This window comes from Pungitius pungitius, chromosome 6, assembly GCF_949316345.1.
Source record: "Pungitius pungitius chromosome 6, fPunPun2.1, whole genome shotgun sequence".
Lineage (NCBI taxonomy): Eukaryota > Metazoa > Chordata > Actinopteri > Perciformes > Gasterosteidae > Pungitius > Pungitius pungitius.
The window spans coordinates 19,059,244-19,201,221 of NC_084905.1; the positions used below are offsets into that span (position 1 = coordinate 19,059,244).

The window sequence follows — 141,978 nt, forward strand, 5'->3', positions numbered from 1 at the left end:
CTGTTAGGTATTTCAGAAGAGATTAAAGAAACCACACAAGTCTACAAACTGGTTGCCATTATGTTTTTAAGACAATAAACTTTTATTTATGTTCTATTCATAATTCTTGCATGGGTCTCCATGCAAACAGACGGTGACACCTTTTCGTATGAGAATCGCTGAGAATGTCGGTTTGTGAATATTCACTCGACATCGTGCTAAAAACAAACAAAAACAGCGCTGTTCTTTAGTAAATACAGTTTAGACCAAGTTATTCCAGTGCGTATGTTAAGTAAAAATGTTGGATTGAATCTTCAAACAAATGGGATCAGGCTTTTGTTGCCTGTTGCATAACTGTCTCCATCTAAAAGCACCTTTCAGTGCGCACTAAAACCCTCCTCAGTCTTCTGAAGAAACGCTCTGATTTACTGGTTCGTTGTGAGTACTACCAGGGAATGCATCCCAAAATGAAAGTCATCAAGCAACCCATCATTTTTATTGACCTCGACATTGGAATAAAATCAACTGGAGTCTGGCACAACCTGTTTTTGTTAGAAATACTCAACTCACATTTTCCTGATAGGGATGAGTGGAGGAGCCCGTCAGACTCTGCAAAGGCCCCGTATTTCACAACAGAAAATTGTTTCTGACAAAAAAAAAATGTTTTCTTCTCTTTATTTTTTATTTTTTTTTGCCTGGAGAACACGATTGTGCTTCTTCCAACCAGAGAACACGAGGTGCAAAGAGTCCAGTCGCACACACACACACACATCTCAGCACCAAGTAAAACCATCAATGGCCACTGTATTCTGTATTCAGCTCTCCTGAGGAAAAGATAAGTCATCGCAGCTTTCAACTTTCCCGAACCGAAACACTAGAAAGGAGTTCATGTAGGGCCCATGTTGAATCTCTCCATATTTCTGGCATATGTATCTGTTTGGCAGATATTATCATGGAACATTCAACAGGCACAGCTACACGACCAAAGTGCTGATGGATTTCTTCAAAACTGGATTTATCATCTTGTTTTGCCATTAATCTTCACTATTGGTCACTCATCCAGAACAGAATGACTTAATGCAGTTGTATTACTTTGAAATGTTTATTTAGAGAGGGTTTCTCGATACGATTCGATACCGAATTATGACCACGACCACTTAGCAGCGCATTAGGTGGCGATAACCTGTTCCTGTTATTTTACCCTCAAGTGAAAGGCGAGCACAACATGACACCTACGCGGCACGCCATTCTCTTCAGAAACATTCCCCCCTCAAGCCCCGCCCCCCTCGGGCGAAGCATCGCTTCAGTCGAGCTGTCAGGGCGAACACAGAAAGCAGCTTGCCTTTCGAGGTCTTCCCATCAGGAGGATTTCGTGACCTCCCGGTGCCCAGCACAGCGGTGTCGATTCGTCTCCGTTTATGTGACACGATGTTCCACGTGTGGAAAAGAGACGTTTAATGTGGTCACAGAGGGATTCGAACCAGGCTGTGGTGAGGCTTTTTTCTCCCCACTTCCCCCTTGACGGTTTGGGCCTGTTGCTCATTTAAGCTATTTGTTGAGTTTGTTGAGTGGATCCGGATCCCTTTCTCCGTATTGATCTGCTTCAGTTTGTGACCAAGGAGGCACGCATAGGGGGTTGGCGTTCACCGTGACTCACGCAAGGTATGACACGTGTGGATTTAAAGGTTTATTTCCTTTTTTTTTTTACCTCTCTGTGTGAGTAAGATACCAGAATAGGGGAGGCTTTTGACAGCTGCCATAAAAAAATCATATATGCCAAGATCCTGGTATCATTATTTGATCTACAATGTTTTACAAGGAGTAGTATTTTTGTGTGCCTGCCACTAAGTAATACATGCATATTATATTTACATAGTAATATAATAATAATACATTATGTTTACTTTATATATACATCTTGTGTAATTCTGAAGCAAACTGTTTTAGGTCCACAGTGTCATGTGAGTGTTTAGTGTAAATTTATCGCATAAATTGGTTTACATAACATGTTGGGAAATTTGATTTCACCAGCTGTCAAAGCAGCTGAGAGGAATATCAATGTGGGGAAATAGCCTCCGTGGGGTCTAAAAGCCTTAACCATCAACATCCTGCTATGTGAAGGGGTGAAATGATTAATGACTTTTTATAATGTTTTCGTTTATTTGTTTGTACTTGGAAAAACTGGGTAAATCAATACCATTCGTCTTAGATATCTGCCGGGCTTCTTTTTGACGCCAATAGTGGATGATTGCATTGATGACATCATCGTGGTTGTTTGGGTTAATAGTTTCAAGCGTTGGCTCTTTAAACGTGAGCATTACTCACTTGTTTTGTTCTTCTTCTCCCGCTCAATGCACCAACTGCACAGCTCCAGCCGAATAAGGCCTCAAGTCTCAAATCCACGTGTCAAAATGACTTTTTTTTGTTTGAACAGAGAATATATAAACTCAAGAGCACCATCAAACTTGACTGAAGTCAACAAGCATAAAAATACTGAACTTATAGTATCTTTATAGTTACATCGTGAATGGACATGCTAAATTAGGCCTTCACCATACGACCGAACGCGTCTTCTGTTCCACACACCGTCACTTCAGATCTTCATTGACACGAACCACATCTCCCGCTTCCATCTGCCAGTCCGGGTCTTTTTTTCCGAGCCGCCGCGTATGCAGAATGACAAATTTGTTCATTTTTCCAACAGGCTCCATAATCCTGAGATTAAACTGTGGTCTTTTTGCAGATTAAACACTTGATGGAAATCACCAAAAAAAAAAAACGCTCCACAGCTGTTCACAACAGTTAGTGTGACGTCGTCTTACTTTCTGTACATTAGTTTTATAAATGCATATCAACGGTCTGAGTATCCACGGCTTTCTCCATGTTTCACCTGACCTGAATAGTAAGAGCGTTCATGTGCAGAGAGGAGAGATCGGCCACGTTGCCTCTGTCCTGCTTGTTGATTTGTTAGGATGAGTCACTTTCCACACAGGCTGAGCTGTGACATTCTCCCCTTTAAGAAAAAAAAAAAAAAAGAAAAAGAAGAAAAAGAAGACAAAAGGGGAAAATGATGTTTTCCAAGTTTGCCGACGTGATATTAAAATCTGATGATTTATTCCTGGCACTGCGTTGACCACAAAATCAGCCCTCTGCGCGCGGTGGAACTAGATGGAACTGGTATAAAGTAGGTGAAGCTGACCACAGGTAATCACACATGTGCCTCAGACTTTCCTAATTGCACAGCAATTTCTTCGTGTCAAAATAACAGGTTTTTGTTTTTTTTCAAAAGAGACTTATACTGTGTAATGAATTCCTGCTAAAAGGCCTGATCTGATATTACGCAAAGAAACGCACGTACATTTTTTTTCCGTCCCTGTCTCCCGGGCGGGGGGGGGGGGGGGGGGGGGGTTCAGCGGTTAATTTGCAGATAAAGATTTATTTTCACTGGAAACCCTTTTCGTTTTCACAGCAGGACTCAAAGTGACACTCACGCAGCAAAAGTGGAAGAGAGGTGCTCGGCTCCGATTGGGGGGCCCCCCGGGTCTTTGGATCCCGCTGCGGCGCGTGTGACTTGCTCACAGTTCAGTATTTCCCACACATTCACAATCAAGAAAAAAAAAAAAACGTCTCCGTTCCCAAGGCCCCGGCGCTGGAGTCGGTAAACTGTTACGTTTGCGAAGGGGCGTCCCGGGACTTTTGTTAATGAGCCCGCTCCGTCATTGCAGTAATGCACAACCAAGAGCATTGGACGGTGCACATGCTCGGTCCAGCTGCGCTCCGTCCTTGCGCTCGTTGCGTGACTCGGGGTGACAGCAGCAATCGCTGTGTCTGTTTGTTTTTACTTGGTTCGCGAGAGAAAGAGAGAGAGAGAGAGAGAGAGAGAGAGAGACGGCCCCGAGAGGCTCTGCTATTAAGCAAGGCAACATTCTTCAACCAGGCTATTTGGTCATAATGAATGTGTAGCGTTTCCCCCCCCCCCTGGTGTTTATCTTTCAAATTGAACTCTGACCCCTAGAGCGCGCTAGCCGTGCTATTTTCACTTAGCTCCGCCCCCCCGAGTGCACCATTAAATGTCCGTGTGAATTTCGTTTGGTTCGGCGCACAGAGCCTTTGTCTTCGTCCATTCGTTCTCATTTTGGGCCTCTAATGGCCACACGAACCAGGGAGAGAGGTGAACAGCTCCGTCACTGAACTGCACGGAGGATTCCCCGAACACTCCACCCGACAGGTGGAAACAGTTGGACTCCATCAAATGTGTTTGTGCTATGTGGATACTGAGTGTGTTTCTGTTGCCAAGTATTAGTAGGGGGGAAGGGGGGGGGGGGGCGTCGTTTCTATGAAGCAGTCAGCATGTTGCGCGAGCGTTTGTTTGGACCAACAAAACTAAATTGCAATGTCGTGCATCTGTTTACATTTTTCTCTCTTTTTCTTGGAAAAGATGTGGCTTTTAGCACTAAAAAGAAAACGGAAAAAACAACAACAACAACAACTTGTGTTTCTTATATTCACTCAACGTTATATATTAGAAACACTTCTCGGAATGATTGGCTCAGAATACCAGCTTCGAAACGGAGGATGCATAAAAGGATGCAACCGACGGTTTGAACTACAAACGGTTGGTTGCATCCTTGATGGATTTGAAGTGTTTATTGCGGTGCATCAAAGTTTCATCCATGACGTCCGGCCAAGTTGTAAGAACCACCGTATGCTGCAACATCACGCGTCATCTCGACCGACTGTAACCAGTGGGAGACCCGGCCGCTCGGTTGTTGTTGACTCATTAACCATTAATGTTGTGTTGGGTAATTGCCCCCCCCCCCCCCACACACACACACACACACACACCTCCTCAGCTGGTGGGACCTGGGCTATGGCTGTTCTTTCCTGACCTCAAGCCGAGCAGATGATGACAAAACCAAATCCTTTCCAGATGTTTCTACCAAAGACTCTCAACTTATCCACTGAGTAGTCGCAATAAACAGCTGCACCACTTGTGTCCCCCGATTGGGGGTGAGAACACTTCTGTGTGAGCTCGTTTTATTGTATTTCCTGCCTTCTTCTAACCTCTGATGCTGGCCACCGGGCCTCTTGTCAGGAAAGCGTGCAAACTGTTCTCATCTAATGGAAAGAAATCCTCGCTTTTATTATGGTTAGAAGTTAATTCCGCTTGATCAAAGAAAGAAGAATAAATAGTTTTCCATACGAGAGATGACTTGTTCCCCAAAACACAGTCTGTTGTTGTGAAATACTTTCTGGCAAGGAGGACTTGAGAGAGCTGTGTCTCAAGAGCTTGTTTAAAAAAAGACTTCAAACCACTACGTGCGCCGAGTAGCTGTTTTGGATCCGTATCTGTAGCATTCTGCAAATCTAAATAAGTCATAAAGCACAATGCTAAAATAACAGCACATATTTCCCAAAAGGCACATGTCTCTCTGTCCCTGCTTTGGACGCATAGTCAATGTCCCGGGGTTGAATTGCCAGTGTCCACGTGACTCAAATATCACATTTTCTCATCACGGTTGCACAAAATGGGGATGAATCGCGTGTGCAACAAAAAAAAATCCCGGTGGGATCGAGATGTTCCCGAGAGGGATCGTGCGGAAGAGGCCCTCTCCTTATTCTCTGCAGGGCCCCCGTCAGCAGCACCGACGGCTGCTTTCCATCCTTTCCACTCTTTTGGACGGACTCAAAAAGAAGCCCGATGAGCAGCACGTGCTGTTGCACCATCAGTCCTCGCTGCACGACACCGCTTCAGCTCTGCCGGCGCGACCTCCCCCCCCCCCCCCCCCCCCCCCCTCACCCGTCAGTGCGTCGGCATGTCTCGGCCTTGCTGTCATCGGCGGGGCTGCATTCGCTAGTTGGCTAACTACAGGGTTTCATCTAATTGAAAGGTATCCCCACCCCCTTTGACGCCATGTGTATCGCACTTCTTATGCCAGCTGTTGGACAGAAACAAACAAGCTTCTGGGAATCTGATACTAATTTGAATACTACCATGACTAATGGAAACGGTTTGTGTCATAATTGGCCAGTGTGTCTGCAGAACAAACAGTGTGTCATCCCCTTTACACTGATTATGAAAGACAGAGTATTTTTTTGATGACATGTCAAGGAGCGAGACATGGCGAAGATTTTCTATCAAACAAAATACAGAATAACACATTTGATGGCTTTAGCCTCGGTCTTCGTGCTGTTGAAGCAGATTTGAATCAAAGGTTTTGTATTCAAGCAACAGCGATTTTACATTAAATGTTTTCCTGGGCGATTCAACAGGATTTGTATTCATTTTTGCCATGAAAAACAACAAGACTCCTCGTGGGCTTTGAAATCTCACACATCGTTTCGGTCTGATAGGCTTCCAAACCATTAAACAGTTTCGCATCTCCAAACGTGACACATACAAGTTAAATATTTTCGCTCTGGAACATAGCTGTCCAGATATTTAATTAAATGTTCTTAGAGAAATGTTTTTACATGCTAATAACATCAGTCAGGCCGTGGAGATGATTGATTTGTGCAGAACATGTACTCAGCGTCTCTTAAATGACCAACTATGGGGGCGTGGGGGGAGGATATTCCACTATGATGAGGGCGAGTGGCCAGTACACAAGCATTAGGTGTCAATTATTAGCCAGAACTTTGGAAGATAAATGAATACATTTTGGTTCCTGAGTGAACATAAGAGCGTCGGAAGGAATTAAAGTCGAAAGTGAGGTTAAAGCACTCAATAAGTTGGTTTAAGTGGCTGAAGTGTTTTTAGCACTTGGTCTTCAAAAATCCCTGAAATGAAGCGAAGAGACAACGGCACAGCTGTTGGAGTGTAAAAACTAAAAATGGGTGACATAGTCTTGATAAATGTTTATCACACATTTGGTTAACCCATGCTGAGATAGTCGTTCATAGAAGGGTATTATCAAATAATAATAACAATATCAACACTGAAAATAGAGACTTTAAAATTTCCCTCGACAACTATTGATGAAGCTTTTATGTTTTGGCCCTGCACTATTATTTCCCCAGGTGTTGTATACATGAGTATTCATAGTATATCCTACCGTACATTCTTAGGTTCAGAGTAGAGCAATAAGGGACAATTATAGGAAGGGGAAATTTCTACATGTACTTCCTCCAAACGTGCTCCATCCTGAGCTAAAAACGGAGCGGCCTTCACTCCGAAGCCCCTTGAGGTGTTTCAATTAACCGCATCACAAGATGCCTTTTTCACATGAATGACTATTGAATGGAATGGCTGTTTATGTTCCCAAGCGTGCACATAGAGATAAGAAACAGAATTGATTGAAATATAATTGTGATTGCCCGGACTTTTTCCTCCAAGAGCCAACACAAACGGTGACAGTTCTCCTCATAACCTCAGTGATTGTGATCCTCCTTACGTTTAGTCTACGGTGCCAATAGTGAGACATCTCGCAAAACATGCACACACAGTGACGGTTGAGAGGATCCTTCATCCATCCATCATCCTTTCACAATTCCCTTTGGTCCAAAACTTCAGCTTAGCTAGTTTTTGGGGTATGCTAATTATCACATTTTAGCACGTTTCATTTTCGGTTGTGTAAAAAGTAAACATACCTGCTGACATAAGGATGCATTGAGCCAAATGGAACCCGAAAAGAGAAGCAAGTTGTAGACTCACGAGTCCCTTTGCACTGTCTGCGGCAGATCAAATACCCCTAGAAGGGTACGACCGACGGAGATCAAAGTTAGCAGGATGGAGGAGGAGATCAGTGTGTTACAGTCAAGCTATATGATGATAACGATGGATTTAAGATGACCACATTAAACACACTACAGATAAGCTGGAACCATGGTAATGCCACAGCACATGAATTACGTTGAAGAACCAAATTTGACTGCCCTAATTAAGGCGTGTTATGTACAGTGTGTCACGTACACGATGGGAATGTTGATTAAAGTAAAGCACCGGGAGGAGGAGGAGGAGGAGACACGCAAGGCATGAGGACAAGACATTCCTCAGGCTTATGGAGGATGGGAAACATATCTTCTGACTCATCCTGTGGTGAGACACAGCGAACCCTCATCCCCTTTGTACCTCAGGGTATTACAAGGTATTTCAATAAGGATGTAAGGATGGCGTGACAATTTCCTTTGTGTGTTTCTTGTGTGATACTTTTAAAAGTGGGTCATGGTGGCGTTACCATAGTTTTCTCATTTGTAAAGTTGAATTGAATCAGCCCTTAAACTTGAAGCAAATCTTTGAGGATTAGACGGCTTGGATTTTAGATTTGTACCTTCATATCGCATGTTGACCCGTCACAAAGGGACATCTGAAGATGATGGCTCGCCAAATAGCTTTGAAACGAGTCACCTTTCCATTCGAGATCACAGTGGGGGGGGGAGGGGGGGGGATCATCATGTTGGGGTCAAACTCGGATAATTGCTCCTCATCGATGATCCGCAAAAGGCAACAAAGGCATGAACCCAAGTGTCAGTTCGTGGTAATCAAATACAAACAGCAGTGACAAATATTAGAGTAAGGTTTTTTCCATAAATACTTTCCTGTACTTTCCAAAAGCATTTCTGGGGATTTACAATCCATCTTGTTGACGTCACAAAACAAATGTCATGACATTTGAATTCAAGAGACTTCAATGAATTCCAGTAACACCGGGTTCCATAAACTAAAAGGATAATGACCGTCTGTGCCATCCCATCTGTTCAATATACCGTAAGTGCAGAAAATCTATATGTCTCATTTGAAGAAGGGAAGGGGTGTATTGTTCACTCTGCTACAGTTGTACCCTTGGATGAAATTATCAACCTGACCATGTACAGGAGCCTCATCTCGCTGTGTATTCATCATGTCAGGGCTGTAGTTGTGTTTAATGATTCACAACTTTAATATGTTCAGTGGCACAATTCTCATTTAATGTGGTGTCCAATGTGCTCAAATCAGATATATTTCCCCGCACAATACAAATGTTGTCACAGCAAATGTGATTTTTGGCGAGACAGCAGCCCATAAACAGGTGGTATTAATAATTGAGAAAACATCTCAAATTACAGGTTATAAAGCAGGGCATTCATTGACAGAGACATGGGAATGTGGATCCCTATCCCAGATCTTAAATAAGAACACCATACACAGATGTTGAAGCTTGAAGTTGTTTAATGGAATTTACCTGGATTAAATGAACCTGCTGTTGCATAACACAGAAGTAAACATTTTGTATCACGTAAACTAAATGTGTTCCTGCAAACCTTTAGCTTTTTATATTATATAAACACAATTTTTTCAATTTTTTGGTTTTTGATTTTTTGATGAGTTGATTCTAAATCACCCTTTTGGAGAATGTATGATTGAATTATTGTATGATGAACTGGGCTATTTTTCTTGCATAAACATTTCAATTTCAAGACAAATGTCACCATCAAGTGGTAAACTTTGGACATTACTCAATAAGCCTTCTTCGCTTCACCATCTGTGACTGGTAAACCAACCTCCTACAAGCGCAGCCGCCTATTGGTCAGTTACACCGCCCGTAATCTCGAGCTAAATTCTGATTGGATACCTGAAACCCAACAGCCAGCAAGTTTTTCATTAGCTAGCTTTAGCCATCTTTAGCTTTACCTCTGTGATAAAGTCGGACAATCAACAGGTTAGTGTTTAAGTTAATACACTACAAGTTAATTTGCATGCATTATACATATGCTTCCCTTAATTATTAAAACCCAACATACTTCCATAGAATCTGTCTTAAAGTTACAGTTCCAAACACTCGGTTTTGAACCGTAGAGCTCGCTAATTAGCATCGAGTTAGCAGGGTAACGTTTGTCCTGCAAGCTTGTTGGAAGAACAGCACAAGTGTCTAAGGGCACCGAGTCTGGCAAATAAACTGCAATTTAGATTTCGATCAAGTAGCGAGTGGCCCGGTGTGCTGGTCTCTGCTACCAATCCCGTTTAAATGTGGCGGTTGGCTTCATTTGTAAAGTGACGACGTGGGAGGTGCAGCTCGGAGCCAACTCAGGCCAGGTTGCTAGGCAACACATAATCCAGATATTAAACGTAATTAGTTATCAAACTGACTGTAAATTAAAAAAAAAATCTTTATTTACGATAGAAATGACGCGCTAATCGAACTAGTAACCGAGTTTACAGAATTGTCAACAGTAACGGATTAACGTTAGATAACCAGTAACATTACATTACGTTAGCATACCATTTATGCACTCAGTTACCATGGTAACAAGCCACAAGATAAAACGCCAGCTGACGTTCATGTAAACAACGTTAGCTTATCTGCACATATTCGGCTCGGGGCATCGTTATCTCATCAAAACCGTGCTAAGGAAACGCTGTAAATGCTTTGATGCTAATTAACGCGGACGTCGTCCTGGCTTGAGGTTTTCTCCAACGACTGAGGGTACACGTAACTGTTAGCTTACCTCTAGTTAACGTTAGCCTTGTTAAGTTGCTGAATCGCGCTCGTTAGCCTGTTTTTTTTTTACTTCCGTTAAAGTAATTAGATACTCAGCGTTTTGTGACACGCGGAAGATCTCTACGCGATTAAACGAGGTAATGTCGCGAAATACTTCAGTGCGAGGAGCAGTGTTTTTGGTGACATCAACGCTATGTCTTATATGAAGAAGGTTTTTATAGGCTTCTAATCCGCTTTGGACGTCTTAATTCCAGGGATGGGAGAGACGCCTGTGGTGATCATCCAGCACCTGACCAGTGGCAGGTGGTGACGGTGCGAAAGTGATGTTCTGTCCGCTACAATGAAGAAGATACTCAACTTCGCCAAGAAAAAGAAACACCCGCCCAGTTCTCCTGACAATAGGAGTGGGCTTTCTGTTGGCTATGAACTTAAGGAAAAGGACCTCGGGAAGGTTCACAAGGCTGCTCTCGTGGGTGATTTGTCAAAGTTGAAGCAGCTCGCTAAAAAGAATGATGTCAACCAACTTGACAAGGAGAATCGGTAAGTGGGTTTAAAGCACTTGTTGTCACATCCTTGACAGTGTATGATCCAATCTGTCTATATCTCCTTTAACACATTATTTTGGAGCGTTTTCCCAGTTTCAGGGTATATCATTTATTGTAGTATAGTATTATTTTTGTTAAGTTGGGTTGTGGTAAAACGATATCCAGTATTTTTACTTTTGAGCTTAAAAACCTCCCAGCTGTTTAAAGCACCAAGTAAAATCTACTTGACACCCCATTGTTTCTTTTCTACTTATGTTTCAAGGTAGGATCTAATTACCGTTTGCATTTAGTGTGTGTGTCAGAAGTAGCTGAGCAGCGTACCTAAAGAGGCAATTTACCGAATGGAAACAATAAGTTGATTACATTCAATACAGACAGTAAGACCAAGGATGGAAAAAAACCCTCTAAAAACAAGGGTCAATTGAAGAATAATAATCCTTGCTCATGAAAAACTCTCCTCTACTGTTACAGAACTGCACTCCACATTGCCTGCGCCAGTGGACACGCCGAGGTGGTGCAGTTCCTTGTCGAGAGCAAAGCTAAGCTTAACCTATGCGACAATCAAAATAGATCTGCCTTAATGAAGGTAATCCTTTGATGATGAGACTCCACCACAGAGGGATTCATTTTGTTTTGTGATGATCATGCCTTTTTTGCTTTCCCTATTGTGTTATTTCAAACCTCATTCAAGCGTCTGCAATCATGTCATTGTCCTCTATATCAGGCAGTGCAGGGCCAACATGAGCGCTGCGTGACCATTCTGCTTGAGAATCGTGCCGATCCCAACCTCGTGGACATCAATGGCAATACAGCCCTGCATTTGGCAGCAAACATACCATCCATTTCCACTACTGTCCTCCTGCTGGAGCACGAAGCAGACATCAATGCACAAAATAAGGTGATTCTTGTCTACCTCAGTACATTTACCCAGCTCAGGCAAAAAATCTGACCTGACTTTAGTCTATACAGGCTTTATTGCTCATGCAAAATATGGCCAATAGGGGACGACGTCTCAGTGTGTGACGGTTTTAATGTTTGCTGTGAGAGAAATGTATTGTGCTTAGGAATTTTCTAAATACATCTCATGCGTTAAAGGACGCGTGTCTGTTGGCTTTAGTAACTTGTGAATGAAGACGGACATTAAATCTGAAATGTTTCCGTAACTATGCTATTAGATCATCGGCTTACGGTAGGGTATCGCTGTTCTGATGACACCAGTCCAATGAATGAGGTTGTTGACTGTGATTTAATTTTCAGGAGGGATTCACACCCTTGACTGTGTCGGTGCGTGAGGACCATTTTGAGATGGCTGAGTTCCTCCTCAAAGAGGGTGCTGATGTGAATGTTATGGACCAAGCCCAAAGGTCAGTACGAAAGCCTAGTTTATGCTTCTGCGTTTTCAGAGAAACGCAAGGACACGCAGACGCAAGAGCCCCTTGCGCCCCTTTGCGTGCCTTTTCACCCTCTCTTGCGTGCTTGCGTGTGTCGACCCATTTTTTGCGTCAAAAGCTTCGCGAGCTCACATCCTTTTCAGAGTCTCACATTTCCCATTTCATAGCAAAAGTCCATATCTGCAATATATCATTTGAATGTTGCTTAATTTATTGATTTTACCTGCAGGTCCCCATTAATGCATGCTGCTGGTAATGGCCATAGTGGCATGTTGCAGCTGCTCTTGCGGTTTGATGCGGATATCACACTAAAGGATACCAAAGGATGGTCAGCTGATGACTACGCAGTGATGAATGGGCATCATCCGTAAGCTCTGCATCTTTTCCTTGTACACGTGTTCATTCTGCTGTATGCCTTCTAAAATTTGTACATCTGTGGTGCTTTTTAAAAAATTATTCTTGTTTTACTTTTTAAGGTTTATGACCACTCGTATGTAACTTTCTTGACTCTCATGTAGTTGTTCCCTGCTGATCATTGAGCACGGCACCCAAAGGAATGATGGGCCTTCACTCTCCAATCAAGGTCCGGGCAAAAAGAAGAAAAAAACAATGTTGGGAAGTCCTTCCCACGACGTTGAAGCACGCTTCTCTTTGGGAGGACCGGCCTCTGACAAGGATGGTAGGGAGATCAGTTGTCATCACATAAAAGTAGATGAAAGTGTTGGGAGGATATTATCATGACTTTTTGTTATTGACTGTATTTTATTTATTCCTCATGCATTACCTCTTGACTGGATCTAGAGCATGGAACAAATGATGCAGGGGGAGGTATTACTTTGATAAGATGTTAGCAAAATCAGTCTTTGTGCCAGTGAAAATCATGAATGTTTACAAAAAAATGGATACTTAACCTACTCCTCTCTTCAGGAAATGCACTTATTTATGCTGCTTAGATCGTAGCGCTTTGTGCATTGTACGTTTTCTGCAAAACATCAATTTATCAACAGTTTAATATTGAACGATGACTTGTACTTTTAAAAAATTGATTCAACTGAGGCTGAAAATAAACTTTGCCGCTTTGTTTCAGATTTTGAAGACAATTCTCAGTCGGAGTCACTAAGTCGGTAAGCATAGTTTTATTGTGATGTGTAATTCACAACTTCAGTACGACACCCGGCTCAAAGGGTTGTTCCTTCCATCTCAGGGTTTCAAAAAATGCTGCAGATGATTGGCCTTCATCAGAAGATGATGGATCGATTTTAATCGAAAAGGTTGGTGATATTTTTTTTTTTTTTTGCAGCTTTCTTTTCCCAAAATGTAGCTTTTTGCCTTTATCTCATATGCTGTCTTTCAGAATCCACAGAAGGTAAACCTAAGGAAAATGATTGCATCCAAAAGGGGAAAAGGTACTGAGACATTTTTTGACCTTACTCACTTGTTATTGTCCCTCCATAGTTTGTGTTCTTTAGAAGTGATCTTTAACCCCTGCCTGCCCTGTAGCTTCCGCACTCCCTGACAGATCCTTGAGCGGTACCGAAACTGAGCCAGAGAGTGAGAGTAGAGTCCAGAAAGTACCATCCCTCCCGAAGGCTGTACCATCCAGCAAAGCTGTGCAGCCCCCAGTAGATCCCTCTCCCATTTACTTCCTTTCCAAAGCACCCCAGATGACCTCTACCCCTCTTCCCAGCCACAGAAAGGTAAAATACTTGTGTTGACGTTTTGCATTTCTATGACACCTGTCTCTGGTTCTACTCCTCCCCCAAATGCCTGCAACACACAGACGCTCAAGAGAAAGACGCAAACACGGGGCAGCCTTCAAGTAGTAAAACAAGGTCAGACTCTCAAGAGGGAAGCCCAGAAGCTGAGGACTCCGAGGAGGAAATTGGAGAAGAAGAAGAAGATGATGATGATGATGATGAGGAGGAGGAGGAGGAAGATGATGAAGAAGAAGAAGAGGAGGATGAAGATGACGATGAAGACGACGACGAGGAGGAGGGTGAAGATGAGGAGGAGGAAAGTGAAGAGGAGGATGGGGAAGAGAATACCAAAGAAAACGAATGTGACGAGGAAGACAATGACGAATGCGTTGCCTCTGTCGACGCCGTCGCCAATCAATTCAAAGAGGCCCAAAAAACGTCTGCACCCGCTGCCCTTGAGACTGTTGAGAGTGATGCTGATGCTCAAAACCCACCTGGAAGGGACCTCCCTCGCAGCCACGACACTAGTCCTGATGCTGTGGGTGAGGATGACCCGGATGCCCAAACAGAAGCTAAAGAAAGTTGCCCAGCTGGAACAGCGAGTTATGCGATGGCAGCAACGATAGATGTAGACGAGGATTGTGTCGTGTCGGCCATTAGGGTAGAATCCAAATTCTCCGACGAAGATGATAGCCACGGGAAGGAATGCCCGTGGCCATCAGACCGTGTTTCAGCAGGAGGCCGCTCATTATCCAAACAGCACCTGCAGACTTGTCCCCCTCCTGCAGTTGAGGAGGAAGAGTTTGAAAAAGAGTTGGGAATTGATGCAGACGACTCCTGGAGCAGTGAGCAAAGCAGCGCCGATGAAGAGGAGACTCAAACTGGGGCACTCGGTCGCAACACCGTGCTAGCAAATCTGAGAAACGTTGGTCCTGAGGATGGAGTTGAAAATACAGCAGGCTCTTCTGATGCTGGATCAAACCAAGAAGCTTTCAAAGGGGACATACGCAGGTCCTCGTGGGGCTCCTCATTAGAGGACAGTGACACAGATCTACCCAAAGAAGAAGTGGAAAACATGGAGACGCTTCATCAGAAACACAATGCTGGATCGTCACATTTAAATCCAGAAGCAGCAACAATGCATTCGAAAAGCTCAACACCTGAACCAAACAAAGACCACCTGGATACCTCGTGGGATTCTTCATCCCCAGTGGTACCATCTCCAAAATGCGTCTCACCTCAGACTGTGAAAGGTGAACCTTTTCCCTCTTTGGAATTATGTTCGACAAGCAATCCTCTGTCCAAAAACAGGCCAGCAAAAGCAACAGCAGATAGATCAGAGTGGGATTCTTCTTCTGAAGATAATGACCAGAACAATGGCTCCTTTACTAAAAGTAATTTGCTGTCACCGCTTTCTGAAACAAATATCACAACTGCCAAGCAGACTGCGGAGCTGCAATGTGGCACTCGGGAACAAGCAGAGTTAAATGGCCGCTCCCACGCGGTGTCACCAGGAGCCGAGGATGAAAAGACAACCAGAGGCCAAACACAAGAGGACGGTGACGCGGGTTCGAACGGACGGCCATCACAAACGGACGGAAAACTCTTCTCAGAGAAGGAGGAGGGCCACGATGATAGTTGGGACGAGAAAGATGACAGTGATGAGCCAGGGCAGTCGAGGCCGAGGAGCGCCATGGACGCTAAATCGGAGGAAGAAGAAGAAGAAGACAGCGAAAAGGGTCCCCCATCTGTGGAGGATGGAGACGATGAGCATCCAGAGGGTGACGCGCTGGAAGAGGAAATGCTGGCGGGCGTCGAGAAAGACGATGAGACAAGCGAGGACTCCGACAGCCTGGACCAGAAGCTGCAGTACGACTTTGCCAGCGCCACGGTCAAGGTGCCCAACGGCCACGGAGACGACGAGGCCAGACTGACGGCTTATGTTCTTCTCGAAAACGAGTGTGCCGTCGATCCCCAGCCGAGGCTCTCGCCAGATGACATCGAAGAAGAAGCAGCGAGGGGAAACGCTCCGTCGAGCCCCGCCCCCAAAGACGGTTTCACTGCCCGCCAGCTCCACGCTTCGGACGGGAGCGCCTGCTCCGACGAAGCGTTGCCGCAGACCGACATTGACGATGTTGACTTGGACTCGCCCGATGAGGCAGAGAGCATAGGCACGAGAAGTCAGGAGCTCAGAAACAGCGAAGAGCCTGTCAGTCAGGTAAAACAGGGGGTGGTGTAGCAGTGAAATGTAAGTTTGTGTTTTCCCCCTGTTGGCTTCACTAGAGAGGCCTCTTTTGTCCGTATACACTGGTAGAGGCAGGTTTTAAAGTACATGCTTGTGACTACATGGCTCTTCTTCTTATTTTTTTACACAGAAATATTCCAGTGAAGATGAGGAGGAGGGTGATGGTGACCTGGGGGAAGAATACATCTCAGATGAAATAGATGAACCTGGAGAGAGTGGAGATTTCCTTCCCACCACTGCACCTGTTCCGGAGGAAGAAACCTCCACAGATAAGAAACGAGGTCAGGAGCAAATCATTTAAGATAGCTGTTTTGAACATGTACTCGTATACAAAGGAAGAAATGAGATAGATGTCATCAAATTAAATCAAATTGTTTAGAAAAATCTAAATTTGTAGTGTTTAATTTGCATTCATTTACACTGTCATTTTAATGTATAACATATCTATCGATATCATTGAAAAGGCTGATTCATTGATTTAAGATTTTGTTTGTTTAGGGATTATTTCAGTCCCGCTTAAAACGTTGACAATTATAAACTTATAACATTAAAAAATAGGATGTTTTCCCCATGTGTTAAGATCTATCACTATTACTTTCAGTAATTACGTTTTTCCTGACACATTTCCATTGGTCAAGCATTGGGGATGCATCGAGAATTGTTTTGATTTAAATTGTAGCGACACAAATTTAAACCGTTTTTCAGTAGAATCATTGCAGTAAATCTACACTTGTTGAAATAGATTTCCTGTCTGAGCTGGGTCTGGAGAAGGAAGAGGAGGAGCAGGACTCTTGGGACTCTGAGGTACAATAAAGACATATTTCGGATCATCAGATGTTTAGCATACAGATTCTCACTGGGCGATTTTTCTCTTTCAGTCTCACTCTGAAAACCCTGATATGCCACGTGCACAGAAACAAAGCATGGACACTCGGGATCAAGAACAGATGGCCACTGGCAACGCAAAGAGCAAAGAAAGTAGGTTGATTTCATTTACCTTTTTTGGCTTTCAAAGCACTTAAACCATTCTAGCTACCATTTCATGCTGCAGAAACAGTGCAGCCTTATATTTGATTGTAGTCATCGAAAAAACACGCTTTTGTATGCATGAATTCTATTTGTCTGCAGGTAAGGGTTCACGTTTTCTTCTTTTCAGTTGAAGTACGGTAAAGAATGTGCAATGCAATCTAACTCCCATCAATCAAAAATATCCTTTCCAACAATATGTTAATTTCTCTTGTAGACTTGTTTTATATTCCCTCTTTTTTAAGAGGGGAAAGAGGCAATGGGATGGCGGTTCTAGAACCTCGGAGGAGTGTAGGCAGGCCAAGAGGCAGCCAGTGTGAGGGTACGAATACCTGAGGAGGAGCATGCTAACCATACCAGAAGCCTGACCATCACCCCATGATACCTATTAGAGAATGCATGCAGAATACACTACTCCACCCTGCTTGACCCCCTTTTTTTACCCAACCCCCACCCCCCCCAAAAAAAACCTCTTGAGTTGCTTGGTCTCAGCAGGTTTTGCTCTTTTTATATGAGCCATCATGTTTCACAATGCTGAATTTTTGTCCAGCAAGCGAGGAATTACCAATGCTCGTCTCACGCCTTCACAAATATCATATCTTCACGCTATTTAACCATGAGCTCATTTGCATGGGAATGCTTTCCACAATGTTCGATCAAACCCACCCGGCTTCATTGGAATGTTTTTTTTTTCTCACAAAAGTACATTCTGTGTCTAACATGACGGACTCGTCTTGTCTCTTGCAGTTGAGATCAGTAATGGTGGTAATAAAGCTCAACGTGTTGAGGAAGATGTTACCACCCAGAAAGAGGTAGGTTCAACAACGAAATGCCGCACAAAGTCACATAAACTGTGACCTGTGGGACTCAAATAGCAACGTCCTTGCTGTCTCACCAGACCGAGAAGACTAAATGGGAAACCCTCCGTGTTCTGAACAAACTTGAAGGGGATGGAGAACGAAAGACGGGTACGTGGCACCACGTGGAGCGTTGTGTTTCCTGGCGATCGGAAATGTGAGAGCTGTTTGTGTTGAACTGGTGCTTTGTGTCACTTTGACAGACTTAATGGAAGAGCTGGGTCTCGGTAATGTTGATGATCTTGAAGGTAAGACGAACTGACAATCACCTTTTTTCAAAAGGGATATTGTTATATTTGATCATCTAATCCCACTGCGCCACGTTATGAACACTTCACTCTCAAATATTTTTTTTTAAATGATTTTGTTAAATAACGTCTATCTGAATGCAACACTGGCGTAACTACCCTTTGTGTTTTTCTGTCATTGATCTTTTGGAAGTTAAAAAAGCAGGTGAGTAAACATGAACTAGCAGATTAGATCTTCTGGTAGCTGTAGTTCCAAGTCTGAGGACTCAGTTTGATGGAGTGTGATAGCGTTTTCCAATGTTGGGTGTTAACAGACCTCCTACCCTCAGCAACATCGACATCAGTTTTTTTTTTCCATCGAGCCTCAACTTCTTGTGTCAATGGCACAGATGCATCAGACTGGGACTCTGCCAGCACGGCCAGTAGGAGAACCCTGCCGAGGAGCAGAGAGGAGTTCCCAGAATGCATCTATCCGTCTGTCAAAGAGCAGGATGAGGACACTGCTCCGGCAGCACCCTTGACCCCGCAGAGGAGCATCTACTCCAACAAAGCGATGCCCAGCACGCCCCAGCAGCCCGGCCCCCAGCCCCAGCCTCGAGCAAGGAAGATGGGCCTTCAGAAAGCAGAAAGTGAAGGAGGTAAGGCACATTGGCACAAAATCGCTTTAAACACATTTCCCCCAAGTTATTTACAGATGGCCCATTTTTAAAAGCGTTTATAAAGGAATATTTCTGTCTCAGGCCTTCACGTTTTTTTTTCCTCTCCTTCTTTTTATTCTCTCTCTCATTCAGAATCCGATTGGGAGCAAGACAATGTCGTGTCTTCTTGCAACTCAGACAAAATTGACAATCAATTGCGAAATCTAGCTGAGTTTCAGACAGTGGTCCCACCAGGTGAGTCTCACCTTGAGTAGGCCGGCAGATGTTTGTGTGCACATGCAATGCGCTGTAGATAAAGACCGATCTGTCTCCTCAGGTTCCCCTCAGCGATCACCGATGGCCAAAGACAGTAAAAGAGTAGAGTTGCAAAAGGTGAGAAATACTCACCTTTCTTACCACGATCCTTATTTTAAACATGTACCATTCATTCTTTCATGATAAAGTCACATCTAATGGTAAATATGTGCCTATTTAAAAGTATGGTTGTATTAAAAAGAACCGACCCACATTGCTTTTCAAGGCTTTAAGGGTCCTCAAAGCCTGCGTTTCCCCTTCCCACTTCTCGATAAGATGTTTTTTAGTTATTGGTAATTGTGAGTAACTAACTTGATCATCCCAAATATTGCCAGGGGAAATGGTAAAACATTTAAATATTTGCCATTGTTGGACGAAGCTTTATATTCTTAACGCATGACAACCACATCTGTTGTTTATGGTCTTTGACAATTTATTCAGATAAAAAAAAAAGAATTCTTTAATGTGACAAAATCAAATGTTCTGTTTGACAAGTTGTTACATTTCCCAAAAAACATTCTTGTGAATGTCGTCTTTTTCTATAATTAGAATGTAGTTTTGTAACCTCAAAAGAAGGATCTGAGACTGTGATGTTTGAATTAATTCCTATTTATTTTAATATTGTCTTACTTTATGTCAGTAAGTCATATATGTATTTTAGTATTGAGTCCAAACTTTTTTTTTTTTTTTTTTTGCATTTTTGTCTTCTCTGTTTTGTCTTTTTTTCCTTGTCCACCCACGCCATCCCAGGAGATAGATGATGCAATAGATACTCGTGAGTTAGATCTGAATGATGCATGTCGAAGCGGTAGGGAAAGGGATGCGCACTTTAGAGCTCAACGCAGCCCCGAAGAAAGAAACAAAGAGGGGGATATCGTCCCATGGGAGAATCGTTACGAGAAGCTCTGGGTAGAGGTGGAGAAAAGAGAGGTCAAGTCCACCTTCAAGCACGTTGCCGGGGAACTGAAAGAGAAGTTCGGGGAACTGCTTAAATCCAGAAGCTCTGCTGGTGACGTCGATGATGAAGAAGAAGAAGAAGAACGGGCCCAATCCACCTCTGCGGAAGAAGAGTCGAGCGGCGATGAGGGCGACGGGGAGGTCATCGTGCGCCCCTTGGCCAGAGCCAGGAGCACCGTCCTGCTCCCCATCCCTGAGCAGAGGGAGTCTGGACCGGAAGACCCCGCGGCCGAGTCCCCCGACGGCTCCGCGTGCGAGGACGAGACGCCGCCCGCCGAGCCCCCGTCCACCGAGGGCGACGTGTGTCGAGAGCCAGATCTCCTCGCTGATGATGATGATGCTGCTGCTGCACAGGAGGGCAGGTCTCCTGCACCACTACTCCACGCGGCACGGGGAGGCCGCCCCAACGATGGCGCTCACGTGGCTTCCACTCACGGCCGCTGCGCGCCCCTGACGGATATTGACCTCGGGCCGTTCCAGGAGCCACATCTGGATCCGATCTCGAGGGACGTCGCCGTTGAACGAGATGAGGCGGAAGTTGCCAAGTCTGGCCCCCCCTCACTGGGCAGGCGTTCTGATGAAGGGCTGGAGGCAAACGTGGAAAGACGTAAACGTGAGGTAGGGATCCTGAAGAATGTCTTCCTGGATCTGGAGAAAGGAAAGGCCCAAGCGGGGAAAGAGGTAGAGGACGGCCGCCCCCCCCCCCCCCCCCCCCCCCATTGTCCCTTCTTGATCGCCTCACTTTCTCTACATCTGCGTCTGTGTTTTAGTTTTCATTTCTTTTCATCTGTTGTTTTAAGAGCTTGAACCAGCCATACCTCATGACGTCATCTTATTTCTTTCCGTTAATGTTGTTCAGTTTTCTTGTCTTTATTTTTTTTTATTTTCTTTGGGTTCATTTTTGCATGTTGTCGTTGCATTTTTTTTGTAGTAGAAGTGCCGTTTGTTGAAGGTCATTTCCGCTGCGTCGCAGTAACTTTTGGTACTGAGTGAATTCCAAAACGTTCTCTTGTGTGTGCTTTAGTGGTGACTTGTCCTCCATCATGCATGGTCCTCGCATGTGCCTTAAGTTCTGTTGTGTGAAATCACTCTTTTGGTTACGTGGTGTAAAGATTGTGCAAATAAACGCCTTCTTTTCCCATAAAAGAAGTGCTCTTGTGATAAATGGTGATTTGACATAGTAACAGCAAGTATTTCTCAAATGAGTCTTTATACACCAAGAGGATTCATCTTTTTTGGGCCAGCCTTTTGTTGAGTGTTTTGTGGTTTTTGCGTGGAAAGAAACCATTAAAGGAAATGTCATTTTTGTGCTTTGTTTGGCATTTTCATTCACAGAGAAAACAAACAACTAATCTATGCAATTAACAATGAGGTGTTGATGCCAAAAGGCAAACATAATTAAAGACTGGAGGAAGTACGTAAAGACAAAAGGCAAACGGTATTTGTGCTCATTTTGGATTAGCAAAGAACTGTTGTTGGATGTTTACCACTCATATCAGTAAAGATGAGATTCTTTCTCAGTTGATGTTTTCCATTGTGCATTCTTGTAATTATCCGAAATGACCAAGTCACAGTGTGACCACACTCAGGTGTTATGTCTCCGATGGGAGGGGTAACACTAAATGATGTATGACAAGAGTACAAGTCCTCTGCTCCAAAACGCATCTTCAAAGGCTGGCCACGACCGAGTTCGTTGATGAAGGATTTCTCAGGTCCAGTTATGAAATATTTACCCTTGTCATTTCAGGCTGCCAAGGAGAAGAGAGAGACCGCATCGGAGCTCAACAAATCCACAACCTCCTGTGACACTGGTGGAATGGCGTTGGAAGCAGCCGACCCCGAGAAACCCGAGAGCAGGTCGGGATCTCTGTCGAGTCGAGCTGGAGCGACTCACCAGGAGCAGCAGGGCGCCAAGAGGTGGGCTTTGTTTTCACGTTGTGCGTCTTTAGGCCCCGTCGGTTAACATTACAGATCTGAAATGTTGCCCTTACAATGTCCGAACAACACATCCGCGCTCCTAAATTACAGGAAAAGACTTTCCATCTTCCTTTTGGTGTGTGTGTGTGTCTAAGTCTCTAAATACATTGTTATGAGCCACTTTTTAGATTTTCCTACACTTTTTTTGTAACATATGCAACAAATGGAGCTGACTAAACTTTGTCTGTTTAATTCAACTTAAAGACTCTCTTCAGGCCCCAAAGCGTATATATATATATATATGTCCCAACGTATTGACCATGGGGTTTATTGCTCTCCATAGCACCAACGGGGCACCGGTGCTAATGCACCTCCCACCACAGCAGACCTACAATAGCAGCAGGCAGGAGGGACGAGCTGTAGAGGAGACCTTACAGCCACAGCTGGTCAGAGGCGCCCAGCGCAGCAGAGCCCCTCTGACCAGCGCTCATGTCAATGGAGATCCCCTGTCGGTGTTTGATGATAGCACTTTGAGTGAATTGTCGGACGATGAAGGAAGGTACATATGCAGTATGCTTTCCCCCCCCCCCCCTCTGTCACTAACACGTACACAGTGTGTTCAGACTGAGCGCAAAGCTAATTAGACTGGACAAAGGGTTAGAGGTGAACAGTCCCAGGAGGCATCATTTGTTTCACTTAATGAACACACAAAAGAAAAGAGAAAGGAAAGAGACTACTGGAGTCGTTGGTAAGTTAAGATGGTGTTTGTGTATTTGGGAAATAAACAGATGAATAATGGAATTTGCTTTGCATTCAGTCCAAACAAACTGTTACAATACTGGTGGTGGGTGATCAGTCAGATGCATTTATTCAAAGTTGCATGACTAACCTCTGATTTTTAAAAACAATCTCTAGTATACTGCATTATACCATTACACTTCTAACAATAAAGCGCTCACATCTTGACAACATGCACAGTTTCCCAACTAACACCTTTATTTCTTCTTTGCTTTTTTAAAAATCAGGGTTCCAACCGGCAGAAAATCGAAAATTGAGGTGAAGCACAATATCTGCCTGTTACTTAGAGTACAGAATAAGACACAGCATAATAAATATTATAACTCCCCGCCCACACTGTGGTCCCATATATTCAGGACCCGGAGGAGGTCGGGATGGCTGAAGACTTTGATGAACTCACTCAGTCATCCGACACAGCTACAGATGACGTGGACTCTCCCACTTCAGGCTATCGCCACGCATCCGTCCTCATTCAGACGCTGGACTCGGCCACTTTGGGTACTGATTCAGCCAATACAAATTCTAATTTATGTAATAATGAGTCATTGTTACTTTTGTAACCTGCTCAGTTCTTATTTGCAAAATACCAGTAAACGTGCAGATGATTCACCTTTTCAAAGGAAGATGATCTATGCTCTTTAAGTGGTAAGATTTGCCATTGTTATTCCTCACAGACTCCAGAAGCATGGTGAAGCTGCAGAACATTTTCCACGAATATGAGCGCTGCATCCAAAAGGCGAGGAGTCGCCACGGGTACCTGTCGGACAAGGTGAGCCAGCTGGAGATGGAGAGGGCTGAGTTGAAGAGATCCCTGGAGGAACTTAAAGATTTGAAATCTGCCTTGGAGCGCAACCAGCTGGAGCTGCAGACGGAAGTCACAAACCTCAAGTGAGAACCACTTCCTCTCCAGCCGGCTTCTTCGCGGGGGGGTCCTGCGCTCTCCTCGCATGTTCATGCCCATCTTGCTGCATCTTATGGGATTCCTCTGTGCAAAACTTGGTATAGATTCCAGCTGAAACAGGAGGTGGAAAACCGGCGAAACGCCACCATGATGTACAACACAACCAGAGATAAGCTGAGGAGGATGGAGGAGCAGCAGCAGTTGGAGGTGCAGGAGAGGCAGAAGGTGGAGCTCTCCCTCAGGAATCTGCAGCTGGAGATGAGAACTCTGGTGAACAACATGAAACAGGTAAACGCACTCAGTCATCAGTTTATACAACTTTAAACCTTGTAATTGTCATTATTTTTCTTGTATGGTGTTGAGATGCCGTAGAAGATCTGCATCAGTCTGTAGCTCGTCCAGTTGTGGTTTGTTGTTGGTGACACTCGTGGTTTAAATCCCCCCCCCCTCCCCCCCCAGCTCGAAGAGGACCACAGCGAGACCCAGCGACTGCTGGCTCACGAGCGCAGTGCTCGCACGCTGCAGGAGAATCTGCTCAGCAGCCATCTTCGAAAGCAGCAGGAGATAGAGGAGGACAACAAGAGGAACATAAGCAAAAGCAATGAGGTAATCACCTGGCGGCATGGCTCCATTTAGTTACGTTTATTGTTTATCCCTTCAATGTTAGGTTATAAGCGGCTGTAACTTTAACACATTTTGTGCCTGTTTGGTTTTGAAAATGTTAAGGAACAGTATTATAGTTTGGGGCTGCTGATTTATAACATTTTGGGAATATATTGTTTATTTATTATGATTTACTGTTGTTGTTCACAGGCCTTGTCCCAGCTCACTGAAGCCAGCGACAGGGAGCGAGAGCTGATGCAGCAGAGTGTTAACTTGCAGGACCAGCTGACCATCCTGAGAAGTGACCACGAGCGTCTCCGTGCCAACAGCGGCCTCAAAGAGAGCCACCTTTCCGACGAGAACGAGGCCCTCCGGGAGCAGCTGGAGGATGCTCGGCGAGATCTCAAACTCAACAGTGAAGCCCTGACCCAAACGGTCTTCAACTGCAACAACCAGGTGACCGCCCTGAAGTCGGAGTTAGCCGTGGCAACATCCCGTCTGGAAAGTGAGCGGCAGACCCGCGAAACCCTGGATTCTGAGGCGGAGTCCGCTCGAATCCGCCTGGCCGGAGCCGTGAAGCAGGCGGAGCTCTCCATGGCCGCTCACACGGACCTGGAGAGGGCTCTGCTCCGGGAGAGGGAGGAACACCAGCGCTTTAAAGACAGAATCACAGGTCGGTAGTGGCAGGAATGGATGGACATCCCCAAGCTGAATTGTAAAATGTCCTGCAATCTTTTTTTTTTGGCTTATCCGGGACCCCGCCCTTTTTTTGTCGGACAGGTGAAGCAGCCAGTCAACGCGAGGCGATCGCCAGCTTGTCCCAGAAGCTGGCCACGGCGGAGTCTGGCGCCAACAGCATGGAGAACGAGGTTCATCGGGCCACCCTGCAGCTGACGGAGAAAAGCCTCCTGCTGGAGGTCGTGCAGCGGGAGAAGGACCAGGCGGCCGCGCGCGTCAAGGAGCTGGAGTCGGCCCTCCAGGCCGAGAGGGAGCAGATCGGCCGCGTCGGAGCGCGCCAGGAGGCCGCGCAGGAGCGCCTGGCCCAGACCCAGAGCGAGGGCATGCTGCTGCGCCAGCAGCTGGAGGAGGCCCAGAACAAAGGCGCCGCAAAAGAGCGCGCCGTGGCGGACGCCCAGGAGCGCTTCAGCGACATCCTGTCCCAGCTGCGCTCGGACAGCGAAGAGCGAGTACAACTAGTGGAGGAGAGGAGCAAGGAGCTCGCCGGCAAGGCCGCCGATCTCCGAGATCAAATCTACAAATTGGAGCAGGAGAAGAACGAAAGGGAGGTGAGAGGAGGACTCTGGTGTAAGAGGGGTTACCTGACGTCTTCTCCCAGACCCAGTTTTAGCCCACATGCCAGTTAGGGATCTCCCTTTTCTTAAAATCTAATCAATGATTTCTTTGCAATGTGTCTGAGCGCAGACTAGTCAGAGGCAGCTGCAGCAGGAGCTGGCTGACTCACTCAAGAAGCTGTCAATGAGTGAGGCTTCCCTGGAGGTCAACACGCGCTACCGCAACGACCTGGAGGAGGAGAAGGCCCGTCTCTTTAAAGACTTGGACAGGGTCAAAGGAAAGGTAAGAGGAGGGAGCTGCTGACACTATTGGTCAGCGCATTCTCACCGCCCCAGTGACGCCAGCTGTGTTAAGGATACAAACAATTAGGATGGTCCCTTATTTCTGAAGGTAAATCCTCTGTAAGCGATGCTGATGAGGTGGATGCTTTGTCTCTATCATGTAGCTAGAGGAAAGCGAAGACCAGTATGTGCAAGCCGAGAAACGTATCAACTGTCTGAAGAACGTTCTGGATGAGAAAGAGAAGGAACTCGCCAGTGCTGCTCAGAGACACCAGGCGGCGCTGTCTGCCTCGGCAGCTTCCGAGATCACCATCCGACAGCTGGAGGAGGCCATGCAACAGTATGAAACAACACATTATGTGCACCATGCACTTTGGATTACAGTTGGATCACCTTATATATTCCCTGCAATGTGTTGTGGTGCATGAGTGTAGCATTGTTCAGGGTGTGAGTATCTTTGATGTGAAATCAGGCTGGAGATAGAGAACGCCAGGCTGGAAGCTGCTGCCAAGCAACAGTCCAACAAAATTGAGACGCTTCAGAAAGGGGCTCAGGAGTTTGCAATGGTGAGTGTTGTCAACTTAATCCAATTAGGTTCTCTGTGGCGACAATATCTGCTTATTACAAATACCATGTAAAAGGATTGTGATGCGCGGAGAAATCTGTTGTGACATGAAATCGCTGACTTTACGTGGTAAAGTCATTTTAAGGCATTCGATCTTTTTCCAGCTGTCTGACTGTGCACCTGGAGGAGGGGTTGGTATTGTAGACGTAGGCTTAGTTTCTCTGTGTGGGTACCTCTGTTTCACCATATAAATCACCCGAAATTAAGAGGAAATGCACTTGGGCCTTGCGGGCTTTTTGCACAAGCTGCTAGACCACAAATTAAATGTCAATCTTTGTCCTGGTCTTGGTATGTGGGACCTTTCACTCCTTTTCGTCTCAAGCTGCATGATACATGTTACTTCCTTTAGTGTCTTCTCAGCTTTCCAAAATGATGACAAACAAAAAAACTAATTGTGTTAAGCGATGTTTAAATACTTGTCTTATTGCTGTAGGTCAGAGGTCATTTGGAAGACTTGGTTTCAAACCTCCAAAGCAGTAAGATGAATTTGGAGGACCAACTCACTCGTGAGGTCGGTGGCATATTTTGTTTCCTCACTAAAAGTCTTCAGCCTCGATTTTGATGTTTTACTTTCATCTGGTTTTCTAGTCTATAATTCACCTGTAACCCGCCTTTATATTTGAGTAGCGCGCCAAATGACGGATGTTTGGACGCTGATAAAATGAACAGTCACACATTTTTACCTACTCATTATCACAACTAGTTAATGATCTACCCTTTTTACAGGGTGCTGTTTCAAATGAAATCAAATAGTAGACCTAAGCAAAAAACTGTTTTGATTGCGACTATAATAATAAGTGAAAACTATTGAAAGTAAAAGTCAATCAATCTGGATAAATATCATGAATGCCCAGTGAAAAATTCATATTCATATCATCTTTATGATAAGCCCTTATTTTGACATTCCCATTGAAAGTCTGCCCATTTCTGTCCAGGCTCACCTCCTTCCCACACGGCCCTGAACAAAGGGCTCAAATCGAATTGTAGTTGATTTTGGTTGTTGATATAGATGTCGATGTTTGTATCATGTGGGCATATGATCAAAACCCCCTGAAGAGAATCTACTAACAATCGTATCATACTGACATTTTCTATATCAGCAAACAATGTATCGTTGTCCAAAGATTTGCACCCCGAACCCTTTCAGGGAAGTAAGAACCAAGTGAACGTTTTTTTATTTTTTATTAATATGCATATGTGGGATACCTCAGTTTCTCACCCGGGTCTTCCTCGTTCTCAGGTGCAGAAGCGAGGCACGCTGTCTCACACGGCCCAGGACTCTCAGGCCCTGTGGGAGGAGGAGCTGAAGAGCCGCTCTAAGCTAGGGCTGCGCCTGGCGGAACTTGAAAAGGAAAAGGGAGACCTCAGCACCCAGGTGATCACAGCGAGGCTCGTGTTTTACACGATGGATTCATTAGGCATCCCTCCTGATAAGACACGGCCCTGGTTTGGGTGTCAAGACGTGTTGGCTTGTCGCCTGTGTTCCAGATGGAAATAGAAAAGAAGAAAGCCAAGAAAATAGCGGAGCAGAAGAAGGCCGTGGACATCCGGCTGGATCAGGAGATGAATAGAAACGCAGACCTTCAAAAAGAAATGTACAGGTGACTCCTAGCCTCCTCCTCCTCCTCCTCCTCCTCCTCCTCCTCCACGCTGCCTCCTCACCCACGGCAGCAGCACCCTCCTCCTCTCGTCCTACTATGAGATCCAGTAGGGGGCAAACTCCCCCCCCGGCTTCTGTGGTGACCCCATGTGTGCGTCTGTTGTTGTGTCTGACTCCACTCATCCTTGTTTGTCTGGTGTTTTTGTGTGCTAACAAGTTTGCTACAGTGTTGTGTGTTTCATTCTCTGATGTTCCTGATTGTCAGTTTTTCACCGTTTGTATATGGTAGTATAATATCAGTAGGCGAATCATGAACCAGTTTGTAATAGTGGTTAAACTTTGCACATCATTAGTTAAGCCTACATTCAGTCTCGGTCAACGCTTCATTTTTTGGTTGCAAAGATAAGTTTGCAATAGTTACTAGTTTTTCCAAATTTAACTCTAGCGTTTGTGAATGTGTCGTAGGTTTCGTACTTTATTGAAGACTGCGAAGAAGAAGTTGCGGGATCAGGAACCAGGCGGCGCTGAGTACGTCTCTCCCACCGGCGCCCTACGGACGGACCAAGGCCGGCAGGGCCAGGCCGAGGGGGCCTTCGGACTAATGAAAGAAAAGGTCCGTTTGTGTGGTAAACCACAGCGATTTGGGTATGGATAACCCAAAGAACATCCTGCTGCTAGCTGTTGATCTTTTCCTCCCGCTACCAGGTGGACGATCTGCAGGTGCGGCTGAAGAAGGAGGGCTCCCGCCGCAGCCAGCTGGAGAAGGCCAACGGCGACCTCACGGACCAGCTGGCCTCCCTGAAGAGCTTGAGCTGCAGCAACGAGCGACTGGAGAGGAGCAGGAGGCAGCTGGAGGAGGAGGTCCTGGACCTGAGACGCCGCATGGAGGCCTCTCAGATGGAGCAGAGCCAGGTGGAGCGCGTGCGCCAGGACGCAGAGGAGCGGGCCCGCCAGGAGTTAAAACAGAAACTGGAGCAGGTCAACGTTTTCCTGCAGGTATTTTATGGACTAATGTGAAGGGCAAATATATCCCTCGGACCCATTACACAACATAAATATAAAAGAACCCTCAATAAATGATGAGTTAAACGATTAACAGGCTAGAATCAGAATAATAAATCATTTGCTAAATAAATGATGTGAAGGGTTTTAAACCTGATGGCACATGTTTGTCTCTCAGTCCCAGGCAGCGTCCCAAGAAGCACTGGATCAGATCAAAGCGACCAACGAGGCCAACCTGCGCCTCCAGCTGGAGCACAAGATCCGCGAGCTGGAGGGGGAGCTGGGCCGGGCCCGCACCACCCACCACGACAGCCTCAGCCAGAGGGACTCCACCCGCGCAGAGGTCGAGCGCTTCCGCCACCTCTACGCCGAGGAGCTGCGCCTCCGCAAGTCCCTGGTGGCCAAGCTAGAGAGGTGAGCCGGGGTCGTTCCTCACACGCCGTCGCCGCGTTTCTCTCTCTCTCTCGTTCTCCCTGTAACGGACCGACGACACCCCCCCCCCCTCTGCAGGGCCAACAGTCGGCTCGCAGAAGCCAATTCCAAGCTGCTGAACGAGTGCGGCAGGTCTCTGATCACCGGCAGCATCGCAAACGGGAGCCTGGGAGGGGCCTCGCTGGACTTGGGCTCTCTGGGTTCACCGGCGCACTACGGGGCCACACTGGGGCCCCTCAACAGGAGCCTCGGCCTGGGACTCTCCCTCCTCAGCCCTGTGACCGACGGGCAGAGCAGCCGCGTGGATTACCTAGCCAAGGTCGGTACCGGCATGGACGGACATCGTCGTGGTGATTGCGGGTGGGAAATTCTTCCTCGGGGGGGGGGCGTTTTTTTTTTTTTTTTTTGTAACCGAGGCCCTTTTGTTCGGACTAAGGTTAGTGGCAGAAACATGCTGATTGTCAGTTTTACGTAGTCACGCGTCAGATAATCCCGAGCGATAGAAGTCGTTCAAAGAAAGTTTGCTGAAGACTTCTACGAGAAGCCCGTCTGAAGTCATTTCTTCCCCCGCTTGTTTTCTTCGTCCTGCATAATGTTTCGTCCTCTCTCTACCTCTCATGGCGGTGGGGCTTCCCTTCTAACCTGTCTTCTATTCTCACTCTTATAGCTGCTAGCTCAAAAGTCTGTCTCTCATCTCTCTCCTCTTCAGCCAGACCCTTAACCAGGTTTGTAGATGTGTTTAGCCCAGTGTCTGATTGGCTGCTGTTCTCTTCACATCTTTAGCTCTGTTTCTATGCCAACCATGATGTTCCAGGTCTTGCACGTTGAAAACGTACGTGCGGTTTATTTAAACAGTCGGAATAATTGCAGAGACTGTTCCTGCTTCCTGTTTCAGGAGGATTAGCTGCTGAACGCCCCCCCCCCCCACAGCTGGTAGTGAAATGACAACAGATGTGAGCCGCATAGCAAACGGGACGACTTTAAGGCTTCATTGCAAAAGAGTTGGATAGAATTGCAGCTGCGACATGTGCAGGGAGCCCGGTTAGTTGCGTGAGTGACTACACGGGATGAAATGTCAAACCCGCTTTGACTCGACTTCCTAGATGCTCTGAAGCCGACTGGTGGACGATGGAGATGATGTGGGCAAGAATTATTAGTACTTGGATCATTTGACTAATCTAAAGCAGGGTTGAGTACGCCTCAAATAGACAGTTGAGGCAAATTAAACCCGTACCACATGCTTTATGGTTTTAAAATTCTTTGGTTCCACGTGGGATTCATTCACCGAGGACCTTTTGATCATTTCTCAAAACGCATCTTGGTCAAACTTTTTGCATCATTTTGGGTCATTGGTTGACTATATTGACCCAGGTTTCTCAGATAGCAGATAGATGTGAAGGCAACATCTCTCCACTGAAGCACAGCTTGCATGTTTGGCATGTCATAAATTCTCCGGAATTCCTTGCCGTGTCTTTTTTTCTCCACCATCCATTCACCATGTTACTGCTTTTGGTGATGAACTATCCCTGTTTCTTTTTTAGATATTTATATATATATATATATATATACATAATGTCTTTTCAGTTAATATCGGCTGCTATTTTCCACCAAAACATCTGTTCCTTTTATCCAGCTGCAGAGTGAGTTGGACAGAAACATTTCAAAAGAACTGAACAGCGGTGAGTCAACGAGATCTTTTGAAACGTCTCGACACCTTCAGCGTGAATGAGACTCTCAGCCGCAGCTCGGCGTCGGTAACTTTCGCTCCTCTCTGGTCGCCAGGCGCAGCGGAGCTGGACCTGAGTTCGGCCCGTCTGTCCCCCGTGGGCTCGTCCTCCAGGGGGGAGCTGGACCCCGCCAGCAGGGCCACGCAGCAGTACTTGGAGGTACTAAAGAAGAACCGTATGATCTGAAGACGGCTCCCCGGGCGGCTCGTCGGCGACGGTTATGTTTCTGCAACTAAAAGGTGCAACTATTGGCCAGTGAAATGACACGGAGCGTCAGGCGTGTTTACTCTCCCTTCTTTTATCTTTTATAATGCACACTGCACTTAACCACTCAGGAGCAAAGGGCGCGAGTCACTCATATGTATACCTACATTATGTATACATCTATATGTATTTTTATATATATAGGTTGACATGTACAATTAGCAAAGACCTCCAAAAGTATTTCTTCTATCTGGCTAATTCCATTAAATCTGTAAGTTTTGTTTTTATTTGGACAACGTATTGGTTTGAATTTTTATTTGTGGATGTTGCTGTAGCTGAATTTGAATTTTTAAGTATTTGATGTATAGATCATTAATCACTTTGCCAAGATATTACATCTGGTACGTGCCATCAAATGGTGCAATAGACTCAGTGGAGTGTTGTGTTTGTTATTTTATTTATTCGTTATTTTTGTTTTTTATGAACATGAAATACTTGAATAAGACGAGCTGGAATACTCTCTGGCTATTGAAACAGGGTGACGACATCTATACAACTGTCATTTCAACTCTTGGTTTGCTTGCTTTTTAGGGCCACCAAAAGTGAAACACGCTTCTCTTTATATAAATACTGTAATAGATTACATAGAGGAAAACATTTACGACACCTGTACATTACAGAAGACTCTAAAATGGCAAATAAAGATGAAAAAACCTGTTTTTGCGTGAGCTATTGATGTCTGGAGTGATTTGAGTCGGCTCTCCGTGAATCCATAATTTAGTGTGAGGTAGGGTTTTAAAATGTCAAAAATATGGGTGAAACAAAACAAAAGTGAATCAAAAGGAAAAATGTCCAGTGTGGGAAAAAAAAAAAACTTTTAATATTGACATTGGATAGAAATGTACATTTATATACAACATTTGTGTTATGTTACCAGAAATGTACTCTTTCAGATGCTACTTCTACATAATAGTACATGAACTAAACCATGAAGTACGTTCCACGTGGTCTCCCCGTTTTAAGCCGGCCGCTTGCACCTGTTCAGCCTTCTGATAGATTTGAAGGATGTGACTGAATGGTTATGAAAGGACGAACGGCAGGTGCAGGAGAGAAGAGACCTCTGTGGGGCTCGACTCTTCGTCCTGCAGCCTCTGTGCGCACGACTCATACTGCAGGCGTCTTAAATTCAAGATAAAACGCAGCTTTTCATGCACAGCCATTTTCAGCCCTCATTAGTCATGTTTTGATGTTCTTCACTTTAATGCCCCCCCCCCCACCCCCCAAACACATGAATCTTGATGGTGTGCGCTGGTTTGGAAACCATTCCCCTCACTTATTAAAAATGAGACAATGTGTTTGTGATTGCCCCCCCCCCGGTGTGTCTCTCTTCCCTTTGATCCGTCCTCTCCGCGTCAGCCTCAAATCTTACATATTCAAATCTGGTTACATTTATTTTTGTTTCTTTTACAGCAGATGGGCACATCTGACAGACTGACTATTAGGTGTTATTATTTCGCCCCCCCCCCCCTCAACAGACGCCACTTCATAAACTACACGAAAAGCCGCTTTTTGATTGAGGAGGTTACAACCGCTGTCGTGGAGCTTTGGAGGCGTGCGAGGATTCTAATAGACAGACTCTGAATAAAAGAAAGCGTTGAAAGGGTTGTTTGTGGAAAGCAGCTCCGCTTTAAAAAAAAAAAAAAAACGCTCCTCTCCGGGTCCCTGCCAGTCCCAACCGTTGTTGACGGAGAACACGGCGGCACTCGGGTTTTCAACCTCCGGCCCGGGGCGCCTCGACCGAACGGGCCGCCTTACTTCCACGCGTTTTAGTGCCACGGTGCAGGTGTGCAAAATGCATCTCTTGGACCGAGACGTGAGCACGTCGCGAAAGTCTGATGTCAACAAGAGTTCTGCTCCTAGAGAGCACCGTGCAGGTTTCTTCATCCTCGTGGTCATTTACACCCAGCATGATGGCCTTCATCGGGTATCAATTTCGAGCCTCACGACTCACTGAAAGTGACGGATGTAGTGAGTGTAGAGACCCTTTTTGCCTGTCAAAGTCAAGGCCCCCCTCGGTTGGTGTTTCGAGTTTGTTTTGACGCGTGAAATAATCCTTGAGCGTCTCCAACAGTCTTTGATTGTCCTTTATTTTGTTCTCCAAACATACACCTCAATTTCGTGAACCTTTCCAACACCAAATGAACTTAATACAACACTAGTGACACCATCGAGGGATCTAAACATACTCCTCCAGGCCTCGCTCGTCTTTAGCTCCCCACAAACACCAACACCTGGTGCCAGGTAATCCACCGGATCACATTGACCTCGCGGCACTAATTGAAACGCGACCTTCCCGCCCCCCCTCCCCTAAGGGGGCGGAGCTAACAGTCGAACAACAACAACAAAATGGCACAAACGAAAAAAACTCTCGCCTGCTATTACACCATTAATGAAGCTTTTTGATTTCAAATCAATGCCCCACAACAACAACAAAAAACACACCCATGTGTTATTTATCTCTGAATTCACTTTGACAACGTCGGCTGTTTATCGCGGCTGTGGGTAAAAAGGTGTAACAAATCGAGGGGGACAAGTGGAACAAACCACAGTGTTTATTTGTTGGCGTGCGCTCGCCACGCTCTAAATTGGACGTCACTGCTGTTTCTTGTCACCGGCGGAATGGAAATGGCGCGTCGGTGCAAAAGAGATGCTTAAATTTGATTTACTCGCCTCTTGGCTCGCCCCGGACAGATTGACAGCCGCTGTCTTTATCGCCGCTTTGTTTTATTTTTGGGCTGTTTACTCTGCCTGTCTGCTGTCATCTCGCACGACGACTTCGGGAAAAAAAGGAGCCGGCTTCGATCTTCCCGAGATCTGGAGGAAATAAGCCTCCTTTCATGTTTTCCAAGTGCTTTTTTTTTTTTTTTTAATGCCACATATGAAAAGGGACTCATGAGAGGGCTGACACGTTTTTTTTTAGTCGCCCTGTTCCTCGGCTGCAAAGGAGCTGTGCGGGAAGAAGTCAAACCTTGCGATCTGATCACATCAGAAACCCGTACAGAACTGAGCACAAAGAGGCGGGCCCCCTCTCCTTCAGGGTCTCGCCGGGTCAAAGTCGTTAAATCAAACCTGATGTACAAACAAAAGGCTGCGTTTCTTCAGTGAAAAAAGCCTGAATCTCGAGTGCGTTGCAGTTCACGCGCCGCGGTGCAGCGACGTTCTGTTCCGTGTTAATGAGGCCCACTCGGGCTTCCACTTTTATTTATCGCTTTCGTCAAATGAAGCTTAACAAGCAGAACAAGTGACCTTGACACATTCCTTTTAATATTTCAAAATGGTCCTTGAGTGTAATTACCACTAAATCAACCCGGAGATAAATAATGCGTCCTTTCCCCCCCCCCCCCCCCCCCCCTCCTGGCGGCCTGGCTGCTGTTGCAACCATATGAGAATGTTCAAGATGTTTAAGGATTAGGGAATAAACTCAGTTAGATTAATGCATTTACGCCACTCATGGCTGTAGTACAACGGGAGCCAAAAGGCATTTAGCTTAGCTTAGTTTAGCATGAAGACAGATAGACTGTCTAAATTGGTCCCATCAAATAACCAAGCGACACTGGTCCAGAATTTCTTGCGGTTTCATGCTTAGCTAAACTAAAGCTTTATCTCCATAGCTTGATATTTAACAGAACGACACGAGAGTGGCGTTAACGCGCTCATCCAACTCGCCAAAGATCCAACATGCGTACCTCAAACAGCGCAAGTTTGACACCTGCCTTTCTTTATGCTAAGCTTAGCTTAGCATAAAGACTGGGACAGTGTTTTGTTAACTCTGTACACAATGCACAATGTTTGTGCTTTAGCGTAGATCAACAAGCCACACTGCCGATGGTGGTGGTGGTGGGGGGGGGGGGGGGGGGCACGACAGCTCACGACCGAGTCAAACAAAAAGTGTTAAGTTTAGTTTAGTTTTATTTAAAAGCGCTTCAGGTCAGGTGACGTCCCCTCACTAGAATCGTCGAGCTCAGCAGTCCACGGCTTTCAGAATGAGATGCTCGGCACGAAAGAAACGCCCCTCGCCGTTTACCCATGGCACTCCGCGTGGGGCCATTGGGGCGTCGCACAGCCTCCTAGCCGCGATGGCAGATCCCGCAGCACTCCAGGCAGAACTCCAGGCACTCCGCCGCCTCGCAGCAGCGGCACTCCAGCAGCAGCGAGTGGCAGTCGGCGCGGCAGCAGCCGGGCTCCTCGGCGGGCGCCGGGAGGCAGCAGCAGAAGAGGGCCTCGAGGCCGGAGGAGCAGGCCTCCGTCAGGCCCAGGAGCGGCGAGGAGCACCGGCACGAGAGGCACGCCAGCACCAGGTGTGAGCAAGAGTCTGCCCCGAAGCCAGACAAGAACACAGGGGGGGGGGGTTAGGAACATCGTAGCCGAGGTCACGGGACGCGTCTAAAAGAGACCCGTCGAACACCTGACGTCACAAACCGGGAGGAGGGGGGGGATCAACGACTCTATTAACCCCCAAATTAATCCCTCGCGTGTTTTATCCGGGAAGTTAAAAGAGAAACTTCAGCGATCAAGTGTGATTGTGTTTACTTAATCACAGAGCTGCGTTCAGTCCTCAGGGGGAAGAAAAAACAAAGGCCAGCGAGGCTTCCGGCAACGAACAACAACAACTGAAGGGAAGGAGCTGTCACGCTGTAATTGCTCTCCCACCCAAATTAGGTTTCAGATGAAAGTTGCATGCATTAACCCCACAGGCGCGTCTCCCGCCACTCCTCGCCGCTTGTGTTGTTACGTTTCATCCTCGCAAGCGGGCACAAAAGTGAGCGAGCTCATGCAAATTGGGCTGTTTTATCCTGTTTACTCAAGGAAGTGAATGAAAAGCAGGTGGCAGAATCCCCCCCCCCCCCCCCCCCCCCGGGGAGTCGGGTTCAGCGTTTTCCATCGAATGATGCACCCCTGCACCAAACAAATGCTAATATCTATACGCTGTGTACATGAAATAGGAGAATTATGTGTGGCTGCCGTATTGATTTAACAATGCACCGCTTCGTAGAGTTACAACACCAACACGGGGATAAACAAGCACTGGGCCTCTGCGCGCTTTGATGAGTCTTCAAGGGAAACTTTTCGGCGCTCCGTTGGCGTAAAGAGTGACATCAAAAAAACACTTCGCTCTTACTTATTTTGCCCGTGCAGGTGAACGGAAACGGCACAGGTTTAGAATACGTACCGTCATCCTGTCATAAATGCACTTTATTACACAATTGTTAAAGTGTGTAATAAAGTGCGGAAGTGAGGCTCCTTATTCCCTTGTTCCTACCGGCTGGTGTGGCAGCAGCTAGATGTGAGCAAGATATGCTGCCCCTGCTCCTGCTGCTCCTCCTCCTGCTTCTCCTCCTGCTGCTCCTCCTGCTGCCGGGCACCGACCAGCTGGAGGCCTGCAGGCGGCTCGGGCCCCGCGTCACGGGGTCGGGTCTGTGGTGGTCCGGGGCCGCGAGGCCACATCGGAGGCAGGCGGGCCCCCTCTGTAGGTCCCACCGAGGCTGCTCCATCTCTCCATCTGAGGCCTCCGCCGGGGGACCTGCAGGGGGCGGAGGCCGGGCTGGTTGGAAAAACGAAGAAAAAAGGTGCAAATGAGACAAATAGGTGAATTTAAAGGTAAAGTGAAGGAAACGGCTCGTCAGGAGTCGCGACATTTGGCTCCGGTCGCTGTATTGTTTTTCCGCACAAATCGCCCGCTCCCTACTCACTGCCGATGAGGTCGGCGGGGTCGGCGTTTCCTCTGCTCCCAGACTCACACGCCGAGAGGATTTCCCGTGCCGATTCGAAACGCTCACTGCCTTGGGAGACACATCGAAAGGAAATAACTGTCTGCTGACAGGCTGTCAAAGAGATTTGACAGATTCCTCACTGAGCGAAAGGGTTTTCTTCCCTTTGCTTGCGTCGTTGCACAAGAACGGTGATCACAGAAATGATTTTAATACGTCTAAAAGAGCTTTTCACTTCATTCATCAAAACCATTCAGTGTCCCGTGATGTTTTTAATTGAATTCCCGCGTTATTACCTCCAAGGTTTCTTGAGCAAATGATGAAAACTCAACAAAAAAAAAGTGTGCTCCTTCTTTCTAAGCCCAATAAGAAGGGGCTTCAGCAGCAGCTCACAGCAGGTCATGGGTACTTGCCTTTAGTCTGCTTGGGGCTGCTTGGCTCCTCCGTCGTCGCGTCCCCCGCCAACATGTTTGATGCTCATGGCTGCTCGGGGACCTCCGTCCCGCCTTTTATCAGCCCTTTGACTTGTTCCTCCAATCCTGCTTCGGTCAGCGCCGAAGAGGTCAGGAAACCTCTCGGCTACGCCCCAACGCAGACTGTGGGCCGTGCTCTCAGTGTGTGTGTGTGTGTGTGTGTGTGTGTGTGTGTGTGTGTGTGTGTGTGTGTGTGTGCGTTTCTCAGTGACTTTAATGACGACGCAGGCCGCTCCGAAACATGCTGATCCCAGCAGAGCAGCTCTGCTCTGCTCCCAGTCACGTAGCACAACGGAGACACATACCCCAGGAGTGTGTCAGCTGGCCGCCGTGTGGTTTTTAAAGCTCATCTCGCTCCCTCTTTGGAAAACACCCCGTGCGAACCTCGTCATCTCGTTGTCTCTGTAATTCATGCGTTAAGAGTGTTTGTTCGGCAGTGTGTTCCTCTGATTGATTCGGGCCCATCCCTCGTGTGATGAAAAGTCACAGCTGTATTGTTGCTTATTGTTTTCTCCATTGATATTAAAGATGTGGGTTTTTTTTAAGGCCCTCCTGGCTGAGACACGGAGGCATCTCAAATATTTTACACAATAAAAGCCAAACACAAAAACAGATTGCAGAATCATAAATGATCAAAAACATTCGTCATCGTCATTCTTCAAAAGTCATCGAAACGTAAGTGTCACGGTTTGGGTCCTCTTCCTGTCTTATTTTGTAGTTTCCTTGTCTCTCGTGTCCCTGGGTGAACTTCACTTCCTGCCTTGGCTTGTGATTGCCTGATTGTTTCCACCTGTGTCCAATCACCTGCACCTCCCTTGTGTATTTAAGCCACTGTGTGCCAGTTGTCCCTCGTCGCGTCATTGTCTATGTTCCTTGTCGTTGGTGCACGGCGTCTTGATTTGGTAAAGAATAAAGAGCACTTTGTTGGAAGACCCTGCATTTGAGTCCTGCTTCAGCCTGCACCAGCACCCACCTGACAGTAAGGGACCAATCAATCAAACCAAGTTCAGCCAGATGGAGGAAACGGCATTTCTGGAACACGCTTTAGAAGAAGTCAATTGCGCACCTCAGTGCTCATATTGTTATTTATAAGGCTAAATATGAGCATCCAGAAAAAGCAAGAATTGATTCTTGAATCATAGTCCAAATTCAACTCCATTTATATCAAAAAGGTCAAACAACATGTTATTTTTAGAATATTATAAATCCTTTTTATACTTTTTAAAAAGGGTCTTCTTGACCAAACCTCATGGTCATTCTTCAGTGTTTGGAGTTTTCCAAAAGCTAAAGTCCACGGCAAACTGTGAAGGAGCCACGTTGTGCTGCCCTTTGAACTTGAACTCAGAACTTAAAATAACGGTTAGTGTCTAAATGGGGGGGCGGTCGGGAGAAAATGTCACCTCACGGGGCTGACAGCGAATCAAAGGGAGCCCCGAGAGGCAAGCGAGCCCAAAAAGCTACACTTGCTCTCAGCAGGGACAATTACTGACATTTAGTCAAAACAGGAAGCTGGGGAACCAGAGGCCTTTGTTGTGCGCCTAAAAGGCTTCACTTCGTGGCGCCCGTCAGCGGCGTGATGCCGATGTCTATCCCTTTATTTTATTATTTAAGCATTTCACATGATGTGATGAACAGGAGGATGAAGTCAATTGTTTTTTTTCAGTTATAATGTGAAACCAGTATTATCTGTATTTGCATGTTTTAAAGCATGCGTAGACTTTCATGCCTTTTTAGTCCATGCACAGCTACACAGACACATGGCTAACGATCATTAATGTTTGCATGTTGCATGTCGCATGATGGCACCAGATATCTAACCTATGGGGAAAAAGATTTCAAATGATCATGATGTCTTATTTGCTGATCAAAATGCTGTATGAGGTCAAAAAATGACAACACTTCCCATCTACGTATATTTATTCTGTTGCAATCAGACACTTTGGACAACTAATTACTGACACGTTTTTATAAATACAGATATTTGTATGTGCACAAGCATCTATTGTAAATACTCAAAACATTATAAAAGTGGAACGTGTGAGTTCTTTATTTCAGTGGAAACAATGCTGTATTCAATACATTATTTTCAGAAACGGAGATACAGGAAACGCACAAGGTGGATTTACTTCACTTCCTTCTTAAGTAACATGGCTCTCTTTGCTTTAACATGCACTCATTCATTCTCTATGTCATACTATGACTAATGTATCTCTACTTTGTCCTTTGGATTGCATCATTTTGTTCATGGTAAGAAATTCCCAATTTTCTCCAAACTCGTATTGCAGCTCTTTTTTTTTTTGTTAAAGGTGTTTACTCCCTTTTAATAACACTTGATGCTTGGCTCCCATCCGTAAAAAATATAACGTTTTTATAAAGAGGGTTCACATGAGAGCAACTGCAGGGCTTTAAATACAAATAATATGTCCTAATTACTGTAACAAATCTGAGTCCTTCTATCGCATATTTAAAATGTATTTATTTTCAAAATGAGAAAAGCAGATCATTATCAATCGATGAGCCAACGCAACGAGAGTTGAAGCCACATTGTACTTTCTTCTCTTTCAAGTTGAATTATCTTTTTTCAGACAAAATCACTTTTTCATGTGTATGAATATATGAAACATATAAACACCATTTAGATTATGTACATTTTGGTGTGTTTTCGATCCAGATAAAGATAATCACCTCCAAACGCTGCACATTGAGATGAAGTCACGATGGTCTTCATCCCTGAAGGTTCAGAGAAGGACCGTGAAGCCCGTCTCCGCTCATTCGAGGTCAAACAAGCGCCGTTTGTCCTCTTTCGCCATCACCGGTTCTTCTCCATCGAGAGTCAGCGCTTGGGCAAAAAGACACCTTCAAAAAAGGGACAAAGAAACAGAGACACTTGGATCTTTTTTTCTTTTTTTAGGGGGCAGGGTGACATTCGCTCGCTGCCGGACTTACGCCGGGGAGACGCCCGCCGCGTTGCTCTCCCGTAGTCGCCTCTCGGCGTTTCCATCGACGCGCCCTTTCTCCGGCCCTCCCGGCAGTGACGCCTCAGCCGACGCCGTCTGCAAACAAGGGAGAGAGAAGCGAAGCAAAGCAAACAGTGACTCCACCGGCTCAGGCTTCCACCGATCGCTGTAAACCCAGCTCACCTGTGAACTGCCCTTCTGAAAGGTCCCAAGGTCGAGGCTGGACGAGACGTTTTTCCTCTGCGTCGGGCTCCTGTGGGACGACCGAAGGTAAAACCGAATTCAGAATCCACGTCTGGCTCACGGCAGGCAAATCGATAGCGTGTGTATATATTAAACCAGCCACAATGTGGTAAAACAGCGATGGTTAGAGGCAAGGTCGGCTACGGTGTCAAATAATTCAGTTGTGTGAAGAACAATCGGACTGAAGCCTTGAAAGTGTCACGTTCATCATTCATTCACCGAGGCTTATTATTAACTGCTGGCTCTACAATTTGGTGCCTCTCTCTTATTGAAAAATGTACTTCCCTTAACCCGGTTCGGCCATCTTCACCACCCGGCCTGGACATGTTGTCGTAAAAGAATCATCGACATGTCACTTAGTTTACTTTAAGAAGTTTACCCTCTTAACTCTTCCCAGGAAGTTAAGACAGAAAATTACAGCTCACAAGGTTTTATTGAACCGAATTACGCAGCATTATACAAAGAACTAAGACAATGTTTCGGTATAACTGTTTGGGTCTGTTGAGATTGTTTGCCCCTACCCCGTGACCCTCTGGGACCTCCTCCTCTGGTACTCCACCTCGTCCACCGTCCACACGGCGCCTTTCACGTTCTCCACGCGCACAAAGCACTTGTGCAGGCTCAGGTTGTGACGCACGGCGTTCTGATGCAGAGAGTCGCAGCAAAAGGAGACGTTATTGACGCCTCATTCAGGTGTGACACACGCTGGATCACAGAGTCAATGGTGTGGTGTGAGGGGAGGTGGGGTTTTGGGGGGGGGTGCTGGTGTTACCTTCCAAGTGGCAGCGTTGCGTCTGAAATAAGCAAATGTTCGTGTGAACCAGTTGTATATCTCGTTGAGTGTTAGTTGCATCTCTGAGGTTTCCATTATAGCCTGCAGACGGAGAGGAAATAAAAGAACAAAAAACTTCAGCACATCAAATGAAAGCCATGACTTTTTTCACTTCTATTCCTTTGAACGCAGTCTTTTTCATTATTTAGGATGAAAAGTTGTATTTTCATTACTGTGCAATCTGCCCAATTACGATTAATCCTTCATACAATCCATTCTTTTATAGCCCAAAGGCCAAGTTGACCTGTAAATCCTGATGAACTCAAATATATGAAGATTCCTCCTATACACCAATAAATAACCATATTTCCAGCTTAATAAGCAACATTTTGAATCAACTAATTCATTTTGTGTGAATATTTTCAGCTGGTGAAAGTTGATCAATGGAACACAGGAAATGAGAGCTGTTGTTTTCCTCCTTATTCACATTTTAAGGACCATAGAATACAAAACATGAAAACTAACTGTAAAAAAAACCGTGTATATGTCTACTATGGAATTAAAATAATCCAAACCTACCCCATCTAACATTGGTTGACGTAGTTTAAGTAAAGAAAGACATCCGGGAGTTACCTGTCTTATGAGCGTCGCGTAGGTGAAAGGTGGTCTGATGTCGTCGTTCTTGTAAAGCTCGCATTCATTCTCTGAAACGAGAGAGCGACGCGGTGAGCCGACGACGCACCGACACACAAACACACAACCGAACGGGTACCGGGCTCACCTGAAGCCAGCGTGTAGACCAGAGGGTGGCGGCGGCGGCTCCGTGCGGCCACCGCGGCGCACGTCCCGTGGCCGGGGGACTCTCCTCCGCACACCGGGGACGGAGTGCCGACGGCGGCCGGGCCCCGCGGGGACACCCGGGGCGAGTCCGGTGGACTCGGCGAGGAAGGGGGTGCAGCGGGGGCGGCGACTGAGCCGAACTGAGGGCGACGCGAGAACAGGTGGAAGGAGTTAACGAGGGAGGGGATGGGGGGGGGAAGAAGACTGACAGAAGAATAAAAACAAAGAGGGAAGGTTTTCAGCTGGGTGTAACAGAGCGATTTGATTCGCCTCCTCGGAGGTGAGTCCACTAATATCGCAGGAGGATGGAAGCCAATTATTGTTAATTATAGGGTGAAATTGTTTGGTGAGTGTTTTGATTATGGTGCAATATTTGCTAGATTAACATCTGATTAACTTCCACATTATGAGAGCATGTCTGCTGTCTGAAAACAGCCATCTGGTGCCAACAGCCGGGAAGCACTCACACTGAATCAGAATGGAGATCTGAACAAAGGGAAAGTCTTTTTGAGAGTTACGATTAAAAAAAGGCCCAAAATGCTGAAAACTTTCCAGAAAAAAAAATGCATTTGTGATGTAATGTAGTTTTTCTGACCAGGCTCAAATATTTCTAGTCCAGGTGTATCCCTCATTTACTGTTGTTCACACAGCCGTCAATGCACCTGTGCCACATCTACACAGCAAAATCCTTGGAGTTAATTTTCCAGTGTTGGGCAAAAGTGTTGAAATCACACTGCAAAAAGTTGATTCAACTCTTACAGAGTCAATTGTACGAAAGAATTGGAGTCATCATCCAGTGTCACGACACAGATTCATTTGCAATACTTAATAGAGTTAACTGAACTCTTTGATAGGATTGAAATGTAACTGTACAGTGTCACACTTTTTGGAATCAGGCTTAACTCTGTGTAATATGGAGGATCAAGGATTGGTGAGGGTGCGCCAGGAGCCACAGGGTTGTTGGTTTGAACCCTGGCTCATGTCCCATGTCAAAGTGTCCCTGAGCAATACACCTAACCCTGAATTGCTCCCTGGGCTAAAATGTAAACTCCATGTGTTAAAAATGCAACATAAGTTGCTTTTGATATCAGCTAAATAACGTTGTATTCATCACTGAGCAGATTTATTTTGACACTTATTCCGAGTTAAATAAACTTCGTTGAGTGTTGATTTAACAGGGACAATATTGGGACAATATAAACACCAACTTAGAGTTAATTGAATCTCACAGAGTCAATTTAACTCACTACCCACTGGTGTTGAGAAACGCTTGAGTATTGTTAAATTTCAACTATATAAGAGTTCAAATTAACTGCATAACAGTGTTAAAATGGCAACACTTTAAAAAGTGGTACATTGACCCTGTGGAGTGTGGACCCCATGGGACACTTTAAAAGTGTTCAAATTAACTCCAATAGTGTTAATTTGAGTCTGTTCATTTTGCTGTGTACCTGAAGACTGTGCAGGTCAGCGGGCGGTTCTGACTGTGGCGGCTGTAGAGGTGCAGAGGTCGCCTGGGACTCCAGGGGGGGCAGGTGCAGGTGAGCCATCATCGCCCGCAGACGCTCCCGTTCTTTGCAGAGCTGGGAAAAGAAATCAGAAACGCTGAACAGTGTCAAACAAAGAGGGGGGGGGGGGGGGAGGAGGCAGGAGGCGGTGTTGGTACGACGATGAGTATATTTATCACCCGAGCATCTCTAGCCCCTCTCTCCTGCACTCACTCACCTGCAGCCCGAGCTGCTGGACCACCTGCATCTGGACTCTGCACTGCGCGGTGCTTCTGTCATCCAGAGCGTGCTCGCTGCTGATGTGCCTGAAACACACAGCAGGGGGGGGGACAGGGGGGGCGTTAAAGCAATACGGAAAATCTGTCTATTCAACATCAAATACTCTTAAAAAGTGTTGAGCTCTGCAGAGATAATTAACGTCAGCCGCAGTGAGAAATGTGTCAGGATCGATCAAAATATTTATGGAAACAAATGGCGCAGAAACGGAATTTCATGAGATGTAAAAGTGCGGAATGTTTGAAGCACACTTGAAATATGCAGCAGGGTGGCGTGAAGGATTCTCGAGTGGTTTGAGAGGTTTCTATTTGTTGTTATTGTCTTTTATTCATCCTTGAAATAGATTGTAATTGCAACGACTCCGAGCCGAGTGACTTTTTAGCCGCAGGTGGTGCTTGTCGTGTCTTACCCTTACTTTTAAGTGCCGGAGACAAGCATCAGTTCATCTGAAAGATACATCCAGAGCAGAGAAAAGTATCTTCCAGAATACTACTTGTCTTCTGATTCCTGCATTTCTTAATGACATTTTTGGTAGCGATAAAGAGTTATTGTCCGTTACACTAGTAATGTGGTACAAAAGGGGGAAAGGATAAATGTAATTGATTTTGAATTCCCAACGTGCCAAATTGGAGCGAAGTGAACAAAAAGTGGCTCATCTGTAACTTTGATCAACTCCCATATAGTGTTTCCCAGAGCTCCATCTCACAGAAAAGTGGACGCATAGCTCTGGTACGTGAATGTAGTGGGGAAAAAAACTGCAAAAATGCCAATTTTTCAAGCTTCAAAGTGGTTTCTCTACAACAAAAGAGTCTTCCTTTAAATCGCCAAACGGACAGGCGGAAGGAGTCAATAGGACGTTTCGGGTGAGGGATTTCAAAACCTACCGGACGAACTGGCTGAAGGTTCCACACGCAGACTCACATCCGGGCCAGTTACACACGCCGTGGGCGTAGAGCGCGCGCGTGGGGGCGCGCGCGCCTTTGACGGCGCTGGAGTGAAAAAGCATCGTCGTGATTGAAAACCACAGCAGCACAAAGCACAAAGTGAAACAAATAAGAAGAAGCGCTTTCTTTTCTTTTCACGGGTGGCAGGAAATGACAGAGAGAGGTGCAGGGGAGCAAGCGGAAAACAAATGGAGAACTCTTTACTTTTTGATTTTGGGGACGTGTATTCATGTAAACTTTTTTTTTTCTTCTTTGCTTCACCCACTTAAGGTGGAGCAGCCACGAAGCAAACAAACAAGATGAAACACAGTCGTCCCGAGGGGAATTAGTCTCTGCTGCTGCTGCGAAAAATAAATAAATAAATACATGAAAAAACAGCTGAAAAAATGACAAGCCTTTGGTGCTCGGAAAGAAGTGGCGCCGTGTCGGTTCTGACAAACGGCACCATGCAGCGGAGCGGATCGTACCCGTGAGGAGACCCGTGAGGAGACCCGTGAGGAGAAGGCGGCCGCTGGTCCCCGCTCGGCCTCCCCGGGTCGTGGCAGGAAGGCGCGGCTTTGTCTCCAGTCGTCCCCCCGGTGAGCTCTTCCCACGTCTGCTGCATCTCCGCAGGGCCGAAACCAGCTGCACGTTGTACAATGCAGGTTTTTTTTTTTTAGAAATTGTGATGAGGTCAAACTGGTATTTCAAATACATTAGAAGCAAGTCAATGCCACGTTGTTCTAGAATTAGTCTTTTTTTTTTTTTCTCCATCTGTGCTCCACAGTATCTGCTCCTTTGCACCTCAAAGCTTCGGGGGACACAGCGGTTGGAGCGTGACCTCGTGTCACCTTCTCACTGTAATCCAGGAATAATTATCACAGCTTGAAAAGATGCCGGGATCAACTTTCTACTCTCAGGTTTCACTTTCATCGTCGTCTCTTTCGAGTTCATTGCATTTGCGTGACAAAGCGTATAAAAAAGATCAACAAGAAATTCATCTTCTCGTTTTTTACGCAACCTCACCGTCAACTTCAACCTCAAATCCACAACATAAGGGGACACAAATACTTCAGTTGACACCGCCATTGCTTTTTCAGACACAGAAGGGAGGAGAATCTGGAGCTGACCTGGAGCGAGGGCCGGGGAGGGCAGCGGAGGCCTCTGCAGCCGGAGGAGCTGCTGCTGTTGCTGCTGCAGCCGCAGGAGCTGCTGGAAGACGAGCTGCTGCGCAGGGAGCTGCAGGATGGAGGGACACACGCTTTCACTCCCGAGGGCGGCAGGTTAGTTCTTTTCATGCAAAGCGCTGCTCACGCTTACTGCGTATGTCGATGCATCCTTCAACAAATTCACTTTTAATGTAAACCGTTGTTTTAAAACAACATGGCATCTCTTTCTAATGGATCCCCTTACCTTCCCGAGTTCTCATTTTCTTTGTAATTTCCGGGACAAATACTTCATTTTATCGAAATGACTCAAATGCCGTTGAAATGGTGACGTCAAATTAGTGCAAAGCCAGTGAAACAAACTGAAAGCAAATGAAAGCACTACTCACCTCTTTGGCTCTCTTGCCGCACTTTTGTTGAAGCAGCTGCAGATGAATCTGTTGCTGGTGCTTCTTGTAAAACTCTTTCAGATGTTGCTGGAAAAACAGCGATGCAGTATTTTTTTAATGTTAATAAAAATGACTATAGACATTTCCCAAATTCTCAAAACTACACTATATGTAAAAGAAATACAAATGCCGTTGCCATCAGTAAAATGTTTCTGTATCCCTAAAATCAGTCTTTTTAGAGAAGTTCAACACGTTTTTTTTTTTTTTTGTGACTGCCATCATAAAATTAGAACAAGTACAAGTGATTTTTGTTTAAAGATGAAACAGAGTTAAATTTCAAAGAATTGAATTTTTAAAAAATGCGGAAAGGAATACAAGAAAAACTTTTAGGTGTAGTTTTTTTTTAACCTAGTGCTAAGAAACTAGTGACCAGTACTGACTACCTCCCTTCATTGGAAAGGTTAACAGCTAATGCTAACCATGCTAACTGACTGATGTCAAAGTAACATAATCCAAAATAACAAACCGTATAACTCTGTTCAGAACACATATTTTTCTAGTAGTCCATTTTAGCACAATTACCTGCTGCAGGAGAAGGGCTTGTTGCTTCTGCTGGATCAGAGCCTGCAGCTGGTCGGGGGACAGCAGCTGCTGCATCTGCCGAGGAGCCATCATAGCCAGAAAAACCTTTTGGGCACAAGTGGAAGGATGAAACGATTAAGGACCAAAGTCTGCAGAGCGACGGCTTGGGGGGGACAAGTGAGCGGCACGGAAGCCAAGAGTCAAGTGTTAAACAGTAATAACCATCGAATGGGATCCTTTTTCAATCCAATTACCAAGCGGCGCTGTCAACCTTCTGTGAACACCATCATGCTTGAATTGTGTCGCTGACCGTAAATGAGAAGGGAGATGGGCTGACCAGTTAATTAGCAACACAATGACACGCTTGTTGTGACTCCTAATAGAAGTGTACGGGTATTAATGAAGGCAAACACTCCCGGAATAATAACCGACCTGCTCTGAGCGGACGTCTCCCTTTGTGTTCGACGCGGAGGACACAGCAATTGCCGTGAATGTATTTAACAAAAAAAAAAAAAAAAACAACACTCACGAATGCAACACGTTGTATTACAAACACTAACAAAAACAGGACCAGTGACGACAATTGATTGCTAGGGGGAAACCTTTTGAAATAAATAGGTTTTTTTCTCCAGATCTAGAATATCACTTGCTGTAAAAGCTGTGACGAGGTCTCATGAAGCATCTCATGAAGCCTCTCATGAAGACTCTCATGAAGACTCTCATGAAGCCTCTCATGAAGCCTCTCATGAAGCCTCTCATGAAGACTCTCATGAAGACTCTCATGAAGCCTCTCATGAAGCCTCTCATGAAGCCTCTCATGAAGACTCTCATGAAGCCTCTCATGAAGCCTCTCATGAAGCCTCTCATGAAGCCTCTCATGAAGCCTCTCATGAAGACTCTCATGAAGACTCTCATGAAGCCTCTCATGAAGCCTCTCATGAAGCCTCTCGTGAAGCCTCTCATGAAGACTCTCATGAAGCCTCTCATGAAGCCTCTCATGAAGCCTCTCGTGAAGCATCTCATGAAGCCTCTCATGAAGCCTCTCGTGAAGCATCTCATGAAGCCTCTCATGAAGCCTCCCATGAAGCCTTGCATCTCAGCGGCTTGCAGGATGTGAAGAGGACGCGTCAAGGACCTGAAGCTTGTGTCATCAGACGGAGTCACGCTTTGACACTACAGATGTAACCATCTGCATTCATTGTCGGCGTTTGTAGTCTGGTTTTTATTTTTTACAATTAGTCAACTTTTGAAAGCCTCTTGAAACGTGAGGTTTTGCAGATTTTCTTTTCAAATTAAACATGTTTTCGACTAAAGGAACCAGAGACAGTGAAAGAGAAATAATACGGGAGAATAGGGCAGAGGGAGTGGTGGTGTAATTAGCAGTAGGCTACATGTGCAAAATTTAGTCCATTTGTATCATTTAAATACACAAAGGATCTCTTAATGTGAGAGGAAAAAGGAGAAAGTAACAAAACTCATGTTTAAACACACAAAGAGGTCTTGATGTCGCGGAACAGGAGATTGTGGCTTTGCCAAAATGAGCAAAACTTGACTCACATATTTAAACTTGATTAACAAATCACTTAACTAATTAACAATGAGCCCCAACAAAATATTCTCATGGATAATATAACATCCTGACCCAAACACATACCTATTAAATTATCCCAAAACATAACAGCAGTTGGAAGAGATCGCTTTGGAAACTGAGAAATGGAGATTTTCTGAAAATATATTGATTTATAATGAAGAAAATTGCTAGTTGCTGTGTTCGTCTGACCATCATCTTTTCTTTGATTTTAAGGAGATACCTGACATTTTCACACTCTACATATAACTGGAAAAGCATTAGTGGTGTGTGGATTGGATGCTATAGTTAGAAAAGAGACGCATTACATACAGAGGCGCTTCTCTTAAATTAAAAGAGAAAGTCTTCACCGTCAAGGGTCTTCATTTGTAACATTTTGCAGAGTTGAAAAAGGTGTACAAGCCAACATCACGTCTCCAAAACTGAAATCACATGTGATATGTTCTCTGAAAATCACAAATAGCACATTTAAAGACCCTTTATGATATAAATATATATATAAATATATATCGGGTATACTTTTTAATGGGGTTACAAGTTGAGTGCGTTGTACAAGTTTAAGAAGTGAATTAAGAGAAAAGAAATAGAAATAGACAAGCATAAAATGTCGGGTCTTGTTCTTTGATCTTTCCCCTGCATCTGTTTGATAATTATTATTATAATAATGGAGTCTGGGTGTCCTGTCAGAGGACGTCCAACATAGAGCCGTTTTTCTCTTGACATCTTTTTTGCCTGGGACTGCTTTTTTTTTTTTTTTTAAAGGAGGGTGATGGGGAGGGACAAGGAGGTGGATGAAGATACCTGCTGGTGGTGAAGACACTGCCAGTTTCCTGCACTCACTCCACCGCAGGAGTCCCCATTAGCTGCTGTCGCCGCTGCAGCCGCGTCGGCGTGACTGAGCGGGCTGCTGGCCGCGGTCTGACGGGCTGTCGGCGGACCGAGAGGAGACTCTGGCATCCCAGCTCGGGGTCCTGGGAGAGAACAGTCATCCCCGAAATACACCGTGAGACTCAATCACCGCAGGCGTGAATTACACCTCATAGAGATTTAACTTACAAAAACCACAAACTAGATGAAGTTGATAAAGCATCATCAATACTTCAGTATTGTTTATTAATATTTCCAATTAACCATCAATCCATATTTTATAACACCACTAAAAAAGTGAATTCTTAAAAAAAAGTGTCCAGATTTACGCAAATATTATTTGAAATACTTAAATATGACATCATGTCCTGTTATTTTCCTCAAAACACTGCCATAGTCAGTGCATGTACTAATGTTGTGGCCCTCTGTTTAGCAGGGCACAAAGATCCAGGTTAGCTTGCATGCAGTAATTAAATCCAACTTTTTGCATTTCTCAACTTATGCAGCGCACAAAGAGGAAACTAAGAGGCAAAAAAAAAGATGCTACTTACACAACAGAGCAATAAAATACAGACTATTTCCTCCGAAAGAGTTTTCGAAAGTATCACCTCCTAAAAACATAGAAAAGTCAAGTCCCTCGCTCCTCTATTTCTGTCGGAACAGCGTGAAAGCCACCTACCGGGACGCCGACGAGTGGGATTCAGAGCAGCCAGGCAGAGTCGTGCAGTTTGAAGTGAGGACGGGAGAGATGTGATGGAGTTGTGCGTCTACCTGAGGGGGGAGGAGCCACCCAGTCGCTCTTGAGAAATCCACTGTGACAAAAAAAAAAGCTGTTGATTACAAGGATGTACGAAACCCGCCTGGGGTGTAAATCGCATCCATTGGAAGCTTCGCGTTATTAGTGATTGCTCTTTTTTTGTATTTTCCAAAAAGTCCTCTGTTTTGCACAATCAATAAATAGACCATCTAGTTTAAAAAAAGATATATTCTATTTGCAATGCACAATGAAATCTTTTTTTGTTGCTTTCTAGTCGTCAATTTTGCAGTCATTGCTTTTATTTCTTGACATTCTTAGACATAAACAACCCGATAAAATAAATAAATTCCTCCAAAACAGCATCATTTATTGTCTTTCATGACTAAAACAAATGGTTCTCTTTGAAAAAAGATAAGTATAGTTGTCTGTGACTTTATTTAGAAATGTATCAACAAGGAAAAGAGCTGCACAGCTACACAACTGTCAAACTGTTATCAAAGAGCTATTTACAGTAGTGTAGGCCTTTTTATTTCAATAGCAAACCAGTACATCTGTTAAAAATAAATAAACCGTTTTGATTATGGCTATTGATAAATAAAGTGTATCCTATTGTGTAAACGTCAACAAGAGCTGCACTGACAAACAACTGAAGTGACTCTAAACTTTGTAGAGAACAAGTCTGCTGTCATGCCTTCATGTTTTTAATCATTTCTGTTTAGTGTTTTCATTCTATTTGAATTTTTTTTTTTTTTACTATCATATCTCTCATTCCTTCCTTCTTCTTCTAAGCACACCGTGTTTTTAAACCCCTGCTGTGGCTTCTTGTAATGTCACCTCTTTATTTCCAAATATATGTGTTTCCAGATTGCGTGTGCGCGATCAATGAAGATGGCGAGGAGCTGAGGTCGAGCTGAGGTCGAGCTGCATGCAGCGTGAGGAGAGATTCAACGTTAGAGAGACGAGGGAGGCATCGAGGTAAAGAACAGATTCCTTTTATTTTATTTGTTGCACACAGCGTTCGGTGTTTCTCGTTTTCGTGCTATAAGTATGAAAAACAAAGCATCATCAATACTTAAGTATAGTTTATTAATATTTCCAATTAACAATCAAAATCAATCCAGATTTTATAACATAACTAAAAAAATCACAGTGAACTCTTAAAGAAAAGTGTCCACATTTACGCATAAGTATGAAAACATACTTATAGCATGAACCATAGAAATGAATTTAAACAACAACAATGTGTTAAATGTGCAGCTATTTGCACCATGTAGATGTGGATTAGATGTGGTGCTCTATGTTTAGACATGATGGAGGAATTAATGATTGAAATGTAGATATTGTTACCGAGGTAACTTTCTGCCATCTGCTGGATTAGTATTTATTTCCCCCTTAATTTTCTATTGGATGACAAAAGTAACGTGAATTTCTCCTGTATGGTTAAAAACAGGTAAAACCCTCCCAAAACGTTCCATGCAGTTTCCTTTATCCACTTTGAATTATGCCGCTTCAAGGCCCTTCGGGGATGAAATGATACGGTAGAGGTCTTATCGACTCAGCAGCCACAAGGGAACCTGAGCTCCTGCACTGGTGGTGTCGTAAACACGCTGACGCGCTGCCCTTCAGAGCCATGCAGCACTGGATCATTCAAGTCGGAGCGGTGCGGACCGAAGGGCCCGGGTGGGCTCCCTCATCCACCCGGAGGACTGTGCTGGAGCCGCATCCACTCTCCACGCCCGGAGAAGTCACGTGATACCTCCGCTGTCCCCGCACGGGGCCGTTGTGGCTCCACCCGACCCAAACATCTGCCGTGGCAGCACCTGCCGGGGGGAGCAGCCGCCGGCGGGCTCCCCCGCAGCCCGGACGCCTCTCTCCGCCTCCCTCCTCCGTCGCGCCGTAGACGGACGCCAGGTTGAGTTTCTTCGGACGGGGAGGACAGGGGGACTTTGGCAATCAACGCAATGTAGGAAGAGCGAGGGCTTCGAGGAGGAGGGTCCGCCCGAGGAGCCGCCTGCTTCATCTAGAGGATGCGATGGGTCGGTGAGGTGGAGAAGATGATCTCTCTGCTGCTCTCTGCTGCTCTGGATGGATTCCTGAAGAATCTGAGAGATGTTGAGCTTTTTGTCCTCTTCCTGGAATATTTGAAGTATTGGTTCCGAAATCAAGACCCACATCTCCTGGCAGTCTTCTTCTTCTTTTCTTTTGTACGTGATGCTGGTCTCTATTTCCTTCCACACAGCCTTTATATGCTTTTATACGGTTCATAATCAATTCAGGGGGGGGGGGTTGCATCGAGACACAGCACACTTACTCACTGTGAAAATATGTATGTTATTTGCTCAGAGAGATTAAGGACTAACCGCTTTGGTCATGGCTGGAGCTGGACATGGCACTCGGTCACAGCTGTGAGATAAACACAGGAAATGCTATGAATACAAGACCAATCCAGATGTGTTAACAGTAGATAAAAGAATGAGCTTCCGTGGTTGTTTCTTTCATACTGTGAGGTTTCCAAAGGCAGTGCGCGACCGGAGAGTCGGGGGGTTGGTCAGTGGAAAAAATGTCTGTTTTTAGACCTCATGTGACCCAAAAGCAACAAAACACACATAGCGGCCGTGGTAAATATCCTCCCTGTTATACAAATAGCATTACCGCTATCCAGGGAGACATTACAGTTACATAAGAACGATTTTACCCAAAACGCTGAGTTGTTTTGCTGTAAGATAATTACAGGATTAGCAACCTTAATCTTTGTTTATATCATGCAAACTCTTCTTCAATCTTCCTCAGAGAGGAGGACTGCTGTACGTAGTTAAAGTCCCCTCTGGCCTATTTATAGCGCTGGGCCTTGCAACAATGTCACCTGTAACTGGACTCCATCTGTTAAGTCACGTTGAATGTCAGTTGCCAGAAGCAGACGCACTGCGGTTCACTTCCCGCTGAGCTCTCCCAACAGAGCGTCCCATGGAGTTTGTGGGACAGCCGAGACCTTCCGGGGCCTGCAACCTCTTAGCGGTGCCAGGCCTCGGCCCCCTGGAAGCGGACGACGACGAGTGTGAGGAGGTGGTGGTCGGCATCAGGCCCAAATCCTCTCCCCTTCCCCGGAGACGGAGCTGCGACAGCGACAGCGAGGACTCGGAGCCCGGGCCGCCCCCGTCCGGCTCCAGGAGGGTGTCCTTTGCGGACGCCAGGGGCCTCAGTTTGGTGCACGTGAAGGAGTTTGACACTTGGAATGTGACCAAGGTGCCAGAATACGACTCTTCTGGGGGCAGAGGCAGCGAGGCAGAGGCATACTTCCTGTCTCCCCTCACTTTCTCCCTTCCGTTGTCTGCCGAGGAGCTGTTGGCACGAGTCCGGGAGCAGAAGATCGAACTGGAGACCATCGAGTTACTCCCGGGGACCACGGTGCTGAAGGGGGCGATCCGCGTCCTCAACGTCTCCTTCGACAAAGCCGTGTACGTCCGAACCACTTTGGACGGCTGGTCGAGCCACTTCGACCTCCTGGCAGAGTACGTGCCGGGCTCCGGTGACGGCGCCACGGACCGCTTCTCGTTCCGGCTCGCCCTCGCGCCCCCGTTCGGGGAGCAGGGAGCCAGGGTTGACTTTTGCCTGAGGTACGAAACCCCGGCGGGGACGTTCTGGGCGAACAATGATGACCGGAACTACGCGCTGTTCTGTCTCCGGAGAGAAGAGAGGAAAGAGACGCCACAGAACGAAAGGGTGAACAACAAAAGTTGTCTTAAGACTGTCTGGTGAGGACGAAAACTTTCAAGCCTACAAGGGATGATGGTCATAAACCTGTTATGTGATGCACCTTGAGGTTCAGGGGGGGGGGGGGGTGTGAGCAACCAGGACAGGAAAACAGACAAAGGTTTTTTTTTAAATCCCAACATGTCGTGGTGTGTTTTCTTCATAAAGGATTACAGGTGGAGGCCGTGTGCGGTTTTGTTGATTGGCGACGGTCAAATAAAAAAGTCTGACTGATCGCAATTTCATTGATTCGCAGTCGCAGCTTTTCCACGGGAGGAAATATTGGTGAAATGGAAGCGTCGTCAACGGGTGAATATTTATTCTGCTGACTGTGAAATTAAGAAAGTAATTGTGGAAGTTAGGAAGACGCTTTTCAAATGTCCCCTTTCTCCAGATGCGGCAGATGACGGAGCGAAAGTTGACTCTCTGAAGGCCGAGAAAACCGCTGATGGCCAGTCGGCAACTTCAGAGGAGGATCGACAGAAATTACGGGCGAGTAAAAACAAAAAAAACTAATATTTCCCCCTTTTTTTTTTACTAAAACATTTCACGATTTGTCTTTGGATTTCCTCGCACAGATATAAATATCATTGCCTAGGAAAGCGAGCTTAAAGACAACACGATATGTCCACAAGGTACAGAAGGAACAGGAAAACTTGACATGACCCTGCTGCACTTTCTGAGAGAATATCCGATGACTAAAGGACCTCGGTGACACCAGCGTGACATAACGTTCAGCTAAAGGACATACGGTGCATGCTGTTTGCCCCCCCCCCCTTATGTCACGCAGGCTATTTTAACACCGTCTGAGTCATAATTCATTTTGTATTGAATCAAAAATGCACTCATGGATGTTATTTTAATCCGTCTGAAATGTATCCTTAAAAAAAAATCAGCCCACTCCCTTTCCTTCAAACGTACTGAAACGGATCCCTGTTGTTGATTGACAGGCCGAGAACAGACAGCTCTGCAGCCAAAGGAGCGGCAGAAAGGCCGCGCGGATGGCTCGGGTGAAAGACTGCTTCTCTCTGAGAAACGCGGCGGTGGATGACACCGAAAGAGACGAGAACCGAAAGGCCGTTCGAGAGGAAACCCCGGAGCCGAAGCGCTCTGAGGGGGGCGGCGAATCAGAAGGTTCTCGTTTTGTTTCGGAATCCCCGGAAACATGCGACAAAACGTCCGTCCCGGAAGCTGAGCAGGACGGCCGCAAGCGAAGCCGCAGCGCTGCGGCTCGCCCGGCGGCTCGCCCGGCGGGCTGGATCGGAAGCCCGGACGGCCTGACCGGCGGCTTCTCGTTTGGGACCGTGGTGGCTCCGTTGTATCCCCAGGTGTTCGGCCGAGTGGGTGATCAGAGCGCACGGGGGAGCCCGGTGCGGCCCGCGCGGCACGCCGGGGGCTCGGGTCACCCTCGCCCTGAGAGAGGACAGGCCGGCTGCACCGTCGGTACAGAGGCGAAAGGTCACGAGGGCAAGATTCCGGGGCAGGTGACTCAGAGTCCGTGTTCAGACCCGGGATGTTTAGTTCCAAATTGCCCCCCGCTGGGAAAAGAAGAAATGAGTCCGAGCGCGACGGCAAACGGCATCACGGACCTCAAAGACACCCCGCGGGAGGCGCAGCGGCAGGCCGGCGGAGGCGGCGAGCTCCTGCACCAATCCGACGACGAGGATGACGCCTGCCAAACGGAGGCCTGCTCTGAGGGGGGTGAAGCATCTGAAGCTCCACGGGGTTTCAACCCCAACCACGTGCGGGGTTCGGATACGGAGGAGACGGAGATCCGCCGCGTTTCTTGTTCGGAGAAGGTGGAGGAGGTGGAGGAGGAGGAGGAGGAGGAGGAGGACGTCACAAAAGCCGAGATGTCTCTTGGAACTAACTGGGCTGAGAGGGAGATGATTGGTGGGACTGAGGCGACGGTAAACAATCACACGATTGTTTGTGAGGACGCACAAAACATAGGGCATCATGAAATGGACTCGAAACGGGAGGAACTCCTGGCTGCGGTGAACTGGGAGACAATGGTTGAAGAAGAGGAGAAAAACCTATTGACAGATGAAGAGGAAAGTTTGAAAGCAGCGGGGAACGACCGAGGACAGCCAGAGGATGGAGGGAGAGAAAAAGCATTCGAAAAAAAAGACACCACAGAGACGGTAGAAGAAGACGTCAGCATTTTTTGGGAGATTAAAGCTGCAAGACAGAAGAAGAACGAGGCTGAGGATGCAGATGTTTCAGAGGGCGAGCAAACCAACGGGGAGGAAAGTGGGGAAATTATGGCAGAAAAAGGTAGGGAATTAGAATATACCGAAGCCCCAAATGAAGCTGGAGAAGAAGATCTGACTGAGGAGAAAAGAGAGAAACAAGAGATTGTCATCGAAAGGAAAAATGTCCAAAACAAGGAGGACGTAGAGGAGCGGGAAGTGATGGAAACGCATCAGAGCGACGATGACCAGGCCGGCGTGTGGTGGGAGGATCGGGTGGAACCAGCGGAGGTTCACCTGGAAGAAGAGAATCCACATCACCAGGGGGAGAATTCTGTCGTTGAAACGGAGGAGTCAGAGATCACAGATGCAGGGTCACGGGGGGGCATGACGATCGAGGGCGGCTCTGAATGCGGGTCCGACGTCACGCGAGACAAGGCCGCAGACATCACGCGAGACAAGGCCCCAGACATCACGCGAGACAAGGCCGCAGACATCACGCAAGACAAGGCCCCAGACATCACGCGAGACAAGGCCCCAGACATCACGCGAGACAAGGCCGCAGACATCACGCGAGACAAGGCCGCAGACATCACGCGAGACAAGGCCGCAGACATCACGCGAGACAAGGCCGCAGACATCACGCGAGACAAGGCCGCAGACATCACGCGAGACAAGGCCCCAGACATCACGCGAGACAAGGCCGCAGACATCACGCGAGACAAGGCCGCAGACATCACGCGAGACAAGGCCGCAGACATCACGCGAGACAAGGCCGCAGACATCACGCGAGACAAGGCCGCAGACATCACGCGAGACAAGGCCGCAGACATCACGCGAGACAAGGCCCCAGACATCACGCGAGACAAGGCCCCAGACATCACGCGAGACAAGGCCGCAGACATCACGCGAGACAAGGCCCCAGACATCACGCGAGACAAGGCCGCAGACATCACGCGAGACAAGGCCGCAGACATCGCGCGAGACAAGGCCGCAGACATCGCGCGAGACAAGGCCCCAGACATCGCGCGAGACAAGGCCGCAGACATCGCGCGAGACAAGGCCGCAGACATCGCGCGAGACAAGGCCGCAGACATCGCGCGAGACAAGGCCGCAGACATCGCGCGAGACAAGGCCGCAGACATCGCGCGAGACAAGGCCGCAGACATCGCGCGAGACAAGGCCGCAGACATCGCGCGAGACAAGGCCGCAGACATCGCGCGAGACAAGGCCGCAGACATCGCGCGAGACAAGGCCGCAGACATCGCGCGAGACAAGGCCGCAGACATCGCGCGAGACAAGGCCGCAGACATCGCGCGAGACAAGGCCCCAGACATCGCGCGAGACAAGGCCGCAGACATCGCGCGAGACAAGGCCGCAGACATCGCGCGAGACAAGGCCGCAGACATCGCGCGAGACAAGGCCGCAGACATCGCGCGAGACAAGGCCGCAGACATCGCGCGAGACAAGGCCGCAGACATCGCGCGAGACAAGGCCGCAGACATCGCGCGAGACAAGGCCGCAGACATCGCGCGAGACAAGGCCGCAGACATCGCGCGAGACAAGGCCGCAGACATCGCGCGAGACAAGGCCGCAGACATCGCGCGAGACAAGGCCGCAGACATCACGCGAGACAAGGCCGCAGACATCACGCGAGACAAGGCCGCAGACGCTGCGCCCGCTGTGGCGAGCAACGTGCAGGACGACGCCCAACGCACCTCAACGGACCTCTGCAAAGGGGACGATTATCGCTTCTGTGAAAAAAAGGCCTCGGCGTCGCTCCTCCTCCTCGCCGGTGAACCCGAAAGCGACCAATCAGCGGAGTCCGACTCAGGCGACGAGGTGGAGCTGCACATGCACTGCCTCAGGGCCAAAGCCGCCGCCGCCACGCGAGCCGGGGCCCCCCCGGCGGCCAGGGGCCTCGGGGAGGGCAGGTCGCGGCCCCCGGCGGGCCTCAGAGGCAAGCTTCCGCCTATGCCGTCCATCAGCGAGGGTCAGGACGACGAAGAGCAGCACCGCGTCCGTCCCGCGGCGTCGCCGGCGCCGAGGGGCGGGGGGCGGCGGCGGCGGCGCTGGGAGACTTTTTCCTGCAGCGAGGTCTCAAAAACGCTGTTGTCCGCCACCGCGTTGGTGGTGTTTCTGGCCGTGGCGTACCGCTATGATTTCCTCGCTTGTTTGGGGCTCTACTTGGGGTCCGTGGTTTGGCTCTACTGTCAAGAAGGGAGGCAACCAAAGCAACAAAAAAAACAACACAATAGGTTGGATTGAACTGTAATACCATCGTTTGAAACTGTCCTTCAAAAAAAAACGTAATAGTTATAAGAAGAAAAGTTCAAAAGTGAATGACAATTGGCATTAGTTTAAGGTAAATATGACACATATCAAAATAAATGCTGTATATTCCCTGTGGGAGGTTGCTGACTCTCTGTTGTCAAGAGTATGAACCATTTTTCTTTATTCTTTGCTGTACATAAATCTTAGTCTCGTGCAATAGGCTGCGGACCACTGAACAACTCATGCTTTCTTGAGGTGCAAATGACACCAATCCTTGTGCTGTGTGTGTGTGGGTTATATTTAGTTTTCTTACATTTTGAATAAAGACCCTTCTACAAGATCAATAATTCAATGAGGACAATAGTTTGTATTAGTGTTCCCAGTATAGTATTCAGTATCTTAAAGAGTTAAAGAGTACAGCTAAAGCTGATGAGAATAACAAACTGACCATTAACAAATGATTGGACATTTGATAGAAAACACAAGTTTGAACCATGTGTTTGTCTTTAGTCCAGAAGGCCGGCGTTCACTTAGGTCTTTAGGGTCTTTAAGGGACGGTGGGTGTCCGTATGAAGTGTCATGGTCATACAGTATATCCGGTGTGCTTTGAGATATTTTTGTCTGTGTGCCTAAAAACTGAGTTTACTTACAGTGAAAAACATTTAAGGGAGAGAGTTTTTATCTTCAAATAGTTGATAAATTCACAGCAATTGGAATAAACATTCTTGGAATATTATTGACCATATACATTCCTCATAATTCCAGTTATAGCATTCAAGGGAACGGTTTCTGTGCAGTTATCCTTTCATAATGAACTTTGATCTTTGAGAGTTTAGAGTATCAGATACATCTTTGACTTTCAAAACATGCATGTATGCATGCATCTGAACTGAAGTGACAGTTGTTGCCCTTGCAGCAAACCCACGGGGGGGGGGCAATAATAACGCAGGTTTATTTGCTGTGCAGGCGGAGCGCATGTTGGCCGAGTGTCACGGGAGCACGTTGGTTAAAGCCGACAGCTGTTGTTCTGATATGTTCGACACACCACAACAGGCTGTCTTCATTTCAACGCGGATGCCTGTCCGACCTTTTGGACTTTTGCTACATGTGCGACAGACTAAATGTACTTTGAGAACGTGGATCACTACTTTCCTGCAAAGTTGTGGGGCTGCAGTTAAACTTTTGAAATGATTTATTGTGAACAATTGGTAATACAAAAAAAAAAAGGATGGAGCTTTCTCATTTATGTTACATCTCACATTTTATTGCTCTATATACACACCTATTAACAATAATAACAATATGGTGTAATGATAATCACGCTGTGACCATCATGTGCTGTGTGTAATTGTTGGAATAGAGCAGTTATGTAAAAACAGTAGGGATAAATCTTTATCAGTGATATGATATTAGATATTTAAGTTGTAAAAGTCTCACTCTTTTTGTTTCGACAGCTGCAGACTCAAATGTACGGGAGTGTTAGAGTGCTAAAGAAATGACAAGGACAGGTAAGGTGGAGATCTATCTTTGGAAATATGGAGACCAAACTGCACCACACCAGTGGGTGGCACTAATTATATTTCAGGAATCAGGAACATTTATTGCCAAAGTATGTCAGCCATACAAGGAATTTGACATGGCGGTTGGTGCGTAAGATTAAAAATAATAATAAATAAATGAAAACAAATAATAACCCTAACTCCTAAATCAAATTTGATAAACAACAATGAAATGACAATTTTTGACCACATACAAAACCATATACATATATTTGGTTATGGGTTGTAGATTATTTCTTCATATTTCATGTATTTGTTGGTCATTTTTATTTGAAGTGAATCAATGCTGCTCATCTGTAGAAAACAATACAGGATAGGAGCAGGAAAAAACTTTTTTTTTTCCAGCACAGATTTTCTCCAAAAGTGTTCAGTTTACTAATAAAATACCCGATCACCAGTGCTCTAGTTAAGGCATTTCATTTCTTAACCTAATTTTTAAATGAATGCATTGACTCTTCGAAAAGTATGAGACGAAAGGGAAACTAATGATTCATGTACAACAGTTTCATACTCAGTCTTCTTCTGAAGAATCTGCAATATCATCACATTGATTGTAACATTATTTTCGTAATCACGCCATCCCTCTGAACAGGAAAAAAACAACACGTGAACGTCCAGTCCAAAACTATTGTGCATGCTTCCTCCTTTTACATGCCATAATCAGATCAGCGGATTTGCTCAGGCCTTTAGCTGCCTTTGCCGCGTAGCTGTATCTGTGCCAAGTTATTGTTGGCTGTGCTGAACATTTATATAAGCATGTTCTTGTATGAATCTATTTTGCAAGCTGATAGCATACTGTTTGAAATTAATGAACATTAGATTTTAGAGGGGGTGGAGGTGAATCTAAGCCTTCAACAACACAGGTCAAAATACACATTACCAAAGATTGAAGGGTCATTTCTCACATACACAAACATTGGTTATACACAATAATACACAAAATGGTTTCTGAAAAGCCGGAATAAAGGAACAATAGAGGATTATAAAGCATGAGTATTTTAAATTAAACTTTCTAACCATAACCCTACATTGTAAATGCAATTGATGGATGTATTTGGCTCTTTGGTATATAAATGGACATGAAAAAGATAAAACTATAAAATTACATTTAAATTAATAGTTTGTATGAGAGCAAAAATAAACATTACAATTACAATATAAACATTTCAAATCTGTTAAAAAATCTGAAAGTTAGCATGAAACATAAATTAACATGAATTTATTATTATTTATGAGAACATATTCAACAGAAACAAATGTTTATTATTGCTATCGCTTCGTTAGTCCTCGAATTTACGAGCTGCACCTGAACGCTCCGCGGGACGCACGCAGTCACAGGTAGCCTTTCCGGGCCTGTGATTGGTCGACGGACTGTCAGTTCCCAAGCACGCCTGTCAAACACAGCCAATCAGCTTGCGTGTTGTTGGCCTGTCCACCGGTTCGCCGGGTCGGCTTCGCACAGGTTTTTCAGCTGGGGGGGAAGAAGAAAAAAAAAAAATAGGGGAAGCAACTGGCGAGAGAGGGCAACGTCGTCCGCGCGCGCTGCCATGGACCTCAGGGACAATGTCGAGACGGGCGAGACGGAGAACCACACGGAGCTTTTCTACGTGCCGATCCCGGACGAGGCGCCGTGCAAAGGGGAGCAGGAGAAGCTGTCCGGCGTCGTCAAGAACGTCCACAGAAAACTGCGCAGGAAATACAGAGAGGGTGAGCAGCCTCCGTGGGCCCCTCATGTCTCCTTCTCTCTCTCTCTTTCTCTCCCGTATTTTAACGTTAGTTTACCAAACAAACGTTCAAATACAACACACTCCGCTAACTGTAATTCCGTCGCGCTCGGAGCTTGGTTAGCGGGTGACGGGAGGAAGGAGCCCGGGGTGCCCTCCGCTCAGCAAAGCCAGGCCTCAAACTGCAGGCTGTTTATTGTGTTGTGCTCAAGTTACTAAACATGCGACGTCTCTGCTCTGAAACCAGGTCATGGTTACCAGTGAGATACGCTATCTGCTGATAAGGGATCACTCACTATTGCCTCTAAAGGGACAATAAATGATAGATCTGTGGACCGAGCAAACACTTGTGATAAATGCACCGGCGTTGTTCTGAACTTGAGGGTAAATCAATCTTAAGATTGCTCATAGAATCCAGCGAGTATATGAGAGAGACTGAGACTGTTTATTACAGACATATTTGTCATTTCTCACTTATGCTTTTGTGTTTTTAGGAAGTGCAAAAAAAAATGTTTTGGTGGGAGAAAATGTTTCTGTTTTAAAAAATGTGCCATTCAAAGTCTTCCTCCAGGGTGATGTTGCTCCGGATCACCTCGTTTGTCTTTGCTCCAAGCAAGCCCACAAATATTTACAAATAAAATGTGAAAGTCATAAATCGACCCCTCCGGATGCAACATGTAAAAAAACCCAAAATGCAGCTTCGCTCCTTCCTTTTGCTTGTGATCCGGTGACTTTTTTTTTTGTCTGTAAAGGTTTTGGATTTACACAAGTTCCACTTGACAGGCTGCTCAAAAAATATCCAGAGGGGTTTTATCTCAGGCGCCAGCTTGAAGCCGAAGACCGTTCGCAGGCCCAGGTGCCCTGGGGGGGGGGGGGGGGGGCTTTGTGCTGCTGTGGACGCTGCTTCTCTTTCTGAGGAAATGCATCGTCCTACTGGAGACTGTGTGTGGTGTGGGGGGGGGGGGGGGGGTGGGTGGACAGCAAACAGTTTTGCGATTTGACGAGATGATTTCAGGTCACAAGATATCATAAATTAGGTTGAACGCTGGGCGGGTTTGTTTCACTTAACTGCCTCCGAATGGAACATTCGCCTCAGATCATTTTATTATCCTCAAATCATAGAGCAAGCAGTGAAAAGGGAACTCTTGCACAAGTTTAAAACAATTCATTGTGCAGGTAAGAGCTGTGTTTTGTGCTGTGACAAATGTTGCCACATTCTCTACCTTCAGTCACATAAAGAAATGCATAATGCATAAAGAGGTCACGTTTCCCTGTTTATTTATTTTACTTTTCCACTTGGGAAAAGCTACACAACCACAATGAAGTGTTTTTTAAATGATGTTTGATAAAAACGAATGAGAGTGGTTGTTTGCTCAGAGACTCTGGGAAGTCGTCCTGCCAGCAGACCCCATGAGTGGTTAATAAGTAAAGCATGATCTGCTAAGCTTGGCATAGAATCCCGTCGGTCGTGCTTCCCCAGCGCCGCTGTTTACCGCAGCTCCTCTTGTTGTCCTTTCTTCATTTCTGTAAATCAGGACCAGGTTTTTTTTTTTTTTGCGGTCACGGGATTTCTCCCTTATCAGCGAGTTTGTCTTCGCTACAGGCTGTAAACTGTGAAGATATGCTGAAGAGAAACCAGACTTTATTCCAGCTGTGTAATGGCTCTGGGAGGAGGATTTTTGGAGGAGCAGTTCCACTTCTGATGTGGGCAGAGACGAGTGAGTTTGAGGCTCAGGCGTTTTCTCAGCCTCTTTTGGTGCTAAAGAGGACGTAGTTGGTGAATGTTTTCTGTAACTTTCTGCGGATGGACGTGTCTGACTAACAGGAGATTAAAAAAAAAAAAACAGGACTTTAGCATGATGATGCAAGTGGCCTGAGATAACTTTTAATGTCTCACTCGACTCTTGAAGACCGTTTTTTTTTAATTTGTTATCTGTGTTGTAAATTTCTTTTAACTTTTTCCCCCACAGTGGGTGATTTTGATAAGATCTGGCGCGAGCACTGTAAAGATGAGCAGACGCTGAGCGAGTACGCCCTCGCCATGAAGAACCTTGCCGACAACCACTGGACCAAGAACTGCGAGGGAGAGGGACGCATCGAATGGTGTCGCAGGTAACGCCTCGCTGCAGATTTTTTTTCCCCCCCCGACATGTCGCTGTCACCTTCGCTGTGGCGTTTGAGCTGTGTGGGGTTTTCGTTCTACCTTCGCAGTGTCTGTCAGGAATATTTTTTGCACGGCGGGATGAAAAGGATGGTACAAAAGGATGAAAAAAGTGCCGCGCTTACCATGGGTCTGAGCACAGATTCTGTAAGTGTCCAACCGTACGGGACCATCCCCAGGTAAACCCATCCGTCACTCAGGACCAGAGCTGCAGTAACTCCAATAGTACTTTTCTCTTGTTTCTCATAGAAAGCATTCTCAGTCATATTAGCAAAGTACGTGTGGACTTCTCTCTCTATTGGTGGTTTAAAATATTACCATGTATATATTTTTTAATTACTTGAATATTAACACATAATACTACACTACTATGTAACAGTCGGAACGTTCAATCGGAATAGTACGAGGCCTTTACAGGACAAAGAGACACTGTTGGATGACACTGGTTACCTTGGTTTGAGCCTGACACTTTTCCCACTTCTTGTGTTGTAGTTCTATTTCTCATTTGGGGAAAATGCGCCTTCTTGATGTGGGAAGCTGCTTCAACCCTTTCTTGAAGTTTGATGAATTCCTCACAGTTGGGATCGACATAGTGCCTGCAGTCGAGGTACGGACGCTTACTTTGCATGAAAACCTGTTGACGCTCACAGAACGCGTGGTGTTCCCGTCTGGTGACTCAGTGCTGGCATTACAGAGCAGCAGCAGCAGGTGACTCACGCCGGGTATCGCCGCGGTGGTTGCTCAATGGATTCTGCAGCCATTCGAGAGGGGTCACCGTTTTTTTTTTTTTTTTTTTTGTCCTTCAGAGTGTGTACAAGTGTGACTTCCTCAACCTTCAGCTCCAGCAGCCTCTCCAGCTGGCGAGCGACGCGGTCGAGGCCTTCCTCCGCCAGCTCCGCAACCCCATCGACACGCTGCCCGCCCAGCTGTTCCACGTGGTGGTCTTCTCCCTGCTGCTGTCCTACTTCCCCTCGCCGTACCAGCGCTGGATCTGCTGCAAGAAGGCCCACGAGCTGCTGGAGCTGCGCGGCCTGCTGCTCATCATCACGCCCGACTCCTCCCACCAGAACCGCCACGCCCTCATGATGCGGAGTTGGCGCGTCGCGGTGGAGTCTCTGGGCTTCAAGCGGTACAAATACGTCAAGTATTCCCACATGCATCTCATCGCCTTTCGCAAGGTGTCCCTGGCCACCACCAGCGACCTGGTGTCCCGCAACTACCCGGAGATGCTCTACATCCCTCAGGACTTCCACTCCAACGAGGAGGAGGAGGAGTGCGCCGACGTGCCCGTGCAGGTGCGCTCCGAGTTCGAGGACGACCAGATGGCGTGGGGCTTCACGGAGCTGCCCGACACGCCCTACGACTCCGATTCCGGGGAGAGCCAGAGCAGCTCGGTGCCGGGCTTCCACGAGCTGGAGGACCCCATCCTGCTTCACAGCTAGGCTGAGCCGGCTCCCCCACCCCCGACCCCCTCACCCCCCCCTTCTCATGTTACCGTACGTAACTGTCACCTCCCCTACAACTGCTGCGCTGCCAAATTTAAACCTGCTGCATTCTTCCCCCCATTTCTCTGCCCTCTTTTCAAAACAATGCAGTTTGCACAGTGCGAAAGTTTACAGATTATTGACTCGTATCCACACTCCTCTGGGAGCACACACACACACACACACACACACACACACACACACACACACACACACACACACACACACTCCCCCCCCCCCCCCCCCCCTAGTTGCATAGACACAGACACACTGAGATGGATATATTTTGATAAATATCTAGGTTTTTTAAAGAGTTGCAAAGTGAATGCCCCGAAGATGTCTCAAACTCCTTTCTCCTGGATGCCCATGCAATCTTCCAATCAGCTCTTAATAACAAAAGTCAGCTTGTCTGTACGTGTGTCTCTATTTCAATGAGCTGTCTGAGCGGCAGGCGGGTTAGTGCAGCAACCCCGGCAGTCTGACACGAGTTGGATTGCAATGGAGAGACTGGAATGGAACGACTGCGTCGGACTTTCTGAACATTCTTGATGTGCGTTTTTATTTTTCCGATACAAAAAGGAAAAAAAAGAAAACAAGTTAATTGTTTTAAAAAATATATATTCTCAACAGTCAAAACCTTGGTGTTGTCCGGTGTAGAGTGTGGCGATGCCATTTTAACTTGCCATCTGAATAATTTGTGTATATTTTACAGGAAAGTGGTATTTGTAGCATTTTAAACATTTTCTGAAGCATATGGTAGGGGTATTACTAGGTTTACTAATGTGAAACTGTAACTGTGTTTACTCATTGCGTAACAAGGTACGAGTGTTTCAAAGTAGGTATTAGACCTATTTTTGTTGTTATCACTAATATTAGTTATCAGCTGTCAGCTTTTCAATAGATTTCTTGGTCTCTAGCAGAGACGTAGTACAACACTGCAAGTCGGTGACCCATATCAAATGGACTTTAAAGCACCAGTATTCTTTGACTTTGTATTTTGTAACTTTGATGTGAAATTACAGGAAGTGCTCTGCCTACAAAAAAAGATCCAGATACGAGCGCCTCGCGGAAAATTCTCCTCGACTGAAGGGATTTGCACTAATTTTGGGGGGTTTTCACGCTGAACCTCTGAGGCGAGGAACTGTAGATTTTTAGCAATAGCAGGCGAGAGCAGATGTGAAGACGGGAGGTCTGAGCCGAAGACACTACCAGACGAGATGTTGGAGGTGTGTTCTTGGGCTTGGATTTGCCAGTGTGAATGAAAAAGATGAATTTTACGTCGATGTGTTCTTGTCGGTGGCACTTTATCATTGATCCCAAAGGGTGTCACAAAATGTAATTATTTTCTTATGATGACAGGTTTTCGAAACAATATGATGGGCCCCGCACAAAACAGTGAGTCTAAGGTGCCTTCTTCGCTCACATCTACTGTACGTTGCGAGCGGCTTTTGATGCTCGTGGAGAAAGTGGGGCGCATACTTTTTTTTCTTTTTTTTTTTTAAAATCAAGATATCAAGCTTCTCTGGCCAAATATTAAATACTGTTTGTCCAGTTGTCCTTTGTCATTTTAATGGCTACCAGGAACCATTTACATTGTAGATGTGTGTTCCCGGTCCTTTCTCATTTTCCACTTAATGCACATCTTTCTGCTCATATCTCCTCTGCATTAACAGAAGAAAAAAAAAACATTGACAGTACCATACAAATTCAGAATTTGAATTTGTTTCGATTGATCTGTGCTTTAAGTCTTCCGATGTTTCTTTAGGTGCATTTGCATGAGTTTAATCTTCATTATCAACATTTTCAACAATACGGAACAACGTGTGCTTATAGTATGGTTGTATTTCTCTTTTATAAATGAATGTAAATGTATGCTTTGTGGGTTTTTTTCCTGTTGTGTTGGTGTGTTTGTTCTGTACCTGTTTTATTAACACATAAAATACTGCTCATGGAGTTATGAAGAGGGATTCTAGATTCAGGAGATTGAGAGGATCATTTATTGCTCTGGTCTCTTAAAACATTTAACATCAGTAGCAGATTTAAACATAAATATAGTATGCACTTATAAGAGCTTGCTCTGTTATACTAAAAAAAATAGCGAAGTAGTATGCCTTCACCGTAGGGGTATTTTAACACTGAATCACTTTTCTTTTTAGCTCCATTTACAATTAAAATGTTCACTAAAGATTAAAAAATAACCATTTAAAGTCAAATGTTTAATCCGAATTACTGCTCTTTTTCCTAAACTCCAGGGCTACAGCAGTGGTCATCATAGGTAACCTCACTGAATGAAAAAAATGGCTACGTGAGATGCGTTTGAAAGATAAATAAAGATAAATAAAGCTCAATAAACACATATTTTAGAGTAAATCTAAAATATTTCTACAGTCCGGTTTGTCTTTACGTTGGCGAAACTGTTTTGACCCTTCGGACTCGCCGTATTAGTCGAAAGCGGACACCGTCATGGCGCCTGTCAAATCGAAACTTTAGATGCGACAAACTTTCTCGGCGAAATGTATTTCGCTGGATCGACAGCGAGTTCCAGGGCGCTTCATTTCTAGCGCATTATGTCCGCATCGGACGAAATGAACACCACGTAAACAATCAACACGGAGCTATTTCTGCTGACTTTCACCCGTAGAATAATGAACCTCTAGAAGCTAACTGCAGCTAAGCTAACGTTAGCTACGCTTTCAACAAGTTGGCCAATAGTTAACGTTAGCCATTAACGTTTTACTTCTTTAAAAAGCTCGGGTTCGGCGGATTTCAAATGTCAACCCGGATATTAAACCGATTCTAACTCTTTGACTAACTTTTTTTTTTTCCTGCGAAGATGTGCCGTTTTCTACGCTACTGTGTCAGCCACTGCCTTCGCGCGACGCTGACCCGGGCCAGGGAGCTCAGCGGGGAGTTGGGCATGCGCTCGTCCGCCCGGTGGCTCGGCTACCTGTCCCGGCTCGTCCTGCTGGTCGCCCTGAGCTTGGGGCTCTACGCCCGGTGGGAGAGGACCGCGCAGGCCGCTCCGCTGGTCGTCCTCGTTTCGACTCTGCTCTTCGCCGGCGCGGCGGGCGTAACGCACTTTTACTTCAGCGCGGAGCGGCTCAGCCTCCGTCTCCTCCACCTGCTGTTCGGCTTCCTGCTGGGGCTCCAGTGCCTGCTTGACGGCGCGGCTGCGCGGAGCGACGAGAAGGCGCGGGCGGCCGACTACCTGCTGGCGGCCAGCGCGGCACTGGGCGCGCTGTGCGCGCTGCTGGAGCGGCTGTTCGGGTGCGCCGCGTACCGCCCCGCCTTCCTCACCTCTGCGGAGGGCCTGGAGCTGCTCGGCTTCGCCGGCGCCGCGTGGCTCGCCGCGGAGCCGCCGAGCGTCACGGTGCTGGCGGCGGCGCTGGCCGCGCTCCTGGTGGCCCTGCGGATGAAGGTGCTCCTGGCGCCGGCCAACCTGGTCTGCTTCGTTGTCGTCGCCGCCGTGTGGATCTTCGAGCCGCCGAACATCTCCGGCAACCCCGTGGCCCTCGCCTGCTTCTTCGCGCGGCTCGTGTGCGACCCGCTGCTGGATTTCTACTTCAGCGGCCTGTCGGTGACCGAGCGGTGGCAGCCGCTGCTGGCGCGCAACGGCCCGTGGCGGAAGCTGTCTCTGCTGCCCCACGTGATGCTGGAGGTGACCTTCGTCATCGTGGCCGCTCTGGGGCTGAGAGACCTGGACCGGTGGTACCTGCGGATCCCGGGCTTCGTGTTCTTCGGGTTCTCGTGGGCCGTGTACCAAATGATGTTCGTCCACACGGCGTGGAGCTTTCACACCAAGCTCAGTGAATGCCAGAGGCTGTGCTTGTCCCAGGGGTCAGGGGTCAGCGGCCTGAACAAGGTTATGGCCTCAAAGGGCATGAGACTTTTCTGCCTCATCGCCGAAGGCCCAGTAAAGATCTTGATGATATCAACTATTGCTGTGGCGGCAATTTGTTGGCAGGTAGGGAAAAAGCCTGTCTTAAGATTTCCAGAATCCAAAAAAACAAAACAAAGTTATGGTGTAAAACCTCCTTGTGACGCTTCTTTGATGGGTGATCTTTGCCCTGCAGGCCTCCAGCAGCCTCTTCCTCAGCATCCTGCTGCTCGTCCTGCCTCTGCAGTCCCTGTTTCACGGGCTGTTCCACGAGCTGGGGGGCAACCTGGGAGGAACCAGCGTGGGCTACGCCGTGGTCATCCCCACCTTCTTCTGCAGGTAGCGTTCAAATTGTACCGCTCTCTGAGTGGTGCCTCGAGGGATCGATGTTTGAGGTGTTGGGCCACAGAGGGACGGCGCTACTCCCCATTCGGAAATCTGTACAGAATCAGAAGCCATTTATTGCCACGTATGTTAGCCACAGATATTTTGCATTTTGGATGGTTCAATAACAGGAGATCGTAAAAGAATAAAATAGAGCACATGACGATGTCCATGTTGAGATGTAACCGCTCTTAGGTTTTAATCAATAATATTGACCTGGCTTGTAATGAACATCTCCTCCAACCGTTATCCATCTATGATTCCTCGAGGGACTGACCCTCCTTCCTCCTGTGCTTTCACCCCCCCCCACCCCCCCCACCCCCCCTCCTCAGTCTGGACGGCCAGCCCACGCTGCTGCCCCCGGGCCAGGTGCAGGAGCTGAACGAGCGCTCCACGGGCATGCTGAGCAGCGTGCAGCGCTTCTTCGCCCACCACGTCATCGAGACCTTCGGCTGCGACTACTCCACCACCGGGGTGACGCGGGACGCCCTGCGGGCCAAGATCCAGTCCCTCTTTGAGCTGCGCACGGCGGACGGACCTCGCTACGACACCTACGTCATCTTCTACAGCGGCCACAGCCACCACTCCGGGGAGTGGGCCCTGGCGGGTGAGAGGGGGGGGGGGGGTTTAAGTATCTCTTTCAAATATAATTTCAAAGTTAATGACGCTGGATGGCGTGAGATGTATATTTTTGCATCTATTAAGGGTTTAGGAGGGTGTAATAAACCCAAACCGGGTCCAAGACTTGGAGGGTCTTGTCAGTAAGTTGTGTCCTGCACTCCCCTTCATATGAGCACGGTGCCTTTGGACTGAGGGGGAAACCTTTTTATGGCATTCTATGTTTTTCATTAGATTTTAAGTACAAACGAGTTTTGTCTTGCTTTCTATTATAACAGGACTATGTTAATGATATTCTATACTGAGACTTTTGCGGCATGCTTATGGAAGCCCGCCACAAAAAAAGAAGTTAGAAAGTCGAAATTATGAATACTGCAGCGTCTTTCCTCGTTGAGGAACTGGCCGCACTGGTTCCATAAAGAGAGAACTTTCCTCTGGACTTTTCAATCGTTACTAATCATGACAACTACTGCATTACCACCCGGACTGTATTATATCTCCCAATAAGTTTGATTTATCTCGGACTCTGAAATGCCGAAAAGAATATTTTAGACTCCGCTAAAAGCGGACCACTGTACGTCAGACGTCCCTCCCTGCTGGTTATGAGGGGGGGGGGGGACTGAGTGGGTGCAAGTGTCCGTAGAACGTTTACAGATTCAGACTTCCCGGTTCAACAGCTCATCAGCGAGACGTTGTTAAAACACGAGCGACACCTCTCTGCGACCGTGGTGACGTCAACAAGCAGCTGCGGGGAGCTTGCGCATATCTTAAGTCATTATTTATTTATTTATTTTTGTGGCGGAAATGGGCTTCCATACATACTTTATTGTACGTTTTGATTTTGAATGCGTGTGTGTGCGCGTGTGTTTCGTCGCCAGGAGGAGACACCCTGGGCCTGGACCAGGTCCTGCAGTGGTGGAAGCAGACCAACGGCTGCTCCCGCTCGCGCCTCATCTTTGTGCTCGACTGTAACCACTCGTCGCCGTGGGTGGAGGAGGCGAAGAGGGCGGAGGGCCTGTACGTGGCGGTGCAGGCGGCCACGCTCTCCCTGGTGACGGACGTGGAGCGGCCGGAGCCCCCGCAGCTCGGGGACTTCACCTCTCGGTGGGTGGAGTACAACTGCAACCCCAACAGCGGCATCCAGTGGTCGGAGAGGGGCCGCTGCGTCTCGGCCACCTACGGCGTCTCCAGGCACTGGAGCGACTACGCGCTGCCGCTGCCGACAGGAAGCGACCTCGGCACCTACTGGAGGATGCACTTCCCCCGGATGGTGGGGGTCCTGGCCCCGGTGAGCTGGGGCCGGTCGGACGGTCTCGACGTGTGGGGGCTCTGCAGCCTCCCCCTGCGCTATCTCAGGAGACTCAAACTCAACTGGTTTCCACCAGCCGTCCTGGACACGGGGCAAGGCTTCAAACTGGTCCGCTCATAGAAATGACTGTTTCAAAAGTCCGAGTTACTGGGACCAGCTTCTGGTTTGTTTACCGCCACCCAGCTTCTGAGGTGTCGGTGTCAAATTTGAACTATTTCTGATTTTTAATTCTTTCCCAATGTTTCTATTGATGTGTGTTAATTAGCATCTAATGAAAAATTCCAATGTGAGGGATGAACGGGGGCAATTGTTGCATCATATTTACCGTTACATTGATTCCACCTTGACTTTGAGAACATTTGTGCCTTTTAATGTAAAATCACCAAAGAACCTTTTAGTTTTACCTTTAACAAAAGTTGACAGTGGTACAGTTTCAGAGGAAGATCTCAGGCATTAATCTTAAAGAATAGATTATTTTCTAGAGGCTTGTTACAGCTCTTGTATTTTGACCCTGAAAGGATTCCTGTTACAGCCAGCTGCACCACGCGTGTCCCACTCCAAGCGTTGAGTATATTCAATGCACTTTGTCGTCTTTTCTAAACAGCACACTGTGATGCTTTTAAGTTCTGCAATGATCAGCTGTTTCAGGAAGTCCAAAGAAACTTTTAAACTGTACTGACGATTGCACTATACACAGCTACGTATTTATGTCATAATTAAATCACACAAAGACTTTTCAGGTGAAAGAGGATTGAAATTATGCAATAAAGGAGAAGTGGGTCTTCGCTGCTAAAGTTGTTAATTTCACTATTACGTCTGGACAATGGTCAGAGTATAAAATAAATACCCACCTTTCATATTTTTAGACGTCACGGTAATGTGGTATTTTGAAAGTGTTGAAGGCATTGAATGGGAGTTAAGTGTGAAATGTTTTTTCAGCCAAGAACCCGCTTTACAGCTGGAGGCGTTGTGTAATATATAATTATATATTATATTATATATATATATTGACCTTACATATATTTTTTTATAATTTTTTACCTATTTAAAAAAAATCATCTTTTTTGACCCTACATATTTTGACTTTTTTCACAATATTTTTTTCCCATGACATGACTGGAATGATCTTAGATGGAGCAACCTACACGTCCCTGTCACTAATGCCAAATGCCCTAAATTTCTGTACTTTAAACCTTATCTGGGTTCAACCCTCAAGGGACATGGTGGCTCTTCCTAAATCCTTTTTTAGTTTTGGGTAACTGACATTTATAAAAAATCATAATGGGATATTGCCCCAGAGACGGATTGGTGCATCTTGGAGGATCAACCATGCTATTCATCCTTCCTGCATTGGTAAAGGCACAAGTGAGTTGAATTTGAATGTAACAGAGAATTGGAGGGTGGATGCACTAAAAAGGGTAAACAAATCTACACCCTGTGCCAGACTGTCAGTTTAAGGTTGTCCACAAGATGCCCTGAAGTAGACAAACATGTGATTGTCTTGAAAAAGGCCCTCAGAGGCTGTAATAAGTTTCATGTCAGTGTGACCACTGAATGAGACACATCTGGCCTTCTCTCCCGTCAAAAAGGTGGAACCCTATAGGCTACGTAGCATGGCTAATAAGTGCTAAAGCAATTAACATCAAGTCAATTCATCAACATTCAAAAGATTCTTCATCATTCCTGACAATGCCATCATAACTCAAGTGAACGCGCCTTGTGTTTCTGCATAACCCCCAGGGTTCACTTCTCTGAAACAACCAGTGGGGACAATGCCCCCACTACTACCTCCGCGGTAGTGCGCTCAAGACTTGGCGGGTGGGATTTGAACCCACTGGCGGTGCGCACAGAGGCTTTTGGCACCCTGCACTCACCCCTACACTACCAGTCCTGGTCACATTTTGGCCACTTTGATTCTCCTATTTAAACTTGAGCATGTGAGCTAAACCTCAAAACTCTTTTTAAATGCTATTTCTACATCTGGGCTTGAACCCACAACCTTCAAGTGCAGTGCAGGGGGTTATGTCAGCAGCTCTTCCGCTGCGCTACTTCACCACACACTAACCCACCCTTTGTTTGTTGTATTTAACCTTGAGATTGCTACTCAAACCTGAAGTAAAGCCAAAGGCTCAAACCCAAGACTGGGCTTGAACCCACAAACTTCAAATGCAGCGCAGGCTTATGGCTGCAGCTCTTCCGCTGTGCTAATTCACCACACACTAAACACCCCTTTGTTTGTTGTATTTAACCTTGAGACTGCTACTCAAACCTGAAGTAAAGCCAAAGGCTCAAACCCAAGACTGGGCTTGAACCCACAACCTTCAAATGCAGTGCAGGCTTGTGGCAGGAGCTCTTCCGCTGCGCTAATTCACCACACACTAACCAACCCTTTGTTTGTTGTATTTAACCTTGAGACTGCTACTCAAACCTCAAAACTCTTTCAAAGCAGAAGTGATGTCTGCATGAAGGGGCATGAACCCACAACCTCAGACAGCAGGTTGGAGCCTGGAGCCCTTCAGTTGTTCCCTTGTGCTATTCAAGCACATGCCTCATTGTGTCCGTTTCTCATATTAGACCTTGGGATTGTTTACTAAACCTCAAAACTGTTTCAAAGTTTACAGTTTGAAGACCTGACTGCAACCAAACCCTCCTTCTGAGAGAGCAGGTTTGAACTGTGGATCCTCCACACTTCAGCCTTCCTGCTATCCCCCTGCACTGTTCCACCACACACCTGTTGATGCTTTTGAATCCAACCTCAATTCTCATAGATTCTCAGGCTGGAATCCACAACCGTTCCAAACCGTTATAATAGAATTGCAGGTCAAGTAAAGTCATATAATGACATTTCTAATAAAGCCCTAGTTGATTTCACTACTTTTATGCTGTGATCCTTATTTCACTTTTTGTGTGCTGATGCCCGCGTGTGAATTGAGAGGATCCATACAGACTCCCCTATGGAGCTAAACCAGTCTGAAGGTCCTCCTCAGCTGAGTGGAGAATAAATCCCGGAAGAAATAAACACGTTTGACACACGGCACCTTGAGGAGAGAGAATCAAATCTCAAATGTGGATCAGGAAGTTCAGCTTTGATTCCACTAGAGACACCAGAACTCACGATGATTCAGTGTCACTGTTTGTTTAATTTAAAATTAGGGCCGGGACTTTAGCGCGTTAATTACGATTAATTAATTACAATGTGAATTAAGATTAATTAATTACACAAAAAATAACACATTAAACATTTTTCAGGCTATTTCTACACTTGTCTGCTGGAATTGGTTGAACAAAAATAAAAATCCATGTGAAAAAAATTACTTCTCACTGTTCTCCGGTCAAATATTTATGCAATTAAAATGCGATTTATTTCGATCAATTAATTACAAAGCCTCTAATTAATTAGATTAACATTTTTAATCGGGTCCCGGCCCTAGTTGAAAATAAATAAATCCCTTTATCAGCTTGAATATAAATATTTTTAAACTGACATTTCTTTTGGGAACCACTGGTCTACTAATACTCCAAAGTGGAAAGGGTGGTTCTTCTCTTCCATGACCAGCCTGCTGCATCCATTGAATATTTGTTTGCATGGTTACAGAAAATGCATTGATGCGAAATGTGGGTTTTGGATCTTACCACTTCGCCTTCATACAAACAAAAACAAATCCAGGTTTTCAGCTCATTTTATTGAAAACATTATAAAAGGATGCAGCATATGTCAGTTTTTTAGGATCTTTATGAAGTTCACATTGATGACCGCTGTCAAGGAGACGAGAACAGAACAGCTATCACTCCCATGTGGTTGCAGGTGAAGTTACTGAACCCTAAAACACTAACGGAAAAGGTCCCTTTTTTTTTTTTTTAAATATACGATGGGTTCATTACCGAGTTCCATCTCTTTGTGATTTCAGAGCTGATGTGCAAATTCCTGTCTTGGGTTGTTGTTAGGCATGGACAGTTACACAGTGGGAGCCTCAAGGAGCCTTCATCCAACGGGAGAGAACAGAGGACGCACAAAAGGGGAAGAGCTGCGACCGGTGGAGCCACACACACACACACACACACACACACACACACACACACACACACACACACACACACACACACACACACACACACACACACACACACACACACACACACACACACACACACACACACACACACACACACACACACACACACACACACACACACACACACACACACACACACACAATGTTGTCTGCCTGGTTCACAGATGTCATCTACTCGGTCTTCAGGGCGCTGGGACACAGACTAAAGAAAGCTCCTTGGGGGGGGGGGGGGTTCAAGGGACACAGAACATCCAACCGGAATGGAACGAGCAGAGCTCAGAACATCTTCAACTGAAACTCGCTAATCAGCGCTGCATCTATGGATTATTTTCTACACTCATCTAGAATATAAAAGCTCAGAAAAAAAGAAAATTGACCTCACAATTTAAAAGTTGTCACGTCAAAGCTGGTTGAGTGGAGACGGACACTCAAACAGCTTTGTAAGCAAAGACCACCGAGGTGAGTCAACGGGTCGACTCCCCCAATTTGGAACATACGTTTTCTAATCATTCATTTTATTTGGAGTAAAAAGAAAAGTTGTGCTTTCCCGAGATGATGCACTGGCCTGCGGGTTAGAGGTTAGACTTCAGCGGGTCGTAGTGTGGGCGTGTTGCACAATAAGGCTCCCTCCGCCCCCCCTTCTGATGACGCGGCTGCTTTTTATTTTTGCTTCAGCGGAACACTGCAGAGCATGACACTTTTAAATAAAATTCATGAATTAAATAATAAAAAATGAAAAGAAGCATATGGCATTAACAATATTAAATTCACTGTGTGGTGTGATTTAATCATCTGAGCCCAGACGCGGGGGTTTATTCCTGGGACACTGCTGCGCCCCCATCAGGGTGGAGCACATTTGTTCTAGAAGTGTGATTGTCACAAACGTGTTCATTAGCATTTCACAAAAAGGAAATAGGAGTACAATTTAGTGTTTATAAATCGATTTACCCGAAATAAATCACAATACAATAAGAAAACATTGACCCAAGACCCCGTTGGTCGAGTGTGAACAGCAGTTAAAGAACTAGAATAAAGGTACATCTGTACTTGATTTGTTTTAAAACAAAGACGTTCTTTATAGGAACAAAGCTGGAGAGGAAGGCTTTGGACAGTTTTTTTCCTTTCCGAGTTGGACCGAGCGAGGGTCAAAGCCACAGAAACACGCCGATACGACGTCACAGAACCAAGCTTATTTACACGCTTATTCTGACGCAACTAAGAAAATAAAAACCTGCTGTTTATTATCGGTCAAAAGTCGATCGACTTCCCTGCTCACCTGGATCGCCCCTTGAGCTTCTTTCCTTCGCACGCAACACTTTTTTGCTCCAAAAATGATGTTTTAATAGCACATAAACCCATGTGTGATTCCTCGAATGCTCCTACAAATCAGAATGAGGTCAATTCCCGTAGTAAGACAAAAACCAGACAATCCGTTGAATGACTACATCACGTGGGCAAGAAAAAAAAATACACATGTGTCCATCTGTTGGGCTCTACTTCGTCCTTTTTGTCACCAATCTCCTTCAGTCGCGCCCCCGCCCCCCCCCCCCCCTCCCCTCCTCCCACCAACACCCCTCAGGACTTCCTCATCCGCACCGTCTCGGAGCTGCCGTTCAGTTTGCTCCGCCCGGATGGGGTGGACGTGCTGCCGTTGCCCAGAGGGCGGTCCCGGTCCGCTGGGACTTCCTGGCTGCGTTGGCGCGTCTCTTTGTAACGGAGCGTGATGTCACTGCGAGAAGATTGGAGAAAGATTTTATTCATCTGAAAATCAGCTCGAGGAAAAGCTCCTTTTTGATGAGATCCAGTTTCTCCTCATTGAAAAAAAAAACGTCACAAAAATAGTGAGAAATGTAAATGATCTGAAGGAAGTGGTCTTCGGTGCGTCTCATTTGCTGAAATAACGCATGGCATGGCATGCTACAGCGCCCAACGCCCCGGTTGTCATGCCGACTCTGTGTGAGGTGTGCAAACACTTCACGCTCCTGCAGCGTCAACACAAGCCGACTGTCCTCTGCACTACACACTTAATGACTGCAACATTAAAATGGATACAAAATAAAAAGGACGACCAAATTCACCTGCTCTCTCCTGAACCTACAGCAGCAGACCTGAACATTACGGCTAAGCGTGAGCAGGAAATACCACTGAATCAAATCTTATGCAAATATAACCATTAATGGAATTCAATTGATAGTGTGATTAAACTATTTATTTTGCAATTCAGCAGACCGAGAATCAATGGCCATTTAATAGAGACAAATGATTAAATGAAATGCCTTCACCTGAATCGAATGAGCAGAGTTTAATCATTACAGCAGCTTTGTACCTCCATTCTGTCGGCATAGTAACCCATCCCACCTCTCACCGGATGAAGAAGCGCCACAGGGTCCAGGTGACGATGAGGAAGATTCCCAGGAACCAGCACTGCGTGACCACAAAGGGGATGGGCAGCATGATGGTGTTGGGGTCGTACTTGACCACGATGAGGAACTCCGTCACTGTGATCGCCGCCACCAGCCACGCCTGCTGGCCCAGCTTCTTGTGGAACTTCCTGGTATAAAAAAAAAGAAAAAGAGCAAAAAAGAGGTTGTTATAGTAAAGTGAAGATAAGAACGCACTATACACATTATATAAGTAGTGCTCCAGATGTATCATACAAATAAAAATGAAATAGCTCCTCAGAACCCATCAGAAATGACGAAGCTGATTGGATCCAACACTTAATGTAGAGCTGACTGGTAACATTTGTGCACCAGAGGAAATGGCAGCGAGCTCCCGAGAGCCGGCATTGAAGACGCCGTGTGGTGGAAACCTTTTATTCTGTTACAGCCAGCTTCACCTAGCTGCTACTCACGGGTCGTCCATGAAGTCGTAGATTTCCCTCATGGCGACGCCTCCTACGTTGACGAAGAAGACCAGTCGCAGCAGCACCAGGCAGTGCTCAGGAGGCATCCACAGCACGAACTTCAAGTAGAAGGTGTTCAGCTCCGCCAGGAGGAACTGGGAACGGACGAGATGGGAGGATGTTTGCACCGACTTAGGAGCAGTGAGAACAGAGTGAACTGAAGACGTTAGAAGTGGTCGTCTCTTATGGCGGGCACCATTTGTTTCATCTCGAGAAAACAAAGTGATGACTTAAAAACCAGGTTGTATTGCTCATAAAAGCACCTATCAGTACTTTTATTCCACTGTAATGTAATCTTATTCTTAGTTACCATTTAAAAAGAATTGCCTGCTCTTTTGGTGGTGATGTTTCTTACCATGAAGATGATGCCCAACACAGCAAGCCAGCGACGAAGGTTCGACGCAGGCTTCCACTCAAACTTCACCCAGCTGTACGGAGTGAACTGGAATGCGATTCTCTTAATCTTCCCCCTGGGAGACGCCACAGAGGAGATGTGGTTAGAGACAGAGCAACGTACGTCTCCAACGCGGCAACGTCGATACTTGTACTGCAAGTAAAAAAGGTGGAATACAGATCCACAATTCGATCATCTATCATTTCAAAAGTCGACAAAGAAGTCCGTCACGTGCAGTTAAAGAAATTCAATCCGGCACATTGCTCAGATGTTGTGGTTTCAGTCCTATGAGAGCAGGCCGATCAGAGAACACACAGAACCAACGCCAGCTGTTTCCCGTGTGTTCGGTGCGGCGCGTGCAAAGTCGTACTTGTATGTCGGAATGTTCCACAGGCCCTGCCACTGGTAGGGCTTCATGGACAGCCAAGCCAGGGCCTTCATGCCACAGTAGATCCCCAGGCCGTTGCACAGCAACACGTCCATGATCCACTACGGGGAGACGACAACCACTTTAATTGCTGTGATAAATCTGAGGACACTAAAGAAAAAAATCAACGCTTCCTCGACGTCTCATCGAAGACACTTCAGCAGCTCAGGAGGAGAGCCAGAGACGTTTGTACGTACGTGGTCCCACCAGCACTCTGAGAAGTTGGGTAACTGGTGCTCCAGGCTGTATTCCAGGAACTCGAACATCACACTGATTATCATGCACATCCACCAATCGCGTATCATCAGAGTCTGAGGAGCAAAGAGGGGGAGGCGGTGAATGGTGTGGAGCGGGAGGTCAACCAGATGCCGTACAGAGAAGGAACCTTTTCCAGCCAAAGAATTACACATGCATAATGTGGGGGGGGGGGGGGGGGGGGGGTAGTGACTTTTATGATAATCTCTTGCTGTGCAATATATTGAAATGTGTCTAATCTGTAATTGATCTGTAATCAACAGTTGATTCCCGAGCTGACGAGATCGATAAGCTGAGTCTCTTTCATGTGACGTGCTCATGAAGATTGGCCTGGACCATTTTAACTTGTGCAATCTTTGATACATTATATTGGTTATATTGGACATTCACAGTGCAGATCAGTGTGCACTGGTGTGTTGAGCCTTCTCCATTCATACCTTGATGTACCATCCCAGGAAGTGAGCTGGAACAAAGCCATCCATCTTGTCCTGTGGAGACAAAACAACATGGTGGTTTATGAAAGGTCCACTTTTTGACCATGTCGGTCCTTACAATATCACAAGTTTTTACACTCGACACCTTTTCTCCTCTCCAAGTCAGTTCAGGTTGTTGTTACGGCCTTTCCACTACAAGTCTAAATGTTTTTTATTTTCATATTTGGGTGGAGTGTGGTTCTACTGACGGGATTTAATCTGCACCAGACACATGCTTCTGAAACAAGCCTGCACACACACACACAAACTGCCAGTTAGTGTGGCTGTGTGTACGTGTCTTCTTCATCAGGAGGACCTGCCCACTCAGAGCCTTCTTACCCAGATGTTGTGGAAGGGGTCGGTGGTGTTGCCCGGGTCGTACATGAGGCAGTTTCCCCCATAGTCGCGCTCCGGAAGGGGAACCCCAAGCTTGGGGTCGATGTACTTCATGAACTGTCGGCCATCATGCACCGTCTGGTTAACGGGAAAGGAGAGAAACCATCAGCGGTGCTTATGGTCTCTGAGAAGGAGCTCTTGTGGAGACACATTGAGCCTGAAAGGCAGATGTTGATATTTCAATCATGGATTGCTAGAGAAAACGGACATATTAAGAAGGTGGAAACAACTGCTGTAATATAATCAAAATGTCTGTAGTAACAGAACAATAAAACCCTGTACATGTGCAGCAAAACAATTCACAGGATATCCTATTTACAACGTTGGCTTTTTCAAGTGTTTATTTTATGCTTTTGTAAATTATACATCCTTGAGGCATATTAGATTTTTTCTGATGGATTCATTAAGCTACACTTAATTTTTCTCTCATGAGTAAAGAAAGTAGATGGCTTAAGTATTTCAGCTCGTTTTACTGACCAAGATAAAGTTTAAGGTATAAATGGATTGCTACTTTACATGGCCTGGCTGAGTGACCTTTCTATTCAACTTAAGAAGTGTTTCAGCCGATGGAAGTATCAGTGTAATCATCACACCCACCTGGAAGAGGATGAAGATGAGGAACAGCTCATACACTACAGTGACACAGAGCCAGAACCTCCAATAAGCTGGAGAGAGAGAGAGAGAGAGAGAGAAAAAAGAAAAAAAACATTCCGGCTCGTTAATATTTTATTTAACTATTTACATCATCTCAGATCGGCCCAGGATGCTGCAACAGTGGCCTTGCAAAACAGATAGCAGTGATAACAGAAGGGGAGGCCAATAGCGCGTGAGAGATGCAGCCAATGGCAGAGCGCCTCCATCCAGTGAATCAGACCATCTGGGAATGAATAGGACTTTTTATTCAGGAAGGGGGGCGTTTAAAGATTAGAGTTAACTATTCAAATAGAACAGACCTTGTGGACGGTTTGGTGACTTATTAGTGAAGAATTTCCCATTACATGAATTATAGTAGCAATGCAGCAGCTTTCAACAATTGAGTGGAACAGTCAGAGGGATTGCAACAGATAATCTGGCATCCATTAAAGTTCACATTCATCAGTGCGTTTGTAAAAATAGCAGCGTGAAAGGTCTATTATTGGATGTGTTAAAAGCATAAAGCCGCCACAGCAGTAGAGTGCAATACGTGAGCCACAGAGGGATTACATCTGTGGTCACTTCTAGTGAATCTTTGCGTATAACCTCGATTTGAATGTATCACAACCAGCCGGTGGTTTCCCTCACGAGATGCAGGTTGTAAATCCTGAAGGCCCTTTGGCTACTTTCCCCATAGAGCAAACATGTGGAGTTGCAACACGACTACAGCGAGCTGAACAACAACCAAACCCACTTGGCCAGCTCAACGGGTCAGGCAGTGTGACGCAATCAGTTAATTTACACAAACACAAAACAAACACAAACGTTTCTTTCCCCGTAAACACGAGGCGAGGGTGAGAAGGCACAAGAGACGCAACAACGGCAGCGCAGAGCAACGGCCGGCAACTTCGTGTCGACCGTGATTCCATCTGACCCCCCCCCCCCCACCCTGTTGTCTTCTTTCCTTCCTTCCTTCCTTCCTTCCTTCTTTCCATACTTGCCCTCTGAGTCAGTGGGAACATGTTGTGTGATACAGGAGATGCATTTTCTGCATGGCTGACCTGGTTAAAAACCTAAATAGCAAACAACTTTTATGAACTGGCCTTTTATAAATAGGATCAACGCATCCAACTTTATAGAATGTGGCTAATTAAAGAAACTGTCACATGTAGGGGGTTCAATTGGACAATATGGAACACAATATCATTATAGTCTAATCACTTGAAAATAATAGCTGTGGTTTTATTTACCACAGAATGATGCGTTTTTATCCACATACAGCGCGGGTCCACACCATGTATGGCATGTTTCTACGGTAACCTAGAATGGACAAACCAGAAAGCTGCAGACTCAATGACTGCTTACTATCCCTCATCTGTCTTTTGAGGGATAGTTTTTCCAATACGGCCAAAAGCCAGTAAACGGGTCATCAATAGCGATGAAGATTTGCCTTGTTGTCCGAGGGATCTTGGAGATAATCTCTGCCAGGAAAAAACCCACCACCTCCTGTCAGTCATTCAGATGTCTCCTTCATTGTGACGTTTACATTTAGCTAGCCATTGTGCATATTGATTCCCTTCACTTAGTGGATCTTCATGTTACATCAGAAGCCAACATGGGATTCTATAATGTTGCTATTGATTGACTTAGTGGGAATGGCTCTCTTGTACTCATCATAGGAACAAAGTAACAAATAATGCAGCATTAAAAAGCCAGCATGCTTTACAATAATGTAAAGTTCCCATCAGTAAATGTAGAGGAGGATTATATTTTCAATCAGGTGTTTTTAAAGGCATATCATAAAAAGACCTAGTACAATTCAAATAATGTGAACCTGCGTTGCAGAAGATGTGTGATCATATTCTGTAGGTTTAAAAAAGGTGAAAAAGCAGCATTGCTTTGAGCGAGATGCATGGAACGGGAAGATGAAACTGAACAGAGGCTTTGGACAGAGCCATTAGTACCTGGGTGTGGTCTGGTAAATGGTCCATCTTTGGCTTGTGTCACTCCAAAACAGAGAAACACCAGGATGCTTGCCACAATCCCCCTAGAAGCGCACAAAACAAAAAGACAGACAAAACACAAGTTGCTGTAATGAACTACCATATAATTAGACAAAAATGCATAATTTGATCAAAATCTGAAACTCTCAATACTATAAAAGTGGAAAGATACGTTGTACTGGATTAAAACGTTTATTTTAATAGAATTTAAAGTGTATACTTCCAACATACTTAACAACCAGTTCTACAGGATCTGCTGGACAGATGTTTTGGCCCAAAGGTGCTCTTCATACACAAAGAACAAGCCATTTTTGTCCATAAAATGAAAACGATTCAAAGCTATTAGGAAAAGATCTGTGATGTCAGATGGTCACGAGTTGATTTGGTGTCTCGGCAGCAGACCATGGATTATTGTGTCCACTAAGAGATTAGCCAATCAGAACCTGCCGCCGTCGGGTTGAGTTGCTTTTAATCGCTGCTGTGAACCAGCACATCAGGCAACGATGCTTCTCTGAACCCACGAATGCACACGGAAGGCTCAGCAGCCCAACACACTGGGAGATTTCAGCTTAAGTGTGTGTGTGTGTGTGTGTGTGTGCAGGTGGGAAAGTGAGTTCATGTGATCACAATCATGTGTCAAAATGAGTGTGTCCAACATTGTGTACATGACTGAGATTTGGACTGCATCTGTGGGCATCTTTCTGCTGGGCTCAAAAGGGTCTTTATCCCGATGAGGCTGACTGCAGCAAATCCAGTTAAGATCAGGTTCCACAATCTCAAACACAACTGATCAGTCAAAAACACACACGTCATTGATGCAGCTTGCTTGGGCGGGCACACACACACACACACACACCCTCTAAAGGCAAATAATATCTTTACAAATTGAACGCAGATCGTTAAGGAACTAGTTATCCACACTTTCAGTTCACATGAGCCAGTAAACAAAGCGGGCCTTTCTTTAAAGGTCTCGCCACGGTCCTGAGAGGGAGATGAAGCGTGAATCAGACGTATCAGATGTCAACTCGCAACCAAACAGAGGAAGCCCAGTCAGAACGAGGGAGCAAATGCAGCACACCTCTGAAATCAAGTAACAATTTCTGACCAAAATGGATTAATTCCAATGAAGTGCATTAATCAGAGGATTTCCTTGTGCTTTTAAAATGTCCACAATGAGTCTCCAGTTGATTGCTTACCGACTCGAGGGACTAAAGAGAACCATCACACTTTCCAAAACCCTGCTCTGAAGAATTAAAGGAAAAGCCACTCAAGCTTTCCTCGAGACATCATTTATGCAAAACACTGAAACAAGCAATAAGCCGAAGCAGCGACTTCACAACTTTGTGGTGATATTGGTCACATGACACAAATACCACGCACAGGATAAACTCGTTTGGTGACACTCTTGCCGTTTTTGACATAGTGAAGCGAGCGAGACACTTCAATATGCATCATTTTAGTACGATACAACACTGTCACTGGAACCTGAATCACACCTCAGGTCTTCTGCATTTGTCCCAAGTCTCTATGCTCAGTGAGTTTAACTTAGTTCTGAGTTACTTCTTTTGTCTGCGGGGAAAGATTAAGGGCATAAAACACTCTGAAAATCTAATCTAAATGGCCTTTTCATGGTCACCGCGGCTGGATTCATCTGTGAGACAGCTACACGTGGTCCAGGAAGAGCTCCGTTCAAGGTGAATTCTAATGAAGCGAGAGCTTCAAGGAGTTCAGCCCCTCGCCCACGTTGACTCGGCGGCGGGGATTTGTGCTTAAAACGAAGGACCTTATTAGCTGGTTTTGGTTTGTGAACCATTCAAAATGAATGGAAAAAAAATCAACCGTGGCGCTGATTGCTAATAAAACAAGATGTCTTGGAAGATAAACTGTAGCTAAAATGATTAATTCGGTCAAATCTAAAAGGATTAAGTGGATTTTCTTTGGGCAGGCTTGCTGCCTGGGACGGAGCGGTGGAAGTGACGAGCGCGGCCTACTGACCTTTTTGTGTTGTAGGCCGTGTCCTGGGGGGTTTCTTCCAACAGCGTGACGTAGACCAGAGCACAGGTCAATATGAAAAGCACAGTCACAGTGTGGGCTCGCCTGCAATGAACAAGGGGGAGAAGTAACAAAGAAAGGGATATTAATAACATTTAGAAAAGAGGAAGACTTGACCTCTGGAGAAAAAAGGAAAAGGAAAAGAAATCAGCTGACAAATATCTGACTAAGCAAAACCAACGCACCGTAATTAGAGCTGAGAACACATTTTGGTTGTTGTCGAACAACGTGTCCCAACAAACGTTTGATCAGAAGTAAATATAAAGAAGGGACTGGAGATGACATAAAAATTGATGAGTTAAAAACAGATCTGGCCCGTTAACGTAGACACACGTAGTTTGAAGGCTGTGATGCTGCCCACACGTCGCCCACACCACCCACCGGCGGGGAGCAAACTGTGGCCTTTGCCGTTGCGGTGATAAACAACAGTGGTTACAATTTTTTAAAAGGGGGGGGGGGGGTGTTAATCCTCCGCTTACTGGTATGAGAGACAATGGACCATGCTAGGAATTACCAAATGGTCAGTCAGGATTTGGGGCTAGCTGACAATTAAATGACTGCAAAATGGGATCAGAAATGGGTACAGGAGGGTGTGGGAAATGGCCCAAATCTCCAAGTCAGAGTGTTGTTGCTGTATCTCTCACAGCTTGTTTGGACTTCCAGCTTTTTGCAACAGCAGGGGCCTGTTTCAGAAAGGAGGTTAAGTGAAAACTCTGAGTATGTTAACCCTGAAATGAGGGAAACTCTGAGTTTTCTGTTTCAGAATGGGAGGTATGTTAAACCTGAGAAAGCAGAGTAAGTCAAGCCTGTTTCAGAAAGAGAGGTAACTTATACTCAGAGTCAGTTACCATGGCAACTTACTCTGTGAACCTAACCTGGTCGGGAGCAGGTTTTCTTCGGGAAACCCAGAGTTTATTTCGTCTCCTCCCCTTTTTTAAAGAGGAAGTGGTATTTAATCACCTCATTCATTCTTTCGGTATTCATTCATTGCGCACATTTCAGTCACGCAGAGCGCATCAAATCAAGTGAATGAAATGGCATGTCCTTTTATGGACGATCCTGTGGATGAAGAGGCTGCATTAATCCGTAGGGAGTTGCATTTACGTCGGGAGAGGATTTTGAGACCCAGAGTGGATTTTTTGTCATATCCATATTCATTTTTATTTGAGCGGTACCGTTTTTCTTTACAGTCAATAAGATACATCCATAATCTCATCCATCCTTACATCAGAAACATCAGCCATCGCGGCCGTGCTCTAACATCCGAGCAGATGCTTTGCGTTGCATTACGTTTCTTTGCAAATGGTAGTTTTCTGTATAACATTGGGGATGCAGAACATATCAGTAAGGCTACTGTTTGCAGAGTTGTATGGAAAGTGTGCCTCGCTCTTAAGCGCTTTCTCCAAATTTTTGTGCTGTTTCCTGGGCACAAACCCGTGAAAGCCATCAAAGAGGAGTTTCACAGGATTGCAGGTCAGTGATGTATAAATCGGTTTAAATGAGGCTAACCTGATAAATGACGTTCAGTTAAGAGCATATTGCTGCGACCCCTGGAAGTAAACTAATAATAGAATTCCTTTTAGGATTTCCGAATGTGGTTGGATGCATTGATGGCACACATATTCCCATCATTGCACCTTCCGAAAATGAAGCGGACTATGTCAACAGGAGGTCCATCCACAGTAATAATGTGCAAGATTGCACCTACATGAAAATTAAAATTAGGTTGAATAACACACTCTTCTTCCAGTTTCACTTCTGATATTATAACAGTTGGGCAAGTCACTTATATTACTAACTACAACTGGCTTCTTCAACAGTGTAATTAGATTAATGTAATAATGACTATCTCTAGAAAGTATTGGTCTACTTATTACTAATTACTTTCTAAATCCCATATCAACTTCAACCACTTGAACAATACAAGGAGAGACAAGAAACTGCACTTTTAATGCTTTCAAATAAACATTATACAATTGCATGAATTATTCTTGAAAAAATATATCTTTTAAAATTTGATGTTAAATCCACTATTGTTTTATACAGAATTGCTTTATAGTTTATGCAGCATTTAATGCAATTACATCAGATTTTACTTTAAATTACGGAATTAAATTACAGTTTTTAGATTACATAGAAATTAATTACACACAACACTGTATAACAGTAATTCAAATGTAAACTTACGCATTGACTCGAGCAGCTATTTTCTCCCAAGCTAACTCTCTGTCCTTCGCCGCTGCAGCCGTGTTGCTTTTTTTTAAAATATATGTTCGTACTCTCCATATGCTTGCATAAGCACATCCAGTTCTGCTGGTGAAAAATATGAAGACCTCTTTTTGTCTGGCGCTGTTGCCATGGTGACTCGTAATATCTGCGCTCCATTGATAATGGCTTTTTATAGTTGTGGTGCACGCGCTTAACTCAGAGTAGGTCAACTCAGAGTTGATTGAACTAACTCATTTCAGCTGTTCTGTAACCGAAAACTCAGAGTTTCCCATCTCAGGGTAAGTCAACTCAGAGTTCAAGTTTTAACTCAGAGTTGGTTGAACCTCCTTATTGAAACAGGCCCCAGGTGTAGTCTTTGCCTATCAGTTCATCAAGGTGGCAAAGCGATGCACAAACGCGAAACCGTGTCCCCGGGGCATGAGAAGTAACAGTCGACTGACACAGCTAGTTTGACAATGTAGTCTAAATGTTATTTCAGAATAGAGTCTCCAGTTATAGAATAGAGAATTCCGTCTTATTATTGAAAAGTACCCAAAATAGCAATAAAGCTGAAGGTTTATAAATAAACAAACACAGTATGTCACAACCTCGACGCGTCACCTGTCAACCCCAAGGACGTCACCTCATCCGCCAACCCTTTGGCCCACCGCCAGGTGTCATGAGCGCTGTGTCCCTGTTCTGACTCTACTCGTTTGGCAGCAGACACAAGGGAGGGCCCGACCGCTCTCTTGCCTGACAACCACACCACACCACACCACACCACCGGGTTTGGGGGGGGGGAAGAGACAGGGTTAGGGACAATCGTCATCCTGGCGCAACTCAGAGGCCGGCTACGTTTAAATTGACCACGCAGGTTGAGTTTAATATGTTTTTAGCACAGAGGGCTGCACTTTCCACTCTCTGTTTGCATGCAACAAATCAGAAGTTCACTGGCCTGACCCTTAACATTAATAGTTGTCACGCGCTGTGGTGTTACTACTCTAAACTTAGGAGTTCTTCTCTATTAACACATTTCCAAGACACTGCGAGGAGTCACTGTCCACAAAGCACTCTCAGAAGACTGAGAAGTGAAATGTGTGGGCAGCAATGCTATTTGGGGAAAAAACAAGGTGGCATGCCAGCACAAAATGTTGTGTCATCAGGCTGACTTCTATTTAAGGCTCTATCCAAGCTATTCCTCTTTTTCCTCAATAAACGCACTGCTCCACTCCCCTGAACTCTATCCTGTGCTAATAAGGCAGATGTCATGCCACATTGTTACCTTCCAAAACCAGGGGAGGCTTCCACCAATAACAAAGAGCTTGTTGCCATAACTCTGACACTTGGGAGACTCCCACCAAACAGCCAATGAGCTCCTTCACTTACTCTGTGATCAGAAATGTACCACAAAACAAAATGACACCTCCACCCGGACTCCGCTGCTGTCGTGTTGGTTTAATCCCATTGGAGTAAACCACAATGAGTTCGGAAATATTGGCCGTATTTGCTTAATTTGAGGTACAGGTTGGAAAGACAAAATATTTTTAAAAACTGCCAAATGTAGTTTTTTTTCCATGATGTGATGGCAAGAAGGTCTAAGATGCTACACGTTTTGAGCAAAATGCAATTTTTGCATATGTGCAATATTGACCCATTTAGTTGAGTTTCAAGCCGACCACGAGGCCAACAGCTACATTCTTCCTTATCAGTTCTTGATTGTACCAGACTGGGAGTACCGAGCAGCCACTGAGGCCAAATTCCTTACCAGCAAACACAACAATTGCATGCAGTGTTAACCAAAGCAGATCGAATTTGGACTAACCTGATCTAGTCAGTGCAGATCATTATGGAGTTTCTACACTATAGCTACATATTAAAGAGCTCCAGTCCAAGTCTCACGTATTGGACAGATGTATAACTATACGTTAAGGCTATGACATAGTAATGACATTTTGTCAAGTTTCTCTTTGAAGGTATTGAATACCATGGCGGATTCGAGCTGTCCTTTTCTTTCCACACACCGCAGAGATGAGACACACACACATACACTCACATATTCCTGGAGAGACAGGTCGAAGGGCCATGGTGGCTAAACATTAAAAGGCGGCTGCGGAGCAGAATGTTCCTTTATTCCAGAATAGCCCCAACGCCTGCACCCTGCACATGGCAACGTGCTCCGTCTGGCCCGGTGCATGCAGAACTCTCTCCTTCAGTCTACCGCATGCACAGAATATCTGTCTCCACTTCAAACCCGCCGTGGATCCGTTTCTGCTGAAGGTGCAGGCTGGGATATTGGCTATTGGCTTGTGAACAACAAGCTCCCGCGCCGGGGATGTGCACTGTAAGCATCCATAAAAGCCCGGCACACATTAGCACACCACTCTCTATAACTGACACCGTGTGGATCTCGGGGATTCCTTCCTATCATTTTACATTTGAAAAATGTCACCCGGACACATTTCAGCTGGACTAACCTGTATATTTAAAGATTTGGAAAAAGGTCACCCAAGGTTTTTTATGGGGGGGGGGGGTGGGGGGGGGAGGACACAGAGGTCCATTGGGCCCGTCTTTCAGTTCACCTTGAAGGCTGAAAGAACCTTTTCCGTCTTACATATTCCTGCAGGAGCTGTGATCCTGGCGTCTTTTTGTTTTCGTCACAAGCCGACTGCCATGAGGACGAAAAGCACTCACCAGAAAAAGGTGTTGGTCCCGTCGTCGTAGACCTCACACTCGGTGTTCCTCCGATGCGTGCTCTCCCTGGAGGTCTGCCTCATCACGTTAGCCTTGAGAAGGGCGCTCTGACTGGGACAGCCCGGCTCCAACGAAGCGTTACCGCCGGACACGGATGTGGCGCACTTGCCGGCAACGTTGACCGCGGCGCTCCTCTTCGACTCGGGCTTGGTCATCGCCCCCCCCCCCCCCCGCCCCCACCAGCCCCTTCGGCTGCTTTTAAAGCGGTACTGTGCGGGGTCCGCGGGTTTATCACTGGCTCCGGCTCCCGCGCAGAGTCATCCGCATGTCAGCCCCACCCAAAAGGTAGAATACCGGCATCCTGGGATTTAGTCAAGAGGAGGATTAACGTTAATATGACCAAACCTCGCAATACCGAATAACCTGAAAAGCCCGTTGTTCTAACTGTCGCCTCGATACCGCCCGTCACGGTCTGTGGCTACACACGTGCCGTAAAGGGTAGATAAGACCCGTTTTGACACAGCCTACTTAAGTTATTTCACAGCATCTATACCCACACTGGACCGGCGACACTGCGCGCCGTGCGCAAACGAACAAATCACAGCAGCTACACGGAGATCCGCGCGAGGCTAATTGTGTTAGCTCTGTGGCTAGCCGCGACTGTTCTGCGTACAGTTAGCTAGCAGGGCTAAACCAACGGACACCCTCGTTAACATTTGACGTGAAGCGAGGTCTCGCCGTTGTTTAAACGGTTGACTTACGAGTAGAATTGTCCTTACATTACCTACAACCCCCCCCCCCGTCTCCCGTTAAATGTAACGTTAAGATAACATACCGTACCAGTTGCGTTTACGGGATTAACGTTAAGTGGAGTCCAGATGAAGCTCGGGAGCCGCTAACGTTACATCAATCCAAAAAATATGGGGCAAAAGCCTGGAATCCGATTTACCAGTAGATGGACGTAGCATTAAGAGGTAAACAATCTCATACTCCGCCTGTTGACTGCCTAACACAGTTGCAACTGTAAGCCAAACCGCACTACCATAGACCGGGTCACACATCACATGGGCGTCAAGCACATTTAGCATCAAGCTAATGGTAGCAACAAAACCGTATCCGGTCTGTGTTCTACACAATAAAAGACCCTCTTAATGTCGGACGTATAAATTACATTATTCTGAAATTACAACGTTCAGCTCAAAGCTTCAACATATGTTACTTTCCTTAATGATGGTGTAAGGACAGCTTGACCTATCTGGCGGGTTTAGTTGAGGTTTTAGTTGTTCAAACGATTTGTTTATGAGTAACGCTTCGAATTCCAACAGTACCTACAGGTAAATAAGACGTACAAGTAACATTTTGCAGTTTTATCGGTTACCTGCCAAGTATGTGAACAAAAGGCCTGTCATGTTTTCGATGATTTATATGTCGTCACTTCCGTTTAGCCTACGCCTCATCAGTCGCCATAAACCACAATAATAATAAAAAAGTGTCAAAAAAACCCACCGTTATCTCGCTCTTAACCGGAGAAAGCCTGAGGTCCAAGAGAAACAATATCTAGTCTTCTCAAGGATCTTCACGATTTAATACTTGTACGTAACTGCATGCAAAAGAGAAATATTGGCATATTTTACTTAAATTTATACTTAGCCTATTGGTGATTTCGTTTCTGTGTGTGTGTGTGTGTGTGTGTGTGTGTGTGTGTGTGTGTGTGTGTGTGTGTGTGTGTGTGTGTGTGTGTGTGTGTGTGTGTGTGTGTGTGTGTGTGAAATGATTGGCATCACTGAAGCATTAGAACTATGACCACCCTGAAGTTTGCACGCTGCAAAGACAGAGTTTTCATTTATTTGAAGGGTAAATTAATAGCAAAGAAATCCAAAGCTTTAAGTAGTTGTCTAAAATCAGTGCATAATATTTGAAAAACACATATTGGGCGTGTTTACACACATAAAATACAGTTAAAAATAATCAAGAGGCCTGAAGTTGAGCAACAAAGTGTATCATAAAAATTCTTATCTGAACGAAAACATTACAAGAGCTATGTTTAACCAAGAGACTACGTCAAAATGAGTTTAAAGAAGTTGTCACAGGCTACTGCATGCCAGAGCATGTTTTTGCTGAAACATTAACCGACTGGATGATTGATTAATAACTGTTTGGGAAATGGAGCAGCCAGTGTAAAAAGGCGGTTTAAAAGAGCGTTTGCCTTTTTACCGACAAAAGGAATTAAATCATTCTTGGGTTGTTGTTTTTTTAAAAAGGATAGAACACTTTGTTTTTCTTTTTTTTAAATAGGCTTTTTTTCAGTTCTACATTAGAGGAACAACAAAAGAAGTGTAACTAACATTTAAAAAAAGATGGTGATAGCGGCTGCCATTCATCAGAACATCTTTAAGGTTTAAAAAAAAAAGAGTCTACAAAGCCGGGGTGTCTATAAAGCATTATTTTATATAAATCTTTATATAAATTACTACCTTGAGAACACATTGCTTTACATCCACAAACATGCATTTATTGGGATCAGATATTAATATTCTTTTTAAAATAAAAGCTTTAAATGTCAATTCATCTGATGACATAATGCAACAATTGTGTATTTTGCATAGTTCTTTGTTGCGAAAAGATCTAATGGGATTCTGAAACACAGGCATAATTGCTATGAACAGCAGCTAACTCATTCAGGAAATCCCTCGACGGCGACTTCAAGCGTGAATGCGGCGCGCAGAGAAAAGCGGTGTATAGGTGTAGCATGTGGCTGTGGGGTCAAATTACCATTCATCTTTCTTTTGAAGGCGGCCTGTGGTAATGCCCGCAGGCCCCCTTTAACATCAGAAGGATGGGTTTCTTCAGACGATGTGGGAGAGGAGCCGGGGGGGGGGGGGGGGTTCTGTAGTAGAAAACCAGGCTTAAAAAGGTAAAGGCAGGTTTTCTGTGTGAGTAAAAAACATGTCGGTCATTAATGGAACGTTGCATTTCGGCCCTCTGGGTATTTTCCATGTCCGTCAAGTTGAGCCATCACAATAGTTGACTGCTTGTTCTCGCTGCCACGATGGAAGCTCTGGGATGAACCTCCCTTTGAACAATAACTAATGCAGAAGTTCTCCCTGCATTACATGGGCCTTTCCAACATTAACTGATCACACATGTTTGAGAGTGAGGAACAGAAGTCCGTCTCCAACTTGTCAGAGTAAATGGATGACCAGTTTAAATGTGTCTAATAAGATGTGTTAGATCATTTTCTCTTCGGGGGTAGTTTGATGTCAGAACAAAAGCACACTGATCAGGCCCATTATTTCAGCTTCTCTAAATCAGCAATGGGCTCTAATACACTTTGTTATTTACAAGGAATAAACATAAGATCAAAGTCAGCACTGGAATTAATTATTTGTGAGATAAAATGTGCCCTCTCTGCATACATGTACTGCTTTAAAATAGGCTAATGGAAAAGACCACATGTTTAGCGAATACGTTTTACCACTAGAGGGAGCTAACGAACAACATAGAGATCTCGGCCTGTTGCAGGAGAAGACTGCTTGAAGGTTTTATTTTCATGTTTATGGTCGGGGTCAAAATGAGGCATAACCACTAGGTAGATGGGATGTCAATCATATCTCAGCTTAAAGCTTCAAAAGATTTTATCTCTCAAATATAATACAAACTATTTCGTATTGATTTGAAAGACGTAAAAGGTGCCACGAAATGAGCTGCATGAGTTCCAATATTACCCCCAAAAGTCTTAAAAGTAAGTGGCCATAGTCGTACTGACATGTCCGTCCAAACCCATTTTTTTTAATGCAAAACAAATCAGGATGAAATACAATCAATACGATATGACTCGATCTTGAGCACTTACACGTGTCCTCGGGTGCTGCTTCTAACTTTACAGTAGATTCATCCGCAGCATCACTACAGCCGAATCACATGTCCTTCCGCACCGATCATCACGAAAGAACCTTACGCACCTGACCCGAGTGAGCCATTAAGGCACTCTGCTGCAAACAATGCCATCATAACGGGTGGTCTCGCACTTTAAAAATCACGTGACTTTGTCGACTCTCGCGTGTCCGATGTGACATCGTGGTGTCACGAGAAGGTGTCGTGTAAACTCTGCATTATTGAGCTGTTAAAACCCACCCGCGCTCCCGTCGACGCGCTTTGCACGTTTAACGCGCTCGCGGTGCAGTGCCGGCCTCGAGCCGCTAGAGGCCACTGTGCAGCGTGCCTTGCGCGTCCCGGTCCGAAGACAACAGACTGCAGAGGCGATCGAGGTTATGGATCGCTCCTGATATCTATGCAACGTACAGCAGGCCTATTTAACTAAATCCATATCGTTGCATGAACAACAACTCAATAATCGATGGCACTGAACAATGGCCGCACCTGAGCGCATGCATTTACTTTTAAGTTGAGTTTGACATTTAACGCAATTAGTCACACATAATAAGCGTGTGATCCGTTATAAAAATAAGACATGTTTTCCAGCCGAGGAACGATTGGGCTGAAGAAGTCAGACCCGAGGAGCTCGCAGTGACATTGCGGTGGGTGAGGAAATAGTTTGTGCTGGGACATGACGGCGATATGTACAAAGAGAATCGTTAAAAGAGACCAATAGACAGAGAATAAAACCAGCGAGATTACTTGTTGCTTTAAAGTTGTTTCTTTTCTATAATATATATTTTTTTAAATAAACCAGAGAAGAAACACAGTTGATTGCGATTTGAAAAATGGTTAAACAACCGCTAAGTGCTTCAGTGTAACGTAATACGATCGATCACGTTAGTCCGTCATCGATCGCACAACACGGTGGCAACAGTGCGGAAGAAGGAGGAAAATAAAATCCGATAATCAATACACAACCAGCAGCTGTTATGGTAAGAAAACTGCAGCTCCATCAGTTTGACGCAGACGTCGGTTCCGCTTTAGAGGCTCGACTCTCCGGGAGGAAAAACCCAACCCGCTGCGCTCTGCTCGGCGCACAGCCAAGTGGGCACCAGGGGCCGATGGGAAATCAGGGTGGGGGGAGGAGGAGGGGGGGGGGCTGTGGGCTTCGTTCTTGGGTGTGGGGGGGGGGGGGGGGGGGGGGGTTGGACTTCAGGTCACCAATGGGAGGTGGCTACGCTGCCTGAGGAGTCTTGGGTTAGGTTATATACTCCACGTCTCACCGAGAAGGTACATTTAAAACCCAGTCCTGTAGCGGAGACCAGAGTGCAGGAAAAGAGACACGCACTTTGGGCACAACGAAACAACAGCAGCCGACACGACGGGGATCGATCAGCCAAACAAGGGAGCATCGTAATCCGTGTATTTTTTTTTTTTGGCTTCGGTTTGGTAAGATCTTGGAGATGTCCAACGTCCAGTTGTCGGGCAGCGTGCAGGAGAGGCTGGTGGCCCGCAGGACCTTCCCTCTCCACAGGCGCACGACCGTCTGCCGCAACCTCTTCGGGCCGGTGGACCACGAAGAACTGAGCCGGGAGATGAAAGACAAAATGCGGGAGATTTCCGAACGGGACCAGCAGAGATGGAACTTTAATTTCGAGGCCAACACCCCGCTGGTGGGGGATTACGAGTGGGAAGAGGTGCCCGTGGATACGACCCCGGTCTTTTATCAGGACTCTGTACAGAACGGAAGGAGCAGGGTAGCCGAGACACCCGTTACGCGGAGGCCCTCCGCGGACTCGGCTCTCCCGGAGGCCCCTGACATGGATGTACTGGAGCGCTTGGCCGTGCCCGAGAGCAGCGGCGCTCCGTGCCCGGGGGAGGTTAACCAGGAGAACCGCGCGGACAAGCTCAACTCGGGGAGGCCAGCGCACAGACAAGCCCCGTGCGTGAGACGCAAGCGAACGGCCGCCACTGACAACAACAACACGCACATCACAGGTAAACGGACGAACACGAGCCGCTCCGCGCTCCAGAGTGATGCGCCGCGCTCTCCTCCCCGAGTGGATTCTTCCCGTGTATTCATTTGTATTTCTTCCTTGTTTCCCCCCCCCCCCCCCCCCCCCCCCGCAGACTTCTTCGTCAAACGAAAGAGGGCTGCCGATAAAAAATCGAATGATACAAGCGCGTGCCACCAGTCTCCGATCCCAGTGGAACAGACCCCACGAAAGAGGATCCGTTGAAGGTACGAAGAGTCACCGTATTTTTTTTTCTCCAACTGTTTCCAGTCCTTAAATCTAGACACCTCTGCTTCCTTAGATAATACAATTGTTCCCATGAGTGTCGCCTTTACGCACAGGCTTATCTTCTCATTTATTGTGTTGTGTTTTGTTGGTTGTTTTTCTTGCGCTCATTGGAAATGATTCGTGAGGCGAAAAAAAAAAAGAAAAAAAAGAAAAAGAACCAGCGCAGGAAGGCAGGCGGTGTTATCTGATGGGGGGAGGGGGGAGGTTGCGGTGGCGAAATCGCAGTAGTAGTGATAGTAGTAGCTGTAGTAACACCAGTGGGTGGGGGAGGGGGCCGTGCGTCACGATGTGGCGGGAAAAGGCTGCGCGTAAAGGGTGACGCCCGCCGCTGAGGTTACATCTCGGGTTTCCTCGGAGAGCCGCGTCGCGTCTTTCTGCTTCTGTGAAACAAAAAAAAACAAAACAAAAAAACTGACCGTGTTTCCATTCTTTTCCTCAGGTGCTTTTATTTTTATTTTTTTTATTTTATTTTTTTGCACTATATGCCATTTTTTCCACGAGGATCAAGACGAGGATGTTTCTCCCTGCTTCTTCCGCGCCGGAGGAGGAGGAGGAGGAGAAGGAGGAAGAGGAGGCGCTGCGGGAGAAATAAGCCCGAGCGGCCGGTGTCTCCGGCTCGGTGCCCGCAGCCCGGAGCACTCGGACCGGACTCTCAGGACTGAAACGGTTTGGGGGAGGGAGGGGAGAGGAAAGAGGGGACATTTTTGATCGAATGACTTCTATCCAGTACAAATGTAGCATCCATTGTTGCTTTTGCATACAGCCACTCGACAGTGTTAAATGTTTTAACATCTGTGCAATCCTAAATTACTTTAAAAATAATTGTCTACACTGGCCAAAAGTGTAAAGCTTTATAGAGACAATAGCCTATAATTGTTTATTTCTATTCTGTTTTTCTATGTATATTTTATGTCTATTCTAACTTATATTTTATTTATGTTTCTTTACATTTGCTAAAAATGCCTTGTTGATTTAGCCAAAGGGCAGGTTTTTTATTTTATTATTTCCATTTCGTGTTGTTGTGATGTTTTGCAATCATGTAGCTTAGTAGTCAACACTTGAAACAAAAACGTAGCTTTCTTTGTGTTTCTGAGCCGTTTTTTTTGTGTTTGCATCCAAGTGCCCTAATTGTGTCTTGTGTAAAAGAGGAGAATAAAATATCGTTCCCTTCAACTTTAAAGCCGATTTGTTGGTCTCTTTTGTCCGAACACTTGTGTTTTTGTCTTGTTCTGAAACTAGAAGTTACTCAAAGCAGACTGAGAAGAGACTTGTGTGTTTTGGGGTTTATCTCTCGTTTTTTTTTTTTTTTGGAGGGGCCTCCTTTGCCGCATCCTCCCCACATCTGCATACATCTGTATGCTTTCAAAATTTGCAAAACCATTTTATGATATTTCACACAAGTATTGCGGCGAGAAAAGGCGACACAAACACGACGGCGTGATCCCGGACGTTCGAGGCTCCCGATGAAGAGGAGGAGGAGGAGGTGGAAGAATGGGAGGGATGGTTGTGTTTTGGAGAGGAGGAGGAGGGAGGGGGGGGGGGGGGGGGCTGCGCAGGTACATTACTTTTCATCGAGCACCGCCCGTATCTGTGTGCCTCTGTGGGCTCATATACCTTCACGGGGGCGCAGGACGCATTGAGACGTGCAGCCCCGGGCCGCATGGCAGCTGCGGGATATAGGCTGGGATTTAAAGAGCCTTTCGCCCCTCTAAAGAAGCAGCAGCTGCCTTTGGATCCCCGCTTTGTCCGCCACGGAGACACCCCCACATCCACCCGCACTCAACAAGCCCTCTAAAGGCCCACTCTCACACACACACACACACACACACACACACACACACACACTGTTTACACCGCCGTGGATACATCGGGCGTGGAAGCCACCTGCCAGAGCTGGAAAAAGAGAGCTAGTAGTCTTTGTAATTGTCCTCGTCTATTGAAACAAACCATTCAACAGGGTCATGCTCGCAGGTTTTACTCTTAATCGAAAGAAGCCAAACCGGAGCGGTGTCTGGATGCGGCGCGCACGGCACAAACGGCACATTTCATAACCCTTCCATCCCTTTTTTTTCTTCTTCTTCTTCTTCTCTCCATTGGTTTCAATTGCTTTGACTGTCTGACATTAATGTCGTGATGTGAAAATGGAGACTTTTGATGGCCCAGGGGTGACTTTGTCAGCGCCACGCAGCCATAAGCTCTGACGGGCTTGTTCTGATTTCCAACACAAAGCGCTCTCCGGCTCCATTCTTTCCTTTTTGTTGCCATATGGCAAATCCATGTAGACATAGCCAAGACCCATTCAGTCAGCCACAGAATGTCCTGCATCAGAGAACAAAAGACACTTTGTCTGGCTGCTCTATTGATACGAATGGGCAAAAAAAAAATATTATAATTAATCTATGGCTATATCCAGCTAATTAACGCCCATATGCCCACGGGGAGCGGCGAGGCCTTTCAGTGTAGTTTTAAATTCTCAATAGTTTACATGTTAAAGACAACAGCTGTTTGTGTGTTACTTTAATGAAGTCCCCGCTAGGTTGGAGACTGGACACTTTCAAGGACTCAAGCCCCCCCCTCAGAGTTAAAGGGGTCATCTGTCTTTATTTGTCTCTACAGCTGTGCAACTATATAAAATGTGTCCCAATAAATAGAACTTTAAATCGCATCGGCTCTCTCATAAAGGTATTGCATTTGGGCCATTGCAGCAGAGGTCATAGGTTAACGCCGGAAATATATCTCGGTATACTTAAGTCTTTTCTTTTAAACAGTGAATTAAATCAGGCTGCTAAGTAATATGTGTCTAAAGGAAAACGGCCTTCAATAACAACGTTTTAATATTGCACACGATGAGGGAACTTTACCCGTTTAAATGGGTCCAGAATATGTTGCATGACAATTATAACTCAATTGAGCCCTGCTGTATATATGATGCACGTACAGGAAAGAGATGACAGCTAACATATAGAGCTCATTAACAAGCCCACTGCAAAAGAATACATAATTAAACACCCAGCTGCTGATGGAGAGAATCGGCCTCATGAACCTTGTCGTCTCCCATCTGACCTTTAAACTCGGTTTCATCAGTAAAACCATCATGTTGGATGATCCGAATCGTAAAATGACATTTTTAATCTATGATCGTGGTGAAAAAAAATCCGAGATGAAAGCAAAAATCAAGAAAAAGTATTAATTTCGTTAAAAGAACAAAACGTGATACCCGCAACATCAGTCATTTCAGTTCGATCAATTTCAGATCGAACTCATACGATTTAAAAGTGATTCCCCTTATTGTGATGTAACGAAGACAATCCGAGTGAATTCGATCGTAATTTATTGCAGCAATAGACGTGGAGAGTTAAAAGTGGATCTCCGCGTTGCATCAAATGCAGGAACGGTGCACTCTGCACAGTTTGTTATTTCCATCGTTCTGCTGCACAATGACTGCTGATACGATCTGGCCAGCTACCAGTAAAGACGCGTCACCTCTTCCTCCAAATGATTTCTCTTTTATGGGAAGTTGCAAATGTCTGAGACGCAACCACTTTGACACTTAGTGGCTTTTGGGTTCTGCATGCAAATGTACCCAAACTAAAAATAGAACTTCACCCAGAGAGAGAGAGAGAGAGAGAGAGAAAAAAAAAACCCCCAACAATTACCGGGACAATCTGCGGAGGCTGCAATTAAATATAGAAAAGAGGAAAAATCAGCCCAGGGGGAATTAGCATTTTCCATGACCATCTGGCATCGGCGCAGGCGACGGGGAACAAAGGCGCGCTGGATGGAGAGGAGAGGGCGAGTGTGCCATCGCATTGACCTGCAAATGAGGCTTTGTCACCGAGTTAAAGCTCCCTGACCCCCTTTACCCCCCCCCCTCGCCAAAAAGGACTTCTTCTTCTTCTTTTTTCTTTTTTTTTAACCTATAGCGTAACAAATGAAGGCCTCGATTCAGGTCTGAGTGTGTTTACGAGCTGCAGATCAAAACAATGGTTGGAAAAGAGCAAACACTCCCCCCCCGCAGTGTCGGTTTGTAATTAAAGTGTTTGGTTGAATCAAACCGTTTACGATACACATTCTGAAATAAAGGCATCAAGGTGAACCACGGCAGGGGGGGGGGGCAGTTATGTCCCGATGATAATATCTGGTTTCTAGGAATGAAATAACAGAAATGAAACTGAGGGATTTTTTTTTGCACAAACCTCACTTTTAATTTCGCTATTACTAAAGCTCATAAAGGAACCTGCGCCCCCCCCCCCCGCGCAGACACACACACAGCCTCGTTTTTGTCTCCATCTTCACTGCAGCAACATACAAAGTGTGTGTACTGAGGGTGTTTTTGGGAGGGTGCGGTAGCGGTTTGTTTGTTGGACACCTGTGACCCCCCCCCCACCCACCCTCCCCCCCAACACCCATCACAACCCCCCTGAGCGCCGGCGAGTTTGCATAAAGGTGATTACATCCGGAGGAGGGATCCCTCTCTCTCTTTAATCTTCGAATGTAGGCCAAATATTTGGATTTAGAGCCATATGAAGCAATAAAATACAAAGAGAGAAGTAGCTTACTTTTATGACGCATTTCTTTCTCCCTCCCCCCCGGGGGGGGGGGGGGGGGCTTTTCTCTTGACATCCACTCAGTATTCATGCCTGCGGATAACAAAGAGCACGGCTCAATCCACGCAGGAGGCGGTGTGACAGGGGACTCGTGGCAGCTTTTCAAATATCTCCTTTCTGTCTCCTCCTTTTTTTTTTCCTTCTCCCTTTGCATCGCAACTTTGGTCTCAGTCGGACCGCGGAGAGGGGGGTGGGGGGGGGGGGGGGGGGGGGGGTGAGGAGGGGGAGGTTAATCAGCCTCCCACCTCAATCTCTAATTCACTTTGCTCTCCGCACGCATCAAGGGGATCGGATTTGACACCGGCCACAATAAAAGGAGTTCGTTTACAATGTTTCACCACGTGACGGAACAGCCGACTGTTCTTTTAAACCATTCTTTTGAAACACGTTACAGGTACAGTGTAATGTAAACACACACTTATATAATGTGCACATGTTATCGTTTACACTTGGTTTTTTCATTTTCAGCAAGGAGTAGAAGAGGGAATCCTGCAGCTTTGTGTTAAAGCAGATTGTAATGAATCCTGCAGCTCAAATCACAACGGAGGTGTTCATCTCTCCACTAACGCATGCATCTTCCCACCAGAAGAAAACAACAACAAAAAAAGATTACATGCAACACTTGACTCATTTCTTTCAGTATAAAATCCATCAATTAGGGGACGTCTATTCTCTATTGGACAGCCAGTTTTTCCCGCCTGAGTGGGTGAAGAGGTCATCGAGGTCTATTGATTTGGCGCCGAGCAGCAAATTCCGTCATCAACATTCCATCATAAGAACATCCAAAACACCCTGAATGTTTTCAAATGTCCAAAAGGGGTCAAACTTGTTTACGATTGTCTACACTGACAAGAATATGACCCATTTAATCTGTGTTAAAAGGATTTGACCAGATATTTCACAGCACAGCATGAGGGATCATAGCAACAGCACATCAGTATTTAAAAAAAGGGACATGTCAAGCAGGAAAGTCAACAAACTCTTGAGCACTAAACAAACAACATCTGTGAAGGACCTGGTCATTTATGTTAGCAAGTGCCTAAGCTGGGCCAAGTGTCCTTGAAAAAGACACTCATTCCTGTTTGATTGATCCTGTTTCTGACCCTGAGCTGCAGTTACACAAACACGGGCACCGTCAATAGATTGCAATCCACATATTGTGTGTGCGTGTGTTGCACTCCCACAGAGGACACACACCAGTACACCCAGGGATGCTTTATGTGGCGCTTTGAATGCCTGAGCTAAAATATGTCAGGGGGAAGGTTTAGGACACTTTAAAAAGGTCTTGTGAATGAGTCAGAACGTGTCCACATAGATCCACTTCATAGTTTTATCAAAGCAAAGTGCTCAACATGTTCCTTTTGTGAGCAAATTACTCTTTAAAAAAAAAAAAAAAACGGCCTGGTAAGAACCTTTGAGGCTGAACAGTGGATGATTTAATCCCGCTGTCTGTGAAGGGCTGGTGGCGTGTTGTAGACGAGCTGTCAGAGCAGCAGTCAAGCAACGACCCACTGTGACACCCCCCCCCCCCCCACACACACACACCCCCTTTGAGTTTCGCACATACTGTACATCTCAAAACACTGCATAGCTTCACTCAGGAGTGCACGGCTCTCTCCGACCCCGGAGGAGCCATATGCGACTCCGCGGGGGTGGGGGGGGGAGCGGCCCGCTTCATTGTTGGCAGTAATTGGACGGAGAGGAGAGAGGAGGAGACACAGATAGTTGCGATGACACTTGAGAAATGAGATCTAACTCGGTCCCAGCGCCAGTCCTGACAGCCAGAGTCCTCCACCTCCATTCTTCTGCCCTCTCCCTTTGTCCGGCCGCCTTTCAGTCGCCCCGAAACAAACCTGTTCCCCTTCACATCCCTCCTTGCATGGGATGTGAGTCCTCTGTCGAGCGGCTGCTGTCTCTGTTTTATCTGTCCGTCCATCCATCTCCGACGGCGCTCCTCCTGGCCCTCCTCCTCCTCCTCCTCCTCCTCGCCGTCCCTCTCTATTGGCAGAGCGGTTTTCTTCTCCTTCAATCATCCTGGCTCATAAAACTTGGGTAGGAGGGCTAGCAGGCGGCGTTTTCAGGGCTGGCTTCACCGCTTTGGGTGCACTGACTCGGACTAATGCTATTCACGCCTCCCATTTGCTCGCCAGGTCCCATGAAAAGGGACGGCCGCGGCCGGCCTTTATGGGGCACGCCACAAAGGGCCATCATTCATCAGGCCGCGTAGCGGGCCCCCGAGGAGCGGGCGGAGTTTTCGGGTCCGCGCCGCCGGCTTCTCGGACGCATCGTTCATCGGACGCGGTGGATTTATCTCGCAACACTTGCGAGTTGAGAAAAGTTGACGACGTGATGTCTGAAGATTCGTCTTCGTCTTTGTTTATGGAAAGTTCCATCTGTATGTCTTTATTTTCGTGTGTGTGTGTGTGTGTGTGTGTGTGCAGCACAAAGAAAGACCGGCGTGCATTATGTCTCAGCGTCTGGTGGTGATATAGATTTATAGCCGTACTCTCAGGTCACCAAGCCACTATTAATCTTCACCTTTCCTTTGGCGGCTCCTTCACATCGGGCCAGAAGCTTTAGAGGCCTGTTGGCAGCGCTCAACAATACCCAGAATGCCGCAGGGCCTTGTCAGGCTGTCCTAATTTGTGGCTGCGGCCCTGGGGATGAATTCAGGCTGCTTGACCCGCTGTATTCTGTCGGCGGATTAGCAACATCATGTTGTCTTCATGCAGGGCAATGGAATGGCCTGCAATTACACAAAAAGAAAGGCCTTCTTAGACACACACACACACGCACACGCGCGCACACACACACACAAACATACATGTGTGCACACACACACACACACACACACACACACACATTGTAATGTTTATGGATGGATAGATGCATTGAGGAGGCAAAGAGAAGCAGTTGAAGTGGCAGTAGGCCGCTTTGAAGAAGACTTAAGAAATGGAGACCGATGGATGAGGCACTGTGTCTCACTGTGTGTTTTGGGGTGTTTTGTACTTAAACAGTTGGTATTCAGCCCACATTGTGTACATACAAATCAACGTATCGAGGGGCCAAGCAGCAGCTTATCTGTATAGAGCTGGCACTGTACCTCATCAGAGCATCAGAATGCCAACAGATGCCTGGCCACATTTCTTCAATTCACATCCAACGCGTGGTGTTATTCAGAGATGGAGGATTCACAATTTCAAAGTTTACTCCATACAAGGGACTCCCGGAGAGGCCAACTTCTGCAGCATTAATTGCCATCTTTCCACCTTCCACCTTGAATATCTAGGCTGAGGGTGCACGTTGCAGCAAATTAAACTTGTAATCATCTGATATCTTCTGCCAGTAATTTATCATTTGTTTTCATTTAGATGAAGGACTCCCAGATGCGATTCATTTCCACTGCAGGAACAACAAAATAACTGACCAAAAAAAAGATTGTAAGTAAGAATCCAGAAAGAAAGTTAACCGCAGAGCAAGACATTTTTTTTGCAGAACTGTGCACACACAGATGAATTAGCACAATGTTACCTCTGAGTAAAACAAAAGACCCAAACAATACGCAGTAGGTCAAGCGCGGATCGGAATTGGCAGAGCTGCACAGCATCTCACAAAGCACACAATGCCTTGAACGATGGGAATAGGGGGAAATTGGCAAACCTAACATGGTCCCCTGCCATCATCCCTCGCTCCCTCCCTCTGTTTCACAACAGATGCTGCGTTCCATGAAGACACTGTCAGCTGCACAAGAATGGGCCGAAATTTGTTTCGACAATGACGGTTGGGGCCGGAGTAAAGAAAAGGACAAAAAAAAAAGAAGGAAGAAGAAACAAAAAAAAAAAAAAAAAAAAACGGAGTTGGTTGGTAACTGAGTTAACAATGACGACGCAGCACCTCGGAGGAGGGCAGCGTGCGAGCGTACGCACGGCCCTCTCTCCAGGAATATGACCTGTCGCTATGGAAACGCACCACTACCCCTCCCCATCACTATGACTTTAGTATACGCACGCACGCACACTCTTGTCAGCTGCAGGCCAGGCGCTGTCTGGGCCCAGATGGTGGTGAAGCGCATAACTCACTTATCTGTCTCTGGCCTCTAAAGGAATGCTTAAAGGCCTCTCCAATTCCCAGCGGACGTCACCAAAAAGAGAGAGAGAGAGAGAGAGAGAGAGGGAGGGAGGGAGAGGTGTGCCATCTGCTCCAAGATATGGTCGGCACCCCCCCCCCCCCCCCCTCCGCTTTCCTCTCCTTCCCCAAATTCCCCCCCCCCCCCCCTTTACCTTCAACCTTCCCCGCCCCCTCAAAACCCTCCTTATGATCCCTGAGCCATTGCGGGGTTGATGGGAAAGGGCATGCTGGGAAGAGTCTGCGTCATTGGATTTGTTAAGTGCGATATATCCACAACCATGGGACGTATTTGGGACCCCTCGTCAAGATAGATCATCATCAATTTTCACTGCTTCTGATGCTTGGTTAGATCAATGAATCCAGTATCCAGGGCAACTTTTGGAAAAATTCAATAATTATGTCAATCACATTTTTTTTTCTTTTATGCATTTCATCCTATTGCCCCTTCTCAGATTAATCTTGAGGACCCGATGTTGGAAAGCACTGGCGCAGATGATCACACCCTCTGCTCCGCAGCCAGCTGTCTGCGTTAAATAACAATGATATTACTTGGACAAATAAGTAGAAGTGTCCCTGTTTTTCTGCCCACCAGACAAAAAAACCCCTCCGGGACAAAGACAGACTGCGTGCTTTGCGCAGTGACAGTACAGACCAAGGGTCACTGGGTTCAGTCTATACAACCGCCTGTGCAGGAGTCTCCTCAACGCTCCGGATGTGCACACTGGGGCTTGTTACTTTTCTTGCAGGAAAAAACTTGTTTTAAGTGATTGTGCAATTGCAAAGTATTTGCGTAAAAAAACCCATTTTAATACAATAAATGCATATTTGCTTTGACCAGATTTTCTTATATATACAGTATACAGTGGTTGTGTTGTCACTGGCTACAAGTGTACAGTTTGGCTGATGGAAAGAACGAGATGAAAGAACTGAAAAAGAATATAAAAAGGGAAAAGAGATTTAAAAAAAAAAAAACGTAAAATATGGTGGGGGAAGGCAGCAGAATGTTTCGCCTTCATCGCAGTGCCAACTCTTCACTCTTACTCTTTGAGCCCCTAATTAAACAGCACTCGCTTCTCCACCTTTCTACTGTGTTTAAAGAGGTTAAATCGGGTGAGTCCTGCACCACCCACTGAGTCAAGTGTGGATCAGGTGTGCGTGTGTGCGCCACATGTGCTTGTATGATTGCTGGTGTGTGGTCCTTCCAGTTGGTGTAGGAATACTCAGCTGGAGGGAGGGAGAGAGAGAGAGAGAGAGAGAGAGAGAGAGAGAGAGAGAGAGAGAGAGAGAGAGAGAGATGAGGCATCAGAGTTACTGGAGTAGTGGTTGGAGACCACAAGAAAATGGGCTGTTCACAGTGGGTTAAAAAATCTCCTTGACCGACAGAAGAAAGATTAGATGTTCTGACCAGCAGCCAGTTTATGCAAGTAAAACTTCTCTCAAAGTTCCACCACTGGACCATGTCCAGGACCAATAAATGCTCGCCAACAGACAGCGGCCAACGCGATGATCACGGGTGTAACAGTTGGATTGTCAGTATCAGAAAGTCCTCTCATCGGTTTTCCAGTAGTTATTGCTCAGTAGTAAATGCTCTTCAACCATCCCAAACATTAAGGGGGAGCAAGAAACTTCAAGTTTTCTCACTCACATTCTTCCGTTCTTACATACGGTTGATATTTACCAAGGACGTGACAACCTCTACTTCCAAACACTACTTTACGGCTGGAAATATCTGTACATTAACTTGCACTTAGGATGAGTTCGAAAGCCAAAGCCTCGCTGTTCTCGCGGTACATTCAGCCATGGAATCTGCTGTTTTGAAAAACTCGTCTGATGATGGCTGAGTAAGGTCTCGGAGTAACGGCGAGTCAGCACAGGCCCGTCCATCACGCGGCCTCCCCGGGCACCACCAGCTCGGAGCGACTTTCTGCTGTCAGCGTCCGACAAAACGCGTGGAACAAATGGCACCAGCCAAATGGAGAGGCAATAAGGCGAGGGGGCCCTCTGTGAAGTGTGTGTGTGTGTCTCTGTGCGTGCGCGTGTTGATAAAGTGTACCCAAGCAGACAGGCCGTGGTGTGTGTGGATTTTGCAGAGTGAATGGCGATTGTGCATTTTCAAAAGAGAGGGGGCGTCTCCCTGTGCGAGAGTGAATGTCGGAGCCCTCTGTAAGTGAGAGCGTGTGTGTGTGTGTGTGCTCGCGTGTCACAACAGTCCAAAGTGGGTGAGAAAGAGCAGTCTGCCGGTTCAAGTATGCCCCCATGTGACCGATGTGAGAAATAGAAGGTGGAGACAGGATGGCAGGACAAGGATGGCAGACTCCTGGTGTCTCCCACAACAGCAAGTTGCGTGTCATTTCTATTCTAGATGGGTGACAGAAGAAAGGGAAATCAATAAAAGAGTCTTTGAAACACAGCCGAAGGGAGGAGCAGTACTGAAATCAGAATGCATTTATTTATTGCCACATATGTTACACATAGAGGAATTTGTCTTGGTGATTGATGTGATATAAGGATAAAATAAAACAAAATAAATTAAAAAACAGAATTAAAACCATATAAATGAATATGTCCACATGTTTCCGTGCTTAGTAACCACTGTGCAAATGTTACTGGGGTCGGAGTATTTATGTCCATGGGGAACTCAGACTCAGTTCATTAGACCAGCTGATGTTGTTTCTGTGACAGTAGGTCCTGGTCCTGATGGACTGCAGCCTCCTGCCAGATGGAAGGGGCTTAAAGAGTCTGTGAGAGGGGTCGGCGACAATCTTTCTTGCCCGCCTCAAGAGTCCTGCAGGTAAACAAGTCCTGGATGGAAGGCAGATTGCAGCCGATCACCCTCTCTGCAGGGCGGATGGTGCGCGGCAGCCGTCCCTTGTCCTTGGCTGTGGCTGCAGCGTACCAGGCGGAGATTGAGGAGCGGAGGATGCCCCCGATGATGACGGCGTTGAAGTGCACCATCATTGGCTGGTTGAATTTCTTCAGCTGCCTCGGGGAGAACATCCTCTGCTCAGCCTTCTGTGGTGATGGAGCTGACGTGGGAACTCAGGGTTCTACCTTGTGGATTGTAGACCTGCGGATGAGGCAGGAGTCCAAGTTGCATTTCATTGTTCATTTCTAGGTTGATGTCTAGGTGAAGCCTAGCATAGGATTTGGCTAGTAGGGGTTATGGTTAGGTTAGGTGTGTACGGCTGGAGTCGAAGGCCAAACTAATGGAGCGACACAGTAAATAGCTATATATATCCATATATGTATAGAGAGAGAAAGAGAGTTTACCTCTAAATAAATACACTTAAAACAATTGAAAGAAAACCACTGTATACTTGTTCAGCACTAAACAACCAACTCTGAAGATTACGGATTGGAGATGCAGTGGAGACGCACCACGGCATGCACTTCAGTTCTGCACAAAAGGACAAAGTTTTCCCATGTTTGTTCTCTTGGTTGAACCATCGCAGTGGAATGTGTTTTCTCTGCGGATCAGCAGCTCAGACTCCTTAGTAGCCGAGTGGCTTGTTGACCATCTCACCAACACATTCAATCCATGCCTCTGCTGCATCCAAGAGAGGATTTTCTCCCCTTTGACAAAAGTACCCCAACAAAGAAGCGGAGCGCTGAGATTTTAAAGCCCCAAACGTGAAACTGTCAGCGAGCCTCAAGAGACACTTGCAACACAGACCGGGAGAGGAGGCCGACAAAGTAAGCAAACAAAGCCACTGGGACTGAGAAGTTGTGTGTTTATCCTTTGTAATGAAAACACAAATCAGCCTTTTTTTGTGTGACTCTTTTTTTTATTTATTTTTTATCAGATGGCCGTAATGAGCTGCCTTCTGAGTAGTTCAACACGGGGCTTTGTGATCTGAGGCCACTCTTATCTCCGGGCAGAAAACTTCAAACCACTGCTAGTCCACTATATAAGCAGGAGGCTTATTTTATCTGCCTCCCTCCCGCCCGCTTGTCAACGTGGGATTGTGATTCAGTTTCCAGGGTTTGACGTTATCAAGCCGTCATTCTTAAAATAATCAGCAAATCTTTCATGTCTTCCACCAAAACCTAAAAAAAAACGTCCAGTCGCTCCTTGCTTTGTGCGCATGGAAAACACTAAATGAAATCCTGTCTATTAAATCTCTTTCATCCGCCCACAACATCACATCTGGTCTGTGATCTGACATCAGTGCAGGGGCCCTTGTCAGATGTGGGCCCCAATTAGCTAGCGGGGGTGTTTCACAGCCTGCCACCCATCCCCATTCTGAGCAGGCACACACACACACACAAAAAAAAAAAAAAACTGTACTAATTGCGCTTGGCTGCTCTTTATGAAGTTGGAAGTCGTGTCGCTCGGCCGTCACGCCCACCTCCTTCACCCTAAAGTTGCTCCGAGGCGACAACTGCGCTCCATAAACACCGCCCCGGGCTGGATTTGTGGTCCCCGCGATCAAAGTCGCAGATGGGGATGGCAGGTCTGGTGCTGCATGATGTGTGTGTGTGTGTCTGTGTGTGTGTGTGTGTGTGAAAGAAAGAGAGAGAGGAAGTAACGCATGGCTTCTGTCGTTCTTTAGGATTGCAGCTGGTGTACGTTGCTTGATGAGCGAAACATGACAATAACGACGCTGGCCTGGGACGCGCCGTGTGTGCGTGTGCAAGGGTGTTTGTGTGTGTGTGTGTGTGTGTGTGTGTGTCTTCTACCAACAGTGCATATGCGTTCCTCAGGGATCAATAGCGGGCCCTGTTTTGTTTAGCTTGTTTCATCAAATGTTCTAGCTTGGCAATGCGTATAGAGGACTCATCGGAGAGTGAAAACAAATGAACCAGCCACCTATTTAGAAATCCTTGTGTCAGACGCACAAAATGAGCCGTCATTTCCTCCGTCACTGCGTCTATCTGCATGAAGGATCAGAACAGTCTCTTCTGTTGCTGATCACAGAGCAGCTGCGCAACTGGCACAGTTTGCAATTGGGTTGCTCAGCAGTGATTGATGTTGGTTGCGGTCCCTCGGCGTCTGTCCGGTCTAGCGGTGCTCCCCAAATGAAGGTGAAGATGAAAACGCGTTTCTCAAACCTGTTTTCATGAAAGTGAAAGAGAAACCGCACGTCCATATTCCTTTCATCTTTTCCAGTTCCTTCCCCGGCATTGTTTGCGCTGGCCTTTCTTTTTCTTCTTCCTGTTTCCCCTTCTTCATTTCACCGTTAGCTCCTCCTCGCTGTCGTCTCTCCCTCGACTTGTACGTGACACTTTGACTTCCTCCTCATCCTTCTCCAGCTCCAATGTCTTTAAAGCAAATCAACTCAGCGTTGTTTTGTTGGTCTGTATATTCTTGATCTTCTCTGATTTTCTCTCTCTCTTTCCCCCCCTTTTCTCAATCCTCCTCCATTTCTTTTGGGATCTATTTCTTCTTCTTCTTCTTCTTCTTCTTCTTCTTCTTCTACCTTTTTTTTCCTCATCCCGCTCCATCTTTTGTTCCTCTTCAGCCTCATCTCTTTTTTTCGCGGTCGGGCCTCACTCTGTTACACACTCTCTGGCTCTCTCCCTTTTTTCTGCGTGTTATCGCCAGCTGACGAAAACAGAGGAGTCTTTTGGCCCCGAACCAGAGCAAACACTGATATCCAACCAGCCCCCCCCACCCCTCCCCCCCCCCAGCCCCCACCCACCCCCTTCGCTGGTCTCTCTTTCCACTGGCAGCTGTCCATAACTAAACACACAATGTAACAGAGCAGAAACACACACACATGCACAGACACACACACACTCCCTGGAGTGTCCACTGTAGGTGTAATTGCAGCGGTCGGTCCGCTGCAGCACGGCCTGCTTGTGCAGACTAAATCAGTCAAATATATTTATACTGGTTAAAAAAAAGAGAAAACTGGTGTGCAACATTCACTATGATCCTTTTAAAAAACAACAACAGTAACACCCAGGCCATTTCAATATTCTTGTATCATATCAATGTTTAACTCTTGTTATTTACTTCGCTCAGGAGACCTGGGCTCAGTCTCTGGTATCGTGTGTCTACAAGCTTTGCTCAGCTGTTGAGGCATACGATGATTTCATTTAAAATCAAAAACAAATATTGTGTTTAGCATTTTATCATCTTTTCTTTATGTAAGAAAAAAGTAAAGGTAAAAAAAAAAGTAAAAGACCCGGTTGTCCACATGCAACATAAACATTGCGTCGTGACATTTCTGGCAGCTGTTATTCATTCATTTTTTCTTTTCCTGTGTAGCTGTCAAAATATCTACAATCTCTAAAGTGAGAAAAACATGAATCACGCTCACGTCAAACACTTCCTTTTCCATCGAACCAAACCTGTCGCAAGCAGCTGAATTTATAAATAAAATGAACAAAACAGTGTATTAAAAGGTTTGTTGCAAAGAAGAAAATTGAGGCGACTCCTACAATCTATTTGGCAGGTCGAAATTCATTTAGTACAGAATTAAATTTGAAAAGCTTTTGCTCAAATGCAGCATGAATTCAATTTCTTTTTTTTTTTACCAGAACCATAGTAGTTTTTTTTTTTTTTTCAATTTTCATTTCAAACCAACTTGAGCTACTGTCTTTTTTTTCAGATCAATCAAACCACCTCTGCGTGCGTCTCTGAGGCAAACCTTCAATTGTTTCCACACGCACATGCTGACAGCTCGTTAATGACAGGTAATAAAGGTTTGCGTAAACACATCTGTTGGCGCTGAGTTACCAGACAGTAAAAGGCTGTAAAACCTCAGGCCATCAGGCCCGGCACAGAGCAGCCCTTCTTCAGCCCTCCTCCCCCCCCCCCCCCCCCCCCCCCCGCGCGAGTCCATCGATCCCAGCGAACTGCCCTCAATGACAATTCGGCCACGTTCGTTCTCCGTCTCCTCTTGAGGGACGAACCTTCGGTGTTGACGTTACGACCCTTGAGTCAAATGATTTTGGAGACATGAAAATCCAATCTGAAAAAAAAAAAAATGTGTAGAAAGAGGTCACAATAGGCAATTACCCCCCCCCCCCCCACCCCCCTCCACTACACTACTCACTAATGTGCAGGACACACAAAAATGACCTGCGGGGGGGGGCAGAAGCACCTCCATACTGCCGCGTGGTTGATTAAAGGATCGGTCTCATCTGCCCTGAGCAGATGGCGCTGGGCCTATCATTGTTTCTGCGGAAGTGGTCACCAAATGTGCATGAAACCAAAAGCACTGATTAAGAACAATCAATAGCGGTGATTCAATTAGAATTGACACAAAGGACGGGATGCAGGACGCCGCAGAGGGAAGGGACGAGACATGTCCCAGAGGACTGCGAAAGGAAGGATTCCAACGATTTACTTGACCTAGAAATCGGTGATGCAAAGGAAAGCGTTGATTTTATTCCCCTGAATAATGGGGGGGCTTTGGCGTCTTCCTTTTGAAATTCAAATCTGCCGGCGATTGCTTTAAACGAACCCCGGAGAGATTTGTTTTCCGTACCACCTTTGTGCTTCGGTTCTGTCGATCGAACAGAAGATGATTACGTCTTCACGTGTCGGGTTGGGAGTGGTTTTGCGGCCTCATCCAGACGTGCGATGTCTGAAAAAAAAAAGGGTTAAGCTTCCAGTAAATGACAGAAACGCAGATGGAAAAATGTATATTGTGCACATAGACACACACACACACACACACACACACAGCACAACCTGCCCTTCCTAAACCCTCTGAGTGGTTCCAGGTGTTTTTTGCATCCTTCTCCTTCCACTCGCTGCTGGGACTGTAAATTAAAACTCATATTAAATAAAATGCCGGCTGCGTCTCCGGGGAATAAGCGGCACGCGTGGTTTTCCACAATCAAAATCACACCCAACGGGGAAAAGGAGGACACGGAGGGCCATGTGTGACATTTGGTTTCGGATTGAGACAGACGTATTCTCAGAGAGGGGGAGGTACGTGCAGAGGGAATGTGCGAGGGACGATGCGTCAAACGCAAACCCTCCGTGTGACTGATTGAGACACCTAAGACACAGAAAGTAAAAAAGACAGCACGGCGATGTGTCCTGACATGTTTTCGTCGGCCTCCTCGCGTTCATGTCAAGTCGGCAAAGTGGGGGTCGTGGACTGGTTGAAAGTGTTCGGTTTGTGTGCGTGTGCTCTGAGTTTGTGTGTGTGTGTTAACAACACATGATTGTTTGGCAACATACGCAAAGGTTTATTAGGATTCAAGCAAGCGCTAGAAGGGCGGCGTCCCGCCCCCTTTTGACAACGGAGCGCGGTGATACCGCTGAGAAAGAATTATGTTTGCGTGTCCTTCGAGGTCACACACACAATGAAGAAAATGAATGCGTCCACTATTTATCTGTGAGTCACGGACCTTTGTTTAGTTTAAAGGGGTTAGAGGATGAATCACAGTACTGCATGGTCTCTTTTATCTGTACTAACTTTTAAAAGACACTTTTATGCTTTGAAATCTTTCAAGGGGGGCCAGAGAAGAGCCTATTTTTTTGTTTTTTACCAAGTAAAGTGAAGCAACACCTTCACTCACTCTGCCCATCGATCCGTTCCAGCAGGCCTTAGACTTTGCGTAATCTCATGTGTGGAATGTAATTCTATTCAACATAAAGAATTACTCCAAAGCTTAAAATGTGTTGTATTTTTGCGCCACAATGGCTGCCCGTTGAGATGGTTTATGCAGCTTGTTTATTCAGACTGAGACATAGAGGCTTATATGGCTCCGTTTCCCTTTGTGTGGAATTGGCCAAAACAATGGAAAAATAATTTAACAGCGGAAAGGAGTCAAATTTCTCTCTCCCAACCACAGACATTCAAGTATTTAATGGGCTTTATCCTTCGACATGCATTCATTCAAATCAGGACAAAAAAACTAGGGAACTGTTTTCGTAAAGCGTGAGCCAAAAGTAACGCACATACCTGCAACTAGGTGTCGTGTTTCGGATTGTGTGAGTGTTGATAACTAAAAAGATAACGATGCACTAAAGAGATAAGGGACACAACGAGGAGATATTAATCGTTGTAAATTGGTTTTGAAATCTTTGATTTGCAGAGCTGCAGAGCAAAGATGAGTCACACAGGAAACAATTTGGCTTGGCTCGACGTTTGGGACGGACAAAGTACGCATGTCTGGTTTCACATGCTGGCTGGATTACATCGTGGCCCGCAGCTGGTACCATTGTGCTTCTTTGCAATTTAACACACAAGTGTTGAGATGATGGATATATTATGAGAACTGTAGCCGGGACTAGATGTGTTGCTCCCACAGAGTTGTTTTCTGGTACTGGTTTACTTGTGTTCACAATATTTTATCTTTCCATTCCCCCAAACCATTCACTTTGAGGCATCACGCATGTAAAAATAGTTCTTCCTAGTTAAATGTATCACGTGTAACTCCTCGGCTATACCTAAAGGAATAAATAGGTGCGAGCATCTCACCTTTATGTCGGCTACGTTCAATCAAAATTCTTCATTTGAAGAAAAAAAAGCCAACAACTGACTCAATTTGAAGTTAAGTGGCCCTTGTTCATAGGCACGTGGTCCCAGGCCTCTTTTCCTTGTATCACCACTCCCATTTTAGACATCTATATAGCTATATAATTACAGTTCTATATATTTGTGCCATTTTATTTTGTAAAATTACTATTAAATATTTAATCGTATCTTGCTCTAAATGAACAATTAAAAAAAGCTGTGTACACCAGCTGTATTTAGCTGTGTCCTAACCACTTGGCTCCTGCCTCGTTTAGATTATCACCCTCGTAAAATGCAGCCATGGTTAATTATGCGGAAGGGAATCCGTGACTTGTGCAGCTTCGGGCCCAAAAAATGCACACGAGCAAAGCCACACGAGCTAAATTTATTCCCCAATAACGTGCAAGCAGCAAGACACAAACTACCCAAATGCAAACACACACACACACACACACACACACACATATTTACGTATATGTTTGAGGCCGACACATGGCGAGGACCACCCAAGAAGGAGCTGCCTCTTTGAAAATAATGAAAATTCCACTGCAGCCCGGTGCAGCACAGCATGGCGGGGCAGCGCTGCGTCGACACAGCGGAGACTTATGGAGACTTTGCATCCGACCCGACCGCAGTGGTTGCTGAGCGCGGGGCAGAGGGCCCGTGTTCATAAACGGTTGTAGTTCCACCATCTGCAGAAATAACCTCAGCGGGACTCTGGCGTGTGGATGCTGTCAGAAGGGTCTGAGAAGAATGTAATTTCCTATTTAAGCACTCAGTGTCCGTTTCGGGTTCCTATTTCTGGCCTCTCGGTAGTTTTAAGTTCAACCCAAATTGCAGACAAACCTTGAGGCAGTGCCCTTTGAATACTTCCAGTGTGGCGTCAGCTTTTGTACATTCACCCTCAGCAGAATAGGTTCACTGATTCCATGGTTTTACAAAAGCAGCTTTGTAGATTACACCAACACTGTTTGATGAGACGACTCACTCCACCATTAAAGTCATTAGTGAACATGCTTAGATTCTTTGAGAGCTCTCTCAAAAACAATGCTTGGTTTAATGATTATTCTGTCAATTGCTTTTAATCGACAGATTTATTCAAAAAAGCATCCAGCAATACATAATACACACTGCAGAAATGAACATGTACAATTCATATAAAGATACAAAATTAAACCACATAATACCCGATAATAATAATAATAATTGACTTTCGTACAACAGGAACTGTAGTTTCCAACCTATTCTTTAACCCAAATAAGTCGTTTTGTTGCCTCAACATAACTGAGTTTCCTGTGACGACAGAGAGTCACACACACACACACACACACACACACACACACACACACACACACACACACACACACACACACACACACACAGTAACCCTCATCAAGCCACCTACATGAACACAACAACCACTTGCCCTGCAAAGAAGAAATCGGCTGTTGAAGTGAAAACCCGTGCTTTTCCTGCAGCTTGAAACAATAAGAAAGAACCACGGGCAGACGGGAGGCTGTGACCTGCAGTTGTTCAGCCCAAAGAACGCACCAAACCCATTTTTACTGTTAAAGTTTGGGGAGAATCGGGGGGGGGGGCGTGTCGCAGCCGGCAGGCCTCAACATCCATCACTGCAATCAAAACCCCCCGGTCCGCTCGCGCCTTCCACCTGAAACAAGAGCAACATTCACAAATTCCTCGACCCCGGGCCACCAATCATAAAGTTATAAAATGATCACCCGAAACCCCACCAGTGGAACTTGGGTGATTATTAAGAATTCCTCCGCTGCACCACAAGCCCTCCCCCCTGTTTCCTTAGAAGCCCCCGTGGCCACGGTGTGAGTCACAAATCTCCCAGAGATGCCAAACGAGTCTCAGAAATGTATCCTATTGCAGCACGGCCCCGGTGCACTTTATCTTTATTTAAAATGTTATCTTATCTCCTCTAACTTACTAACCCATAGCTTTAGCTTTAGCGTACTAACCCATAGCATATATTTTATTATACTTTTATTTTATTTTTATCTTATTGCTGCACTATGTTGTCATTATTCTACTGTCTTCCGTCATGCACCAACCGCCAAGACAACGAGCGGGGCCTAGTTTTACGAATCAGGAGGCACCAGAATCCAGCGAGTCGTGTCCTAATAATAGCTGACTGATGAGCCCTAATGATACGCTTTAAGACTCGGAGGACAATGTGAACAGAGCGCACACAATGTGCTCACAATACAATCTGCCAGGTGCGAGTCATCTGGATCGTTGCTGCTGTTGTGACCACCGACTTTCATTATTATTGGCTTCAAACCCGCAAAAAAAAAATAATAAAGTTTCCCAAAATTGTTATTAGGCAAAGGTAAAAAGGGTTCTACTTAGAACAAGAGCAATATGATTACTGGCTCAAGTCAAAGGCTTCAACAGCACGGCTCGTTTTTTTTTCATGTTTCACTGCGAGGGGAAAGGATTTTGACTCCATTGTGAAGGTTTACAAATTTGCGGAAGACAATAAGCTGCACTTCCTCCATCAGCAGTACTACGAGGCACCGGTAATAAAGCTGTCAAAGGTCAGAATGTCTAATGTGTATTCCTAACAAACGCGCCCGAGAGAGGAAACATACAGGAAAGAAAATCCCAAACGGCCAAGATAAAGGTCAGCGATGTTGTACAATTACACAAATAAACAGTGAGAACACAATGTCCTTCCAGCCGGGCCTGCGTGGCTTATCTGTTGGGGACATTTTAATAAGTTACTAAACTGTGCAAGGCCAGAACGTGACAAAAAAAAAAACACCGTCGCCGTCAGCCAGGGCTGGGTGTGTGTCTGCAGCGCCCGGCGGGTGTGTCGCTCTGTGGAGGTTAAACTGGAGTTAATGCGAGCCAGAAAGAGGGAGTTTTCGGAGGAGGGAGCTTGAGGTTTTACTCCGGTCCGGAGACTTGGTCTAGTGCCAGCTCTCCTGACCCAGAACATTATGTACCGTAGTGAAGGCATGCAGGCAACGGCCATTGTCTTCATGCACACACACACACACACACACACACACACACAGAAACTTGTTTCTCTTTTCTGAGAACCAACAGATTATTTTGGAATCAAATCTTGTTTCTTTAACCCTAAACCCCTGAATAAACTTAAGTCAAGTGTTAAACACACGTGAACACAACACTAGTTGTAACTTTAAAGTGTAAAAACTTCTCAAAGAAATAACCCAGAAATCCCTGTTAAATAACACTATTTTTCATCTTAAATTTGTGAATGCTCGTTTTGGAAGTAATACAATTCCTAACTGGTGGTCTAGATGCTTCACCTCCATCTTGCAATGAACGTACCGGATCTACGAGCCCGCTGTGTGTGAGTTTGAATGACCGTAGTGCTGCCATCACGAAGCCTTATCCGACATTAACAAATACCACCACAAGGTCATGCACTCATACGTTCAAGTGATTTGGTGCATTTCCCTTGTAGTTTGTAGCAGTCGTGTTGTGGGTTTAAAGAATTAGGAAGCCGTGATGTAGCTATAATGCAGTGCTCACATTTTCAAACAAAAGGTTCTAATAAAAAAACAGAAATCGGTGTCTTCCTCAAAGCAGCTGAAATATGCACGGCACGTTTTCAAGATGAGAACCAAAACCCTCACCTGTGCAGGTTCACGGATCTTAGCAATCGCTCAAATCGTTCCACATAACCTGGTTTGTCGAAGGATTCGAGTTGTGACAAAGATCCTCTGACAGAAAGCATTCAATGTCACAGCACATTTGTATTAATCTAACGCTTCTTTGTGCCTCTTGATTTACTGTCTTCAAGCTTTGAATCCATAGAGCAAATGGGAACTGAAAGGTAAGAATATGTTGTAAATGCATCAAAGTCTTTCAATGTCTCTTCATAACATATTTACTCTGCACACACACACATCCATAGACACACACACACCTATACATAACCATATATATAGGCTACATGAAAAGGCTAAACAACTTACTAAACACAGTTTGGACCTGACAGTTTTACACAGATATCCTTCACTAATATGTGCTTGGCCTGGATTTACAAACAGCTCAATTTAGCTGTGGTTAGCTTTAACCGATAGCCACAGCCCCCACCCCCTAGAGAATTGAAAGGCAGGGGTGGACACAGACATCCCTCTGTCTCTGTCTGGCAGACCCCACCCCACACACACTCACACACACACACACACACACACACAAGGTACGCTACGCTAAGTATAGCCGTGCAGGCTAACCACACTTTGAGATGGAGGTTTGGCTCCGAGACGGCTCGAGCTGCCCTGGCCAGCTTTGCCCCCGCTTTTAGAAGTGTCCGTCACACATAAACACACAATCACAACGGAGGGGGCTTGAGCTATTTCGGGTAGCACGGTTAAAAAATAAGTCCACTAGCTGCCCACGACGCCGCCTGCCGCGAAATGTAAATGCACGACCCCCCCCAAAGGCAGACTCAAACTCACGGCTCTTTTTCACCTGCGCTGAACAGTGCTTTTATAGAAGGTCCCTAAAACACCGGCGTGGTACCCCCCCCCCCCCCCGAGAGACCCTCCTGATCTCCTCCGAGAGTCGGTGCTTTATTTTGATAGGCCGGGCAACCTGGTGTGAGAAAAAGAGCCAATGGAAGAAAAATTAAAACACTGTTGAGCAAGTAACTTGAAAAAAAAATGTCAGTAGTAAATAGTTTTAGCAGATGTGAGCAGATGTGTGACACATATTAGGAAACCATTACCTATTGACAGGATGAATGCTCACAGGCCTACAGAGGCCCGGCCCTCACGTCGAGCTGCAGGATTCACACACTCTCCAACACTATAGGAACTAGGATCCCTGAGAGCAGAGATCCTAGAGGCTAACATTAGGCAACCAGCTGAGAAAATAATCAAATGGAACAACTTTTGGTCTTACTCAATTGCAATCTCGTTTCTCAATAGAAGCTAATCTCATCCCCAGCAACTCCACCTGCCGCCACGCCGACCTAAAGGCAACGACCTCCGGCTCCCTAAAGGTGAGCCGATGTGGAGGTGCCTTAAACTTAGATTCTTTCTAATGACCCTTAGGGGGCAAAACCTCTGTTTGCAAAAGTAAATCTGCTTGTACCGAAGTCCAGAGAGAAAAGTACCCTGAATCGCACTCGATTTATTCCCTCAGTAAACATTGAGAACATGAGTTTTCAAGTCTCTTCTCAATGCAGTTGTAATCACGTTCAATTAATCAGTTATTGTCTAAGAATAGACCATAAAAGCAGAGTGTGCTCTAGGGCCGGGATACGATTGACAGGTCGAACAAATGGTTGTTCGCGGTGTGTTTTGAGTTAATGATAGTATTATTACATAATTATAGTATGATTATAACCATTTCAGTTGGTTGTTAATTCGGCCCTAGATGGCGTCAGTCCAAACTGCCAAAACGTTGCATTCATGGGACTTCAAAACGTGAGTGACGTCTTGGTGACTGCATCCACTTCGTATCTACAGTTTCACTGTGGTATCTTGATTTTAAAATGTTTTCCTTACACTGCCTGTTACTTTAAAGTAGCATTTAGCAGAGGTGTGGACTCGAGTCATGTGACTTGGACTCGAGTCAGACTCGAGTCATGAATTTGATGACTTGAGACTCGACTCGACAAAACGTACAAAGACTTGCAACTCGACTTGGACTTGAACACCGATGACTCGTGACTTGACTTGGACTCGAGCCTTTTGACTCGAGAAGACTTGCTACTTCCCATGAAAACTGGGGGGAAACATTTTCACACGGCCGCGCCGCTCTGTTTATCTGCATCTGTCAAAAAAATGTGCGCCACCTGTATGCAGAGAGCGCTGCCTGCACGACATCCAATCACTGCAGTCCATTTGACCGTATCAACGAGACAGCTCGTTCATGGTTACAAACATCGGGATTTTTGAACCCGGATTCAGACTCCGATGGAAATCCTCGCCAACATTATGTCAACGTCCGTTTTAAAGTACTGTAATGAGCTGAGTTAATGTTATTAGTTAATCAGTTATGCAGATGTTGCATGTGTTCACGTTATGCTCCGTTACCAGCTGTAGTTACGCGAGACAACCCGAGTTTTGGGGGGCCGTGTATGCGGAAGTGTTCGTTCGGCGTGGTGACGGCCAACAGTGACCGAAGTTGAGTTGTTTTATATAAATAAATGCAGCGGAGTTGCAAGCCAGTCATCGCCTCCTTATTTACGCTGCAGCATTGGGGTGAGCGTTACAGCACTATAACACAGTCACAGTCGATCCACCATTACCCTTCCCTTCGTAGTCTAGGTCTGTGAGGCAGCGCACCATCACCCAGGGTTCCCCGTCCCCACTATAATAAAAGGACTCGAAATGACTCGAAACTAAAATGGTACGACTTGTGACTCGACTTGAGACTTGTTAGTTGTGACTCGTGACTCGACTTGGGACTTGCTTCGTCTTTGACTCGACTTGACTCGGGACTCGAGGGCAATGACTTGAGACTTGCTTGTGACTTGCCTAACAGTGACTTGTTCCCACCTCTGGCATTTAGTATTGCTTACTAACCACACTCTTAACTGAAATTCCCGATTAAGCAGTGAGTGATTTTCTTTTTTTCATCAGTGCTGGTTCTTTACACAGAGGAACCTTTCACTTTTCAACACGGCAAATATGTGTTACTTAAAGGCCTGCAAAGCATCATTAATAATGTCATGACCCCAGACAACAGTGAAAACAAATGGGACACTGTGCTCCTGTGCAGCTGTGGATCAGAGGTATTCAGCCCCACGGAGGACTGTAACTCAGCTACAATCAAATAATTACAACCGCAGTTGCCTTTCTACTGAATTAAACAGCTGCGGTGTACAATTTAAAACCTACTCAGTAAAAATGTGACCAACAAGGACCTCAATTATCTGGCAACACCCCCCCCCCTCCCCGGACCTGGCCCAACCCCACTGTCACGGTATCAACTTCCCAAAGCAGACAGGGGAGCCCTAAATAGCGGCACTTAGACGCCCACAGGTGGGCCGACGTCAACCTACGCTGCTGCAGTCTGCTGATTCATACACACACAAACACACACACACACACACACACACACACACACACACACACACACACACACACACGCGCCCCCGGCCAAGTGATTAGGTTTAAGGCTGGAGACTATCCTCCAGTACAACAGTGGCTCCACTAGGACCCTAGGTCCTCTGCGGTCCTCCCGCCTGTCCCAAGACTTTACCACTTAAAGAATATTAGGGTTAAGGTAAATGTTTAACCTCTTTGTAAACAGCTATAAAGTGGATCCTCTCCTCTCCCAACGTGTTGACTCTACACCATCACTAGGGCGACCTGGACGTATTCCTCTCAGAAAGAGGTCAGAGGTCACAAAACAATACTCAAAACTCACAATACTAGGCTATTAGTGCCACACATGACCGGAATTACCATTTGAAATGTTAATGTCATGTTATTTTAAAAATGCTTGCTGTGAAAACAACACAGTGCTACTATCGACACACGGAACAAGGGTTCTAGAATATGGAGTATGACGAAAGGTTTTTATCCCAGGGCTGTCGGTGTCTTGTTTGAAACCAAATGTAAAGGTAAAGTTAAGAAATGTTACGTGACATCGATTTCTATTGCATGTTACATTGTTACGGTTGTTATTTCACATAAACACAATCAATCTTTTGTCAAAGCTGAAACAAATGGTATTGTTGCCCAAATCTAACTCTCTTATCTAATCAAGTAATCTAAATCACGAGGTAAACCACGTTGCACGAAACGTTTCTGCAGGCTGATCAAAAATACATTTACAATGGGATATTTTTGCTTTAGCAACCAATTGGAAATTCTTCTAATAACTTGGACCTCACTAAGAAAATCACACTTATGCTATGACCTGTTATGAGGCGTCACAAATAGACTTTGTCTCATTTCAGGTAGTCTGAATACAAAGGTACTGGTATGAAACATTCCACCACATAAAAACCAAGGATGCACTTCTGTAAAACAGAGTCTAAAATAACGTAGTAAATGTTTCTCACTGTTTTGTCTTTTGCTTAAGTGAAAAAAGTTTTCTCCCTAATCATTGCTACGATAATTAGTTCACATCGAAGCTCTGTGAATTTCTGCAACTGTGTAACAAATCTCAGCCTAAACAAAGCCTCCAAAAGTAATCTGTGGGGTGAAATCAGAGGACAATCAGCCCACTGTCTTACCGAGATGGAGCTCTATGAGTGAATCATGCAGACGTCCAGACATGCCTCTCCGCTGGCCCCGGGGGTAAAGGTCAACCCGCTGATGGAGGGGTGGGGAAGGCTGGGCGCGGATGGGACTGTTTGGGAGTGTTTTTGTCTGTTGTGTCTGTGTTTGTGGGAGGTTTTAGGAGCCGTGTCAGTCCGTAGTTCGGTGTGAGAAGCCTTGTGTGAGCATCCTTTTTGAAGGAATGTGACATAAGTTTCCAAATCTTGACATCTTTGAAACTAGACACTTTCTTTGTCATCTTTGACTGGCCTAAATTACCCTTCTCCTTCACCCTTGGAGGCTTGTTTTTTTGTCTGATTTTGCTCCAGCCGAATGATAAAAAAGAGAAAACGCCATCAACACGCCCACTTACTTGTGGTTAATCCTCCTGACAGCAATGGGCTCTATTCACACAGTGGCTCACTCAGGCTTTACACATACTTTGTACTCAGGAGCTGGCACGGCAAAGTCCGTTTAATGTCCAGTCGGAAATAGTCCGGACATTTCCTTCGGGTGACATCTAGATAAGATCAGCGTTGCAGTGCATGTGCCTTTAGTCATTCAACATTCACTATGGAGACAAAAAAAATGCTCTTTCCATGTTACAGCACTATGACCTCGCAATGTGAAGTCGGTTTGCAAGAAGCGACGACACCTTTTGAAAAGTGTGCAGTCCTCTTTGCTCCTCTTTGTTAGTGGGACAGTGTAGCCCCAATGATACACTCTGGAATGTCCTTTAGTAGAAAACAATGGACTCTAATGAGTTCATTGTGAATGCTGGTGAATATAATATGTCATCCTTCATTGAGCGAAAGTCCACACACGGGAAGTTGTGTTTTCATGACATTTAGGGACATTGCATTGAATTACATTAATGTACCAGAGACCGATCTATAGCCTTGAGCTATTCTTAAACCAAGTTTTCATCCTGAAATACATTAGTTTACATAATGGTTCCTGCATTGGTCCCAAAAGGATGTGAATCCCCACAATGTAACGTGATTACCAGATTTATATCCCCACTAGACGGGTAATGTAAGCCAACACATACACACATCCTCCCACTAAGTGTCAGGGTGATCTCCAGTTATCTGGCCCACATCCAATTACTCCAAGAGAGCTGTTCCTCCAATCAGGCTCCCTTAAACACACACACACACACACACACACACACACACACACACACACACACACACACACACACACACACACACACACACACACACACACACACAGGGCTGGAGTGTTGCAATCCCCTCGTATCTCTGCTCTGGCTTTAGGGCATTGAGCCGAGCAAACCTTTCTGTCTACACTGTTACTACTGTTACTGCACCTTCTGCTGTGAAAGTTCAGATAACATCTACCGCCGCACCGAGCAGGGAGCCGGGTTGGGGACGGATAGAGTGTAAGAGAGGATTATTTGTAACAGATACTGAGAGAGTGAGAGCAATGGTGGGAAGGGAAAAAAATATATTTGTATTTTTCCAAATCTGTCTCCGTAAAGTTGATGAAATGAGCCCGGACTTTAACAAGCAGATTATACGTTTCAAACGCAAATTATGCGATGATTACAATCATCTGCCAAGTAGAGAATTATAATCATCACATCATTTGTCAGTGCAAATGAGACATGAGACCGTGTCGTTGGTTTGCCAAAGTAAAATAACTATGATTACGGGTGTGGTTGAGAAGGGAAAGCATAAATTTCACCCAAGTATTGACCTGATGAAAAACTTTAACTAGATCTTCACATCCATAGACCCGTAAGTGTCTATAGAACCAGTATATGATAATAATAAGAGGGATTGCACTCAATGATGGCCGTGTAGAAGTGCACCATCATTCTCTTTGGCTGGTTGAATTTCTTCAGCTGCCTCAGGAAGCAAGTGATGAGAGTGTTAAAAGCAGAGGTGAAGTCCTGACGGAGCGATGGACTTGTAGTTGGTGATCTGTCTTAGGCCTCTCCAGACAGACACAGAGCAGAGAACTGGTGTTGAAGCCTCTCTGAGTACAGTCGTTTGGCGTCTTTGACAAGTCCTCGTCCCCCACTCGTAAAACGCCTGATCCTTTAGCAACTGTAGCTGAGTTCGGCTGTGAACCAGGGTTTGGCATTGTTGTAACTCACCCTGGTGCATGATGGGACACAGCTTTCTTTACAGATGACATCACAGCCTTCGGGTACTCACCCAGCCTGCTGGTACCGGTCCTGAAAATATCCCACTTTGTAAAATCCAGACACGTCTGAAGATCCTCCTCAGCCTCACTGGTCCACTGCTTTGATTTCCTAATAACAGGAGTGAGAACCTTCCATACATTGAGCATGTCTCCTTCCACCTCCTTTTCTCTGATGTATAGCTGATTGGACTGCAGAAACACTTCCGTCTCCGTCCACTTTAACCTGCTAAAAGGTGCTAATTATAGGCTGACCTTTGCAGTACTGCCTCATTGTCAACTGCAGTCCTCCTACTCACTGTGGATGACCTAGTCATTATATGAGTAACTATCCCTCTGTGTCAAAGGCCCCCTCTTCTGTCTCTGACATTTTCCAACCGGCAGAGTCCTTGACAGCGGAAGGAGTGGGCGAGGGGGGGGGGAATTTGAAAGTGACAAATGCTTTTCTTTTCTTGGCGAACAACAGACACAGCCTTTTATGTCTTAATTTGTGTAAACAAACTAGTTTGAATTCAAGTTGATTTCGATGGGTTGTCTGTATTTTTCTTCAGACTAGCTGTATTCACCTGCTTCCGTTCCTCCAGTCCAACTAAACACGTGATGAAATGACTCCTTCGTGGGGAGAAACGAAAGAGAGGAGCGTAGCGACCAAAGACGACGACTCTATCAACGTAACCCGTGCCATGATGGAACCAGTCGGCCTTGCTTGACACCGCATGGTGACTGAACTGAAATGAAAGTGGTGCTGATCACATGCAGCTCGCCACATCTGTCTGAAGACTCCCCAACTGACTGTAGACCACTGGAGCCGGAGCGCAGGCCTCCCCAGACAGAGCTGCCCCTTCATGTCCCACCAGCCTCCACCAAACAGACATTTGGCTTCTTAGACGTAACTTTGGCAGACTGACTTAAAAGAGAGCCGAAGTATCAAAGGGGATTTTCAGTTTGCCAGAATTCTTTTTTTGTTTGTTGTTGCTGTGACTTGAAGGCAATGAAGATCTCAAAATATGAATATACGTGCAGTGCTTCTTCAGCGGGCTTAAGCGTCTGGGGAAGGTATGTTTCAAACACGTTTGTTCAAATTAAAATGCGTCTCAAGTTACCATGTTTCACTTGGATTTCTGTCTACTTAGTGATAAGCTGTATGAAAACATTTGTTTTGAATGAAGTGGAAACTAAAACAGTAGTTTAAACTGCTGGCATTACTCGACCTCTGTGCCCCTTTCATTAAAATAATTTGCTGAATTTAAGCTATAAAAGCAAAGGCAGCAATTGCTGGCATGAGGCTTCCATTAGAGTTACGCCTCGAGGTGGGGGCTACGCGGGGGATTTTCCGGATCCGTGTGCGTCCGTACTGTCGGCCGTGAGTTCACTTGTCCTTAAAAAACATGCGCATGTTGATCTGTGAGAGCTGGAGAACTGCGATTCATCGTATTCAAAAAGGACGACTGATCGTGTAGCAGCTTGATCCTCTGTCATTTTTACCTGCAGACAACCTGTGAGGGAGCTTCAGGCTGTTTTTGATTTTGCATTTATAACTTTACCTGATGCTTTTATCCAAGGCCACTTTGTATTTGTAAGAATTCTATTGGCAGCTTTAGATTAGGCCTTTGTTAAATACACATTATAACTTCTGTTTGGGTAATCTGACGAGGATTTAGCCTCTGGATTAAATATATGTAAGGAAACCGGTCTGATGTAAAAATAAGATCTGTGGAAGTATCCCAAGAATAAACACAATGTTATAAAAAGTAGGGTGTGCGTTTTATGTACCTTCAAAGCTAGCAAGAAGCCAAAGGAATCACACCTGAGTAACATCAATTATTAATAACCAACCTTTGATGTGATTCACTGTTCAGTTCAAAACATCCCTCAGTTAATATCAAGAGCAGCCGTATCAGCCGAGGTCGTACAAGAACAAAGAAGAAGAAGAGGAAGGAGAATAAGAAGAAGAACAAGAAGCAGAAGAGGAAGAAAATGGAGATATAAAGAACAGTAATTAAGATGCCACAACACATGAAGCTTTTAACAATGTGACCATTTTGTCAACTAGTAGATGATTTACTATTTATTCATGTCATATATAATTGCTTTGAACATCTAAATGAGTTGCATAGTTAAGGAGCCAAAATAGCAGGGAGATTTCACCCCTTCACTAATAATAATTCACTCATCAGCAGAGTAACGGATGTCTCTCATGGATGAAAAGTCTGGTTCTGAAGGACAAGCAGGCAGAACAAGATCTGACAGTGAGCTATAAGGCAGGAAATGCAGAGTGAGGAAGTGAACATTGAGAAAAGAGAAATTGCTCAATGTTGACGAGATGACGTAACCTAGGTGTTCGATGACCAGTTTTGGTCACTTTTTTTCACAATTCTTGGTAGTGACGTTAGTTAGTGAGTCAGGCCTCCAGTAACATTAGAATATGTTTTGGTGGAATCACAATGACTATAAAAAGTGACAAAACAACCACAAAGAGACCAAAAAAAATACACATTGACACCAAATACTACAAACAGATGAAGAAATAATACAAAACGATAAAAGTGAAACCAAAGCTACTCAAAAGAGACGCCAAAACCTCAGAGGGGAATAAAGACAACGAAGAGACTCAAAAACAGCAACAAAAACGAAGCGACACACTTAGTAAATATGTGGGTCTCGCTCCTGAGTCGCAGAGGTGTCAGTCATGTTTTCATTGTCTAATAGTCCGCTGGCGCTGGCAGACCATCAGCTTGGGTTGAGCTCTGCATTCCAGCATGTAGTTTAGACACCGTGAAATCCCCCCCCCCCACATGGACACGGACGCGCCTGAACGCGCCAGCGGCCGCAGAATCACCAGCAACGTTTGTCACAGTGAAGCAACTCCGAAGCAGCAGGAAAAAAGTTCCCCCCCCCCTCGTGGGGATAATCTTCCTCCGCGATGATGGGCGTCTCCCACTGCGATGTTGAGTTTACACTGAAGCGTTTACGGGAAAATTCACGGGATTACAGCAGCAAAAACAAGACAAGAAACAACAGAAGAAGAAATGATGAACAGCATGTAATAAAAAAAAATGAAATCCGACTACCGGCTTTATGTTTGAATTTGGAATGTCCTCGATGAAGCAATGAAAGTAAAATGCAAAAGTAAAAAACTCCTTTAAAAAGAGGATCAAGAAACTGTAAGGATTAGATTCCCTTTTCTGTAACATTATCCGTGTTCTAACCACCAAATTGTTTGGTTTTGACCGTATCCATTTGAATTGTTCATGTTAACCTGTGGTCATTTTAATTATTCTTTTGTTCAAGCTGTGATGAGTCGTCGACGATGGCAGCGCGACATCGCAATGAGGCACCTATCTGCGCTCAGCAGGGCCTCGTTGGAGACCCATGTGATCCCACTAACTCGGGTCTCTGATTCATGCTTGCTGCAGAGACAAAGGTGAGGTGGTTTGGACCGTTTGTTTATTCATGTGAGCGCAGACGACCCGCCCCCCCCCCCCCCGAAAGAGGCCACCTGGTGGCTTGAAAAGTCGCCGTCGTCATCCACGCGACAACTTTCACACAACCGCCAATGTCAACGATGCAGCGAGTTCCACCGGACGCCGATCGCTGCCGGGCCGGCTGACGGGGGGTGAGAGGGGGTGAGAGGGGTCCGCCCTGTTTGACGTGTTGGTGTCAGCTCGGGGATGCACTTGGGGTTTCGATGTGCATTGAGAACACACATCCAAACATTGTGTGATGCAAATGGTACAAACAACAGGTCAAGCGGTCTGTGTTCCACATCGTTAACGATGGAGACAAACATCAACGAAAAGTGAATAAAGAAATATTTGTGGATTTTTTGGTTTATTTAGGTTCTTCAAAGAGAACGAAGGTGGGCCTTGTGTGCTGGAAGAGAGCAGGCGTCCACATCGAAAAGGAACCTGAACCTGATACCTGCCTGATATTTGAAAGGAACATTTCCATTTCCATTTCATTCATTTTTTTAACGTAACAGCACCAGCATCCCGCGCCCTCAGTACCTCCATTTATTCTTTAACCCATTAGGTGCAAAATATGAGACCACCCTCAACACAGTTGAGAACGTCCACCCAGCGATGCTGTTGTTTTTGGGGATCTCCTCCTGTGCCACCATTAGATGACCCTCTTTGAATAGAGAGGAGCGGATACTTACCGAACTGCTCACTATGCACCGTACATGGTGGCCCTGTATCCCTTACCTGTGGTGAATAGTACTCAGGTTCTATTGTACCTGCAGATATAGAGACGGGGGCCTGGGCCCACCCCCCCCCCCCCTCGGTGATCCGGTGTCCTGCGCTCTCAGGTTTCCTTCAGGGAAACCCAGGTATCTTTTGGGGTTTTTTTTGGGCCGGCACTATGTGTGACTTCCTGTCTGTGGCAGGGAGAGGACCGGGTGGGGGGTGGGGGGGGGGGACGCTCCAGGGACAGGGGGACAATCGGCCTCCCCTTGGGTTTCTTTTCTTTTTGTTTGGCTGGTGCTGTTTTTTTTTTTAAACAAGGAGATGTGCAGGTGCGTGTGTGTGTGAGTACATACGCAACAACCTGTGGCAGAATAAGGCTCATTGTTGAAACTTGTTGCACTTTGCCTGATCTGTATCTTTTTTTTGCTGAAGCCAGAAGGCATTACATCACTGAAGAAAAAAAGCAAAATGATCTTTTATAACAGCGACCAACGGTCATAAAAACACTCAAAACTACTGTGAGTTTGGAACACCAGAGCTTTTTTTACCCCTCGAAACTGCATTTACACGTCAGTGGTCCTACAGACACGTGAAAAGTAAACCTATGATCCAGGCATTATTTTTGTATTTCACTCCTGCTTACTTCAGTCAGTGTTGAACGCCACAATGTAAACAACCGAATAAAGTCAAAGTGACCCCCTTTCTCCTGCAGCTCCAATGCACGAACGGAGTCAGTTAGTGCAGATTTACCTCACTACGCCTCCGCAACTCTAAAAATAATGGACTGTACACGCGGCCTAATAATGAACAACACATTGAGTGAGCGCAGAGGTGTCAGCACCGCGTGAAATGCGACACCGCGCTATAAATCAGAGGTGATGTGCAGTGCGACGCAGACCCACAAATCTACTTGTAGAAAGAAGACATTGGCCTTTTTAAAAAAAAAAAAAAAAAAAAAAGAAGGGCGAGGTTTAAACCCAAAGCTCTTGTAGATGCAGTGGCTTTGCCAGTTGTGACAGGCTGAATCGCAATCAGTGGAAATGTTGGATATTGCCCAGGGCAAAGACTTGTCAGTCAGGGAACTTTGCTGGATAACGGGTGCAAAGTGCAGAAAATCAATCTATATTTGAAATCAACACTATAAGTCACATGTTAAAATCACTTTTTCTAAAGTACGTTTGGGCATTTAAACAAGGTAAAGGTTTCTAATAAAAGCAAAATAACGTAGCACTGGCAGTGTTTGTGTACTTGTGTAAATGTTTCTGTCCTGCTCATTTGAGATCAGGGTAAAGGGTTGTCATGTTTTCCTCACCCTGAGAAAGCTGAGCGCGTCCCCGTGGGACTCCGGTAAAAGGGGGGGAAACTTAAAACGATCCCCAGTTACCGTGGCGTAGGTTAAAGCATCCTCCTTTCAGAGCCAGGCGGGAGACAAATGGGTTCCCACCGGCAGGGGAAGGTCAGCTCTCCTGGGGGGCTCTCCACTATTCTCCCAGAACGAGGTGTGCTAGAAAAGAGTTTGTCCTTGGGTCCAGAGTGAAGAAAAGGCCCCCACCCATAACCTCCCTATTTGCCTCCTTCCATGCGCACAACAACATGCACCATCCCTCTCTCTCCAACACACACACACGGCATCAACCTCCTAATGGAGGTAACAATGTCCGTGTTCTTCTGAGCCCCCACACCCATGTGCCTTTTGTTTCGGGGGGGGGGGGGGGGGGGGGGGGGGGCGACGTATCACTTTCCTCCGCCTCGATTGGAGAACAGCAGGCGAGCAGAATTCCATCACGCGCCCGTCACAATGCACCACGAATAGGTGAACAAGCCTTCATATACATTGTGCTGTATGGAGTGGGAGGGGGGGGGGGGGGGGGAATGGGGGGGGGGAGCACCAGCTGTGCTCCGCATGCTTTTACTTGACATTGTTCCACGTTCACCTGCTGCACGACGACGCCCGTTGAAAGAACTCGGCGTCGACAAAATGCACGAAGGGGGGTTATTTTGTGGCAGCTTGATTCTCTGCAGTCTGTTCACCTGGCTGCGTCTTTCCATTGATCTGTGCTGCTGCTCCGGATGCGAAATGTGAAAACAGCAGTTCAGTCCTTTATTGCTCTAGACTGTAAAAAATACCTTTTTATTATCTGTTAATTAACAGTCCAACTGAACATTTCTTAAATTACATTCAAATCATGTTTCTCTTTAAAATTGTTAAAGAAAATTCCTGTAAATCTATGGTTTTTGTTTGGCTGCTGCTGCCAGTCATTTGACCTTCTTTTTAGTTATTTTTTTACAGTAAAAAACATACACATAGCACAACTTTGCTGAAGTCCAAGGTCAGCACTGTATATGCTACTATAGATACAGCTGCACAATCTCAGAACATGTGTAGTCTCATAGAGCAATTGTCTGTTTATAGCATAGTGTGTACGGGTGTAGGAGGGGGGGGGGGGGGGGGGGTGATTCGAGTGGATAAAATATGATCCCATTAAGCAGCACCCCCCCTCCGTCACCCCCAAAGGCCATAATAACTCTCTTCTCCCGCAACCCCCCCCGCCCCCTTTCTCCTCTAACCATCTCTCACAATGTCTGGACACCTGCCAGGTCCCACAGTCGTTACACTAATGAGCACCGACAACCTCAAGTCAGTCTGACACACACACACACACATTAACAGTGTGTAGAACTTTGTTTCTGATACACACACACACACACACAGACACAGACACACACATACCACGGGTATGTTTTTTTTTCTTCTTTACATCTGGTTTGAATCAGTGAATGAATCTTGTTAACTGACTAAAATAGAGGCCCGTCGTTGGAAACAATTCTCATTTGTCTGTTTGTTCAGTCACTTGAAAATGTCCCTGGCGTAGCTGCTCCTGCACGACACATTTAGGAGTTTTAGTTTCCTATCCATTGTTTACACACACTTGCAATCCTCCAGTTTTTTTTTTTTTTTTTTCATTGCGCTCTCCCACTTTCCTCCTGGGGTCAAATCCGGCCCGTAATTCTCACTGATTCACGACCAATATCCCGTCTCCTTATTCGTTCCTGGCACAGTACGCGTACAATGGGTCGTACAACTTAGCTGTTTCCGCCCCCCCCCCCCCGCGACGACGATGCAGCTACACCCGCACATACCTCCTCGTCCTCCTAACCCCCCCCCCCCCCCGCCGCCCCCCCGCACAGGAGTCACAGCAGCAGCAAAGGAAACGTAGAACTCCCAGTTAACATTGCAACCGTATCCACCGAAAATGTGCACGGGAACACTACTGTGAAATGCATCATGCTGTCGTTTGGGGGGCAAAGGTTGAGCAGGGTTCCAAAAAGAAGTGGACATTTTTTTTTAGCAGGTGGCTTTATACCATACCATACCTGAGTGGATCCTACCACCTGCCCAGGTAGATGCGTGTGAGCCAAGAGAGAGAAAGTATCCTTAACAAATGGTTCCTTTTGAGACTTCTGAGATGCACCTGACGTCTCACCCTTCTGAAAGTGACTTTGAGGAAACTGGTATTTGTTTAATTTCTCGGGGGGGGATTGACTAAATCTCACAAAACAGATTTGAAAGTTTGAAAGAAATTTGAAAAATCGGAGGGGAACCGGCGACGAGAAAACTCACACCAAGCCTCGTCTCTCTCCCTTTGACGCGGGGGGGGGAACTTCCATGAGCGAGACACCCGCCGGGCCCCCCGAAGACATAGAAACACGACCCGAAGAGACGGCGCGCTTCCTGGCGCGGGCACCGGCCCGGGAGAAAGGTAAGTAAAGTGTCTGCTGTGTGTGTGTGTGTGTGTCTGTGTGTGTGTGTGTGTCCGGACAGGCTACACCCTCAGGAGTGTGCCACACCACGGCAACCCTCTTTGTGGGAACAATACCACCTGTCGCTCAGGGGGCTCCCAGACAATGGAGGCCAGATGGGGAGCAAAGGGGAGTGGAGGACGCAACCGAATGCCGACCTAAGCAGGGGAATCAAATCAAACTCTTGAGGTATTCTGATGCCAGGAGCCTATGGCTTTATTGTTCATGAGTGTGTGTGTGTGTGTGTGTGGGTAATACAGTAAATGGCCATCTGTCTGCCTGTCCCTTTAACCTCTCTTTGTCCGTGGTTCTTTGTTTATTTGTCCCTCTTGCTCTTTGATACACATACATGAGCAGGAGATAGGGATTTTGTTGTTTGTATTTTTTTGATTACTTCATATGCTGAAACATTCTTTTCCACTGATTTATGCCTTTCCAAACTCCTGCATCCTCTGTCTTCTCAACCCTAGTGTGAGACCAGTTGTCTTCATCATTCAACTCTGCAACTGCAGTTACGTACCATTAGTGCCAAGCCACTGAATCAAGCTCAATTAGCATCAGTTAGTCAGAGTAAGTGGAATAAAAAGTGAAAGTCATCACGTGAAAGCAGAAGTTGCCCTTTGGCCCGGTGCAAGGCAACAGAAGGGTTCGGTCACGATTCACTTCTTCAGCCGTCCGAGTCTTTGTCTTGGTCTTTGTCTTCGGACCCATCCTTCATTTCCTCTCTGGAGTCTCTCAGCGTCTGCGTCAGGGACCCCCTCCTCTTTTCTGAAGATACAGGATGTAAAGAAATGCTCGAGGATCAGCCGGATGAACCCTCCACTTACTTCTAGACATGAAACCTGTCGTTCCTTGTTCCTAGAAAGCTTTAAACATTTTGGGGAAATTGCTGCTTGTATATTTAATGTATTTTCTTAGTATTGCACTCTGAATCTCTGCTGATGTGTTTTGAAAAATAATTATAATTATAACACACTTTCTTGACTGAGCAATGTGTGGAGAGTACATTTCAAATGAAGCAAAAATAATGGAGAATATGGGATGGCTTTAAGGCACCACTGCATGCAAGTTCTATATATTTCAGCCCATCGGCCACTTCAGTTATTCTCTCTGCAGAAGGTAAGACTGAGGCCTCGGGGCGAGGGGTCATTTCAGGCGGTTTATCCAATAATTAGACTGGCACGAATTCCCAGTTCCCATAACGTGTGATTGAAAGAAATAGCATGTAGAAGAAGTGAAATGTTTTTGTTCCCTTTTTCTGCCTCTTACAAAATCCAAGCCATCGCCGACCCGCACGCCACGCCGCCATCGGAGGAACAGGAGTGAAGGACGAAGAGAACGAGAGAATGTGGGAACTGGAGGGTTTTCTGCCCAGTCGGGGTCGCCATCTGCTCTTTATCCACTCTGGCACCAAGCCCTGGTACCTAAACCCCCCCCCCCCCCCCCCGCCCCACACACACACACACACACACACGCACACACACAAACACACACATTGCATGCATAGTATACTTGTTAAGCAGATGTGCAATGCGCTGAAAGAGAAGGAGCCAGCAATGCACCTTAACAACAAAAAACCTGACTATTGGTTGCATTGCTTGGGTGTGAGGGTGTGTGTGTGTGTGAGGGTGGGTGTGTGTGTGTGTTTTTGTGCACGGTGATGTTGTTTTTTTAGAGGCTCACATGCACAGAACGCGTTTGTCTTGTTAGAACCCCTCCGTTCGTCAGACACTTCTTTCGGCTTCAAACTAGTTACAAAAGAATTATTCACCGAAATAACACATCGAAAACACCCGATGAAGTAAAACTTCTGCTCAGAATCATAAAATAAACAGCGGGGCTTAAAAAGTGTTCTGCGATTCATTCTGACTTTGCGAGTCCAACGGTGAGGAAAAAGAAGATTGATTGCTCTCCAGCTCCATGGTGACAAGCAGAGTTGGCATTAGAAACCAATGAAGCACAGCTTGCATAGCAGCTTATGGCTGGCCCCCACATCTGTGACCGATCACAACATTTGGCTAAAACATCCTGTTGTAACATAATTCTGAAAAACAATGTGAAAACGAGTTATGTCGAAAGACGTTTTGAGAGAAAAAAGCCTAAATGTGTGTCAAAAAATGTCACGGAAGAAAAAAAATGTCAGGAAATATTCGCTTGAAAAAGTTTTGGAAAAAGGGGCGTCGAAATATTTGGTTGAAAATGTTTTTTGGGGCCTTTTTCTTGTCCTTAAAAGCGGACAAATCCTCAGCTGTGTGATTGCAGAGCGTAATCGGTCTGAGTCGGATAATCTCATCATGTGGTTAAACCCCTTAGCTCTCGTTTTACATGTAATCAGATTCCCTGCCTGTCACCCGGCCCCCTCCGCCAGGGTCATTCGTCATTTAGCAGTCGCATTGTCTGACGTGAACTCCTTCTTTCAAAGATGTGATATTGAGAACACGTATTACTTACAGGGACTATACTCATTGCTTAGTATTCTGTTCCTCATTGTTCCAAGTGCATTAAAAGCAAAGCAGAACAAACCATAGAGGTTCTAATTCTTCTCCACAACAAATTAGTGTCATTTAATGTTTCGTGTTTTACACAACTTGTGCCTCTGCTCACTTGAAATGCTCTGAACTTCCGCCTGAAGCGTGTGAGGAAGCATCAGGTGCCTCAGGAACCAATCACACACCGGCGAGAAACAAACCCAAAACAACGCTGAGCACAGTTGTCCACAGACGCCACACGACAGCACGTCAATGTTGTTGTTTGTTCGAGGTTTGTGTGTGACTGTGTGTGTGTGTGTGTGTCGTTAACCCTTGTGTTTCTTGAGAGACCACCCAGATGTTTGTGCGTGTGTGTGTGTGTGGCCCGCAGGCTGGCATTGTGTTATGTGTTATCTATCCACTCCAGCCCGTCCATTTGCACTGCTAAGACAACAATCCCCTTTAGCGGTGGGTGGGGAGAGGGGGGGGGGGGGGGGGCTGTATCACGTCCCCATGGTAACGCACAGCTCCAGAAATGGAGGGATGCTTTGGCTTTTGGCTTCACGTCCCGTTAATGACCCTCGGGGCCCCGCTTGCCCTCTGTTTGGCCAAAAGACCCCGTCGGTTGGTGCGACGTGGCCGTCCGGGTAACTTGATTTTGTTTCCAGAGGCTCTTGCAACCGCCCTCAAACGGTTTGGAATATCTGTGGAAAGTCCTTAAGACACATTATAGAACATCCCTGCTCCATATACTGACAGGAGTCAATTACGACTGGCTCTATCATTTTTTTTAAATTGAATGAAATTAACAAACATATTTCATCTACCCAAGAATAGATTCAAATCCACCAAATACACACTACGTCTTCAATATTCATTTTATAATTTATTTCCTCAAGTTCATTATCCAATGACCTGTTCATTTGTGTTGCTTTTAAATCTCAAATGTACGTACAGTGCACATGGCTGTGAGGGGAAGAAGATTATTTCCCGTTAACTGACCATCACCTTGATATTGAGCTCTGACGTGACAGTCTGCAGGGACACACAAAGAGTCCCTTCTTCTTTGTAACATTGCATTCAACACGTTGGTCCTCTGCACGGGATGCATGTTCAAAGATGGAAGGAGAAAGCGCATTACATGGGAGTTTCAAAGGGCGAATACACACACACACACACACACACAAGCACCTCTCACACACCTGTGCAAACTCTCCCTCTGACTTCCTCCCTCCAAGTCACACACACACATTTCCTGTGGGCCCGTACACTGACCCGTCTGTTCTCCAGGGCGTTGGCTGCCGGGTACTTGGTCAATGTGTACCCAAGTGTGTTGCTTCAGCGGTCTGAGACACACACACACACACACGGACACACACACAAGGTAATCCACATAGAGCTGAGTGTGAGGACAATAATACATTTTCGGGGTGATGGTCAGAACTTCAATGAAACAATGTCAAAGTTTTTCAACTTGAACTTTTTAAAAACCTTTTAGACATTGAGGGCCCGTTTAAAATGGACAGCATTTATTGAGCGGATGGACTTATTTGCACAGCAAATAAACATAAAAGCACAGGATGGAATGCTGGAAGCTTCAGTGGCGAGAAAGAAGCGCACGCATCACGAGACGGCGTTTGGTACGACAAACGTCATTCACACCTTCCAATGACTCTCGACTGTCCATCAGGTGAGTAAAATCTCAGAGTCCCTTTTGGGCACATACACTGATTATTGAACTGAACAGCTACCAGGCCCCTAAAAAATATTTGGTAAAGTCAACACTGCAAAGACGCAGTCATACGGGTCCAAATACAAGGGAACAACCCTAAAAGGTCATACTTCCCTGGTGTGTGATCCATGTCACAAGGCCCTGTTGGATTCACCGCTGTATCCGCACAGCTGGGAGGGAGAGGAAGGAGCCACACACACACACACACACACACACACACACACACACACACACACCACCTCCACTGGAGGTGGTGTGTGTGTGTGTGGACGACGCGGCCGTGAAAAATCCAAACAGAAAACGTTGTGTTGCGGTCGACGTCTCACGTTTGACACCGACCCAACATCTGTCCACACCACACGGGTGACGAGACGCACCACCAACAAGCAACGGACGCACACACGGAAAACGCACACAGAATGTGAGACGAGGCTTTAGTCTCTAGAAAGAGGGAAAATGCTTTTGTTAAAGTGACTATTGATCATCACTTTAACTCAGCTGTGGAGAGAATGAGTTTTCCTTTTGGTGTCTACATACAATCCCACAGTATTTGACTTCCTTCTGACCAAGACAACATCTTCCTCTGACCCGACCTCTGACACTTCCCCTCGGCATCACCTGCCATAAACGCCCGGCGTTTGAACAAGGCATTCCTAGTGGGGGGGCGAAGCAACAATCTGTATCAAGAGGCAACAGCGGCTGGAACCGACCCCCTCGCTGATTTATTGTGCTCATACGAGATGTGTGTGTGTGTGTGTGTGTGATGATTGTGTGATGATTGTGCATGTGTTTGTGTATGAGCTGATTTAAGGGCTGGGGGGGGCGGGGGTTGTAGAGCAGTGCTGGAATCCAGCTGGCTCCAAAGCTAGCTAACCATCAACTAGTAATGAGTCAGTAAAAAGAGAGGCAGACATGATGGCTGGATGGACTCACAATGGCAGATAATAACTAGACGGACTGAACAAAACAAACAGAAAAAAAACTGAAACAATTAAATTCTTTCTGAAATTCTTTGTGAATCATTTCAAGGTGCTAAAATGCTAATTTGCACTCTTTTGTTACCATTTGAAGCTGCCTGGTTGTTAAATACATTTTAAATGAATGATATCTTTGTTTAAAGGGGCTGAAATTCTTGCTTGTGGTAAAAAAATTAAATTAGCAAATTTAGTCATTGAGTCAAAATACCCGTTATCTTCAGTAAATTTCCTGGGTGGACATTTTTTTTCTGAAGAAAGTGAATTTAAGTGTGTTTTGAGGATAGATGGAGGCTGATGGAGGAGAACTCACTGAGATGTACGTGTGGTGAGAACCACGCTTTCCTCATTTAAATACACACATCATCTCGAAATACTGAATATTACCGTAATGTTCTGAATTCGTGAAAAAGCTAAAAGTCCTGCACACATCACAGCTAATCCTCCAGGAAAGGATGGGAGAGTTGTTGTAAATTTGTCACACACTCAGCGGGGGTGGGGGGGGGGGGGGGATTCGCTTGGTGGTGGGCTTGGAGAGCGGTGAAGGTCATTCTACAGGAAACCAGCCTGAGCTCCAGTACAGGAAAGAGGACGCCATTATTTTGGTGTCGGAGGGAAGGTTGTGTGTGTGTGTGTGTGTGTGTGTGTGTGTGTGTGTGAGCGAAAGAGAACAAAAAGCTCTTGCGCAAAGTGTCGACATCATTATGTGGTCGAGTCAATTCAATTTGAATTTATATAGCAGCAAATCAAAACACAAATCACAGGGTATCATGTGACACTTCAACCGAGCGGGTGTAGAACGCAGTGTTTCATTTGCAGAGACCTAACGATCCCTCACCAGCGAGCAGTGGAGCAACCGTCAAAAGAAAAAAAATAAAGTCAGGAAACGTACAGTAATACCCTGTAAATGTTTTACTTTATATTATCGTGTGTGTATTAATTAATGTAGGGCTTGTTTTTTGCGTAGTATTATCTGTGATACTTTTAATGCATTTAAACTTGACTGCAAATAACAGCATCTTTGAAAAGAGAAAAAAAAAACAGAAGCTGCCATGAGTTGTGAGAAAATACAGGATACATTTCTACATCTTTTGTTGAGGGACAGTTCAGATTTGTTAACCTGCGCTGGCTCGTCTTTCCCAGGTGCCGTTCGTTCACGCTGTGGTTCCCTGTCGTGGCAGATGGTCGATACACAGAGACACGAAGGATGGCGTCAAAACATGAAGAACAAGGATCCTGTTTCAACCTTGAAATGTCTCCACTCGTCTGCTGAAGAAGGACAGGCTTCATTCTGTTAGTACAGTGCATCTCTCTCTCTCTCTCTCTCTCCTGAAACTGATTGCTGCCAGGTACTATTGTCTCTGACCTGTCAATCAAGACCCGATGTGAGTCACGACAAATTGGACGACAATGTACTAAATTAACATCACGCTGTATTGCAATTAAGAACATAAACTTTACAGAGGTAATAAATCAGGTGAGGGGCGTGGTAAGTTTCTCCAAACTTGCAACCAGAGGAGTGTGCGCCCCCTAAAGGCCATTAGCGAGAATGCCAGTTGAAGGTCGCCGCACAATTTAGACCAGTTCTGGAATGAATCTATACCCCTAACGTGCAAACTTGGCTTGTGTGAACCACGCTAGAAAGCTAGAAAGCCACAGAGCGGATACACTCCTATTTGCTACTACCAAGACAAACAAAAAACTCTTTCCCCAACAGAATAATTAAGAGCAAAGCATATTTAATGCTTTTTGGGGATGGAGCACAAATGGCCGCTGGGGTGTACAGTGAAACATTCAGCCCTTTCACATCTGCACAGACAATAGTGCTTGCACTTGCTTTTTTTTTCCCTCTCTCTCTACCTCCCAATCCTCTCAACCCCCACTGACTTCCTTCTTCCCTTGTGTGTGTGTGTGTGTGTGTATGTGTGCGCGTCAATAAGCGTGTGCATTCCCCCCACCCCCCCCACCCCTCCCCCCCCCCTACGGCACAACGCTTGCCATTGGTTGGGCCGGGTTTTGTTGGAGGGAAAATAAAAGGGGAGCGATCAGCAGGGAGGGGGGGGGGACGAAGCAGGGGCAGATAGTGCTGACTCAGCCACTCGGCCCCATTGTTCTCCCGGGCCTCGTAACCCTACACCTCCCCCCCGCTCGCAGCCAGACGGGCCCACTGGAACGGGCCAACAAGTGCTGGAGCCGGCGCGACTGCGGCGTTAAACGGCTCTGAAAAGTCTTATCGCTGCCTCCATTAGGCCGCCGAGTTCTCACAATGAGAGAACTCGGCGGCCCGGAGTCACAATGCACACAGGGCCGCTCAGGTCGCTGCATCTCGGGCCGAGTCCGAGGGAGGTATTATGGTCATAATAAAGCTTATTTTATGTGCGGTTGTTGTACCTGTCTGTTGTGCTGCTTAACAGGACACACACACACACACACACAGTTTTTAACCAGTTAACCTTCGACCAAAGATTTATTTTTCTTTGTTTAGGTGCCAAGAAGAAACAAATAAAAGGGATTCACAAGAAAAAGGCAAACACTAGGGACATTCTTTTGTATGGTATAGAAGTAGTTTTGCTGTTGTGTTAACTTAAAACAGACATTAAAACATATGTTTATGCAATGGTCCCACTCAGATTTCAAATCTTCTTTTTAAAGGGGTTCCTGGCAAAAAGTTTTAAGCACAAAATGGCATAAAAGAATAAATAAAGTAATGAGTACCAAACAGCAAATGTTCTGTGTCGTTGTATTGTCAGTTAAAACAGTTTGTATGTGTCATTATCTGTTTGTATTTGTGCGTGTGTGCTTCTAATGTGATCTGATTTACTTCCCATTCATTATAGCGATTTTGAGAAGAACAATTGCATATTGAACTTAAGAAGAAGAAGAACACATCGAACCACCTTGATTGTTCCAAATGTAGCATCTCTTTTGCGATTGCGTGGAAATAAACACCAATCGAAGGCACAGCAAAACCCCCCTGAACCCTTCGACGAGATTTACAGCCGTCCCCGGCAGGCTTGTGAAAAACCTGTAAACACGTCGTGCCCCCGATTCCACAGGAGCAGATACACCTGGGAGCGTTGACGAGACGGACGACCAGGTGACACGCCGAGGATCCACAGGGGCAGTAACGGGATCCCCGGGGTTAACTCGGCCATTTAGATCCCGCGGCTGATAGATCGCTTGCGCCTGCTGAGTTAAGTGTGCTTCAGAGGTGTATGGAATGAAGCTGAATAACGCGTTCTGTGTGTCACTCTCATTTTGCATCGTTGTGGGGGGGGGGGGAGGGGGGAAGAAGGGAGTTGTTAAAACCATTTTGTCACTTCTGTTTCTGTTCGGCCTGCGATGCAGCCAGACGACAAAAAACGTCCCAAAACCTACAGGAGGAAATCAGTCAAAAGAGTCACGCTCCCAAAAGGTGATTTAACTC

The 141,978-nt window shown here is 46.0% G+C and overlaps 7 protein-coding genes and 1 long non-coding RNA gene across 14 annotated transcripts; 5 read left to right on the plus strand and 3 right to left on the minus strand.

The window, feature by feature from the left end:
• The first annotated feature begins 10,127 nt into the window (after positions 1-10,127).
• On the plus strand, positions 10,128-32,416 carry si:ch211-272n13.3 (ankyrin repeat domain-containing protein 26). Of its 7 annotated transcripts, XM_037452345.2 has the most exons (45): positions 10,128-10,534; positions 10,652-10,937; positions 11,414-11,528; positions 11,667-11,840; positions 12,200-12,306; positions 12,563-12,700; positions 12,852-13,012; positions 13,135-13,161; positions 13,421-13,457; positions 13,538-13,604; positions 13,688-13,739; positions 13,834-14,030; positions 16,406-16,556; positions 17,018-17,079; positions 17,154-17,253; positions 17,519-17,623; positions 18,049-18,113; positions 18,200-18,269; positions 18,362-18,406; positions 18,796-19,044; positions 19,198-19,299; positions 19,382-19,437; positions 20,110-20,997; positions 22,064-22,233; positions 22,577-22,792; positions 23,259-23,289; positions 23,388-23,529; positions 23,706-23,919; positions 24,037-24,220; positions 24,392-24,538; positions 24,746-25,208; positions 25,316-25,821; positions 25,958-26,110; positions 26,274-26,449; positions 26,582-26,675; positions 26,839-26,865; positions 27,168-27,245; positions 27,975-28,109; positions 28,223-28,335; positions 28,800-28,947; positions 29,040-29,330; positions 29,515-29,750; positions 29,847-30,087; positions 31,402-31,447; positions 31,551-32,416. In XM_037452345.2, exons 2-45 carry the CDS (start codon positions 10,738-10,740, stop codon positions 31,679-31,681), a joined length of 7,110 nt encoding a protein of 2,369 aa, XP_037308242.2. In that variant the 5' UTR covers positions 10,128-10,534; positions 10,652-10,737; the 3' UTR covers positions 31,682-32,416. The 7 variants fall into 7 exon arrangements, 6 of the variants coding, with proteins under 6 accessions (XP_037308242.2, XP_037308241.2, XP_037308237.2 ...); XR_005114320.2 differs by lacking the exons at positions 10,128-10,534; positions 10,652-10,937; positions 11,414-11,528; ... (7 more) ...; positions 13,688-13,739; positions 13,834-14,030 and adding exons at positions 14,610-16,248; positions 30,436-30,493 and having other exon boundaries at positions 31,551-31,625; XM_037452340.2 differs by lacking the exons at positions 10,128-10,534; positions 10,652-10,937; positions 11,414-11,528; ... (7 more) ...; positions 13,688-13,739; positions 13,834-14,030 and adding an exon at positions 14,611-16,248 and having other exon boundaries at positions 17,519-17,617.
• A 7,431-nt stretch (positions 32,417-39,847) lies between these two features.
• Positions 39,848-50,784, minus strand: LOC119196561 (forkhead box protein P2-like). The gene is made up of 16 exons (XM_037452353.2): positions 50,731-50,784; positions 49,986-50,155; positions 47,597-47,701; positions 47,015-47,101; positions 46,590-46,698; positions 45,948-46,104; positions 45,421-45,525; positions 44,478-44,565; positions 44,204-44,335; positions 42,694-42,892; positions 42,546-42,616; positions 41,913-42,014; positions 41,662-41,783; positions 41,081-41,150; positions 40,887-40,993; positions 39,848-40,796 (listed from the first exon to the last, which is right to left on the minus strand). The coding sequence occupies exons 2-16, from the start codon at positions 50,139-50,141 to the stop codon at positions 40,709-40,711; spliced, it is 1,698 nt and encodes a 565-aa protein (XP_037308250.2). The 5' UTR covers positions 50,142-50,155; positions 50,731-50,784; the 3' UTR covers positions 39,848-40,708.
• A 2,329-nt stretch (positions 50,785-53,113) lies between these two features.
• LOC119196557 (uncharacterized) lies at positions 53,114-59,159 on the plus strand. The gene is given in 7 exon segments (XM_062562999.1): positions 53,114-53,699; positions 53,701-53,749; positions 53,752-54,560; positions 54,815-54,867; positions 54,953-55,050; positions 55,509-57,533; positions 58,326-59,159. Coding segments are annotated over 7 exon segments (3,762 nt in total). The 5' UTR covers positions 53,114-53,664; the 3' UTR covers positions 59,019-59,159.
• A 2,105-nt stretch (positions 59,160-61,264) lies between these two features.
• On the plus strand, positions 61,265-66,414 carry bmt2 (base methyltransferase of 25S rRNA 2 homolog). The gene is made up of 5 exons (XM_037452361.2): positions 61,265-62,290; positions 64,278-64,419; positions 64,519-64,647; positions 64,961-65,075; positions 65,275-66,414. The coding sequence occupies exons 1-5, from the start codon at positions 62,131-62,133 to the stop codon at positions 65,908-65,910; spliced, it is 1,182 nt and encodes a 393-aa protein (XP_037308258.2). The 5' UTR covers positions 61,265-62,130; the 3' UTR covers positions 65,911-66,414.
• Positions 66,415-67,944: 1,530 nt separating this feature from the next.
• Positions 67,945-75,665, plus strand: LOC119196558 (transmembrane protein 168-like). Its single transcript, XM_037452350.2, has 4 exons — positions 67,945-69,916; positions 70,026-70,168; positions 70,546-70,820; positions 71,710-75,665. Exons 1-4 carry the CDS (start codon positions 68,786-68,788, stop codon positions 72,258-72,260), a joined length of 2,100 nt encoding a protein of 699 aa, XP_037308247.2. The 5' UTR covers positions 67,945-68,785; the 3' UTR covers positions 72,261-75,665.
• A 139-nt stretch (positions 75,666-75,804) lies between these two features.
• ptdss2 (phosphatidylserine synthase 2) lies at positions 75,805-90,881 on the minus strand. The gene is made up of 12 exons (XM_037452357.2): positions 90,651-90,881; positions 85,695-85,796; positions 83,661-83,743; positions 81,661-81,728; positions 81,007-81,141; positions 80,632-80,682; positions 80,137-80,250; positions 79,883-80,001; positions 79,474-79,588; positions 79,068-79,213; positions 78,579-78,764; positions 75,805-77,942 (listed from the first exon to the last, which is right to left on the minus strand). Exons 1-12 carry the CDS (start codon positions 90,863-90,865, stop codon positions 77,789-77,791), a joined length of 1,488 nt encoding a protein of 495 aa, XP_037308254.1. The 5' UTR covers positions 90,866-90,881; the 3' UTR covers positions 75,805-77,788.
• A 4,859-nt stretch (positions 90,882-95,740) lies between these two features.
• On the plus strand, positions 95,741-98,012 carry cdkn1cb (cyclin dependent kinase inhibitor 1Cb). The gene is made up of 3 exons (XM_037452365.2): positions 95,741-96,527; positions 96,660-96,771; positions 97,272-98,012. Exons 1-2 carry the CDS (start codon positions 95,993-95,995, stop codon positions 96,767-96,769), a joined length of 645 nt encoding a protein of 214 aa, XP_037308262.1. The 5' UTR covers positions 95,741-95,992; the 3' UTR covers positions 96,770-96,771; positions 97,272-98,012.
• A 14,423-nt stretch (positions 98,013-112,435) lies between these two features.
• Positions 112,436-123,223, minus strand: LOC119196576 (uncharacterized). The gene is made up of 3 exons (XR_005114321.2): positions 123,193-123,223; positions 113,010-113,105; positions 112,436-112,487 (listed from the first exon to the last, which is right to left on the minus strand). It is a non-coding gene; the product is annotated as an uncharacterized LOC119196576 (long non-coding RNA).
• Positions 123,224-141,978: the final 18,755 nt, after the last annotated feature.

Excerpts from the sequence above, each read along its gene's own strand:
- si:ch211-272n13.3 (XM_037452340.2), top strand. The coding sequence starts at position 14,641 with ATGGCAGCAACGATAGATGTAGACGAGGATTGTGTCGTGTCGGCCATT. Across the intron at positions 16,249-16,405 it reads GCGAAGAGCCTGTCAGTCAG|AAATATTCCAGTGAAGATGA; the intron begins GTAAAACAGGGG and ends TTTTTTACACAG. Across the intron at positions 29,331-29,514 it reads AGGTCAACGTTTTCCTGCAG|TCCCAGGCAGCGTCCCAAGA; the intron begins GTATTTTATGGA and ends TTTGTCTCTCAG.
- LOC119196561 (XM_037452353.2), bottom strand. The coding sequence starts at position 50,141 with ATGCCAGAGTCTCCTCTCGGTCCGCCGACAGCCCGTCAGACCGCGGCC. Across the intron at positions 42,617-42,693 it reads GGTCTACACGCTGGCTTCAG|AGAATGAATGCGAGCTTTAC; the intron begins GTGAGCCCGGTA and ends CTCTCGTTTCAG. Across the intron at positions 42,015-42,545 it reads ACGCGACGCTCATAAGACAG|GCTATAATGGAAACCTCAGA; the intron begins GTAACTCCCGGA and ends CTCCGTCTGCAG.
- bmt2 (XM_037452361.2), top strand. The coding sequence starts at position 62,131 with ATGGACCTCAGGGACAATGTCGAGACGGGCGAGACGGAGAACCACACG. Across the intron at positions 64,420-64,518 it reads CGCATCGAATGGTGTCGCAG|TGTCTGTCAGGAATATTTTT; the intron begins GTAACGCCTCGC and ends CTACCTTCGCAG. Across the intron at positions 64,648-64,960 it reads CCGTACGGGACCATCCCCAG|TTCTATTTCTCATTTGGGGA; the intron begins GTAAACCCATCC and ends CTTGTGTTGTAG.
- LOC119196558 (XM_037452350.2), top strand. The coding sequence starts at position 68,786 with ATGTGCCGTTTTCTACGCTACTGTGTCAGCCACTGCCTTCGCGCGACG. Across the intron at positions 70,169-70,545 it reads ATCCCCACCTTCTTCTGCAG|TCTGGACGGCCAGCCCACGC; the intron begins GTAGCGTTCAAA and ends CCCCCTCCTCAG. Across the intron at positions 70,821-71,709 it reads CGGGGAGTGGGCCCTGGCGG|GAGGAGACACCCTGGGCCTG; the intron begins GTGAGAGGGGGG and ends TTTCGTCGCCAG.
- ptdss2 (XM_037452357.2), bottom strand. The coding sequence starts at position 90,865 with ATGACCAAGCCCGAGTCGAAGAGGAGCGCCGCGGTCAACGTTGCCGGC. Across the intron at positions 81,142-81,660 it reads TCATCTTCATCCTCTTCCAG|ACGGTGCATGATGGCCGACA; the intron begins GTGGGTGTGATG and ends CCCGTTAACCAG. Across the intron at positions 80,251-80,631 it reads TCCTGGGATGGTACATCAAG|ACTCTGATGATACGCGATTG; the intron begins GTATGAATGGAG and ends TTTGCTCCTCAG.
- cdkn1cb (XM_037452365.2), top strand. The coding sequence starts at position 95,993 with ATGTCCAACGTCCAGTTGTCGGGCAGCGTGCAGGAGAGGCTGGTGGCC. Across the intron at positions 96,528-96,659 it reads CAACAACACGCACATCACAG|ACTTCTTCGTCAAACGAAAG; the intron begins GTAAACGGACGA and ends CCCCCCCCGCAG.